The 141,304-nt window shown below is 42.7% G+C and overlaps 6 protein-coding genes across 6 annotated transcripts; 4 read left to right on the forward strand and 2 right to left on the reverse strand.

The window, feature by feature from the left end:
* Nucleotides 1–1,685: 1,685 nt before the first annotated feature.
* Nucleotides 1,686–26,945, reverse strand: SH3BGR (SH3 domain binding glutamate rich protein). The gene is made up of 7 exons (XM_033053267.1): nucleotides 26,796–26,945; nucleotides 21,108–21,293; nucleotides 14,963–15,043; nucleotides 8,388–8,585; nucleotides 5,316–5,345; nucleotides 3,116–3,226; nucleotides 1,686–2,156 (listed from the first exon to the last, which is right to left on the reverse strand). Exons 1-6 carry the CDS (start codon nucleotides 26,838–26,840, stop codon nucleotides 3,158–3,160), a joined length of 609 nt encoding a protein of 202 aa, XP_032909158.1. The 5' UTR covers nucleotides 26,841–26,945; the 3' UTR covers nucleotides 1,686–2,156; nucleotides 3,116–3,157.
* Nucleotides 26,946–31,926: 4,981 nt separating this feature from the next.
* Nucleotides 31,927–43,587, forward strand: LCA5L (lebercilin LCA5 like). The gene is made up of 9 exons (XM_033051753.1): nucleotides 31,927–32,089; nucleotides 34,703–35,214; nucleotides 36,209–36,346; nucleotides 38,708–38,781; nucleotides 40,527–40,534; nucleotides 40,949–41,064; nucleotides 41,340–41,470; nucleotides 42,333–42,352; nucleotides 42,977–43,587. Exons 1-9 carry the CDS (start codon nucleotides 31,927–31,929, stop codon nucleotides 43,585–43,587), a joined length of 1,773 nt encoding a protein of 590 aa, XP_032907644.1.
* A 1,049-nt stretch (nucleotides 43,588–44,636) lies between these two features.
* Nucleotides 44,637–50,233, reverse strand: GET1 (guided entry of tail-anchored proteins factor 1). Its single transcript, XM_033053268.1, has 5 exons — nucleotides 50,089–50,233; nucleotides 48,344–48,509; nucleotides 47,655–47,722; nucleotides 46,257–46,371; nucleotides 44,637–45,622 (listed from the first exon to the last, which is right to left on the reverse strand). The coding sequence occupies exons 1-5, from the start codon at nucleotides 50,176–50,178 to the stop codon at nucleotides 45,549–45,551; spliced, it is 513 nt and encodes a 170-aa protein (XP_032909159.1). The 5' UTR covers nucleotides 50,179–50,233; the 3' UTR covers nucleotides 44,637–45,548.
* Nucleotides 50,234–50,371: 138 nt separating this feature from the next.
* Nucleotides 50,372–54,790, forward strand: HMGN1 (high mobility group nucleosome binding domain 1). The gene is made up of 6 exons (XM_033053477.1): nucleotides 50,372–50,483; nucleotides 50,736–50,768; nucleotides 50,875–50,904; nucleotides 50,985–51,035; nucleotides 52,533–52,664; nucleotides 53,936–54,790. Exons 1-6 carry the CDS (start codon nucleotides 50,469–50,471, stop codon nucleotides 53,981–53,983), a joined length of 309 nt encoding a protein of 102 aa, XP_032909368.1. The 5' UTR covers nucleotides 50,372–50,468; the 3' UTR covers nucleotides 53,984–54,790.
* Nucleotides 54,791–57,592: 2,802 nt separating this feature from the next.
* On the forward strand, nucleotides 57,593–100,379 carry BRWD1 (bromodomain and WD repeat domain containing 1). Its single transcript, XM_033052122.1, has 41 exons — nucleotides 57,593–57,677; nucleotides 57,800–57,858; nucleotides 58,002–58,031; nucleotides 58,207–58,266; nucleotides 61,277–61,427; nucleotides 62,203–62,301; nucleotides 62,508–62,668; nucleotides 62,832–63,053; nucleotides 64,411–64,511; nucleotides 65,074–65,144; nucleotides 66,189–66,289; nucleotides 66,893–66,933; nucleotides 67,628–67,726; nucleotides 69,038–69,188; nucleotides 69,629–69,763; nucleotides 70,620–70,748; nucleotides 71,953–72,178; nucleotides 72,477–72,662; nucleotides 73,561–73,744; nucleotides 75,463–75,553; nucleotides 76,486–76,626; nucleotides 78,024–78,109; nucleotides 78,991–79,186; nucleotides 80,359–80,475; nucleotides 80,574–80,681; nucleotides 81,008–81,132; nucleotides 81,230–81,312; nucleotides 81,664–81,775; nucleotides 84,663–84,724; nucleotides 85,462–85,617; nucleotides 86,112–86,232; nucleotides 87,584–87,709; nucleotides 88,233–88,308; nucleotides 88,788–88,832; nucleotides 88,931–89,077; nucleotides 89,747–89,899; nucleotides 90,131–90,300; nucleotides 91,582–91,817; nucleotides 92,571–92,756; nucleotides 93,218–94,201; nucleotides 96,695–100,379. Exons 1-41 carry the CDS (start codon nucleotides 57,620–57,622, stop codon nucleotides 97,825–97,827), a joined length of 6,918 nt encoding a protein of 2,305 aa, XP_032908013.1. The 5' UTR covers nucleotides 57,593–57,619; the 3' UTR covers nucleotides 97,828–100,379.
* A 758-nt stretch (nucleotides 100,380–101,137) lies between these two features.
* Nucleotides 101,138–109,538, forward strand: PSMG1 (proteasome assembly chaperone 1). Its single transcript, XM_033053149.2, has 7 exons — nucleotides 101,138–101,282; nucleotides 101,472–101,569; nucleotides 102,724–102,875; nucleotides 103,224–103,286; nucleotides 106,076–106,274; nucleotides 107,112–107,248; nucleotides 108,274–109,538. Exons 1-7 carry the CDS (start codon nucleotides 101,161–101,163, stop codon nucleotides 108,346–108,348), a joined length of 846 nt encoding a protein of 281 aa, XP_032909040.1. The 5' UTR covers nucleotides 101,138–101,160; the 3' UTR covers nucleotides 108,349–109,538.
* The last annotated feature ends 31,766 nt before the right edge of the window (nucleotides 109,539–141,304 follow it).

Consider the following 141,304-nt stretch of genomic DNA (forward strand, 5'->3'; position numbering starts at 1 on the left):
GGATTTACCACATTTCCAGAGTGATTAGCAGATCTGTGTTTATACTGTGCACCATGCTACCAAGAGTCCTTCTGCTCAAAACCTCTGCAGCAGTGACTGGTGTCCTGATTTGGCTGCTGGTGAGATGGGGAAATTTTCCCCAGGAGAGGAATTACCTGCAGGAACTTAAGAAATGCTAAAATCAGTGGCTCACCTAACCTGGTATTCAGTCTTTCAAAGTGGAAACGGGCAAAACTATTTAGGAATAGCAAGTCTGACATATATAAATCCTTTTGCCCCCAGTCCCCAGCATCTGTGATTCTCTGGATTCAGGATGTTTTGGCTACATCCAGGGCTGTGACATCCATTTATGAGCCTCCTGTTCCTGACATTCCCAACAATCCCTTCCTGGGCCCACTGACATTGTCAGCTTCTGTAACATCCTGTGACATTGAATTCCAGAATTTCTTGACTCACTGCATAAAAACATTCTCTCCCTTTTCTCTTTCAAGCTGATCCATTAATTTCATTGTGCCTGCTAATTTTCATCATGGTGTTGCAGGATTTTCTGACTCACTGTTCTGCATTCATCTTTATGATTTTTTTGTAGCTGCCTTGGCTTCCCCTCCAGACTGAAGAGTCTCTTCAGCCTCCTCATGGAGCAGCTGTTTCATCCTCTCCAGCTGTGGTTTCTCTGCATTTCTCACATCCCCAGGTCTTCCCTGAGACCACACTGCACAACCTGCTCAAAATGTCAGCACAGCCAGGTTTGTATGGCCAGACAGCCCTGCCATGGTGCTGACAGTGCATTTCCCTGGCTCTTGGCCACTGCTGCACCTTGAGCTGATGATTTTGGAAGGAGCTGGAGCTGCTCAGAGAGCCCAGAGGAGCCCCAGGATGAGCAGAGGGCTGGAGCAGCTCTGCTGGGAGGAAAGGCTGGCACAGCTGGGATTGTTCAGCCTGCACAGGAGAAGCTTTGGGCTGAGCTCAGGGTGGCCTTGCAGGGCCTGAAGGAGCTGCAGGAAACCTGGAGAGAGACAATTCCCAAGGGCTGCAGGGACAGCACAACACACAGGGAATGGCTTCAAACTGACAGAGAATAGGTTTAGATTAGATATTAGGAAGGAATACTTTACTGATATAGTAGAAGGCACTAGAACAGGTTTCCTAGAAAAATTTTGGATGCCCCATCCCTCTAAGCATTTCTCAGTGACATGGCTTGCTTTTTGCCTTTTGGTTTAAAACTTTGACTCCAGCAGGAGTTTGTTTATTTTATTTTGTTTTTTCTGTGAGTTGGATGAGCTTTTTGTATGAGGCATTTCCTCTAAAGGAGTCAGATTAAAACAGAAATGTTCCACAAAAGCAAAGATCAATTCCCAAGGGCTGGAGGGAGACGACCCAGGGAATGGCTTCACACTGCCAGAGAGTGGGTTAGATGGGATACTGAGAAGAAATTCTTTATTGTGAGAGTCCCTGGCACAGGTTATTCAGAGAAGCTGTGGCTGCCCCATCCCTGGAAATGTCCAAAGCCAGGTTGGATGGAGCTCTGAGCAACCTGGGATAGTGGAAACTGGATGATCTTTAAGGTCCCTTCCAACCCAAACCATTCCATGATCTATGATTCCATGACTAAGCCCACAACCCCAACGATGGAGAAAACATCTGTGTGCAGAGTTAAATGAATGCTCCTGCAGACAAAGAACAGATATGACAGAAAACAAATTTATTTCAACTGCTGCACAATGGGAATCTCAATCATTTTCAAACACCAGCTGAGGGAGGAGTGACTCACATGGCTGGTGAGCAGGAAGCCTCTTTGCAGTTTTCAGTGTTGAATTTTCCTCTGAAGATGTCACTGGTGTGGGTGCAGTTGGTGCTGAGGGGCAGCAGTGTTTGGACATGGAGTGAGACATGGTTCCTGCCCTGGGGAGCTCACAGGCTAAATGTGACACAAACAAAACTATCCCAACACAGGACAATCGACTGAAATACCACCTGCCAGACATGAGATCCATTTTAACAAGCAACTGGAAAACCAAATATATATATAAAAGCTACAGGTGGGACAGAGTGGTGTCTGTGTTCTGTTTATGTTTTTATGTTCACAAAAGGTAGTGGTGCTTTGCTTGAGAAAGGGATTTTCTTTTCTTTGGTGGGGTGGCTCCAGCTGGTGCTTCCTGAATAAAAACAAAGAAAATTTAATTAGAACTCAGCACTTCTGTGGTGTTACAGACCTGAACTCTGGACGATGTTGTGATGAATCAATTCCCACGCAGCAGATGAACCTGGATTTGGGAGAGGCAGCAGGACAGAAGTGTTGGATTTCCTGCCCTGTCCAGGTGCTGGAAATCTCACCAGCACCTGCTTGGTGAAACCTTTGGCAGCTACAGAGTGTGAGTCAGCTGGGAATCCAGCCCAGGAGGGTTGGACTTTGGGGCTGGGAGCAGCCTGGGACAGTGGAAGGTGTGGCATTGGATGAGATTTAAGATCCCTTCCAACCCAAACCATTCCATGATTTTATGGATCCCAGAAAGAGCACTTTGTATCTGTCATAAGGAGGAAGTCCCATCACCAAAAGGAAAATCTACTGGAAATTCCAACTCTCTTACAAGATTTAGTTTTTCCCCACTAAGTGATTTTCTGATCTGTATTTCAGTGCAGGGAAGAAGGGACAGGGGAAGGAGAAAACCTGAGAATTAAAATTAGAAATGCTGACAGAACTTGAGCAGTGCTGGTGTGCTCACACACCTGTACAGGACAAACTCTGCCTTCCAGCTGCTTCCTGTTTTGCAGTTTTAAATTAGGCCTATTTTCAGCAATTTTATACTGAGTCATATTTCTTGTCAGGCTCCTCTCTCTTACCAGTATTTTAAGTTTTCAACTAAATTGGAGAGAGGAATTCATGTGAGACATGGAGCTCCTAAAAGCTGCAGTGGAAAAGCTGAATAAGAGAGGAGAGGGAAGAATTCTTATTCCATGTGAAAGACAAGCTGCAACAGTTAAATCTACTTCTGAGTCATCAGCTGGGTACTTTGTGCATGGACACTTCACCTGTCCACAACAATAATTACAAATATTGCAAGTCTATGTTACTTTAAGGGTATTTAGAAGCTGTGCTTGATGTCTCAATATTTACCTGAAAACCTGTTCAAGAAATATTGTGTCATAGGGAACTGTACTAAGACTCTTCCTGCTCCTCCACCTCTTCCTTTTCTTCTCCCTCTCCTTGCTTTTCTTCTTCTTCTTCCTTTTATTTAATAGAAAATATTTATAGTTATCATACAAGAATTGGAAAAAAAAATAAAGTCTTGACATTCAGAGCTCTGCTTTTACAACTGTTCTATTTCTAGTAAATGCAATATTCTTTGAGATTCAAAACCAGAATTAATGTGTGGAGGTTTTAATCTCAGCATGGCAGGGCTTTATTTTGTGGGGTTAATAGGCACGTGCTGTAATATAAGAACTCTCCTCTTAGGGAGGCTGGAACATGTGATTAAGCAGCAAATAGATGCTCAAAATCAAAATGAGAATATGAAATGTGTGTAAATATGACTCAATAAGTTTAGTATTTTTAATTACACACTTTCCTGGAGCAGTAAAGAACTAAAGATTCATGGCACAGGAACTAGACTGCTAAATGATCTGAAAATCATCTGCAATCAGATCATATTGCCTTTTTTCTGTCTCAAAGGTTCTTATTTCTCTCTTTTATGCAGGAGAAATGACACAATTTAAAGACAACAGCCCTTTGCTTCAATCAACAGCTACATGAAAGCTTGAATTTGTCTAACACAGACAACAATCTGTTTATTCTCTTTCTAGAGCAAATGAAGCTCTACTCTGAGCTGGAAATTGCTTTGTGGGCTCCTCTGCTCCTCCTCCAGTGATCTCTTGTCCAAAGACTCCCATGTGTATAAATCAGCTTTATCTCAATCTGCCACCTTCACAAACTGCTTGGGCTGCAAAAGGGACATGAACTTTCTCCTGGCATAATCAAATAACCAATCAAAGAATCAAAAATGAGCTTCCAGTCAGGACTGCAGGTCATGCATGAGCAGCACAGACCTTTAGTGCCTTCTCAGGCACCTCTTGTCTGTGCAGGAGTCACACCTGAGCTGCTGAAGTGAAATCCTGCTTAAATATCTCCTTGGGAATGAAGATTGGAACAAGATTTCTGGTTTCAATAGTTTTTCAGGGAAAAAAACATTGCACTAAAAAATCCCTCCTGCAAAACCAGAAATGTAATACAAACATCTGTGGATTAGAAGTTCATATTCCAAAGGAATATTGCCTCTCTGGGCATTTTCCCCCAAGGAAAACAAAGCAAAAAAAGCATTTTTTATCTCATGAGAACTCTGCCACAGGGCCAGGAGAGCGCACAGACAAGCCACATCTTTCAGGTATTACCAACTTCCATCCAAAACTCAAGTCAATTAACTTTTACAGGAAAGGAAAATGGTTATTTCTCTTGCTTGAAGCATTAGTTGGTGGTGCCAGGGTACAGCTAACCAGGCTTGATGAACCCCAGCAGCATCTCCAGGAACCCTGCACTTTGCTCATGGCTCCAGGAGCTTTGGGGTTTTTTAGGAAAACAAATCCTGGAGGAGCAGCTGGGCTGGGAAAGCTCAGCCTGGAGAAAAGGAGGCTCAGGGGGGACCTTGTGGCTCTGCACAAGTCCCTGCCAGGAGGGAACAGCAGGGAAAGGAGGAGAGAAAATGGCCTCAAATGGCACCAGGGCAGGCTCAGGGTGGAGATTGGGAAAGAAAATTTCCCTGTCAGAGTGGTGAGGGTTGGGATGAGCTGCCCAGGGAGGTTTGCAGTCACTGTCTGTGGCAGTGCTCAGGAGCAGGCTGGATGTGGCCCTTGGGGACAGGGTTTGGTGGCACTGGGGTGGCACTGGGGGATCCTGGAGGTTTAAGTGTTTGAGGATTTGCACCTGGGTCTTACAAATTCTCATGAGGGAAATATCTCCTTCATGGGCAGAGCTGCCTCAATTGTCAGAATGAGTTTTTCACACTGAAAATGCAATCACAGCATGGTGTCAGTCAGTGATTATCAAAGATAGACTTGTCATGGGAGTCCTTGGCAAATTTTATTGAAGGCTCTGTGACAGACAATTTCTCTTCCATTTACAGCTTTTAATGATTAAAGGCCCATCTTTGTTCCCAGTCAATAACACCATGATGGGACCAATCATTATCTCTAGCAGAATATGACTGTGATGTATTTACTTTCATTAATAACAATTTACCAGTTTTTGAGTGAAGCAAAGGGACTGAAAAGGAATTAAATACAGACAAACAAAATATGATAATAAAATAGCCAGGTTACTATACCCCTGTTGCTGCATGTTCTTCCTCTCCTTCCTACAGAAGAGATACAAAGGAAAATGTTAAAAGGATAAATTAAGGAAAGAATATCAGAAATCAGACAGGGAAAATATAGCAGAAGTTAAACACTGAATTTAGGGAAATTATGTGGAATTCACTGGATTCATTTGGAGATAATGTTCTCCAAATTAACTCACAAAGCACATTCAAGCATAACTTCTATGTTGGAAAAGGACTGTAAAATCATTAAATTGAGCTCCCTTTTCCTCAGTTACTTCCAATCAAAACTGCTTCATTGGCAAGCAAAGATTTGGAGCTGGGTTTTGTTTGCTTGTTCAGGTGGAGTTTTTGTAGGGTTTTTTTTGTAATTAGCTGTACAAAATGAAAGTATAATCAGAATTATAGAGAGTCTCATCTATGCTATATCATCATTCAGAATCTGGCTTGTGATTCTGTTAAGTGTTGTAGGCTGCAACAGATGCCTTGGCTCAACAGGGAATGAAAAATAATACAAGCTGGTTTTAGACTGTAGATTGAGCAGAAGTGATGAGAGAGATAAAAAAGAAAAAAATATGTACAAAGTGAGTCGAATTTAATGTTAGATCCTAAGCTGGCTGCTGGGGGAAAGAGCTGATCCTACACAAAATCCCAAAGATAAGAGGCAAATGTCACAGTGCCACACAGAAGGCAGAGGGGTTGATTTGAGTTCTCATGGAATGAGTTAAGGGAGTGAGCTGCAGTGCCAGGGTTTAAATATGGCCTGGGGAATTGCTGAGACAGGATAGAGACTTGCATTATAATATGATTTTTGAACATGTTTCTAAAATAATTTTGCCCTGAAGGGAGCCTAATCTGTACTGAAAACTGATTTAACTGGGACACCACTTAGAAAAATATTCTAACCTCCAAACTTAAATCTGAAGTCAAACTACAGATAATTTATTACCAGCACATCGAGTGACCAGCAGGGTCTGTGTGAGCTGGAGCTGAGCCTTCTCTCCAAGAAACTCAAACCAAAGGACAGACAAAGCAGGAGTGGGAGGCATTACATCCATGCAGACAAAAAGCTGGAGCTTCTGGATTCCTGAATCTCCCAGGAAGAGCAGCACAAGCTGGAGAGAGCTGCACCTCCACTCTGAGCATCCCCTGAGCACTGGAGGAGCCTCCTGGAACCTGGGCCCTCCCTGCAGCCCCAGGGCTGACACTGCCCCAGCTGCTCCTCTTTTCTGTCCTGTGCTCACTGGCAAAGGCTCAGGGAACTTTACCTCACCAAGACTCTTCCAGAATTTTTCCACAGCGCTGACATTTCTCCTGTGGAGTCACTGAAGAAAAGCTGGCTTGGTTACACCCCAAAAGGGAGTTATTTTTGAGGTGGTTTGAAGCTAAATAAGGCCAAAATCCCGGTGCTAAATTCCCACTGGCACATTAATTCAGCCATAGAACATAAAACTGCCATCTTTCAAATTTTTGTGTTGAAAATACCTCTATCCTTTAGGATTTAACATCCAGTGGAGATGCTCTGATGGCAACCTGGCAGCCTTTGACAACATTTACTTTATAAAACCCCACTAAGGTAAGGAAATGGTGTTTTTACTGTCTTTTATAAGCATAAAACAAGATACAGAGGCAAAAGGTGGAATTCATCTCGCTGTAGCTGCCTCAGAGTTGCTCTTCTCATCTAACCCTGTCCTCTGTGTGCTGTCTGGAGTGAGTGAGAACAGCAGAATTCCTAGAGAATGATTCATGCCATCCCAGCAGAAGTGATAATTGGGATGAACTATAGCAAGGCAGATGCCATGGCACTGAAGGATTTGTCCTGGGTGACATGGGAAGTGGGTGGTGGAACAGGGCAAAGAGTGTTCTCTGTGCTCTCTGCTCTCTGCAAAGCTGCAGAGAAATCTATTTTCCACTTTTAGCTCCAATCCTTTCTGTGAGAAGTGGAGCAAGGTGCTGGTTGTGATACTGCATGATGTCAGAGCTAAACCTCTCCCACACAGCTGCCTGACACATTTGCAGACCAATTCCAGCATTTTGCTCTCATTTGGGAAACATTACAGCAGAATGCCAGCCAGAAGGGCATGGCACTCAAGCCAGGCAGCAGTTTTGGCTCATTTTATTTGCCTAAAAAAAAAAAAAGGAGTTTGATGGCACTCTCCTGCCAACTGAAATTCAGAGCAGCATGAAAAGTGCTTGGATATAATTTTCCTTAAGGAGGAATTTGGTCCCCACTGAGGACTGCCTCTCCTCATCACTGTTTTGAAATGATGAGTGGGACTCCCCAGTGGCTGAGATGTGCATGAGGGTGTGTAAAAGGGGTAATAGTGTGTAATAGTGACCAGATCAGTCACTACTAAAAAGGGCAATGGCCTACAGAGAGGTTTTTCCTCTGGAGAAATATTGCAGCTAGATGAAAAAAACCCCAAACTCCATTTATTCTGACTTTTGATGTAAGAGTTGATGAATTTGTGCTGGGTATTCCCCAGGGACCAGCTGATCTCCAAACACAGAAGAACCTGCAGCAGCAGTCCTGACTCCCTGGGAAGAGTCAGCATCCAAACAAACTCATCCTTAAAGGACAACCTGAGCTGCAGTTTGAGATCTGTAATACCAGAGCAGGAGCAGACAGAAAGGAAAACACTGGCCTCTGTTTCTGCACTGCCCAGGGATCCTGCAAGGGCTGGAGCAGTCTCTGTCAGATCTGCAGCAAACATTTACAATCAGATTTAGGAGCACCTCTCATGCTGGCTGTGGAGAGCAGCAATTTATTTTATTTTCATGCAGGCAGGACTCAGATGTCCAGTCCTAAATTATCCTCCTAACCAGACTCTGGTTCCCAGTGACCAAGATAAAATAAAAAGCTTGTGATAACAAGTGGCAAAAGGCAGCTGCTGTTATTCAAGAATCAGAACAAAGATCCCTGGAGTTTTATCCAGTTCATATCATCCTGATACCAAAGAAAATACATCCAAGAGACTCTGCAATCAGTCACCCTGGGGCACACCAGGAAGGATGTGGGTTTATATTTCATGTGCTTAGCACAGGTAAAACCCTCAGATCACAAAGAGAAAGGAAAATTACCTGTTGAGCTTCTGGTGGTGCCTGGTCAGACTGAGCCTCTTCAGGAGCCTCTTCACCTTCCTTGGCTTCTGTGTGTGCCTCAGTTTCATTTGTGGCATCAGATTTTTCATCCTTGGAATCAGATTTATCTTCTGTGGCTTCTGATTTCTCCTCTGTGGCATCAGACTTCTCCTCTGTGGTCTCAGACTTCTCAGTCTCCTGGCAGCAAAGGGGAAGTCATGGTAATTAACAATTCATTTCTATTAAATTCTTGAGTTTCTTATTTTAGAAAAGTGTTTTACTATTTTTGCTTCAGCTCTCAAATGAAAATACCCCTTTTAGAGTGTATTTCTCCTGGGAAAAGAACACTTTCTGGCATATTGACCAAGGTGGGGTTTGTGTGGGGAAAACATGAATTCAAGCATTTCTCAGCACAGCAGATTCTCTAACCTTCCTCTGGAAAGTTCACTAGAAACCAAAATTCACCCTGACAGCACATCTGAGCTTCAGGAAAACAAAAGACATTTTGCACCAGCATGAGTTCCAATTGAACATGATCCAGAAGCTCCAGGAAACAGAAGTAATAAAGGATTTCACATTTAGTCTCAACTTTCTTCCTTGAAAGCATCAGGAAACTCTTTCCACATCACTTAACCAAGCCCATTTATTCCAGCACCATAAGCAAGCACTTCCTGGGAGGTTCTTTATTTGACAAACCTCCTGGTGTCCTTTCAGCCAGGTGGCTGTGGAAGGTCACAGTGGCTCCCACACTGTGACAGATAAAAGGAAGCCTCGAGTGGAACAGCAGAAATGTGATGAAATGCAAGAGCATGAAGTGCAAAGGCACCTTATGTAGGACAAGCAGTTCTGGGTCACAGATTAAAAAGTGGTTTTTCTATTGCACTTCAGGAGCTTGTTAGCTAATGATCATCAAGGAAGAAAAAGATGGATGTATTTAAATGAGGATGGGGTAACTGAGCCATGAGGGTGATGTGACAATGAAAGGTAAAAAATGTGATCCTCAGATGCATGAGGTGAGGCAAAACCTCCTCTGGATTGCTCTGTGCCATCCCAGTCACTCAGGCTCAAGAAAGAGAAACTCAGGCTGGAACAGGTGCAGGAACATCTGAGGGAGGGGAGGGTTTGTCTTATGAAAGGGTGACAAAAAAAGCTTCGTTGCTTTAATCTATTGAGAGTGATGCTGTGAGGGGATATGATGGCACTCCAAAAATAGATCAGAGTAAACATCAGACAGGGATAGGATAAGGAAGACACTGAGGGAGATGCAAAATGAGTACAAATTGGCTGTGAAGAAAAATTCTAATCATCATCAGTGGGAGATTTGGGAAGGGATTTGTAGTAGAGAAGCTGAGGTAAAGGAGTTTATTCATGAAAAGGAAATTTGACCCCTTCTGGGGGGTGCTGTCTGGCACTCAGGGGAGGTCCTGCCCTGTGTCCCACAGGCTTTGGGAAGAGCAGCACATCCCTGACAGGAGACAAACTCCTTCCCCATCCCTGTGACCAAGCCCTTCCAACTCAGCCACCTGGCTGGTTTGGGGTTTGCTGCTTTTCCAGAATTGCTTTTGTCTCTACACTTAAACAGAAGCCCTCAGTCATGTCCCCTGTCCTTTAAACTTCTCAGCTCCTCCTGCAGTGTCCCCACGATGATTTCCTCAGCCAGTGCTCTTGTTCTGCACAACAGGGCATGTCTGGCTGGCTTTTATCCCCAGAGCTGGCTGGCTGAGTGCTGGCTCAGGGATCTTTGTCCCAAGATGTGCTGTGGGACATGAGAGGTGTCCTCCTGCTGACAAGCTCTGCTGGATGGGGACAGAAATGATAGAAAGGAGCTCTGGATGTGAGGAAGCAGATATCACAGCAGTTTGATGGTTTTGCTGAAACTGGACTGCCTGCAAGGCTTGGTGCTCTTTTGGCAATTTTCTCCTGAATAGTGGAAAGTCAGTTTTACATCTGAGTTACTTGCAGTGCAAAGAGAGTGGGCACAAAGGTCCCAAAGTTCTCCTTCCTCTGGAACTGGAGCAGGAGCTGATCAAGATTAAAGCTTTAAAAAGCAAAACGTTTCTGCCTCACCCCAGTTTCACACTGTCACACAGCTGCACAAGTGAGTGTTTCTGCCAGCACGTGGGGGATGCTCAGGGAGAGGAATGAGCAGCTGGGAGGAGCAGAAGGAGCCACAGGAAGGAGGAGGGAGAAAAGACAATTTCTTTTTCTGGCAATATCATCTCATTTCAAGTGCACATAAAACTGTGGGTTCACTGCACTCTGATGCTGGTGGCATTGTTATTAAAAACAGATCTACAGAGAAATTTGTTTGGCTTGGCTTATTGTTTACTTTTCTCACAGAAGGCAAAAAATATTTGAAGATTAAAATATGTAGTAACACAAACATACATTGGAATTCTCTTGTGCAACCTTGTGTTAATACATTATTTTCTTAGGGAAATGGCAGCTTCTTGCAGAAGTTCCTCAAGTGGAAAGGACAGTGTTAATGAAAATTAAATTAATAGAATCACTGACCATGATTTGGGTTGGACAGGACCCTAAAGATCATCTCATTCCAACCTCCTTGCCATGGGCAGGGACACCCTCCACCAGACCTGGTTGCTCAAGAGCGCCATCCATCCTGGTCTTGAAATTGGTTAAATATTTATTTTCAGCACAAATATTAACATTTCATTAAAATCCATCCACTCACTATTTTTGGCTGGGACAAAAAAAGCATAAAGACCACAGAGAGCACCCTAATCAAAATGACCCTATTGTGTGAATCCATCCCAGATGAATCACATACTTAGATTATAAGGCACAAAAAAAGAGTTGTAGCTAAAAGAACTAAACTCTAGAAGCAGCATGTTATCAGCCAGAACACACACACACAGAGTTCTTGTTAATTATATGGAGAACTCTGACATTCAGAATATCATTGCTACACTGGCTCTCCATAGAAACACAGAATTTAATTTTCAACTAATTCAAAATGAAGTACCATTTCTAAAGATTGGCTGACAGGTCATTTTCTCTCTAAATAAAATGCACATAGCACAGGTTTGTAATTCAAAGCAGATTTAGGAGAAGCCTTCTTCCACTAACTTAAGCTTGAGTATCTACAGATTTGGGGATATCAAGATTCTGGATATTAATTTCAAGAGTAGTGGGATTAAGGCTTCAAGTATGCACAATATTTAAAAACAGCTCCTCATGTAATTCACTGAGTTCACTGAGTCAGACTAAGCATAAAAGTGGTGCCAGTTTTAAAAAAAATGGAGCCAACTTTTCAGGCAGCTGAGACTGACACACCTAACCCCAAACATACAAACTACACTGACTACAGCTCAGATCGGCACATGTGTCCTATTGGGACATAATTTCTCAGGCCAGTTCTCCAAGATTAAACAGATCAATCAGAAATCTATCACAGATTTGAGTGATCAGCTGCCCTGAAGTCCCAGCCTGCCCTGAACCATGTTTGGAATTAATCCAGACCAGGTATTCCTTCAGGTGAGGAGGTATTAATAGATTAAATTAGTTATTAACACAAGCATTATGTCTGCTGCTTCTCTTGGGCACAGAAAACTGTTCTGCTCAGCCCTGCTAAACAATGCTTCAGAAAACACAACCATGGTGATGAGAAGGCAACAGGAGAGAGGATGATGTGAGCTAACAGACCCTTGCTGAAGCACCACAGATACGGATTGGTTTCTTGTAAAGACACTGAATTTTATGGGCACATTGCATCCTTTAAGGCAATAGATGTATTTGGTACGATAAAATCACAGAATCAGAGAATCACAGAATTATTTGGGTTGAAAGGGACCATAAAGATCATCTTGTTCCTTAAGCAGGGACACCTTCCACTGTCCCAGGATGCTCAGAGCTCCATCCAACCTGGCCTTGGACATTTCCAGGGATGGGGCAGCCACAACATCTCTGGGCACCCTGTGCCAGAGCCTCTCACAATAAAGAATTTCTTCTCAATATCCCATTTAAACCTACTTTCTGTCAGTTTGAAGCCATTCCCTGTGTGCTGTCCCTGCAGCCCTTGGGAATTGTCTCTCTCCAGGTTTCCTGCAGCTCCTTCAGGCCCTGCAAGGCCACCCTGAGCTCAGCCCAAAGCTTCTCCTGTGCAGGCTGAACAATCCCAGCTGTGCCAGCCTTTCCTCCCAGCAGAGCTGCTCCATCCCTCTGCTCATCCTGGGGCTCCTCTGGGCTCTCTGAGCAGCTCCAGCTCCTCCCTGGGCTGGGATCCAGGGCTGGATGAAGCACTCTAATATACACAATAAATTGATATATAGAAACAACAGAACAAGTGACTCTGCAGAACTGAATGTGTATTTTGCACTCAGCAATGGCAACGAATGGGCAATAAATTTAGCTACAAGTATTTTGCTGGGAAGTTATAAATTATTGAGGGAGCCCCAAAGGTTCATCTGCTTCCTCAGATGGAAGGAAATAAACTCAGAACATTCCTGGTCAGGATGCTGTTGGATTGTGCTGTGAAATAGGATGATGGCCATTAAAGAACTTCTCTAGTCTTGGTGCCACACGAGACAAAAGATGGATGGGAAAAGAAATAGAATGTTGTAAGACAAAAGTGTGACACAGGTACCAGCTTCATATTAATCTTTGTCATGTCTCAGCATGGAAAATCCCTAGAAAGCAAATACTTACAGCCTCGTGGTGATTCCATGTGTTACAGTTTGCTTCTTCATTCCAGCAAAAAAAACCCCAAAAACAAAACAAAAAAAAGCCACAAAACCCACACAATTTTTAAGAAAGGATTAATAGGAAACCTTGTCATATGTGTCATCACCATCTATTCCACACCTGACTTATAATTCCAGATTTATGCTGCTGGAAATCAGTGTCATGAGCCATCCATTGTGCTTATCTAAGGTGGGGTTGACAGAGAATGAGGGGGAAGCAGAGGCAGAGCAGGAGAGTTCTGTGCTTGACAAAGCACAGCAGCCTCTCCTGCAGTGAGGATGCAGAGAAACACCTCTGCAAGAACTGTGTGTGTCTCTGGCAAACAGGAATAGGCTCTGAAAGGGAGACTAACAAAATTCCACATTTCTCAGGGATTTTACACACTCTCACTTCTTTGCACTCTCTGTACTGAAGCCACCACCAAGGCAGCAGTTAATCACTGTAAACAAAGCTTGCCTGCTACCAATGGCACTGACAAACAAATTTCCCTAGCAGAATGTACCAAACATATTATTTTCAACATTTCCAAGGTTGCCACAAAGTAGAAACTGTAATAGCATCTGCTGACAGCTGGGAATAAATGAATTCTAAAAAAATTGTTACTTTGCTTCATAGATATGGGATCTACCAGGACCTTGCATGAAGAAGCAGATAATCTGAGGAGTGGGAAGGTGGAAAAATGCAATTTTCTTTATCTCACTGATTCTCCACATATCTTTTATAATAATTATAATATGTAATACCTGCAGTCCTTTAAGCCTTTCATGGCTTTGTAGATGTTAATTAAATGAATTCTCACAAGACCCTTGTGAGGTAGGCAAGTCATTTTTATTTCCCTGGGTGGGAGATGGCACAGCTAGAGCAGAAAAGTTGAAATCACTCTCCTTATCACACAGGGACTCAGTGTCTAAGACATTTATAACAACTGGGGCTCTCCCCTGGGTGTATTTTCAGCTGTGACTCTCAAAGCACTTAGTAAAGGCTCCTTTATTTTTCCTCTGCTTTTACAGAAGTGAATAAAGAGATATTTCCAATGGTGTTTCACTCAAAGCTGCTGCAGAGCTGGACCAAAGGCAGTTCCTCAGCCAGGTCACCACAATGCAGCAGAGTTCTCCTGTCACTCTGCCTCACCACTCTCTTGATTAATTTCTTTTGTTGGCTCACCCACGTTAAAGATGGCAACATTTTATTGCCATCTAACATGAGCTCAGGATAGCAGAGCTGTAAAGCTCACAGCTATAAATCTTCTAATTAGAAGAAGATTCTAATAAAGACAAAACACATTGGTTTCTGTAAAAACAACACCGAAAAAAACCCCAAAATAAAATGTTTAGCTTTTGCCAGAAATATACTAGAACACTGTCAAAATATGATGGAGAACCAGAGCAGAGTTGCCAAAGGCACTTGGTGGAGGGCTGGGTGAGCCTTTTTCTCCTCCAGGCAGAGAATTCCATGGTGCCAGTGAGGGATGGGGTGGCTCTGATCCCAGTCCTGCTGTTGGGGGTCAGGACTATCCCTGTTCAGTGTGGTCAGGAGCAAGCAAAGGCTTCTTGGAACCACCACAACCCAGAGATTGTGTGAGGGAGTCTGCATCCTTTAAAAGCTGAACATAGTAAAATTGCTTTGTGTCAACAACAACAAACCCATCAGCTGGAGCCATGGTAACAAGCCTGCACTGAAAGAAGGCAAGGAAGAAGTATTTTCTAGTATTTACTGAAGCAGCCACTTCTTTCTTCCCCTAAGAACACTTTGCTGCTCCAACATGGAATGTATTGCTTGTCACTGCCTCTTATGTGACATGCTGAGTCACTGCCTATGTTCATCTTTTATTAAAATCAAATAAATGATCCCCGTGGAAAGAAAGAAATGCATACCTTTGTGCCTGGAGGAGGTGCAAGGCCCAGGAACGAATAAATAATATTTTCTTCCTTAGCAGAGAAAAAGGATTCAAAATCCTAAAAAAGGAGCAAACAAACAACAGAGAATTGGTATCAAAAATCAAACAAAAAGCACAGGAGAAAGAGGCCAGCCCAGGCAAATCCTACACTGATGAGAATGACCATGCATTTGTACAATTGTCTGCATTATCTGAGCCCCAGGAAGAAAACACAGATAAAGGGAGTTTTACACAGGGTGGCAAAATGAAAAAATGAGCAAATCTCTCCAGTGCCTTACACTTTAATTATATCCCATCCATGGCAGAATCAGATAAAATTGTCTCATTTGAACCTGCCTCAGCTGTACATTCCGAGGCAAAGCTATTCCCTTTAAATGTTAAAATAAAATTTGCTGTGAGTAAGGACACAAAATAGGCCCTCAAACCCCTGGAACTTCTTTATGGCAAACTAAAGGCAGCAGTCAACATGATAGCTCAAGTGAAATGGTAACAAGGAAACTTTATCTTAGAGAAAGGCAGTCTGGTTAGAAAATGAGGTTATTTTCAGATGAACTTAGGAAAGGGTTGTGCTGTTCTCTCTGATATCCATGTACCAGCCAAAATGTCTTGTCCACTGTGAAATGAAATTATAAATCATTACATTAAACACCTGTTTTCAGTGGAAATGGAGCTGAGAAGACCAGGGATGCCTCCTATCTTGCCTGCTTACTCTTCACTGCTTTCACCTGTACAACACTCCTCTCAGTTAAGGAAGTTTTTTTATCACTGTTTTTGTTACTGGGAAGTTCACAGCTCACATCTCACACAGGTAAAAATCCACAAATGTTGAAGTTCCAGCAGAATCTCCAGTCAGAAGTGACTGGCCCAGAATCACACCCAGCTCTGAGACGGGGGACTGAACATATCCTGCCGAGTCCTACACTAATGCCTTGATCATGTTATCATCCTTCCTCTAATCCCAAATAACTCCAAGAATAGAAGCCTGTAAATAATAAGGTGCTGAATCATCCTTGGGACTTGTTTGTAAAGCTGGGTTAGGACCTGAGTTGCTTTATTGAACTGTTTTATATTTCCAGAGTATAAATTATCAGGAAGGCTGGAGTGGATTGTTTTGAAGTCACCTTAATGCCAACAAGAGTGGAATTGATGACATTTCAGTGCAGTTTGGAAGAGCTTTACAGACACAACCAATGACAGCCCATTTCACTGATTTATCTGAGGGACAGAGTGGCTCCAGGCCACCCATTTCTCAGCTCATCTTCTCATCCAGCCCAGGCACTGTCTGCATCTGGCTCATGCATTTAGGAGTAGTGCAGCGAACAAGAAAATGAGAAGGGCTGGAATTTGGCATTGCTGTGTTTGGCAAACACAGGAAATTTGTGCCTTCCTGCACACCACAGTCCTCACAGAACAAACCATGGCCTGACATGGCAAGAGCTGGGGAACAAAGAGAAGACAGCAACAAGCAAAGGTCATGAAGTGGATTTGTTATTTTTTATGTCTTTTTGAGGAAAAGTAGCCCATAGCAAGTGTACTAAAACTCTCCAGAAACACAAAGCCTTGTAGATAAGCAGACCTGAGGACTCAGTTAAAATGTATGAATGATCAGACAACTCCTTATCAGAAGTGGGTATAATCTCCTATGATATCAGGAACTCCTTGGACACAGGGAGTGGGCAATGACATCCCACAGTAAATGGAAGGTCATTTATTTCCTCACACTGAGGAGGAAGCTATCATGGATTAAATAGGAGATAAAGGAATGCCTGCAGTGATCATGGAATAGTTTTTTCTATATTGTATCTGCACCTATGCTTTACTAATGGTGACCTGTTCCCATCTCCATTTGCTGAATGATTAAAGAAAACTGTACCCAAGGCAGGCAGTAAGAAAAATAAGAAAGAACAACTTCTTTCAGGTAAGCAATTACATTTTATCTGTATGAAAAGACATAAATGGTTTAAGTGGTGCCATTTGTCAATTTGACATCAGCAGAAAATTCTTTCCCCAGTGCTTGGTACAGGTCAGAGCACATAGAGAGGGCATGGAAACACCATCCTTAGAGTCTTTTGGAATTCAGATGGCCAAAGACCCAAGCAAAAGCTACACTGCTCTAAGTAGCAGGCTGGACTAAAAGCCTCCAGAGGTCTCTGTATTTCCATAAATTTGACTTTAGCAGTTACATAAATGATAGAATCATAAAATAGCCTGAGCAGGAATGGGACCATAAAGATCATCTCATTCCAGCCTGAGCAGGGACACCTTCCACTATCCCAGGTTTCTTGGACATTCCAGGGATGGGGCAGCCAAAACTTCCCTGGGCACCCTCAAAGGGAACAATTCCTTCCTGATATCTAATCTAAACCTATTCTCTGTCAGTGTGAAGCCATTCCCCGTGTGCTGTCCCTGCAGCCCTTGGGAATTGTCTCTCTCCAGGTTTCCTGCAGCTCCTTCAGGCCCTGCAAGGCCACCCTGAGCTCAGCCCAAAGCTTCTCCTGTGCAGGCTGAACAATCCCAGCTGTGCCAGCCTTTCCTCCCAGCAGAGCTGCTCCATCCCTCTGCTCATCCTGGGGCTCCTCTGGGCTCTCTGAGCAGCTCCAGCTCCTCCTTGGGCTGGGGCAGGGCTGGGGCAGGATCCAGGTGGGGTCACACCTGAGCAGGGCACAGGGACACAATCCCCCCCTCTCACCTCTGCCCACACTGCTTTGGATGCAGCTCAGGACACAGTTGGTTTCTGGGCTGCAAATGCACATTCCAACATCAAATAAAAGTCTTATCTAATAATTCAGAGATGTTTTTGAGTATGTACAAGGGTACTTTATTCTACAGATTTCAGTTTACAGAAGAAAGCAGAGATTTCAGCTTACAAAGATAAACAGAAGTTTCTCTTTCATTTCTTTCCTAGTTTTCTAAGGGTTTTTGTTAAGCAAAAGCAAAGACAAGAGCAACAGAGTGCTCAATATATTTAGCAAGTGACACAGATGCAGACGTCTGTCTAGACATGAGCAAAGAAACAGCTTAAGAAAAAGATCAAATAAGGACATAATTGCCAGCACTGATGGATTAGGATGGATACTTGAAATTGGTGCTGTAGCCAGGCATACAAAATGAATCAATTGCTAATCTATTTCTTCAAGTAGCAATACCAAAGATCTGAGAGAAAAATAAGATCTGAGCTATTTTACCAGACAGCTTTAAGCTTCTCTGACCTCGTGGAAATGCTGCTTCCAGGCAGTATATCTTTATAAAAATCCATCTACAAGAAACCTCCACTTTACAGAACAAGCTGCAGAGTGCAGCAGCTCTTCATGGTCTCCCAGAAAATGAAGATACTTTTATCTATCAGCAGAAAAGCAGATGTGCAGAGACTTTGCTCTCTTATTATGCCACTCTATCCCAGCACAAACAGAAGACTCCTCACCTGTCTCCAGAACCCCCTTTCCTTTCTACCACTCCAAAAATTTCACTGAACCTCAGAAGAGGACATTGGGCAAGGTCCCAAAGGACCATTCCTCCAAGGCAGGAATCATTGCATCACTCTGATCCACTTTTAGGAGATAATGAGTTAATCTCCTGAAAATCACGTATTTTCTGATGGCTGACTTGAACTTTCTTTGCTGCATTTTCTTCTCATACAGCTCATCCCACCTCCAGTGGATGTGCAGCAGAACCTATTTCCAAAATCCTAGAAAATTCAGGTGGGAAGAAACCTCAGGAGAGCACCCAGACCAACCTCCAGCTCAAAGCAGGGCCAATACTGAATTCAGACCAGTAATTCACTTTTTGCCACAGCCCTTAAAATAGTTGAAGGTTATTGTGTCTCTCTCCAAACCCCTCTTTCTCAGGTTAAGGAAGGAAATATTTAATCTTGACTTTTTATCTCCCAAGGTCAGATCTCCCAGGCTATCATGATGTAATGTGTACACACGTGCTCATGTGTGAATGGAAAACAAACATTGATAAGAACAACTGATAAAACCATTGATAAGAAGGGAAATGTGGGAAAAGAGCGATCCCAGGAATAAAGAGGAAAAATGAAATGTAACAGATTTGAGCTTTAAAAAATATTAAAAATGAATAAAAAAGTACTAACAGTGAATGAAGAAAATAAAATTAGCAGGAAGGAGAAAGGAAAAATGTCTTACAAAAAAAAAAAAAAAAAAAAAAAAAGAGGTCTAAAGAGCTTGACTTGCTTAGCCCAGCAAAATGAAGATTAATAGAGGATACAATTGAAGCTGTTGAAGCTAAAGGGTGATTTGGGCATAGCAGGAGATGGGGATGAACTGCCTGCACTTAGCCAGGCTACAAATTCAAAGATTTTTAGGTGCCACAAGAGTGAGGCCCTTAAAAAATGATGAGAGCAATATATTTTAACAGGACTTTCATGAATTCAGACCCTTGCAATCCTCAGGGATATTTTTAATAAAATGGCTGAGGCCAAAGGAGTGGGATGTGGGAAGATGTATCAGATAAACATCAACCAACCTAAAACAATTCTGGATTTCAGAGCAATGGCTCTGCTGGGCCTGCACAGACTGTGCAGGGAAGCAGAATGCAAATCCCCAGGGTTTTATTGTAGAATTTGTCACTTGGGAGGGTTTTGCAGCAGTCTGGCAGCCCCTGGCCATGTGCTCAGCCCACATCACACTCCTTGTGCAGCTCCCTCGAGGCACTTTCCCCTGGGGAGAAGGGTAAGGCTCATGCACTGAGATGGATCTCATTACCTTATTTATTTGGAAATAATGATGCTATAAATTAGTCTTTGTTAGGCACCAACTGGGACCATTAGCTCTGAGCTTTGAGAGCTGGGTATATCAGAATTCTGGAGACTTTTAGGCTAACTGTAAATTTGATTCAGTTTTTAAATCAGTAGCTGCAGCTCCTTTCCCCATGGAGGTGTTTTTGCAAAGGACTGTTTCTTCACTTGAATTTGTTTCAAGATGTAGATTATTTGGCTTCCTGAAGTAGCTTGAGACATGGAATAAAAACTGTGTATTTATCATTTACTGTCAAGACTGACCAGTTGCAACACTTTATAAGGCAATTATTCTTTAATTTCTTATATAACTTCTCCAGGGAACATCAGAAATATTTATTGCAGCACTGGCTACCACAAAATCCAGAGTAAGATATATCAAATTTTACTTTTTATTGGTGCAGACTGGATGCTGAAATGCACATGGACTCCAACACACCAACTTCTCTTTCAGGAATTCTATGAGAAAATAAGGAAACATCTGCACCCCAATATTCATGTTACCAACTTTTGCTCTGAGAGCACTAAAGTTAATTCTGAAAACTCAGAAAATCCCTGCTTCCCCAGTAGAACCTTGCAGGGGTTCACACTGGATTTGTGCAGTAACTCCAAACCAGGCTCACTGTGCCCTGTGCTCCAGAGCACTCTGCAGGTTCATTCCAGCCACCAGACCTCAGCACTTTCCAAACTGGGCATTTCCACCCAGACTATGAGAAAATAAAAGGTCTCAGATTATCTCTTTTGATTCACAGTCCTAATATTCACGCTGGCACATTATTATCTTTCTCTGCTTTGAACAAACTGTCTCAAGAGAAAGAACCTGTTATAAGCACATATGAAAATATAAAAACATCTGATGAGCAAATACAGTTGCTGTTATGAAGAGTTGGATATTTATTGAACAAGCAATATAATGCAAATAATTCAAACCACATTCTGGAACTATTCCAGTAAACAAACATTCCTATTTATTTGTATAATATAAAGATTCTTATTCCCAGCCTCTGGTACCTCAGTTATCTACTTGATGTCCTTGAAGCCCAGATAATTCCAAACAAGCAAAATATCAACACTTCCCATCAAAATTAACTGAAACTTCAAGAAGTTTCTCCAGCCAGTTTGCTCTCCATGGATATTTTGCTCTCAAAAAGAAATAATCTTCTGTTTCACTGCTTTTCTATGCTTTAAAAAATCCTTCCTGAGAATTGTTCTTTCACAGACAATCTCAGATTGTTTTATGGAGTTTGTTTGATGCTTCCTATTAATGGAAAAGAGTCCCTTTCTGTGAGAAACCACTCTCTGAAGATATTTAAATGTCCAAATATCCAAATTTCCAAGATATTTAAATTTCCAAACAGCTTCTTACCCCGCAGTACCGCTCCTCGTTGAAGATCTGTGGAGGCAGGGGAATTCCATTCTGAGGCTTTTTTTCACCTGGGACATTCTCTCTCATCCATTTCCTATTGTCTTCATCTCCTGCTATGTCCATTTGTTGAAAGTCAATCTTGTTGGCCTCTAAAAAGCCCACAACTTCTTGCTGTTTCTTTTTTATCTGGGTAGGAAAGCGGGAAAACAACATTCCTTCTTGAAAAATAAAATGGTTTCCTAAAAGCAACTGCTATTACAGAACTCAGACAAGTTTGTCAAGTTTGCAGAATCTTTTAGGGTAGAAAAGACTCAAAGATCACCGAGCCCAGATGTCCAGTCCCCACCTTGTCACCCAACCCTGAGCACTGAGTGCCACTTCCAGACCTTCCTGGGACACCTCCAGGGATGGAGACTCCAAACCTCCCTTCCAGTTCTTGCCAACCCTTTCCATGAAAAAAAATTCTTCCTGAAAGTTGGAAGTTCCCTAAGTTGGATTCACTTCTCCAGTAGCCCTCAAGCTTTTTGAAGCTGTGATTCAACACTTTCTGTCAGCACCCAGAGTGCTGCCACTACACCCCTCCCACCACACACCCATCCCCCAGATCCTTTCTTTCCTCCCTGGATGTGATGACAAGTCCAGCTAAGAAATGAGGCTCAGCAGGAAGCCTCTTTCTGTGCTCCCAGATCCAGGAATGTGGTCTGCAGATACCTATGGTGATCCTGCCTGAAGTCAGTAAATGTCTGAAAACATTCATATTTCCTTCAGCATGTTCCAGCCTCCTTCTTCCCACCAAGCACAACACTCTGCGTTCTGTGAGCCACATTCCTCTCTGTTCTTTAGTGTTAGGCATAAATAAATTTCACAGAATCAGAATCACACAATAGTTGGGATTGGAAGGGATCTTCCAGTCCAGCCCCGCTGCCAAGGCAGGGTCACCTGGAGCAGGTGACACAGCGAAGTGTCCAGGTGGGTTTGGAATGTCTCCAGAGAAGGAAACTCCACATCCTCCCTGGGCAGCTGTTCCAGTGCTCTGCCACCCCCAGTGTAAAGAAATTCTTCCTCATGTGGAGGTGGAACTTCTTGTGTTTTAGTTTATGGCCATTGCTTCTTGAGATATAATATATAAATATGAGTAAAGCTCGAGAAAATCCAGTACAGCTAAACTCCTGTGCTTAAATAAATCCCCTGTTACAAAATCACATTCCAGCTGGACCACAAAGAACATGCTACATACAAATAAAGCTTGTTACACACAGCTTCTGTGGCTCCTCAAATTCACTTATGGCCCTTACTCCCTTTGATGCTGGTTCTGTGCAGGCATTGAGCTTATAACCCATCCTTTTACTCTGAAAATGTAACATTCACTATACTTCCCTGCTAAAGGAATGCTACTCCTGAGCAGCTTTTAAGAACTTGCCACCAGACTTAGCTAGAAGGAGGCATCAAGGTAATTTTTATATCTTGTGATTTTAAACCACATCCTCCATATGTCAGACATCTGAACACCTGAAATTAAAGTGACACCAAAGTAGTGTAAATCAGAGGGATGGGTAATGAGATGAGCAGTAAATCAGGGATTATGTATTTCCATAATCTAATAAAACAGAAGAGCTGAAGTAGAGTGATAGCCTCTTATCCTGGCAGGATGAATTCTCATGAGTGAGGATACAATTTCTTTTCCTTGTACAAACAAAGAAGCATCTATCTACACATATGCTTGCTTACAAAAAATAACAAACCTAAAATGCTGTACATTTTTATGACAACAACAGAGGTTTGCAGTGAGCTAAAAAAAGTGCATCACTTTGAATGAAAACACTAATCCAAAGTGGTCAAAAGCCATGCAGTTGACAGAGTTCAGAGCTTATTTCTATTTCCATTCTTATTTTCTATTTTTAAACAGAAATAATCTCATTACTGGCTATTTAGCTGAAGAGTGACTTGTAAAACAGAAAGGGACATTTCACTGGCGAAAGTGGCAGGATGAAGTTTGGATAAATGGTTAATAAAATCAGCACGAGGCAGCAGCAGCAGTAACATCACATGCTCTGAGAGGCCAGGCTCTCAAGTGCTGTCAGGGTCAGCCTGTCCCTCTGGATCCAGGCACTGCAGCAGATAGGGCTCCTGGAATAGCTGCTGCAGGCAGACAGTGCCTCTGAGGAGATAATGGAAATGGAGCCAGAGATTCTGGGCTCCCCTCCTCATGGAAGATGTAACTTTTAAACCTGGCTTAATATTTTCTCTTCAGCTTGAGGTTCGTCACGCACGGGAGGCTCAGGCAGCACCAAAAAATTGTGTGAAAAAATTAATGCTGAGGTAAAGCAGTAAGTAGCATGGAATTATGCTGCTTGAGGAAAAGGTAAGGAGTTTCTGACTCTGACAATGAGATAAATCAGAAGATGTTCTGTTCCTTAGGGCTCACCATTACTGGGGTTTAGGCAGAGCAAAAGACTTGGGACACAAGCAAGTGTGAAACCAGAAAGCAAAGCTTTGCTGTGGGTGGCACTAAGTGGGCAAGCAAAGAATCTCTCCAGGAAGGAGCACCCACAGAGGGAAATTCAGCCTGTAAAAACACAGAGGACATGCAAAGGCTTTCCCAGAATGGGTGAGACTGCAGGGGCTTGTTTGTGCCCTCCCTTGTGTCTGATGGCATGGGAAGAATTCAAATTACTTGGGCATAGATTACTTGGAAAGTGGTGATGAGCAGGATATTATTTCAGCAATGCCAGTTTTTCTTTCAGCAAAGCTTGAGTTGCACCATCCCTAGCTACTAGCCCCTTAAAATAAAAAAAAATAAAATTGTTCTAAATAAATGTTATCTAGCTAGAGTGTAAGAGCTGCCAGAGAGGTTGTGGACTTCACATCCCTGAAAGAGTCCAAAGCCAGGTTGGCTCACAGAATCCCAGAAAGTTTTGGGTTGGAAGGGACTTTAAAGCTCATCTCATTCCACCCCCTGCATGGGCAGGGACACCTTCCACTATCCCAGGGTGCTCCAAGCCCCATCCAACCTTCCACTTCCAGGGATCACAGGGAAACCTGCGCCAGGGCCTGCCCACCCTCATAAGGAAGAATTTTATCTTAATATCTAATCTAAGCTTTTACTCCTTCATCTTAAGGCCATTCCCTGTGTGCTGTCCCTGCAGCCCTTGGGAATTGTCTCTCTCCAGGTTTCCTGCAGCTCCTTCAGGCCCTGCAAGGCCACCCTGAGCTCAGCCCAAAGCTTCTCCTGTGCAGGCTGAACAATCCCAGCTGTGCCAGCCTTTCCTCCCAGCAGAGCTGCTCCATCCCTCTGCTCATCCTGGGGCTCCTCTGGGCTCTCTGAGCAGCTCCAGCTCCTCCCTGGGCTGGGGCAGGGCTGGGGCAGCTCTGCAGGTGGGGTCACACCTGAGCAGGGTACAGGGGAACAATCCCCTCCCTTGCCCTGCTGGTTATGCTGCTTTTGATGTTAATTTGAAGGGGGACAAGTTCATAAAATGTCACCAAAACCACATGCAAGACATGAAGCCTCTTTCTCCCACAATTTAGAATCTTGCAGGATATTACCAAATCCTAAACACCTCTGTAACTAGCAACAACATTATTTTATTTTTTTATTGCTTTCTCCCATCCAAGCATTTAGTGCTTTTCAATGCTATAAATAAGTGTCTCCACTTCTGCCTGCCTTAATGAATAGCTCAATATCGGAGCAGAAAGATAATAAAACTGGAGATATTTTTTTTTAATTTCTGAAGCATCAAGGGGAAAAATACAGACTGCAGGTTTGCTCCAGAGTCACAGTGAATCATAACATTCCAGCATCTGATGCAGAGCACCAGAATGTTCAGTGCATTCACTTGCACTAAGTATTTATTAACATGAAAACTACTTGAGGTGGGTAGGTTGAACATGGTCAGTACATAAAATAGAGACTTTTTCATTCCTTGCCACTGATCCTCTGCTGATTTACACCAGAGGCTGGGACTATCTTGTACTGAATTCAAAATTAACCATCCACTTGATGGAGTGAACCACGAAATTTGAAGAGATCACCAGTGTTAGTAGGACGATTTAAACTGTTTAGGGATTAAAATAATTCTCAGGAAAAGCTGTATGTACTTGATACGAAATTTCTTTTTAATAGGATTTTAGTGATATATTGAGGTTTGTGCTAACTCACCATGTGAGTGAATTTTATTTTGTATAAACTAGAACTCAAAGGTTCATTGAAAGGATACCTTCCTTCCATGTTAATTGGAAAATGTGGAAAACTACTCCAAGTGTACTTGGCATTATAATTCACAATCAGTAACCTGAACCCATGCTGAGATTGCTACAGATATACACACACCCAGCACTCCAGAAAGGTGCAAATACAGAGGAATATTGCCCTGAAGATTCCATAATTTTCTTTTGTAGTTTCCTGACCAAAACAGGCCAAACAGGAGCAAGAAGAGTGCCCATGCACCGTACCAGGCAATTTATAAAGCTATTTGAGCAGTGAATGTTTTATTACAAATTGCAAACTACCCAACCTGAAGTTCCCAACTTCATTTTTGCATCTGAAGTTTATTATAAAAATTAAAAAAAAAAAAATTTAAAAACTAAACATCAATAGTAATTTAGAATGTAAAGCTGTTGATAGAACTGCAAACTTCCTCAGCTGTATTCCAACTGGAACTTTAGTGAAGGACCCTAGGTTCATTTCCTATACATGATGGTTCCATAAATGGGGAGTGTTTTTTGGAGCTTTTCCACTCTGGAATCTTCTTAAAGAAATGGAGCTGGTGTCAGGGAGATGGAGATGTAGTTACAGCTCTGTGCAAGCAGCAGCCAGCTCGTTTAGCCGTGTCACTGAGAGGGAGGCAGTGAGTGCCAGAGGAAAACTGAAATCTGAGCTCATCTGGGAACTGGATATAAAAGGAAACAGTCCTTTCCCGGTTCCCACCTCCCACGGACTTCCAACCTCCCTACTATTCACATGCCCTTCCCTTCAGCTGATACTCTCTGCTGACAGCTACAGCAGCAGATCTCAATGCTAAAAATCATCAGTATAGCATTTCAACAGACACACACACCAGAAGAAAAAAAATAAACAAAACCCACCAAAACCAAACACCAAAAAATAAACAAACAAAAACACAAACAAGAAATTAACCCCCTGCCAAAAATAAGAACAAAACACATACTAAAAACCCCAAACCAAAAAGAAAACAAAATCCTCTCAAAGCTCAGGAAATGGAAGGAGTTGGGAAAGTTCTGCCTAATTTTATCCAGCTCCAGGTTCTTTCTTATATAGAGTTCCCCCTTTGCAGGAGCAGTGTCCTAAAGTCTCTTTTAAAAACAAGCACTTTCTTTTCTTCTGTAAACAGTCTAGCATCACTTTTGCACAAATACAATACCCACCGTTTCCTTCCTCAGTGTGTATATATGGCAAATACTTTCCCAAACAGCAGTACATCTATGAAGTGACAGATAATTTAGATGTAAACGTTGTAGCTGTGGTAAAAGCTCGCAGGTAAGCCAGCCTGCACTGACAGGAATTCTCTATGTCTTGAACAACTTTCAAGAATAAGGTGATAATAAACCAAGGTTTATTCCTGCTAAGAATTGCAGTGGGTTTTTTGTCATGTGCAAGCCCTTTCCTAGCATCTCCTAGGCTAATCCCCGACCCAGCGGTAAGAGGAGGATGTTGAAGGAGTCACCTACCGCCGTAGACCCCGAAGATGTGGCCACAAAGACTTTGATCACCATGCTGGCAGCGGATCAGCACAGCAGCCCTGCTACCCACGAGTCACCACGATCCCCGGAGGAATCCAAATGTTCCTCACTCCTGGGCTAAGCCGGCTCCTAAATGGATGCCCCCTCCCCCTTGCAATCCGGCAGCTTTGCCCTCTCTCCCTCTGCCCGGGCTCCCGGGATTTCCCACTCCATTGGCTCTTGGAGTATTTTGGGACGAGGATTGGACAGTAAGAGGAGCCAGAGCAAAGGGTTTGCACCTGCCCCTGGCCTTATTGCATTAGATTGACAGGGTGGCAGCCCAAAAAAGGCAAGGCAGAGTAGTGCACCAATGAGGCAGGGCTGGAGAAATATTTGGGAGAGGGGGAAGGGACAACTGAGACGGGAGAAGGGACGGGGGGCCGGCAGCTTTGTGCTGGGGGCAATCCCAAAGCTGTCGGGTTCCGTCCCGCAGGAAAGAGCTGTCCCAGAACACTTCAAGGCTTTGGAGTTGTGGAAATCTGAGGTTATAAAAGGGGAAGGGGAAAGCAAGGGGAGCATGGATGCAGCAGTAATTATAGCAGAGATCATAGTGAAATAAGAAATAAGCCTTGTTTAGGAGCAGCTCTCGGCTTGAAGAATCCAGATCATCATCTACGCTGCAGGGCTCAGGGACTTTCCTGATATAAATGTGTGTCAGGACACTGCCTGATTCTGATTTGCCTGGCTCAATGTACCCAGAGCCTCTCGTTGCATTTTCTCCTCCTTTTTGCACCACCAGTGAAAATTTCCAGGTGTAAGAAGAGGTCAAGAATACTCTGCAAAAAAATATCCCCATTCTCCTGTTTTGTCTTCTTTTTTCCCATCTGGCCGTCACCTTTTATCCCAGAGATCACCACAATTCTGCACAAACTTGCTAAAGGAGGTCTCTGAGAGGTATTTGAAGAATGTTAAATAGTCACAGATTATTTTCAAATTTTAAGGGCCAAGTCCGTTTCTGCTGTGAGTGACATGAGCTCGGTAAAGCTGACCCTGTGCCAGAGGTGGAACTGGACTAGGTTTTAGAAAAACATATTTTACATGCTAAGATTGAATATATCAATGTCTAATCCTGAAAACACTTCAAATGGATTATAACACTTCATTTCCAGAATTTATTGGCTAGGACTAAATAAACTATTGCATAGCAATAAAGAGTAAAAAAATGCTGTTGAAAAGAAGTTTTTTTTGTCTGTGTTAACCAGTATGAGAAGCTGGAAATGCAGTTCTCCATGTATGGAACCAGGATCCTGAAAAACTGCACTGAAAACTAAAAATAACAGTATGGGTAGTTTACTGTGTCTCACCATCTGTCATCTCTTTTTTACTTTTGAGAAGTAACAGCTACAAGCCTATTAGAAGCAGGTATTTTCAGAGTATTTTCCTGAAAAAGAACAACAACCACGAAAAAAACCCCAGTGAGAAAACATTAATTATTGCCTGAAGTTATTTACACATGCTTGTTTCTCAGGAGATTTTATATGTGAGTATAGCTGGGAAATGACTGGCCATTTGGAGTAGAATGTTTCCAAATTATTTGGTTTTCTGTGCCCTGAAGAAGTTCAACCAAAGGATGAAATGGTCCTGGGCTTCACAGCATACTGCTCAGTGATAATGATGTTAATAATTTATCAGAGAATCACAGAATAAGCTGAGTTGGAAGGGGTGTACAAGGATCTTTGAGTCAGACTCCTGGTCCTCCACAGCTCCATCCACAAGAGTCACACCATGTCCTCAAAGCAGTAAATATTTGCACCACCAAACATCCACGGTCAAATTCTGGGACAGAATTGCCAATAAACTCTCACTCCTGCTTGGCTTCATACCCGAAATACTGAGCTGCACATGTAAATGCCACTCCTGAGGGCTTTGGGTCTTGGCTCCTATTGTGTGCAGCCTCCAAGGAGAACATGTCTTCGTTTTGAAGGGATTTTTCTCCTTTTTCAATTTAAGAATGTTGAGTTTAACCCCGAGTTTGGAGCCTGCTGGATCCGGCCTGTGTGCTCTGAGGGCGCGTCCAGGCCGTGAGGCACCTCCATGGCCAGGGCACAGCGGGGCCCACGTCGCCAAATTCCCAATAAAACCCCAATGTGGTAGTGGAAAATGAGGGTGGGAATACAACAGGCTCCTCAGGTCTGAGGTGAGGGAAGAGGGAGGAAAAAGTTGACACCCCACTCCCAGGGTGCTGCCGCCATTTCCCACGGGAACGGGGATGGAGGCCGGTGATGGCGGCTGGTGAGGCCCTGAGGGGACGGCACACACTGGGGTGGGAGTGGGGAGAGATTCCCAGAGAGAACATGGGACAAGGTGGGATCCTTCATCTGTGGAGGCCAGGGAGACAGGGGGGACAGAGAGGGGTGAGGGGACTGGGTGTGGGATTTGGGGAACTGAGGGTGTATCAGGACATGGGGCTAGGTGTGGGATTTGGGACATTGAGGGTGTATCAGGACATGGGGCTGGGTGTGGGATTTGGGACACTGAGGGAGTGCCAGGACATGGGGCTGGGTGTGGGATTTGGGACACTGAGGGGTGTCAGGACATGGGGCTGGGTGTGGGATTTGGGACGTTGATGGGTGCCAGGACATGGGGCTGGGTGTGGGATTTGGGACATTGATGGGGTGTCAGGATATGGGGCTGGGTGTGGGATTTGGGACACTGAGGGAGATCCAGGACATGGGGCTGGGTGTGGGGTTTGGGACATTGATAGGGTGCCATGACAAGGGGCTGGGTGTGGGATTTGGGACACTGAGGGAGATCCAGGACATGGGGCTGGGTGTGGGGTTTGGGACATTGATGGGGTGCCAGAATATGGGGCTGGGTGTGGGATTTGGGACACTGAGGGAGATTCAGGACATGGGGCTGGGTGTGGGATTTGGGACATGGAGGGGTGAGGGGAGGACATGGGGCTGGATGTGGGATTTGGGACACTGAGGGCATGCCAGGACATGGGGCTGGGTGTGGGATTTGGGACACTGAGGGTGTATCAGGACATGGGGCTGGGTGTGGGATTTGGGACACTGAGGGAGATCCAGGACATGGGGCTGGGTGTGGGATTTGGGACACTGAGGGAGATCCAGGACATGGGGCTGGGTGTGGGATTTGGGACACTGAGGGAGTGCCAGGACATGGGGCTGGGTGTGGGATTTGGGACATGGAGGGGTGAGGGGAGGACATGGGGCTGGATGTGGGATTTGGGACACTGAGGGCATGCCAGGACATGGGGCTGGGTGTGGGATTTGGGACACTGAGGGAGATCCAGGACATGGGGCTGGGTGTGGGATTTGGGATACTGATGGGGTGCCAGAATATGGGGCTGGGTGTGGGATTTGGGACACTGAGGGGGTGTCAGGACATGGGGCTGGGTGTGGGATTTGGGACACTGAGGGGTGTCAGGACATGGGGCTGGGTGTGGGATTTGGGACACTGAGGGGGTGCCAGGACATGGGGCTGGGTGTGGGATTGGGGACACTGAGGGGGTACTGGGGCATATTCATTTTCTACACAGGAATTTGGCCCTAAAAATTAAATTATTTTATTCCTGTGCCTTTACAACATAAATTCTCCTGGAGTTTGTCCATTCCAATCCCTGCCTTTTTAGTTTTATTGCAGTATCTTTCATTCCATATCTCTTTTTCTTTCACTTTAGGTTTTTCTCCTTTTCTATTTTATTTACTTCTCCACACTGGATTAACAGATTCAGGCCACACTTCTCATCAAAACAAATTAAAGCAGTAGTTTTAAGTTTAATTTTAGGTGATTTGCTTTAAAAACAATTTGCCTGGAAAGTGTCTGCAGTGCCAAATCAAATTTTAACACAAATACAGATTTGTGAACCAACCTGGGCTTTGCCTAATGGTCAAAATAAGGTTTCCCATCTCTTTTGAGTTATTGCACTGCCTCAGATTTAGCAGGAGTGTGGCATTCCTCAGTATTCCCCAAGGAAAAACTGTTCATGCAAAGGAATTAACAGTAATGAAACTGTTTTGATTCAGCCTAAAATGTTCTGTGCAATCTTGAATTACGTGTTTTAATTTTCTTTGGGAGCTATGTGATTCCCCTCTCCCCTTTAAGAAATTAAATTTAAAATGAAATGCCAGCACAAAGAAAAAAAACCCAACAAAGGAGTTAGAAGGTTCTAAGAAAATATTTTAATATTTTGTTAGTGATGGGGACGTGTTAAAATCCATGTGAACTAAAACATCATTTTAACCCCCCTCAAATTTCCTTTCCACAGTTGCAATGCTCCTTTTTGACCCCCAAAATAAACAATTTATCCTTCTACAGTGTAAGATTCTTTTTTTATAAATCAATTTTAAGGGAGCAAAGATTAATTTCTCCATGGCCCTGTTGTTGCTGTGAGGTGAATGTGACATTGCCACTCTCAAAACCCTCTATTAGCAAATATTTTCCTACTTTTCTAGGTTTTTTCCTCTTTTATGCAAAAAATAAAAGTTGAATTATCCCTTTGGCTCCCAACATTGAGCCTCTTTTGTGTTTTAATCTCACATTTGGATGTATTTAGGACCTAATTCCTTTCCACAATTGTGGCTCAAGGCAAAACTTGCCTCTCCTCACCTGAAGTGGATTGGAACATGAAAATAAGAAAATGGAATGGGTATCAAGCCATTTCTCAAGAAACAGTTTTTACCAGAACTACTGTGTTTAAATAATTGTGCCAGGAGAACAAACTGATCTGTTCTTGCACTTCCCAGTAGCCTCAGAAAGGGAAAAAAGGAAAAAAAGAGGTGGAAAAAAAGAAAAAAAAAAAGAAGAAGCATTAACAGCTATTCAGAAAGGTCTAGAAAATTACTTAGAATTATTTATTTTATGCTAAATATTTAGAATGCTTTTTACAAGCATTATAAAATAGTTTTAGTTTCTTCTCTAGTCTCTGCTGAGAGTGTTAATATGGCAGCTAAGGTGGTTTTTGTGCTGTTTTAAGGGATTAGTTATTTTTGTGATCTGATTTGCTGTCTAATTCTTGAAAAATGTGATCATTGCTATTTTTATGACATTAAATACTCTGAAATCCCAGGTAGGGTGGTGACGTCTTAGAGAAGACACCAGAGAACATTCCCCAGTGATGATTCCAAGAGCTTTGTCAGTGGCAGAGCCTGAAAGAGTCAGAGGAGGCAAACCTTTAGAAACACCAGGAACTGAAGAGAAGGAAACACAGAAAAAGGACAAGATGAGAAAGGAAAGAAGGAAATGTGGACAATATCTCTATGCCCAAGGTGATAAAAAAGGTAAATTTGTTTTCTGGTAGTATGAGACTCTTAAGAAATATCATTGTTCCCTTTCTTTGGCTTTTTTTTTCAATAATTGGCAAGACAGGGAGAACAGTTTTTCAATGAAAGACTATAACAAATTCTATGTCAAACACCAGTAAGGGGAGGGAAGAGAGAGAGAGATTTCCTACTGTGTTATCCCATAATACTCAGTAATCCAAAGGGAGAATCACCTGGGCTGTGGGAGCCCCTTGGCAATCCTCATTCCTTTAACCCAAGGACCTGAAAATGGCTCTGCCACATTTTGGTTCGTGACCATGCATCACCTGGCGAGTCTGAAAAAGCCTTTCATAAAGAAAGTGAGTAAAATAAAAAGTTTTGACCTGAAAAGAACCTTTTTGTGGCCAGCTGGGTCATGGTGTACCCTGTGAAATGAATTTGTGCCTCAGTGGAATGAACATAGAGAACCAATATGTAAATGTACATGGGATTTACACCACTGGTAACAGTGAGGAATCTCTCCATGTCTGCATCTTTCCCCATCTAGACCCATCTTTTCTTAAATCCTGAAATCCTACCAGACCACATCACAAAAATGAGTGGAAAACCAGCAACCCTTTTCCTTCTGAGCTTCAAAATTTCATCTTGATTTACCAAAGCTACAAGATGGAAATCAATAAAAAAAAAACAGAAGAAGCACTGATTGTCTCCATTATAATCTTTGTTATTATATGCTGCTGTCAAGAAGTTATACTGGCATGAAAGAAGCAGACCAGAAAAAATAATTATATTTTTTATATCTAGTTAGCAAAAGATCATTATTAACCTCTGTCTGTGGTGGATAATTTATTGTCTGGATTTGTAGATGTTATTTATCATTTGGATAAAGTGTTTATTTTTGCTTGTCCATGACTACTGGAAATGAAATACATTTTACAATACTCCTGACAGCTTTTGCAGAAAGGTATTTGCCCTTTTTTTCCCATCCTCTCAGTCCATTCTGGCAAAATAAAATAGTAAGATAAGGTAATTTTGCAAATACTTGTTTCACAATATTTGTGGTGATATTGCAGTTTTCCTGTGGAAAATATTGGATTCAACAGAAATTAATGGAAAGATCAGTCCTTTTATTCTGGTGGTTTTTTAAGCCAGGACCTCACCTGTTTTATCCATAAAATATGAGGTGATCTATAAAATATAATAAACCTTTTAGCAAAATACTGCCTGAAATGCCATGAGAGCTGTAGTGAAATCTAATATATGCCTGAAAAAGGGGAACACACTCAGATTTACAGTCTTGACTGTTTTAAAATTCTAATCCTGCTTCAGGAAAAGAAAATGAGGGTAATTCAGCCAGAATCCTGGCCTTAAGGAGAGGCAAATAGCAACAACACACTGAGAAGTAACCCTTTGATATATTTTTAATTGCTGTTTAGAAACCACATAGACAACAGAACACCTGTTCTATGCAATGGGCATTTAAGGTTTAAAAATGTCATTTAATTTAAAGCTGACTGGAAAGCTGTAGAAATCTGGTTGGAAATCCTAGCTGCAGGGATTTTAAACCATGTTCTGTTAGGAGCATGTTGGTTTTTAAGTCCTTGCAGACCTGTAAATTGCTCTGGGTATCTTGGTGTTTTTTGGGGGAGTTTTGTTGGTTTGGGGTTTTTTTTGTTTTGTTTTTGTGTGTGTGTGGTTTGGATTTTGTTGTGGGTTTTTTGGTTGTTTTTTCTTTGTTGTTGTTTGTTTGTTTTTTGTTTTTTGGGGGGGATTTGGTTGTTTTTTTGTTTTGTTTTTTGTTTTTGGTGGGTTTTTTTAAATCATGCACCTATTCAAGGTGTAGATTCTGATGGGTTGAATTTGGTTCAGATTGTGGCTACATTAGTGAAGCACATGATTTACAGGAAGAAAACTGATTTCCATGGATTGAAAATTGATTTATTTCCATTTATCTCCATGGGATGCTAGCTGTGGTCTGCTGCAGCCACAGCAAGACGCAGACATATAAAAATAAAATATTTAATGCATTTTTCTGTGAATTATTTGAATCCCACAATCCTAGAATGGTTTGGGTTGGAAGGGACCTTAAAGATCATTTCATTCCAGCCCCTGGACCAGGCTGCTCATCGAACATCGGAATTTTGTGCCATTGTGTGAAGAAACCACAATTCTGTAGTTGGATGAGTTTGGAGTAGTAGTTACAGTAATTTCACGACCATAAGGCGCACTGGACTATAAGGCGCACTTTTTTTTTTGCAGTGAGAATCCGCGTGCAACAAAGTAACAAATTAGTAACAGAATTGCACCATCACGGGGTTTACTGGCAGGTGCTCAATTTGCAAACATTTTTCACAGATCAGCGTAGCTTAGCTCCCGTGGCTGCCACAGCTCGCGGCTCGCACTTCCGGGTTGGCAAATTTCCGAACTTTGTCCATATATAAGGCACACTGGATTATAAGGCGCACTTCTGGGTTTCGATCAAAATTTTAGTCAAAAGGGTGTGCCTTATAGTTGTGAAATTACTGTAATTAGTAGTAGGAGTTTATGTGAGCAGAACAGCACTCTGTGATTGATTTGTCTCAACTAATTTTTGCCTCTCAATGCCAATTTCCTGTGATCCCAATGCAGGAGGGAAGAAATGGCCAGCTCCAAACTCCTCCTGTCTGAACTCCTCCTTTTCAACCCTGCACAGCGCCATCGTTTACCAGGACAAAAACGCCACGGCCCAGCGAATATCCTCAGCCAGGCTGCACAAAATCAAAGAGCTGAAGAACGAAAAAATCGACCTGCAAAGGAGAATCGAGGCGTCGAGCTTGGAGAACCAGGCTCTGAGAGAGCTGAGCCGCCGGCACGCCAGGGCCATCGACAGGTACAGCAGCGCGGAGAGCCACCTGCAAGAGCTGCTGGCAGGGCATCGCCACGAGATGACACATCTCAGGACACTCCTCAAAATGTCCCAGGAGGCCGAGAGAAACACAGCCCAGGAGCTCAAAAGAGTCGAAGCGGAGATGAGGAGGACTGAAGGGGATCTGAAGACTTTGCTGGTACTGTCAGAAGATAAAGCTCTGGCAGAGAGGGAGGAACTTAATCGCAGATTGGCAGTGCTCAATGAAACATTGAAACAAAAGGATGAGAGGATACAGGTAATGCCTGCAAATTATTGTATTGTGGGATATAGGGTCATACAATATCCTAAATTAGGAGGGAATCACAAGGATCATGGAGCAGGAGAGATGTCAGTGCAGGAATAGTGGAAAATTTTTGGCTAGTTCTTATCACATGAATGATTCTGATATAATCCTGTAACACTGGATGCTGTTTGACCCAGTGCTCTCTCGAGTGTGAGGAAGTTCAATTCATCTCCTTTCAGTATCTCATCTTTCTTTACTCTCACTGACCCTGGCACAAAAGGGATAGGAACATAATTTTTACTACAAAACTGGAAGAGTGAAATTTCCGTGGTCCTCCAGGAATCCATTTCTATTTCTTATGGGGTCTGTCATGCACAGGATTAAATAAAGAGCCAGGAAATCTCAAGAGAAACTGTAAATATAACCAGCTGAATTCAGACCCCCTTTTAAAAACTCTCTGTTTCCAGGAATGAACAGCTATAAAAAGCACACAGGGTTGTGTGTCCACCACATACTTTTAGGAACTGGAATTCCTGTGCATGGCCCTGGGTTCTGAAGATAAAGAACCCAATAAACCACCAAATTTTCATTTACTCTAAGCATCCTGAATCTGCCACAGCTCACAGGTCTCTGTGAATAGAAAGCCTTAACATTTCTCAAAGATGGTTGTATTAATTAATCCATCAGAAAGGTAACGTACGCCCTTATTTTTGTGATTGCATGCCAAAACCTTTTCTTTTGTTTAATGAAAATAGGATTTAAACCATTTTTTTCTTACTTTGAAATTAATTTTTCAGATACTTCATTATAGTTTCATGTATTGTTTACAACATAATTAATATTATTTATAATACTATAATTAGAATAGAATAACTGTTATTATCTATAATTACAAGCTTAAATTTCTTTATATTAGCACTCTTAGATTTTAAAACTGTCAAGAACTGAAATTTTCCAACTGTCACACTGAGTACATCCATATGGTAAAATCTGTCCATTTTTTAAGAGTCTGGAAATGCAGCTGAAGCTGAACAACAGCACCTTTAGTCGTCAGCTGGCAAATGAGAGTAAAAAACTCCTGGAAGCTACAATGACCACAAAGGACTTGCTAATGGAAATTAACATCATTCACCAAAAAATTAAGGTATTCCAGATTTTATCCACATTTCTGTCACTACACAAAATTTCAAGTGTTTAATGTTACCTATTCCTTTTGCTTCTTTTATAGTATTTACAAATGGAATTTGGTTTCCTGTTTGAGTCTATAATCTACTAAAAAAGCCAAAAAAGTCAAATTCTGGTATCATTGTGGGGTCTATTTGTTAGAAACAGTTCAATAATGAATTGAAACAGAGATTAGTTCATCAGAAACTGAACCACAATCCACACCAATGTGTTACCATTTTGCCAGGTTGGGGTCAGATATGTTAATCTACTCACTTTAAATGAGCTCTCTCACAGAAACAAATCAAAATGAGCCAAATATTGCAACCAGCAAAATTAGAGTTTAACAAAAAGGCTCATGGAAATGTTTCAAGAGTTTGCTCAAATTCCAAGTTTGGGTTTTAGACAAATGGTTTTGGGATAAATAGATACAGTTGAGTACTTTTTGTAATGCTTGTAAATCAAACTTACAGGGAAACTAAATTGATTTAAAGATAAAACTGCCAGGAATGGGATGTTGTACGAATTGTAGTGAAGAAAACATTACACTTTCCAGAAAACCTGGAATCTCTTGTGGCTTTTTCACAATTGTGTTTGTAACACGGTTAAAATACATTTACTCACACATTTCTGTGTCAAGGTGATCCCACTGGGGAGCTTCTCTTCCTAGGTGGAATCAAATATCTGTGGAAGATGTTGTTAAAGGGAGTTTTCCCAGACATTGTGGAGGGCAGGACAGGCAATTCCTGAGGATTCATGGAGGTTGGGATTTCTGCACTGGGATGTTGTTTATCCCTCTTCCCTGTGTAGCAGGTGCAGAAGTTTCCTCCTGGCAGCGCTTTTTCCCTGTCAGAGTCTGGTCTTCTCCTGGATATGCAAATCTGGGAGATGGGAACAATAATAACCTCAGGAACACTAATATAAAACGGTCCCAAAATGCAAATTACTCCAAAGTGCAGTTCTCACCTGTACAGTTTGGAGGACAGGTGTCTGCTGAGAAAGGCAGGAGCTTCTCTTTGAAATGGAGAATGTAAACCCCCTCCCCCCAAATTATTATAATTTTGAAATCAAGGGGCTCTCAGGCAAAGATATGGGAATTAGGAATAACAGTTCTTTAATAGGGAAATTAAAATAGAAATACAGCACTACAAAGAACAAACCCCAAACCCTGACACAGTCAGAGTACAGCCTGACACCCGTCAGGCAGGGTGTTGGCAGCAGTCCCATTCCATGGTGGCTGCATCCTCCTGCAGTGACAGATGTGGCTCAGTTGGAGCAGTGCTCCTGTACAAGGTGCAGTTTCCCTCCAGAGCTCCAGTGGGGATGTGGAGAAATCCGGTTTTCCTCTGGAGTCCAGTGGAGAAAGGGGCTCCCTTAGTGTCCCAAAACCTCTGTTTTATCTTGGTAAGAAATGTTGGGCTCTTCCCCCTGGCTGGAGCAACTCCCAATGGGATGCAGTAATTTTATCAGTGCCACAGTGGGACTCAATGGCCATGAGCAGAAAATGACTGGCTGGAGGAAGGATGGGTTGTGAAAAGATAAAGAACAATGCCCTGCCTGGTTTCAATGGATGGCCCATTAGCAGAATGTCTCTCAGTGAGATCAGGATCACTGCCCCCACCCTCAACAGATGGTGATAGAACAGATACCTTTTCTCACACTCTGTATTGGAACCCAAGACATCACCTTAACATTTCTCTAAAACTGAAATTTTAAAAGAACTAAAAGTTCTGTTTTATCTCTGTTCCACACAGTTTTCTATGTGTCCAGGTCTCTGAATTTTCTGTTTAGATCCACAAAATCTCCTACTGATTTACCACAAAGACCAGACATGCTTATCAACCTTATTTCTGTGCCAGAACAGTTTATCCTTACAAATTCATAGTTTTATGCACTTACCCTACTTCAGGCCATTCCATTTCCAGGATAACTTATAATTTTCCCAAATAAATGAAGCTCCTCTTTTTTCCCACTGAAAACTGGAGTGGTGAGAGCGATGCTGAGATCTATCCTCTGTGTTTGAGGAAGATTTCATTAAGGAAAGAGGAATCTTGCTAAATAAATGTCAAAATGTGCCTCTGGAGTTCATGTCACCACCAGAACAACAGGCTGTGAACCAGCTGAGCATATGACAAAGGCACTGGGTAAATCAATTTTTTAAAAATCAACAAAAAAGAGGAAGGAAAAGCAAAAAATATTTAGTCTGGAAAAATGTAAATGACAAAGCCACCACGTGGGTCTGGCAAAAGGTGAAATCCCTGATGGAAAAATGAAGCAGGTGAAAAGTTATTTTTAATGCATATTAGAAGCTTAGTATTGGTTTTTTTTTTTTTTTTTTTAGGAAAAGGATCGGCAACTTTACGTACAGAATATTTATGCAAATCGGATGCCAAAAGTCCTGAGGGACCAAAGTATGTCTGTAATCATCTTCTTTTCTTGTTAAGTGACACTTCCACTGCTTTAGAACTGGGAGATTTATTCCAAATTAAATGCCAAAGTAGTGCTTTTGTATGTGCTGAAAAGGTTAAAAGGTTTAGGAAGTTTACAGGCTCTAATGATGGAAAAATAACAATATAAATTAAGTTCTACCAAGGAAGAAAGAGCTCTTTAGTACAGAATATTTCTTTCATATGGCTGCTCATAGATATCGGGGAGAAATATCTATTCCATGCATTTTTGGTATCCAGCATTCCAAGGGCAGCTGCCTGGAATGGGATTCAGCTGATTAAAACCAACCAGCGCTGTTTGAGATGCCCCAGTTTGCCTCCACTACAGAATTGGGGATGGAATTGGGGGTGGAATGATCTAAACACGCACTTCTCTGGCTGAAACACCTCTTGAAAACACTGATCAGATGTTGGTGCTCCTGAAGTGAAGCAGAAATCAGAACTTCCTTCATGTGGGTATCAAAGAACACTGAGCAAACCTGTCTGCTGGAAATGCTCCTCACAGAATTCCTCAAATCATGGCAGCAATACAAAATCTTATCACACTCAGTTGTTTATTTCCTTCTTTTTCATGGCCTTTGCAAACCCATTAACTCTGCCTTAACCACCAGTGAACTACAGGGAGAAGATTGCTAATTCAAGGTATAAAATTTAAAAAAACATATATTCCTGGTTCTCATCCCATGTCAGGCATGTTTTTTATGAAACACTGAATTCCTGTTTTAGTTACACCACATAACTACATTAAAAAAAAAATACCAATAGAAATTTGAATATTGCTATTCAATTAGGTACTTAAGCCATTGTTATTATTTAAATTATTCTTTTCTTTAAGCAAGATAAAGGAGATTATTTGGAGAGAGAAAAGATACTTTGTAATGAAAAGCTTCCAGGCAAAGTTGTCCAATCCTCTGGAATTTTTAGAAAAAGGTTTAATTCTCTGCCAGTTAATAGATTTGGAAACCCAGAGCTGGAACTGCTGACAATTTGTTTTCCTTTTCATTATTGACTTGAATTTTCCCTTTAGCAGATTTCTAAAGAGCTGCTTTTGCAGGTCATAATTTATTTTTCAAATAGTCAACACCCACAAAAGTTTAGGATTTTTTTAGCCAGCAGGAAACTAAAGCTGAAATGTGGAGCTGTGTTTTTTGGTGCCGATGAAGGGCTGCAGGGAGGTTTCCCTCGGAGTCTCTCTGCGATGGATTTGTTGGATGCAGCCCCGGATTCCCGGAGCTCCGGCCGGGAGCGGGGTGCGAGCAGGGACTCACCTGGGGGGGCAGCGCCCTCTAGTCCCGATCCCGGGGAACGCCCCGCTGATCCCGGCTGCCAAAGATCCTGGAGCAACCGGGAAATAAATCCATTCCTGCCGCAGCATCAGTCATCCCAGGCTGGGCACCTGCATCCCTTTCACCGCCCCGCTGCCAGCACCTGAGGGCACGGTTTTTATGGGTTTTACCCTTTGATTTCTCAGCTCAAAACTGGGAATTAGGGTGAATGTGGATGTGGGTAAGAGCCTGTTTTTGCTGCTCTGGTGGTAGCAACTTTCTCAGCTGATGCTCATGTGAAAATTATTCCAAAAATAGAGTAAAGGAACAATACACTCATCTTGTCCATCTCATACTGATATTTATCTGAGCATCTCATTCAGTCATCCCTTGGAAACTCTTCCTAAGATCACTGATATTTCAAACAGGGTTAAGCATTTCCCATGAGCTGGGTTCCATAAAGATCCAAATTTAGGAAACTGAACTGTAAGGCTTCATAGCAGACCTCTCAAATTTGCAAAATGGAAGCAAAAATTAAGCCCATGTGGGCTCTGGGGCATAGACACATCTGACTTTATACATTCTATCTGACCTGGACATTGTAGTATATTTTAATATATATTTATGTATGTAAGCATGTATAGGATGCACTCTTGTACAGATAAAAAAGCCCAGAAATCCAGGTTTGTGTCCAGTTTCAGCATTTATAGATTCAGCAGAACAAATTATTTCTTTTTTAAAGGGCATTAAGATATGCACTAAAAAAAAGTTTAAATTCTTGGTCACATAGCAGTATGGTCAGTTGTCAGAGATATCTTTTATTTATATCAACAACTTAATTCCAGAAATTACTGTATTGCTAATGCTTGTCCAATTCAACAGGTCTGAGAGTAGACAGATCAGCACAAGTAGATAAAGAGAGTTTTAGAGAACTGCTGCTGTCTCAGCACCAGGAAACAGAAAAAAGTCCAATCCAGCTAAAAAAGGTGGGAAAGGTCTGGATCCAAATCCAATCCCCTATTTAAATTCTCAGCTAAGGTGTATCTTATTCCCTAAACTGCAGTAATATGCCTGACCCATCATCATGGATGTGAATTTTGCATTAATGTGGTTACAGTACAGAAATAATGCTGTGATGCAAAATAATGTAACAGCAATAGAAATTACCAATCTTTGTCTAAGTATTGCACTGATTGTGTTCTTTGAAAAGTCACTAAACAAACATTCCATCGTTATTTTTGCCTTTAATTGCCAATTGCAGAAGAAAAGAGGAGATAAGGGTAGAGAAGGCAAAGCCAAGGAAGTGTGCTCAGATGCCCAAGGTAGAAAAGAAAAGCAAGGAATCAAGAAAGTGCCAATGCCAGGGACTTTTAACAGGACCCACAGAGGTAGGTTTAATGTTTCTCTCAGAAATCCACCTGATCTTTGCAGATTACAGGAGTCCTGGTAATTGATGTGGTTCTGACAGCCCTTCATTGGCACCTGGCTGACAGGAACTAGTTCCAAATGATGAATGGAGTGTCACTGAAATCCCAGAATCATCTGGGTTGGAAAATACAGCTGCTGGTGGACAGCAGAGCTGTGGCATCTCCATCCTGCTGCTCTTCCCAAAGCACTTCTTGTTCAGGGTGGTAAAAATTCAGTGTTCTGTCTGTAACAGGATAATTAACATTTTTAATCCACCCTGATCAAACACTGCGGTAGCTGGGAATCTTCATCACTGATGTGAACATATTTCCATTGCTGGAAAAGGAAAAGGACTCTGAGGGCTGAGTTCCTCATTAGTGATCCCTGAGAAGAGATTTTATGTAAATCTCAGCCTCTGTGTTCTCATGGAAAAGTTACATGTTAGGGACTCATCTGTAAACATCTTTATTCTGAAGAAATTCTATAGAACAGATACAAAAAAAAAAAAAAAAAAAAGCACTGCTGTTCCCTCATTCATGTTTGTCTTTCTAGAAACATTCCTGGCATTTCCTTTAAGGCTTTCAGGAAAAGCTCTGAGTGGCACCATTCTAAACATGTCACAAATGGCAGGAGACCTCCAGGTCACACATTTAGCCAGGTCACATCCCTGTCACCCTGCATGTTAACCCCTGAGGTCTGTACTCTGCCTTCCCAGGGCCCCTCAGCCAACCAAAGCCAGCATTTGTCCTTAAAATGCCCTTTTAAAGCTGACAGAAAACACAGGTCTTATGATGCTCTCTGTGAACCTCTGAAAAATCTGTGAAATTTCAGTTTGTCTCATGGATAGTAGACTTTTATTGAAGTCTTATTGGCTTTTTTTAGTTCCTTATTTCTCCTTTGAGCTTGGATTATGTCTCATTTTGGGGGTGTTCTGTGAGTTTCTGCAGAGCACAGGCACATTACAAGTTGTCCCCTGCACAGATAAATAAAATTTCTGTACACATGCTCCTTTTCCTACTGCAAAGTGGAGCCCCCTGATTTCCAGAGAGAGCTGCTGTCTATTCTGCTCCACACAAGCAACTCTGCTGTGAATTAAAGGAAAGGAAATCCACATCTCTAAGTTCCACTTAAAAGCCATAAAGTGACAATTAAGAGTTCAGATCTCACCTGATTTCTCTGTTGCACTCTACATGACTTTTCTGGCATTGTATTTAGCCAGCACTGTGCATAATGGCAGCTAAATCCATTTAACTAGATTCAAAACCATGAAAAAAAATAAAAATAAAGATATTAACCTGGATTCAATGGCAGAATTATGTTGTTTAAATCTTGCCCCATGCTGTTTTATTTATTATGGATGGTATTTGAAATACCATCAATAATAAGAACTGAATCAGTGAAATACTTGCTCTTTTTAAAGTTCATAACTCTTCATGTTCTTAAACCCCACAATATTTCACAATATTTCTTAAACCCCACCGATGGCAGGACGCAATTTATTAGAATTCATTGAAGAAATGGAAAAAGACACAGAGTTTCTTGAACAGGAGTTGAAAAGTCTGATGAAATCTGAACAAAATCCTCAAAGTGACAGAGCAAAGAACAATCAAGAGGAAGAGGCAGTAGAAGAAGTTGAAAAAGAAGAGAAAAAACCCCATGAGCAGCAAAAGAAGGAAGCCAGGAGTGAAGGTGCAATTCCAAGCAAAGACCCTGCTAGGCAGAAAAATCAATTCATCTCCTCAGAAGCTGTTGAGAATTTGCATCAGGGGCTGCACACTTCAGGTGCCAAATGCAAAGCAGGCAGCCTGAGCTGCCAGAGACAGGCAGGCCAGAGCTGCAGGGACACTGCTGAGAGCAGGGGGAAGATTTCCTTTGGGGCTTATGAACCTTCTTTTGGGCAAACCCCCCTGGCTGGGCAGGACAGCCCCTCTGGAGGGCAGGGCTGCAGCCACCTGCTGCCTTCTGAGAGGAAAACACCTGATGGAGCTCTCTGGGGAGGGCTGTTTGCAAGGAGACAACCCCTGGAGCTCCAGCAGCACAAGGGGGAGGGCAGACAAGTGAGGGCTGCATGGCAAATCCCAAACTCCAACCCTCCTCGTTAAAACCAGCTCCTGAGGATATCCAGTTTCTGAGGGTTAAGTACATCAGCTTACCTTTAGAAAGTTTAAACATTCAGATTGTTAAAAAACTAATGTTTTCCTTTCATTAATTGTTTATTAAATCTTACAAGCACTAGCAATTGCTTTCCATTATTTTTTCCAAAACAATCCAATCAGTTGTCACCAAAAACCATTCTATAAAAATGTGTTGTATTAGGAATTCCTTATCATTTTTACTTGCTGCCAGGTACAAGTCAGTCCTTTTTTAGGAACTTCCAGGTTTCTGTATTCCCAAGGAGCTGGAATTTGGAAGCTGGGTGGTTGTCAGCTCGCTTTCATAAGGTTCACTGCTGGGTAGAGACCAACAATGCAATAAAAGAAAACTTTTTTAGTTCCTTCACTCCCCAGCTTCCAGAATTCACAGATAATAAAAATAATTTGCTCCTACATTGTTTTCACGAGCATTAGAAACCTCTAAAGCCTCATTCTTTCCCACTGTTGGAACTTATCAAAGCAGTTTGCCTGGTAACTTCCCCAGCTGACATCCAGAGATGAATGTGCAAGAGGAAAGCATTGTTTTGGAGAAGTCAGGCATAGCCAGTCCCCAAAAAGCCTCTAAAAATCCTTGTTTAAGGTTATGTAAGCGAGGGGAGGAGGATTGTGTTTTGTTCCTCACAGTAATTCATTAAATACTTGTTAAATTCATGTGAAGTTCAGAAAAATTAGGGGCATTCTGGTAATTTTCAAAGGCAGTAGCACTTAAAAAAAAAGTGAAAAATTACACTACAAAAACTTTTAAAGATGACAAAGGCATTCAGAGCTGAACTTGCTTGCAGCGACATTTCAAAGGTTGAGAAAAATAATTAGAAAAATAAATTAGTCAAGGTGATTCAAACAGTATTTCCTTATGCACAAACATGGGGGGTTGTTTTGGCTTGGATTTTGGTGAGTTTGGGATATGTTTTGCCATTTTGGGTTTGTTTGTTTGGGGTTTTTGTGGGTTGTTTGGGAAAACTGCAGTTAACATTAAAAAAGAGATGAGAAAACCTAAAATGGGTTGAAAAGCTTTATTTCCTTAATAAAATCACAATTATACATAACATTCCCTCACAGCATTTCATTTTTTCCATGATATTTATTTTCACGTTGGCTAAATGCAATTCCTGATATCAAATCCCAATTTTTAAATTAACATAAAAAAACAAACAAAAGTATTTAATCCTTATATACACACACAACAAAACCTGACCTTTTGAACTGGTTTTTAAAGGCAGTGCCAGTTTTGGAGGAATCCTGGCCCTGGAATAGCAGAACAGATCATTCCTCTGTGGCAATTCCAGAGAGGGAAGCTAAATCAGCATCCCCTCTGCAGGAACAGCACTGTTTTCTTCATTGACAGGAGCTTGTGTTTGGCAGCTGAAGAAACCTCTTAAGAGATAAAACCTTGATTAAACACATCTATTTTTTTAGGAGAGCTCAAGAATATTCCAATTTTAGGGTAAAGAAATCACAAGGAAACTCTTTTGCCCCAAGCCAAGCAAACAACCTCCCTCTGCCCTCTGCATCACCCAACATGATCCCACCTCGAGGTGAAGCTACCACATTTTACATCAAAAAACCAGCCAAGCTCCCAAATTCATCCCTAAAGCCAGCAAATTTCCAATTTAAAACCACAAATCCAACACTTGTAGATGTTGGTGACAACAAGCCATGACAAAACCTTACAGTTCTGCCACCAATAAACCCAAAAGGAGGTTTTACAACCAGCAGTGCTGCTCTTTCCAAACTGAAAGACAAACTCTGGGAAGAGAAATCAAAAGGAGTGACTGATATCCAAATGGAGCAACAAGGATGGCCTCAGACCTTGTCTCATGGAAGATAACTGTCCCTTTTTCTTTCTAAATGAATTTAAAACTGTGATGATGTAAATGCAGTTGAGGAGTCCATGGGCTGCTGGGATTCCTTCAGCTGAAGGGGTGCAGCATGATAGCTACAACTTTATTGCAGACCACGAGCCAGCAGGTAATTCCCACTCCTCCTGGAAAAAAGGGAGAAACCATAATTGAAGTTCTTGGATCAATAACCCTGAGGAACCTTGAAATCAACCTTGGAAGCGTAAAAAACGAAACTCAGAATTCATGAGGCCAACAGGAACAAAACTCTTTATATACAAAAGGGAGATAGGAGAGATGGGAGATAAATCAATGCTGGTCCCCAAAAATTCTGGATTGTCTTGGGAAAAGAGCACCAAATACACAAATATGAGCTAAAACCAAGAGAAAATATCTGAACTTCAAGGCCTGGCAAGTCACCAAATGCTTTGCTTGAATCTAAATTCAGGATTTTAGAGAGGTAAAATTTCCTCTGAACTGAAATCACTTGTTTTGTAAGTAGAAGCTGCTCATTGCACACCTGTGAAGAAAACTCCCTTCTGGGTGATTTTCTGATTTTCTAATTTAAATATTCCCCAGGATCTATTCAATACAGATAAGGGCAATGCTCTGTTTGGGTGGAAATAAAAATGACAAAATTCCATGATCGGTTCAAGAAACCAGAGCTGAGCACACATGGAAGAGCTGCTCAAATATTTGAACCCTGTGCTCTGAGAGTCACAGAAGCAGCTGCTGTTAACCCATGGATGCTCTGGGGTTTGGGAATGTCCTTTTCCTCACCTGCCACTCCTGTAGGGAAGGCCACCAGGCGCTCCAGGGGAGCCAACCATTTGCTTGGAAGCACCGTGACGGGCTCAGAGTAATATTTCCAGATCAGAGAGATCATCAGGGCAGCCTGGAATGGGAATTTTTATTAGTTTGGATAATAAGATCTGCTATCTGCAAACAGCAAATAATACATTCTAATGAAAGGGAATTGTTTCTTTATTATTTTATCTTATTCAAAATATTTTTAGATTCGGCATGACCTTAAATTTATACACAATATTAGGAGGAAGCAGTGAGAACTTGTTTTCTATCAAGACCCTCATTCTAATCCAGCAGAGTCAAACACAGTCATAGCATTTGTTAAAATTCTGATGACCCTTTTTAGTCTGATTTTTTGCCTACAAGGAATGCAACTCCCTTTAACAGTCCCCTAAGGAAATCTTCAGGCTGACCACTGCCATCCTCGTTAGCAAATTCTCGTTAGAAAATTCTTTGGCATCACATCAGAACTACACAGACAATCTGATGAGGCACTGTGGGGAAATGTGTGGCAGCTGTAGGTGGAGATTTGCATCCTCAGCAGAAGTATATTTTGTTTTCAAAGCCAAAATTATATTTATATGTAACTTTCCCGGATTTGGAGCCATATATTAAAAAAAACACCCAGTGATTAAAGAGCTAAGATAAACTCCAATCTTATCCCCCCAAAACCAGAAACACAGAGCTCAGATGAAAGTTAAACTCCTGCCATCCTCAGCTACCAGATTTTATCAGCAGCACTTCCCTTCCAGATCCAGAAACTCTTTCTGTTTGACAAGCTCTGTGTCCATGGAATCACAGAACGGTTTGGATTGGAAGGGACTTCAAAGCTCATCCAGTGTCACCCCTGCCATGGCAGGGACACCTCCCACTGTCCCAGGCTGCTCCAGCCCCAATGTCCAACCTGGAACTGAACATTCCAGGGATCCAGGGGCAGCCACAGCTGCTCTGGGCACCCTGTGCCAGGGCCTGCCCACCCTGACAGGGAGCAATTTCTCCCTAATATCTGATCTGAACCAATAAATTTTCAGTGTGCAGCCATTCCCTGTGTGCTGTCCCTGCAGCCCTTGGGAATTGTCTCTCTCCAGGTTTCCTGCAGCTCCTTCAGGCCCTGCAAGGCCACCCTGAGCTCAGCCCAAAGCTTCTCCTGTGCAGGCTGAACAATCCCAGCTGTGCCAGCCTTTCCTCCCAGCAGAGCTGCTCCATCCCTCTGCTCATCCTGGGGCTCCTCTGGGCTCTCTGAGCAGCTCCAGCTCCTCCCTGGGCTGGGGGAGCCCTGAGTCATCAGTTATGGGCCAATAAACCAGGAGAGAATTGTAACACTGCTGAGGGTTTGGGTTAAGCTGTATCCATAATAAAGTATTTACTTACCTGCAATATGTAGAATACAATATTTATGACCCACTTTATTTTGGCTAATTGGGCAGTTCGTGCTTTCACTGTTAAAAGAAAAAAAAATTACTTTCCATTACTTACAATAACAAATTATAATTACATTAATTTAGTAAATTTTTGAATGAATTATAATTACATTAATTTAGTAAATTTTTAATATTTCACTGTTTGGGGCTGGACATTACCCTGTTTATAAATCTCTTTCCAAATGACTTACAGCTACATTAAAAACATACAACAAACTTCTGCAACAAACCTGCCAGTTCTATATCACACTGTAGTTTCTTTCTTTCTTGACGTACTCAAAGCAGGATTCAGTGATCAGCATCACTGAGAAAGAATAAATAATTACACAGTGAAGCCCAGGAAATTCCAGGAAAGACACAAGCAAGCTCTTGAAATAGTTTAAAGAGGAAAAAAAATAAGGAGAGAGTGAAAGAGGGAAGGGAAGGGAAGGGAAAGGGAAAGGGAAAGGAAAGGGAAGGAAAAGAGAGAAAGAGAGAGAAAAAAAGAAAGGGAGAGAGAAGGAACACTGAAAATTGGGTGAGAGGGGGAAAGCAAGTTTGAAGGATAAATACTTAAAACTGAGAAGACACTTGACAGAATGCTTTTCAGAAACAGAAAATGTTTTTCCTTTGGGAAAGGGAGCAGACATGGAACTGTACCGTGGGTTTTGAGCTTGTCAGTCATTTTGTTAATCTTCCTCTCCAGCCGGGCATATCTGGCAAACTCATCCATCATACTGATGGTGGCAAGCTCCTGCTTCATGGTCTGGATCTCAGCTCTCATCTGGGATTCCTGCTCTGCATCCTTCTGTAACAGCCTGGAGACCTGAGAAGTGAAGCAAACTGTCAATTACTGACACAGAATTCCACTGATTTGCTTTAATGTGTGTAAAGGATGATCTCAAAAGCCTCCCATAAAAAAGGCCCTTTCATTGAGATGCAGGAAATCCCTGAGTAACAACAGAAGTGACAAGATGAAACAGCCTCAAGCTGGACTCAATGATCTTGAAGGCTTCTTCCAAGCTAAATGATTCTGTGATCATTCCCATTTCCAGTTCCAGCAGCCAAGTATTCCAACATTTTCTCTCTTCCTTTTACTTTCCTAATTTCTCTTCTTGAGGCACCACCAGGTTGTCAGTTCATGCACAATGTCAGTTTACCATAGAAATGAAGGTACAAAGGCAACAAAATCTTTTTCTTGCTGTTCCTTAGCAAATCTTTCCAGCTTCCCCAAGACACATGTAATTTTTTTCCCCTGTTCTCAGGCCTGCAGTCAGTGAGAGCATTAACATCATCTTCAGTCTCAAAGCACAGCAGAAAGCTGAGCAGAGATCTTCTTAGAATCTTAGAATATCCTGAGTTGGAAGGCAATTGAGTCCAAACCCTGTCCTTGCCCAGCCCCCCCAACAATCCCAGCCTGGGCATCCCTGGCAGCTCCTGGAGCTCTGTGCCCATGCCCTGGGGAGCCTGGGCAGTGCCCAGCACCTCTGGGGGAAGAACCTTGCTCTAAAATCCACCCTAAACCCTCCTGGCCCAGCTCCAGCTGCTCCCTGGGTGCTGTCCCTGCCCCAGAGCAGAGATCAGAGCTGTTCCTGTTCCTCCAGACTGAAGGAACCAAATGCCCTCCTCCTCTCCTCACATGGCTGTTTCATCACTCATCTCTAGTAACACTGAGTTCAGCTTCCCAAACTGCTGAGGGTGATTTAAGTTTTAAAGGATTTTTGTCCATTGTTGCACAGTGCACACTGATCTCTGTGCCAGTGAAGTAATTTCGTGGCAGAGCAGAGCGACAGGGATTTCAGCATCTTTGTACACGTGAGTTTATCTGGCAGTCACAGAGTTTATTTGTCCTCAATTCCATTATCCACGCTTCCACAGGAATGCTTCAGATCAGAACGGGGGCGCCCTGATTAGTGCTTGAGACTTAAGGTTTATTCCTACAATGGCTCAACTCCTTAATCTCCCTATCCACTGATCTCCCAGCTGAACAATGGGCACGTCCATCTGCTGAAAACATGCAAGACTGAGCAAAGCTTTTCTTCCTATTCCCAAAACCTGGGAAGCAGACCGGACGGGCTCTCAGCAGCCGGGCCCAGTGGAAGGTTCCCTGCCCACGGCAGGGAGGGTTGGAAGTGATTGATCCTTGAGGTTCCTTCCAGCCCAAACCATTCCATTATTCCGTGATCCATCCTTAGGGCTCAGGAGCATCACTGACCACAGCGGTGCCTCATCCCAGGGTAACGGGGGCTGCGTTCCACATCTCCAGCACCGCCTTCTCCTCCCAGGCCAGGAGCCGGGCCCGCCCCTGCCCGGCACCGCCGCCCGTGCGGGGAGCGCTCCCTCCCAGCCCTCCTCCCGCCCCCCCATCCCCGGCGGGCGCGGGGCGGGGCGGCGCCAGCACTCACAACGGAGGAGCAGGAGGGCAGGAGGATCTTGAGCGCGTTGCAGAGGAACACGGCGCTGAGCACCAGCAGCCAGGCGCCGCTCTCCGCCATGGGCCCGGCACCGGGAGCGCCACCGGCGGGGCGGGCGCGTGAGGGCACGCGGGGACACGCGCGGCACGTGACGCGCGCGGGCCAATGGCGCGGCGGCGCGCTCGGGGGCGGGGCGCGCGCCGATCCGGCTGGATCCTGTTGCGGCGCCGCTGGCGCTGCTGGGATGGGGAGGGGAGGGAAGGGAAGGGGGGGGCGGCGGCGGCTCCGCGGCGCAGCCGGGCTGTGGCTCGCAGGCAGCCGCACCAGCAGCAGCCGCAGCAACCGCGGGGGTCGCGGCCGGGAGCCTCGAGATGCCGAAGAGGAAGGTGAAGGCGGGCGGCAGCGAGCGGAGCCGGCGGGCGGGGGCGTGAGGGGAGCGGGCTGGGCGGGAAGCGGCCGCGCTGTGGCGGGGGGTACCGGGGCCGGCGCTTTCCCCTTGGGCCGGGTGGCTCGGCGGGCTGGGGGTGCGGGGAGCTCGGGGAGGGGGGGCTCGGCGGGACTGGCGGTCCGGGAGGGGCGGTGAGAGGCGGTGGGAGGCCGGTCCCGCCCCGGCCGCTGACGCGCCGTGTGTGTTGCAGGTGACGGTGGCGGACGGGGACGCCCCCGAGGAGGTAAGGAGCGGGCAGGGCGGCGGGACAGGCGGGGCTGCCCCCGGCCCGCCCGCCCCTCACGCCCTTCTCTCCCTCTCTCCCTGTGTCTGTGTGTCCCTGCCCGCAGCCCAAGCGGCGATCGGCGCGGCTCTCCGCGGTAAGTACCGAGCGACGGGGCCCTCCCGGGATCCCTCACCCGAGGGCTGGATCCCCCCCTGACTTGTTCTCTCTCCTCAGAAACCCGCGCCTGCCAAAGCCGAGCCCAAACCCAAAAAGTTGCCGGCAAAGGTGAGACTGAATTAATTGGAAGATGGGAGGGAGAGGAGGTGGTGCTTGCGGGCATCCCGCACAGTGTCCTCGGTGCAGCGTGCTGGAATGGTTTTATTCCTTGTGGTTTGGCTGAAGTGTTGTTTTAATGTGCTTTGCCAGTGTTTACAGGTACATTCCATCGCTCTGTGTGTAGATCCTTGTTAAGCTCCAGGCATTGCATGAAAGCGTGGGCACAGATCCATGCGTGTTGCATTGTGGTTTGGTGTTGGGTGGAACTGCTTGTCTGTCACAGCCACTATGCGTTAGGACATCAGGAGGAATTTCTTCACAGAAAAGCTGGTCAGGCATTGGAAAAGCTGCCCAAGGAGGTGGTGAACTCACCATCCCTGGAGGTGTCCAAGGATAGCCTGGATGCTGTTTGACTGCTCTGGTTGCCCAATTGAAGTTGGACTGGAGTATCTTGGAGGACTTTTCCAAACGGAATGATTCAGTGATTCTGTGCATGGTGTGTTTCATCTCTGTAGCAAGAGCAGATAAAATACACCTACTCATGTTTTAAAGCAGTGTGGTAGAACAGGGAAAAGAAATGTATTAGCCACTTAAAAACCACATGAGCTTCCATTCATGTGGTCAAGCTTCCAGGTGTTTGTGCAAGAAAGTGGGTTTGTGTGATCTTTGAATTTTTCAGCTTTCACAGTGCAATTAAGTGAGGTGTAAAATTCTTTGTTTTTTTGGAGAACAAAAAATGGCCTTGTGTCTGTTGGCTTGCTGCTGTTTCTGTTAAGTGTTCCTTTGGCAGCAGAAGCTTTGTTTTGTGGTGTAGCGATTAAGAATTTTGGGGTGACCTCATTATGGCCTTTCAGTACCTGAAGGGAGGGTAAGAAAGATGGAGAGAGACAATTCCCAAGGGATGGAGTGACAGGACACAGGGAATGGTTTCAAACTGCCAGAGGGCAGGGTGGGGTATTGGGCAGGAATTGATCCCTGAAGGGTGGGAAGGGGCTGGGCTGGAATTCCCAGAGAACTCCCTGTGGCTGCTCCTGGATCCCTGGAATGTTCAGTTCCAGGCTGGACATTGGGGCTGGAGCAGCCTGGGACAGTGGGAGATGTTGGGGGTTGGATGAGATGATCTTTGAGATCCCTCTCAACCCAAACTGTTCTGTGATTCAGTGAAAGATTTTTTTATTTGATTTATCAAAAAGCACCTTTTTTGCATCAACTTTGTCAGTTTTTAAAACATTCCTCATGGTATTTTTTCCAGTTGTGAGAAGTTTGCTCATTATGAAGTTACTTGATGGGCTTTAAAAATAAATATTAATGAAGAAAAATAGATTTTGGCAAAGTATAGAAGTCAGTGTATCGCAATTACGTAATTTTGAAATATTTTGTAAGTGGTTGATCAAGGGTTGTTGGTAGCTTAGCAAATCCACCTTGGTTTTCTGTGCTTTTTATTATTTTCAGTGTTTGCCTAGAAGGTCATAACAATTGACTTATTGGAACTGCATTTCATTGTAGGATAAATCTGAGGACAAGAAAGCTCCATCCAAGGGGAAGAAGGGGCCTAAAGGAAAACAGACAGAAGAGACAAACCAAGAGCAGACAAAGGACAATCTGCCTGCAGAGAATGGGGAAGCTAAAACTGAGGAGGTGAAGTTTGAAGGGCTGGGCTTGGGTTTTGCTGTTACTGAGTTGGTTTTGGTTTTTTTGCTACAAAAGCTTCTTGACTAATGAAGCATTCTTTTTCTTGGGCCTGGAAAGAGTCTTGAGTGAAAACCCAGAGTTGATTTGAGCAAAGTTGAGGTGGCATTGACAGGCACTGCTGGGAGAAGGGACAGGTTGGTGTAGGGACAAAATAGAACAATTAATGAGTTGTTGTTGCTGGAGAAGTGATTGTGCCAGGTGAGTCTTGGCTGCACCACAGTGGCTCTGAACTTTTTGGAGTCATTGCTCAGGTCACTTAGAGCATCCTCCACTCTGGATCATATCCCTGGAATGCAGGCATAAGTTAGTTACAGATTTAGGACAAGATCTGCAGGAAAAGCAATCCTCTTACCGGGCAGGTGGGTGAAACACAAGTGTGGTAACAGGCCTAGAGCTGGTGTCAGGTTTCTGTGACACTGAATGTCCCCTCATTTTCAGGAGTTCAGTGGATTTGATTGTAGGCAGATGATGGGGTTTGGTGGGCAAGGAAGGTACAGGAGGGTACTTCAGTGAACAGGAGGATTTACTCTGAGGTAGTAGTTTGTCATTTGCAAGCTTGCAGTGTGAAAAAGTTGTGCGATAACTCAGAGTTCTTCAGCTGACTCAATTTTTGGCATTATTGCAGCTTTTTAATTCATGCTTGTATTATTTCAGCAGCTGAGCCAAATTTGGTGGCATTCCTTTCTGGGGTCCCTTTAGTTCACTGGTGCAGAGATTAAATAAATTTACAAGGAATGGATCATGACTTGGTCACACCATCCAAAATTCCAGGTGTAATTTTGTACCAGAGTCTAGAAAAGGCAGAGTCTGTCCTGTTGGATGTTTGTTAAGAATTAAAACAGAATTAAGATTTGAAGAATGTTTTAAGTGTGGCACTAAAATTTAAGGCATGAAGTGTTACTTCATATGTTTTCTAAACACCTCATATGTGATTGCAGCTGTGTAAAAGCTCAAGTTTCTTCTGTCATGAAGACAGTAATCCAATTAAAATCCTTTGCAGTGTGTTTTGTAACAAATCAACATCCTGAAATCCATCCTGGTGGATCCAGGGAGCCTTTCTGTGACAGCTTGGTTTAGCAGGTCATGACCCAAGAGAAATCTGCAGGAACATGTCAGGGTTATTGTGTCCTTTCGTGCATTAAAACCACTTCAGACTAATCTGAGCCACTAAAAACTTCCTGCACTGAAGTGTTCTGCTTTTTATTTTTCCTTTCCAGACCCCAGCACCTGATGCAGCTGCAGAGAAAGAAGTGAAGTCTGAGTGACACCTGCTCCTACATCTGTAACTGGTGGTCCTTAAACCTTTCTTCTTGTACAATTCAGAGGAATATTTTTATCAACTATTTTGTAAATGCAAGTTTTTTAGTAGTTCTAGAAAACACGTTTTTAAAAAGGAGAGAATCCCGACTCAACCCATTTTTTTACATATTTAGATAAGTGTAAATGCTTTTTTTAAGTGGTAAAATCATGTACTGGTTGTCTTTTTTTTATGAAACCAGAAATTAACTGTGTTAATTGAGGAGAGGGCGTTCCACAGACTCCAAGGGACAGTTTTCTATCCTATAAAATGAAGCATAACACAGATCAGACTTTGGAATTCGTAATGATGTGTTGAGAATGTCTTAACATTTTAGTTATTTATCTTTCTCTATGGTTGTACCATCAGTAGAATTGCTTATCTAATAAAACTGCTCCCTAGTGGTGGATTTATTGCTGAGTGATGTATATCAGTGACAAAGTTATTTTTGGTAGTTGCAGCTTTGTTTTTTTCCAACAACTTTGTAGCTGTGATGCAAAAGATTGGAAACTTTTATTTTGTATCTTTAAATACTGTCTTAAGTAAAAGATGAGACTTGTTATGTCAATATTTGAGATACTGGAACTTCACATCTAGTTTTTAAGAACAGCTTGTCTACAAAGATTGAGTGAAAAATATTTGAAATAGTGCTAGGGAAAAAAACAGTTAGTTTTTAGATTTAAAAAAAGGCTCTGTGAATAAAAACAATTGTAAAATTGTTGATAGTGTTTGTGATCACCAAACAAAAGCCAAATAAATCTTGATTATGAAAGGATGTTTCCATAGCTCCTGAATTGACTGTGAACTCACAATCCCAGTGCTGTGGTTTGGATTTTTAACTGTGTCCTTCAGAGTGTTAAAATGGAACTTTTAAAGAGAGGGGTGGCAGTTCAGGGAGTGGAGAATTGCAGTGTTAATCCAAACTTGCAGTTTGAAAGCTGAGAGCTTTGTGCTGCTGCTGTTTGCTTTAGAAAAGTCAATAATAGGAAGCATCAGATGCCAGCCAGACAACTGTCACCTTGTGCTGGGAGGAGCCAAGATCAAACAGCAACGTTTGTTCTCTGTTGTTTTTTCTCCCTCTTGCCCCAGAATTGTTCATGCTCTTAGAACCTGCAAGCCCAGTACCTTCCTGTAGGTTTTTAGTGCCTTTTTCAAATTGTTGCAGTTATTTCTAAAATAACCCACTTTAGTTTCACTTCTAACTTGCTTTCATTTCAGGAAGAATTTTACCATTTTTACCTCTTCAATACTTGAGCAATCTTTAACTTTTCTGTAGGAAGTCTCCCAACCTTAGCCACAACCTGCTCCTGTTCCATTCCATCACAGGTGTGTTCCTCACAGAGCACACCTGGCTTTGGCTTCAAATTCTTGGATACTTCAAAACTGGAAATTGATGCCACTTTTCTAAGTAATTTCCCCCAACACCCCCTTCCAGGTACCAGACCTGTTTAATTTAATAGTTACATGATCTAGCTCCATGATATTATTTACTCTCTGGTTTTGGCAAGTTCAACCCACCAGATAAATAAGTTATAAACTTGCAGGTAAATCCCCCAAAATAGCCACTTACCCCTGTTTTTACAGAATGGCTATTTTTCAAGTGTTTTGGGTCAATGGTGCTGTGATCCTGTGGACTTTCATTATCTCCCTCACATCTCAGTATTATTACTCTGTCCTATGTGCTATCAGATTTATTTGTTCTTCAGCTAAAACTGGAGTGAGAGCTGATGCAGATTTGCATCCAATGGAGCACAATCTGATTCAAAATACAACAGCAGAACAAAACTTGTTTCTTTAGAGATACTGCCTGCTACTAGTTGTTTGGGTTAAGGGAATGATACATAAAAATAATTTATTTCAAGGTTCTAAAAGTGCATTTCAAGGTACCAGAGGTGGGGAATGAAATAGGGAAAGAAGACGTTGGATTTAAAATGTAATGCAAGTACAGACATTGCTGTTTTTATCAGCATCCAGACTGGGCAGGGCTGGGAAAAAAATTTTGAGAAAGGAAAAAAAAAAATAAAAAAAGATAAAGAATGGTTTGGGTTGGAAGGAACCTGAAAGATCATCCAGTGCCACCCCAGCCATGGCAGGGACACCTCCCACTGTCCCAGGCTGCTCCAACCTGGAACTGAACATTCCAGGGATCCAGGGGCAGCCACAGCTGCTCTGGCAATTCCATCCCAGCCCCTCCCAGGGAACAATTCCTAATTCCCAAGATCCCATCCAACCCCACAGTGAAGCCATTCCCTGTGTGCTGTCCCTGCAGCCCTTGGGAATTGTCTCTCTCCAGGTTTCCTGCAGCTCCTTCAGGCCCTGCAAGGCCACCCTGAGCTCAGCCCAAAGCTTCTCCTGTGCAGGCTGAACAATCCCAGCTGTGCCAGCCTTTCCTCCCAGCAGAGCTGCTCCAGCCCTCTGCTCATCCTGGGGCTCCTCTGGTCCAGGTCCTGGCTCCCAAAATCTTGTCTCCAGGAGCCAGGCTTAAGGTGGCACAGGAATGGGGGCAGAGTCGCTTTTTTTTTTGGATCATCGATGCTCCCAACATGGGACACACCGGGCACCACGCGGGGCAATGTACTTTGAATCACGTTATCACAAAATTATTTCGCTTGGGAAACACCTCTGAGATCATCGAGTCCAACCTTTGACTGATCAGCACCTCGTCAACGACCAGAGCACGAGGCCTTCAACACCTCCCTGGGCAGCACATTCCGATGTTCAATCACCCTTTCAGCGGAACAATTCTCCCGCTGAGCCTCCCCTGGCCCAGCCTGAGGCCATTCCCTGTTCCTGGAGCAGAGCCCGACCCCCCTCCCTGCCCCTCCTGGCAGGGAGTCACAAGGTCCCCCCTGAGCCTCCTTTTCTCCAGGCTGAGCCCCTTCCCAGCTCCCTCAGCCCCTCCTGGGGCTCCAGCTCCGTTCCTTTCTCGATATCCTCCCGGCAGCGAGGGGCCCAGAACCGGACACGGCACTGGAGGAAAGGCCTTGGCCTGGCGGCACACGGCGTCCGCTCCGCCACCGCATCGCCCCCTGGAACCGGCTCCCGGTGCCTCGCCGCGGCTCCCCGGGAGGGCTGTCCCGGGCTAGGAAGGGCGAGGCAGCGGCGGCAGCACCGCAGCAGCCGGGGGCGATCGGAGCCGCTCGGAGCCGCCGCCTCTCCCCCGCCGCCCTCAGCCCCGCCCCCGGTGCGCGTCACCGCCGCCTTCCTCGCGCGATCCTTCCGCGCCTCCTCCTCCTCCCCTCCTCCTCCTCACCGGGCGCCTTCCCCGCCATCCCCCCTGCCGCCCGCCCGGCCACTCTCCGCGTACATTCCCCGCAGCCACACGCCTTCACCGCTGTTCCCCCGGCGCGCCCGGAGCGCCCGGTATTGCGGGCACTATTTTGCGCCGCCCCCCCGCGGGCGCTCCCGGCGGAGGTGTCGGCGGCGGCGCCGTGGCGGGTGGTGCGGCAGCGATGGCGGCGGCGCCGCCGAGGCTGCGCTGAGGGGGGAGAGGGAGGGAGGGAGCGCTGAGGGGAGCGGGGGGGCGGCCGTGAGGGGAGGGAGGAAGGGGAGGGGAGGCGCTGACAGCGCCGTGCCGAGCCGGGCCCGCCGCCCTCAGCCCGCCATGGCCGAGCCTGCGGCCTCTTCCAGCTCCGGCGCGTCGCTGCCGCTCATTGAATCAGGTAACACCGCGGGCCGGGGTGAGGAGGTGCCGCCGGTGCCGCCATCTTCCTGCCCCCCCCTCAGGATGGGTCACGGCCGCCCCCCGGCTCATCCCCCGTGTCTCTTGCCGTGTCTCTTTCAGAGCTTTACTTCCTCATCGCCCGGTTCCTGAGCACCGGGCCCTGCAGGAGAGCGCTGAAGGTGAGTCCGGGCTCACCGCGCCGCGGGGACCCCGCTGTGCCCGCAGAGCCTCGGGGGGACGCGGGAGCAGCCGCGACCCCCGCTCCGGGGGAGCCACATCGTGGCTTGTCCCTGACTCTGTGTTTTTCCCCTTCCCTCTGCAGGTGCTGGTGCAGGAGCTGGAGCAGCACCAGGTCTGTGTGGGCTCTGATGAAATCTTGCTGTAGTCAAAAGTTTCCTTTGCAAGTCATTCAAGTTTCTGCCGCTGTCTCAACTTTTCCCCCCTCAACACACATTGTTTTGGATGTGGTCTGTAATCCCTCCTTTCCCCTTAACCGCTCACGTTTTTTTTGTTTTTTCTTTATCTAGTTGCTTCCTAAAAGGTTGGATTGGCAAGGAAATGAGCATTATAGAAGTTATGAAGAATTGGTGAGACTTTTCTCTTTAAAAAAAACCCTTTTATTTACAGTGATAACATTGATGTTAGACCCTCTTCCTTTAAGATTAGGCCCAAATCTTCACCTTCCAGTACCACGCTGGCTCTGAACACTGGATTTACTTTAAAAAGGGCCTTTAATTTCTTTACATCAGCCTAACAAAAACACAAGCGGTGGTTTAAATTGAGGATATTGTTTACATAGCAGAGGTGGAGCTTGGCGTTGTGCAGTGGTACATGCCGCTGCCTACATGCAGGCAGGAGCCAATCTACAGCGAGCTTTCATTTCGGAGTTTCAGGCCCCAGGTTGTGAGGCACGTTGTGATTTGTCGGTATTTATTTTCTGGTTGGTTTCTTTCAGCCCCCTCCAACAGATTAGGAAATGAAATCGCTGCTCAGAAACCGAGGGTTGGCAGTTGTGGTGCCTGTGAATGTGCTCATATCCTGGCTTCTTGCTGGTCGTGGCTTTGTTTCTAAAGTGATGGAAAGATGGGGGTGATCTCTCCACAAAATGTGCTTTCTGCCCTTCCACGGCTGGTGTGGTGTGTTCTGAATTGTTTTTACAGAGCTCTGTTTTGGGGCTTAATTTTGCTGCTTCTCAAGTGGCAAAGAGTTTGAACGGCAGGGAGTGATGGCCTGGTGGTGCCTGCCCTGCCCAGTGTGGTTTTTATCTTACTTCATTGTATTTGAGAGTGTTTCCTTGAAAGAGGTGTTTGTCCCTGCTTTTTTTCTCACCTAGGCTTCAAGCATCCCAGGTTAATTGACTGATTGTTGCAATGAACTCCCTCTTGTGAAGCACTTAAAGATCTCAGGATCATATTTGCATAGAGAAGGAATGAAATGCTGTTTAAAACATTTTCTTAATAATTTAAGTATTGCTTGAAATGATAAGTTTGATTCCATTTCCTCTACTTCTCATTTTGGTCAGTAGAACAAGGAACGTTTTAGATCAATTTTTTTTAAGTCACTAAGAAGCCTGGCCTTGCTAAACAGGAATATTTTCAAACTCTGACTTGAATTTAGGCAAGATGAAAGTAGGGTTAAGCTTAAAAAGAATTGTTGGGAGTTTTTTTGTTGCTTTGCTATTGGTTTCATACCCCATTTCTTCTGACAAGAAGCAGAGTGTTGGAGATCCCATGTGTGTATTTTTCTGATTTCAGGGCTACTTTTTAACTGATTATTCTGCATGTACAATTGTCAAACTAATTCTTTAACATGTGCTGCTTCTGCCTCTTTTTTCCTGTATAATTTAAAGGAAATCTCTGCACAGGGTGTAGTACTGTGTCAGAATATCTAAATTAATCTTCTCAGGGTTTTAGTTTCTGCTTTTTGAGGGGCTCTGAGAACCTCTTGTCCCACTGATCTCACTCTGAATTTGCAGAGACCACAGACAAATGCAGTCATGTGGTACAATTATTTCTATTCCACCTTGCTCAGCATGGACTGGCAAATCTTTAAAATAACTGTTCCTTCCAAAATCTCAGCTAAACTACTTCAGAAAGAAACGAATTGCAAGGTTTTGTATGCAAGGGTTGCATTTAGAAAATATACTTATAGCTGATGACATGCAAACAAAAAGGGTTTTAGTGTTTGGCAGAAAGCACGCTGACCTTTCTGTCCTGAATGCTGTGGCTGGTACTGCTCTCTACCAGTGCAAGAGTCAAAATTGATAAAGAAATGATGTCAAACTGCATTTTGTAATCTTGGGGCTACCAGATACATTTCTTGTAATCAACCTTGAGCATCTGATGGGCTGATTTGCTTGGGCAGATTTGCCTGTGGGGTGATGGGAACTGTTTTACTGATGTTATCACCTCCCACCCACCCTGCCAGGAATACAACCTGTGCCCCACAAGCTTTATACCTGGATTTTATTATTAAAAACAAGTGCAAGGCTGTGATTTAAACTGTGCCTTCTGAATGCTCAGTGTGCATTTGGGCAACTTTCTGGCAGCGTGTGGTATTTTTATTCGCACTGCTGTGACGAGCTCAGCCCTGTTGGGACACTTTGCTCATCCCAGTTCAACCATTCAGCCAAGGGAACAGCATCAGCAGCACGAGCTCGTTCTGCCTGTGTTCTCAGCCACCTGGGCAACAGGCCACATACCTGAGCTGGTGTGGCCCTGAGCCTCTCCTGAATGGATTGGCTGGGAATTCTCTGGCTGCTACTGTGGCTGCTGGGGCTGACTGGTTTGTTCGTGGACAGGTCACACTGGAGGATCCCAGCTGCTTCAGACCTCCCCAGCAGTTTCAATTTATGATTCTGATGGTTTGTTCTACTCAAGGCTGTTTAAACTCTTACTTTGTGACTTTAATTTCTGCAGTTTTCTTGGTAAGATAAAGGATTTTTTAGATTGATCTCCTAGAAAGAAAAGGGGGGAAAAAAATAATCAAACCCCGCACACATCTGTTCTTGTCTGAGACATCTGAGTGTGTGTGGGGGTGTATTTTTTTTTAGGTTGCTTGATGCAGATAGTGTGGGATCATTCCTGAATGTAGGGATGACTGGTTTGATCCTTTGGTTTAAGGAAATAGGGCAGACTTAGGCTGTGTAGTACTGGTTCTTCAAGGAAACTGTTTCCAGAGAGATTGTACTCAAACCTGCTGGTCTGCAGTTCCAGCTGCATAAATTTTGGTGCTTGATTGCAGCCACATTCTCTGTGATCTTGAGTTAGGAGGGTTGGAATTTTATTTCTTATTTTTAATACTAATAATAGGGTGTATTGGGCACAGACACTTAGTGTAGGGTGCCTCACAAGTGGGTGCCACAGGGGTGATTCCTGTAAACGTCCAGTAATAAAATACTGATGTGCAGTGGTAACTTTACTCCAGTTATTTTTACTACAGCTCTCCCTAGCTTGCAGAGTACCCACTGAATTTACTAGATCAGAGCTTAACAGAACTGATTATTGAAAAACTGAATATATCTGTGTGTATCAATGCTTTTAGATTCATCTGTTCTGGGTGTACCATCCTTACTTTAAAACCTTGAATTTCTGTCAGGTGCTGTCCAACAAACATGTGGCTCCAGATCATTTATTACAAATTTGCAAACGTATTGGCCCTATCCTGGATAAGGAGATCCCACCCAGCATTTCCAGAGTGAATTCCTTACTTGGGGCAGGGAGGCAGTCCTTGCTAAGGACAGCAAAAGGTAGGATGTGTTCTTTGTTTGAAATAAGGATGTGGAGGATGTGCTCTTTGTTTGTGTGATTCATTGGCATGTGTACACAGTTGGGATTTGGGGAATAGTGTGAGTAAGGAAGGCAGAACTCACACTTTGGAAATGACCTCTGGGAATCCCAGCATGGTTTGGTTTGGAAGGGACCTTGAAGCTCACCTTCCACTGTCCCAGTGACCAACCTTGGACATTTGCAGGGATCCAGGGGCAGCCACAGCTGCTCTGGGCACCCTGTGCCTGCCCACCCTCCCAGGGAACAATTGTTTTCCTAACATCCCATCTAAACCTGTCCTCCTTCAGCCTCAGGCAATTCCTTGTCCTTTCACTCCAAGCCTTTGTGAGAAATTCCTCTCCAGCTTTCTTGTAAATCCCCTTTAGTTACTGAAAGGTTCTTGAGATCATCTCATTAAATAACTTCATATTACTAAGTACCCATTACATTCTTATATAAGTATTCAGGAAGATGTTAAGAATCAGTTGAAATTTTAGTTTTGTGTTGTGAGCTGCAGGGGTACAGTCGTTTAGGAATAATTTCAAAGTTTGGTGGTTGGTTGTTTTGTTTTTATGTCCTTCTGTTACTATTAAGTGGATTTTTCTGTTTAACTCTTCACTGTTTGTGAGAAGTTTTTTGGTGGGTTCAGTGCTGGGTTTGAGGCCATTCTAGATGGGCTCTTTGCTGTGTTTTGGAACTGCAGCTCTCTTGGCGTTTTTAACAAATACTTATGATGAACTTCAACTGTTTTTGCAGATTGCAGGAACACAGTTTGGAAGGGCTCTGCATTTGCTGCTCTCCATCGAGGCAGACCCCCTGAAATGCCTGTGAATTATGGCACCCCACCAAACCTTGGTAAGCTCCTCTCATCTCTCCCCACTGCTACTGAGCACATCCAAAACACTGGTTTTATACACAGAAAAAATTGCAGCTACCACAAAACATGACTTTATGAAATCTGACAGTAATTTCTAGTAGCTTTTAAATATTAATGACAATTGAATAAACCCAAGTTTTAGACCAGACATGTTTGAATTGTGATGTTATTCACTGTGTTCTAGTGGAGGTGCATCGAGCAAAGCAATTAACTGGCTATGCCAAGTTCAGCACATCATTCCCAGGAAGTATGTATCAGCATGTCAAGATGCACAGGAGGATCCTTGGCCACCTCTCTTCTGTATATTGTGTTGCATTTGACAGGACTGGACACAGAATATTTACTGTAAGTTGATGAATGTAGTTTTAGATGGTACAAAATGGGCGTTGTGCTGCAACTCCTGGAGATAAATATCAGTGCTGCCTTGCTGTGCTTAAGTGGAACAATTTGCTGTACTTAAAGGTTAGAAGCATGTCAGAAGTTGTCCTTAATGAATGTTTCTCTCTAGGGCTCAGATGACTGTCTGGTGAAGATCTGGTCCACTCACAATGGCAGATTATTTGCCACCTTACGAGGACATTCAGCAGAGATTTCTGACATGGCTGTGAACTATGAGAACACCATGATTGCAGCTGGGAGCTGTGACAAGATGATCAGAGTGTGGTGCCTGAGGACTTGTGCACCAGTTGCTGTCCTCCATGGGCACACAGGGTCCATTACCTCGTTGCAGGTATGGGGCTCTTGGAGTGTTTATGCATATTAAAAACTGAAATTATTTCTCTGTGGCTGCCTATGGGAGTAGTGAAATCTGAATGTGTAAATATTCATGGCAAAACTAAGTCAAATCACAGGATAAACCTGCTTAAAACAAGTCAATTCCTTGTCTCCCTGGAATTCCTAAGTATTTAACTGAAGATAATTAACTGAAGGAATTCTTTTTCACTTAAAGATCACTACCTGTAGTGCTTGAGTTGTTGGAACAAAAGAGAATTTCTGGGAAATATCATGTCCTGTTGTCTCTTACTGGAGACATGATTTGCTATTTTGTGTGAATGTGTTCTGATCCATTATATATTATTCCTACAACTTTTGGGATGTGGGTATTTGTTTTAATCTCAAAAATAGGAATTATTTCAGAAGAACAAAATTGTGATGTGTGTATTTAAATTTGAAGGTGGTTTGATACATTATGTGCTCCTGGTGGTCCTTTGGATTCAGTGTGGCTTTGGCCTTTAATTCCTCAATTAACAAAAGAATTAGTAGCTCATTACCCAGCTTTGGGGTGTTTTCCAGTGAGACTGACAGCTTGTCTTGAGGGGTGAAGAGTGGCTTGTGGAGCTCAGTACAAATAAATAATTTTGTTTTTTTCTCAAAAATGCTGCTTCAGAGAGCAGTCTTCATATCTGCACTTTCTGTGGTGTTCATTGCAATTTTAGTTCAGTTGGTTTTTACTGCCTAAATACTTATGGTCCTTTTTTTTTGTAGTGTGTGGATTTTTAAATTTAAGCTCTCTTAATATCATATTTTGCAATATGTATAATTTATGACTTTCCAATGTTAGTAATTGATGGTTTAAATAGTAGTAATTAATTAGTTTAAATAAGTTGTGTCTGTAAAGTTTTCTTAAGGGTTGCTCTGTGCATAGCAGTAAATCCATTTCTTAAAGAACTATTTCTGAGGAATTCCTATAAAATTACATCTGATGCTAAGTTACACATGCTCTATTTAATTATCTTTTAAACTACACCTGTCTATTCAAACTTCTCTTTTTTCAGTCTGCTGTGCTCATTATTTCATTCATTGACAGGATTTTCAGTGAATGGCTGTGGTCAGTGAGCACATCAAACCCAAACCACTGAAGGAATTGGGTTTGTTTAACACAGTAATTGAAACACAGACCACAAACCTATCTTAAAGTAGGGGAGGTATTACTTTGTAAACACTAAAATTGAGTTACCAACAACTACTCCAGCAGTTTAAGGTGAAAAATCCAAAATAAATCAAACTTTTACGTTAACTTCTTGAGAAGTTCATGGACAATTGTTAAATCTCTGTTTGTGTGTGTGATTTTGCTTTCCTCTCTGTAGTTCAGTCCCATGGTGAAAGGCTCCCTGAGGTACATGGTCTCCACTGGGGCAGATGGAACTGTTTGCTTTTGGCAGTGGGATGCAGATTCCATGAAATTCAAGTATGTGAATGGTTTGCTGATTAACCTTTTATGCCATCCTGGGCTTGAGTAGAATAAGTGAGGTGCTTTTTACTCCACTGGGGTTTTGTGGTTATAAAAATGCTGTGCAAGTCATGTATTCTATAGTTATTTTAAAGCACTACCAACTATATCCTTTACAAATTAATGGTGTTCCATTGACTTGGGAGATTAGTTGGGAAATACATTAATTTCTTTCTTCACTAAAAATACAAATGTAGAACAACAGAAATGGCTGGAAATGTTGGAAAGTATAATAAAAGTTGTTGTTGGTGGTGATTTTCCAACAGTCCTGTAGTTTTAGGATGTTTCTTACAGCTTGCATGCAGGATATGATATGTATGTTCAGGATAGTTTGAAGTGCTCAATATGTGATTTCTCTTTGCACCCAAAAAAAAGTTAATTGCTACCAAAAAGAGCTCTAGAATGATCAGTGTGTGCCTGGTGTTGTACCACATCATGGTATGAAATAATCCATGATTGAAATGTTGCTAGAAGCCAAGTTTTGGGTGGTGTGACCTATTTCAAACTTTTTTTTTTAAAGCACCAAGCCAGTGAAGTTCACAGAGAAACCCAGACCAGGTGTTCAGATGCTTTGTTCTTCCTTCAGTGTGGGTAAGTCACGTGTAGTTCAGCTTTGTGAGTTCTTCTTTCCTCTCTTGATTGTGACAGCTTGAAAATGGAAAAAAAACCCTGCAGTTGTGAGTAAATAATTGCACAGATGTGCACTGTTAGCTGTGACATAATTAAATCATGGGACTTCCCTTAGCTAACAGTGAGACTGTTGAAGACATTGGTGATTTCACAGCAACAAAAGTCACCTAATGTCTGTTTGCTTCTATCCATCTATACTGGATTTTTAATTTTTATTTAATCCTCTCATGCAATGTCAAGGATTGGTAAAATGGGTTTTCTGACATCCCACCAGAAGTGGAAATGCTCCTGCCAGCAGGAGCTCCTGATGCAGTGCAGGGATGCTCATAAAGATCTTCCTCTCTTGAGGATGCAGAGATGGATCTTTAGTGTGCTTCACCCCTGGCCTGTAGTTTTCTTTCACTCAGTTCATGTGAATTCCAGAAATAAAAAGCAAACTGAAGTGTAGCTTGTTAACATTGTCAGGATAGAGCCCTGGCTTGTGCTGGGAGGGTGTTTTTGACATTTTGCTTGATTTGGTTTGGTTTTTATTGACAGCACTTAAAGGCAGCTCTTGGGATTTTTCCCACCACAGCTAAATACTGGTGTGCTTACACTGGTGCTTGTCTGGTTTACTCCCATTTCAACCTCATTTTGATGCAGTTCACTTGCACAAATGAGACACAGATTAAAATGAGAGTCATCTACATAATTCTGATTATCCAGAGCCATATTCCCCACCATTGAAGGCTTCTCTGTGTAATTTAATCTTAAAAATTCCACTACTGCCCTAATGATGTATATGAAAATCTTTGTAACACTAATTTGTTTTTACTATGGCTGAGAACATTTCTGGGGCAAGAAAGGGATTTCCTTCCACATATGTGTGTCAGTGGAAGAGCATAAAAAATGTGTCATTCTTCAAATAGTTGTGGGGTTTTTTTATTTAAACCAGGCCTTTGAGAAATGGTGCTGACCTGTTTTAATTTCTTCCACAGCAGGTTAATTATTGCTTGATTTTTACAGGTGGTATGTTTTTAGCAACTGGCAGCACTGACCACGTCATCAGGATGTATTTTTTTGGCTCTGAAACACCTGAGAAAATAGCTGAATTGGAAAGCCATGCTGTAAGTAATTAGTTAATTAGTCATTAGCAGCATTGAAGTCACAAGGTGATTTTATGAGTGGGTTTTTAACATGCTCTTAATTAATTTTGCTTGCATTAATGTTTCCTGCACTACAAAACCTGATTTAATTTTGTTGCATTGATAAGGTTTGATCAGTACTTATTTTTGATGCAAGGGAAACTTTTCTGAGTGTGGTATCTACTTTTTCCTGCAGTTTTTATTGTGGTAAAAATAAATTATTATTTATTTTTTTAAGGAAAATGTATGTAGGAGTAGGAGCAACAGATTCCTCACCTTTGTAGCTGATGTATCTATAGTATTGAAAATATATTTAAATACAATTTAGTTGTCAGCCAGATTATTTAATCTGTTAATCCTTCATGTTTAATTCAGACAGTTTTTAAAAGATGCATTTTAATACATTAATGGTTAGCAAATTTTGGGAAGTGTCTGAACTTGATTTGCCTTGCAGTTAAAACCCTTAGAAATTACACAACTTTGTTTTTTTTCATTATAGCAGATTTTACTAAACTCAGAATTGTCAAAAAACATATTTCCTGTTTGAAAAATAAGATTTCTAACAAACTCTACTTTTGCTTACAGGACAAAGTTGACAGCATTCAGTTTTCTAATGGTGGGGACAGGTATGTTGAAAGATGCTGAAATATGGACAGAAAAACAATAATTTTGAAATTAGGAATCTATTACTGGATGTTCCCAGTAAGAAAAATTTACTTATCTAGAACCCAGAAGAGAAATTTTGGACTGATGCAGGAGCATAATTCAGCTTCAGCTGTTCCAGCTTTCTGTTGATCTGTGTTAGATAATTTTTGTCGTGGCTGAGGTTTTTTACCACTTTTTAATGTACCCAATGTGTTAGTGGCCTCATAAATCTCCTTTTCTCCTCCTTTCCTTTCAATTTCACTGAGTATTCTATAGGAAATAGCAAAAATGCAGTGAAAAAGGTCAAAAATAAATTATAACCTTTTCATCTAAATCGTTCTTCAGTATCTGAAAATCTGCAATTACTTAAAATACATTAAAGTCCTGTACTGAGGATGAGTTGAGGATGTATTTGTGAATTGAATTAAACTTTAGAACTTGCTTCTCTGTTCTTCATGTTTTGACAACTTCATTCAGTTTTCCAGTCCAGAAAAACTTTCCTGGTTTTCTGGAAAGAAACTTAATGAAAAGAATTCTCTTGAATACAAATTGAAGATTTCACTTCTGTCAGTCTTCCACTGCAACATTTATGTTGTGGTGGTGTGTAAAACTGTAAACATACTTGGAAGGAAGTGTTTTGGAAGAGAAATGAATGAATTTTTGATCCCTGTGCAGGTTCATAAGCGGCAGCAGGGATGGGACAGCTCGGATCTGGCGTTTCGAGCAAGCAGAGTGGAGGAGCATTTTGTTGGATATGTCTGATAGACTGCTGGGGTAGGTGAACTGTTCATCCCTTGCTTTCTTTTGTGTGAATTCAGAAAGATTGAAAAACTCAATGACTCAAATGTGAGAGTGAGAGCAACATTCTGGTCAAATTCTGTGTCTTAAGAGGATGTGAATTGACTGTTCTCGTGTTGTAATAATTGCTGAATTTGTCTCTGTACTTTCATATATTCCAAAGTGTTCATAAAACTCTCAGATGTACTGTGTACCAAATTAATTTTATTGCCTCTTCTCAGGGAAAAAAGTGAACAGAAAGAATCTACCTTCTCTGTCTGGGTTTCAGTCTGACACCTGGTGTGTCACGGGAGAAATATTTTTAGATTAGTAAAAATAAAGTAGGTGGTGACCTATTTGCAGGAGAGGTTATGACATGGAGTAGGTGGCTTTGCTTTCAGCTTCCAAAAAGTGAGTCCATGAAATGTTGGGGGCACTCAGTCTGAATAATGTTATTAGAGATAAAAATCAGGGTATTATGTGGTGTTGGGTAGACCTGAAGGGAGAATGATTTAGCTCAGTAAGGTTCCACAGACACCAAACAAATTATTTGTAGGTGATTAAATGAGATTTTAATTAAATGATTTGTAGTTGGTTAAATGAAAAGCCAAACCCTGGGCACACAATTTGACTGGAGGGTGATTTTGGGATTTTCCTATGATGAGAAAGACCATGAAAGAAACCTGATTTTAGTTACTAATATTTGAGATTTGACTGTGGCTGTGTAGTTGAGAGTCTTTGTAAGAGAGGCCTCTGCTTGAAGTGGAATAAAGATAATCCCACATGAAGGTGTTTCAAAGAAAACTTATTCCTTTGACTAAAAGGGTGAGGGGCAGTGTTAGAGTATCCTCTAAATGTATTTTGGGGAGGGAATTAGGAAATGGATTGAGGTTAAAACCAAATGCTATCTTTACTGTATTTCTGTTTGGACTCATGAAAAAATGCTTAGCTAATGTAGAGATTGGCTTGGGAATCAGTTTCTTGGAAAAGCTGACTGTGAAAAGTCCAAAATTTGAAAGGATTTATGGTAGGATTCTAATTGTAGAGGAGCCAAGATTCCATGGAAAAGGAAAGCCTTTTTGCCTTGCCTCTCAGATGGGAAAGAGATTATCAAGTCCTTTAAAATTTCAAAATCCAGATTTGCTTTAAATGAAAGGTTTTGCGGACAAAACTTTCAACCCAAATTTAATTCTTCACTTCTGTTGTCTGATTATTTACACAGGAAAACAACTTTTTTGTATTTTGATTTAGAAATTGACTAATTAAAATATAAAATACATTTCTGACCTGTTTGACTTTTTAAAATAGTGACACTTGTGCAGAAGAAGACAAATTCATGAAGCCTAAAGTAACCATGATAGCTTGGAACCAGAATGACAACTACGTTGTTACGGCTGTGAACAATCACCTACTCAAAGTTTGGAATTCCAGTACAGGGCAGTTGCTCCATGACTTGGTGGTATGGAATTTTCTTTACTTTTGCAAGATTTTCCTGTAATTTCAGTGACATGTGCATGCTGAATTTATGATTAGAGCTGATTAGTCTTGGAAGCTCTGTATGGGTGGTACAGCAAGTGTGGTGTTGCTTGGAATTATTTTAACCAAAATTTACTGCTTCCTCCTGCTTAGAACTTTCTCCATAAGTAAAAGAACAAATAAATGTGGAATAAATCAAATTTTTGTGCAGTAACTTGCCCATTGAATAATCCACCACCCTTTGGCAAAAGCTTTGTATTTACTTGAATCTTGAAAATTTTTACTTTTTGAATGTTCAAATCTTTGTGGCTGCCTGGGGTTTAATTTCCCAGAGATGACAGCACAGGCTTTGGGTTCTGCTGTGAATATCCTGCTGATGTGGATTTTCCTTGTTTCCCTGTGATGTGCAATTGGAAACTGCAGGGCCATGCAGATGAGGTGTTTGTCTTGGAGACCCATCCCTTTGATTGCAGGATAATGCTGTCTGCAGGTCATGATGGCAACATCTTCATATGGGACATCACCAAAGGCACCAAAACAAAGCATTATTTTAACATGGTAAGAGCTGCTTTAAACACCTTTTGTTCTCAGCAGTGTGTTCACTACCAGCTTAAGGAGTTGCCACCAGCACTCACACACACCCCTGCATCTTTAGGAAAAAAACAAATAACCAAACGGAAAAACCTTAACCAGCAACATTTATTAATTATTTTTTTCCTTAGAATTTCCTGATTATTGTAGATTTTCTGCTCTTTGCTGCTGAAGATCATTGTGCACTTCATTCATATTAATTAATTTAGGTGAGGTGCCATCTAAGAGGCTCTGTTTTAGGCCATTGTTTCAAGACACTTGTGGACAGATACTTGTATTTTCCACAGTCTTAAAAATTATAATATCCATTGGCACAGTGCTTGAGGGCTCCATTTGCCAGCTCATCATTAACACTTTAATTAGATTATTTTTTGTGAGACTTGAGATTCTGCTCTAATGTTCATATAAATGTTTTATCCTTTTTTTACCTGGTCAGTCAACAGCAAAGAGCTTTTTTATTTTTAAGTTGTTAAATTCTCTGGGTTTGTCTAGAAAGTTGTTTAACAAGACCAATCTATATTAGCTCCAGTTAATTTCAGGTAGTGTACTGACAGCTAAAAAGCCTCAGAAAAACACGTTTCATTCTTTATTGTATTCTCTGAACAGTAACTTTTCAAACCCTCTAGTGCATCTTTTAGAATTGATTCAGGACTTAAGTTCAAAGGGAAAAGAAATTTACTGAAGTAACAAAATTATTTGTGCCTTAAGGGAGGTACTTAGAGACATGCATGATGGCTTTTGATAGAGCAATTAATTTTTGATGCTTATGGTTTACTCTGGAAAAATGGTCACATAATCTTGAATTTTTTTTCCTGCAATGCAGATTGAAGGCCAGGGACATGGAGCTGTTTTTGACTGTAAATTTTCCCCAGATGGGCAGCATTTTGCATGCACAGATTCTCATGGACATCTGCTGATATTTGGCTTTGGCTGTAGCAGGCCTTATGAAAAGGTAAGTTCAACTTTTTGTCAGGTTCTGTATTGAGTTTCAACTGAAATTACATTAATTAAATTAAAAGTTCATATGTAAAAAATAATTTGTGTGGTTAGAGGATCTAAATATATTGGATTCCTTGATGTTTCTAAGTTTTCTTGCTTATATGATCCTGGCACAGCAGGAAAAAACCAATGTCTTAACATTCCCATGGGAGTAACTCCCAAGAATGTTCTGGAATACATTTTCATCTTGGAGGCTGCTAATTCGTGTTAATTGTTCAACCTCAAAAATGCTCTCTTTCTAATTTCTGCTGGTTTATCTTGCAGTTCTTTAGGCCTTTCCTCACTCAAGCCCAAATTCACTGTAGTTGATTAAATTAAGCAAAAGTTAATTATTGATCCAATGCTGTGGATTTTGAAATGCTAGTAAAATGTGAGTAGGATAAATGTCTGAATTTATCCTATCCTAAATTTGTGAAATTGTCAGCCTGCTTCCTTTCTGTTTTGATAAATACACATTTTTTCTTTTCTTCACTTCCCCCCTGTGTTTTTCAGGTTGTAATGCTAGTTCCATGTGTGTCATTTTAAAGAATTATTTTTTCCTTGCTCTACATTCTCAGCTGAAAGTGAAACTTTTTCCCCATCATCTTTCCCATCAGTGCTGGAAGCAAACATTCTAACTGTGATCTAATAGTTATGTAACCATTGTCCTTCAGCCTCATGGACTCAGCAGACTTTCAATTGTATAAAGAAACTTCAGGTGGATTTAGATTAAGAAAGAAATCATGATTAGGAAAACTTTACTGAGAGCTGATGTTGAGCTTTAGCCAAAGATTTCCTTGCAAGGAAATTCAGAGGACACTCACAAGTTGGACTTGGTGATCCTTGTGGATCCCTCCAACTCTGAATATTCTGATTCTAATAATTGTCAGGGGAAAATGCAGAATGAGAGAGAAATATTTTTCAATGTAAAACAGTACTTTTGCATCAAGTTACCTCAGCTTCTTGTTTCTTGAAATAATTTTGTTGCCTGCAAAAGCACTAATGAAAGTCACAGTACTGCAACACCCATCCAGGTTAACTGAAGTTACACATAAATCTGCTAATTGGGAACTTGCCCTTTCTTTTACCTTTAAGTAGATGTTAGAGACTTTACTGCTTGTTCTTTGTTCTTTAGTATATTCTTTTTTTCAAATTGCTAACAAAAAATTTCCTTTTAGATTCCTGATCAAATGTTCTTCCACACTGACTATCGGCCGCTGATCCGAGACTCCAACAACTACGTGCTGGATGAGCAGACTCAGCAGGCCCCTCACCTCATGCCCCCTCCCTTCTTAGTGGATGTGGATGGAAACCCTCATCCCACAAAATATCAAAGATTGGTGCCAGGAAGAGAGAATTGTGCAGATGAGCATTTGATTCCTCAGCTTGGATATGTAGCAACAAGTAAGAATATCACTAAAGCTCTACATTCAGAAGTAGTTATGTCCTGGTTCCTAAGGGGACATCAGCAATTTAAAAATGCTGGTTTTTCACTTGATATTTTGTATTTATGTTCACTAAAGGTTCTACAGTGAATACATTTAAACAAGCAAAAAAAATTCAGTTATTCAAATGGATGTTGCAGTTCTTTTCTGTGGGCAGTGATGTTCACAAACCGTTTGATTATACCTTCCATAAATGTCTTACTTGGAATAAATGATTGGAATAACTTCATTCATTTGCTCTGTTTTACACTTGCAAGGTGATGGAGAAGTTGTTGAGCAGGTGATTGGCCAGCAGACAGTTGACCAGGATGAGCCAGGCTTGGAGCCCAGCATTCTGGATGGGATGATCAGACAGCTACAGCTGGAGCAGGATCAGAGAACTGGAGCTGATCAAGAATCTGCTCCAAGTGGCCCCCAAAACGGGGAGGGAACACCCAGGAGAGGTTAGGACTGCTTAAAAATTTTTCAGTATTTGTTCTGTCTCCGTTTTTATTGTGCTGTGTGTAATACTGAAACAGGTTTTAACTTCAGTGTAGTTTTGGGGACTGAGATTCTTTTAACATTGTGGTACCTGGTTATTTGTAGTCATTAAAACACTGCTGCTCCTGTGATTAAATTACAAAGCCTTTCACTTTAAAAGGAAATTAATCTAGAAGGAAATTCACTTTCAAAGGAAAGAAGAGGTAATTAATAACGTGCAAAATAGAATTTTTTGCAAATGTTTGCCAATATTAAGTTATTTTTCCATTCCTTTTTGCAAAGTATTGTGCCATTATTCAAAGTGGTTTCCCCTGTCCCTTCTTTGCAGTTTTAAACAAGACTTCCAAAGCTGTGTCTTTGTAGTTATAATTATGTACTTATATGATATAGATGAAAAAATATGTATTTTCTTCTGTGATTATATATTTAATTATAGGTGTTCAGCTCTAGGAAAAGTACCTTTTAGAGCCTCACTGGTCTCAGAACTATGTGAAATAGTTCAGAAGAACCCTTCTGTCACACCACAGTTCCTGTCACTGAGGTGTTGGGGAAACCACTGACATGTGGCACTCAGTGCTCTGGTCTGGTTGACAAGGTGGCCATTGGTCAAATGCTGGATCTTGGAGGTCTTTTTCAGCCTAAATGACTCTGATTCTGTGAAAATAGTAGCAGAAATGACCATTTAGAAAGTCCTTTGTGTAATCTCTCTGTTTTCTACAATTAATATCCCCCGAAGGCTACAAGTTACATACTCCAAGATAAAAATACAGCCATTATTCTTTTTTTTAACCTTGTAGCAAGAAGCTACAATCTTCCCTCTCCCTGCAGCACGGCAGAAACATTTTGCTTTGTGTGTTTCAGCTTTCAGAAGGCCGAGTTTGGACATCCAGTCCCCTCCCAACATCGGGCTGCGGCGCAGCGGGCAGGTGGAGGGCGTGCGGCAGATGCACCAGAACGCCCCGCGCAGCCAGATGGCCACCGAGAGGGACCTGCAGGCCTGGAGGCGCAGGGTGGTGGTGCCTGAGATCCCCCCCAGCTTGCTCAGGTCTGTCAGCAGCCTGCAGGTGGTGCTTGGAGAGGCCAGACACAGTGTCGTGGTTTTGAAAGCAAAATCAGTGAGAGACTCCTGGTCAGAAATATAATTTAATAGGTAAAAAGAGAAAAGGAAAATACATGCAGTAGTACAAAAGAAAAAGTACTGCCAGAGTCAGAACACAACCTGACACCCTGCTAGTTGGGGTGGTGGTAGCAGTCCAGTTCAATGGTGGCTGTAGTCTTCTTGGAGTGACAGAAGTGGCTCTGTTGAAGCAGTGTCCTGTAGAAGGGTGCAGCTTTCCTCCGGAATCCAGTGGAACAAGGTTGCCTTGGTGTTCCAAATCTCAGTTTTTATCTAGGTAGGAAATACTTGGCTTCTCTCCTGGGGTGGAGCATCTCCCAATGGGATGATGGAATTTTATCAGTCATGCAGTGGGACTCAATGGCCGTGAACAGAAGATACCTCCTGGAGGAAGGATGGCTTGTGGGAAAGAGAACATTGCCCCCTGTGGTTTTAACAACTTGCCCATTAGCAGAGGATATCTCCCACAGAGATAAGAATCACTGCCCCACCTGGCTTCAGCAGATGGTGACAGAATACAGACTTTTGGGCACATCTTTACATTGTAACCTAGGACACAGAGAATGAAGTGGATATTTATTAAAAGGCCTTCAGAGGATCACCTTGGGCTGTGCAGGAGCCTGGCAGAGGCTGCACCCAGGATGGACAATATCATGAATTTTTCAGACAGATACAAGTTTGGTCTGTTTGCATATCAGAGATTAATTGGCCCAATTATAGCTTCAGGTAATGAAGTCATCCCCCTGGTTCCCTTGGTTTGCTTCTCCCCCCCCAGTTTTATTTATACTTTTCAGGACCTGAGGCAGCTGGTATGACCTTGGTTTCCAGGCCCAGAAGGATTGTTTAGTCTGACCAAAATGTGGAGAGAACTAACTAGCATTCTATATAGAGTTCAGAGTTATACAATTATGCAGTACAGAATCTGAAAAATATAAAAACTACAACTTAAGACAGCACTAGGGACAACACAGCAGCTTGCTTTGTCTAAATGGAGTGCTGATGGAATAGTTCAGCATTGTGGGTAGATGTGTTAAAAGCTCATAATTGTAAGGTCCATTCAATGAGAAGAAAGGGAAGTTGTCCAGTTGAATGGTTCTCCCCTATTTCAATATTTTAAGTCATCTCTAGGCCAGCTAGGTCACCTAGATTCTTGTTTTCTCCAAAATAAAAGGTACAGCTTGAATTCATTTCCATGGAAGAGTTGGGAGAGATTGTGCTCGCTGTGAGACTTTGGGGAGGTGATGAGCTATAACCCCTTAGAATGCTAAACCAGTTGCTTTCAGAAGTATTATCAGTATTCTTCTGTGAAAAGGAGAATGAGTAGCTAAACATCTCTTTTTAAAGCCACATCTCTGAGGATTTTAAGAAGTGTTCCCTGTGTTGGGAGGTAGAATAATTGCAAATAGAAAAATGTGAATTAAAAATGAGATTGAAAACATAGATTCTATTTTGATGTTTGGGAGGAAGTCTTTTTTAGCATCCATATTCTGCTCTTACCTGGAAATGATAGGATGGTTTAGAGTTAACTGAGCAACAATAACATCTGAAATTAAAAATGGAATGGAATTGGGTATGAGAGAGATCCCTTAAAGTTACCAGCGTTTTCAGAGCAGATGTAGAATTAGATTTTCATGTCTTTCTTGTAGGAAACAGGAAGAATATCGGATTGCAAAAGGGGAAGAAGAGAGAGATCTTTATGCAACAGAGAAGAAAAAGTCATTTGAGTCACTGGAAAAGGTACGTGGCAGCTTCTGGGAAAGTGAGCATTCTGTACCCAAGGGCAAGTGGTGGTGTAGAAAATGAAAGCAGAGTTTCTGCTATGGTCTTCCAAGGACCCTGGTGATTCAGCTCCCAATTATTGCAGGACAAGGTCTGATTTATTTTTATAAATACCTGGAATTCTTTTTGCTTTCAGTCTTGCCTGCTTCTGTGTGAGGTATTAGCGAGTAATTTTAAGGCAGGATGGCTTTCAGGCTGTTCTGGTTTGACTGCAGTTACACAGCTATAGCAAGTCCTGCTAAAGCACTTAGAGCACTCAAGGTCCTGTACTTGAAGAATCACAGGAAGAACAGCAATTATTGCTGTTCCTTGTCATTTTACTTCAGATAATTTTGTGTGTTTGGGGAACTTCTTCAGACTTGCCTCCTTTCAAATACTATTTTCATTACCTGTTCTGTGGGAGGGATTGGCAAGAAGGAAACATTGGTTATTGTGCTGTATTTATAAGCTTGTTGCCACATTTACTGTGTCTTAGAGTACAAAGCAATTTGACACAAGATTTCTACTGCACAGTCCCCTTCACTGAGGGGAGTTAGGAGTTGAAACAAAATAATCTTTAAGGTTCCTTCTAACCCAAACCATTCTCTGCTTTTATAATTGCACATTGTGGGCAGTTGATGTCTTGATTCTGTAAATTTATGGTGATGTGAATGGAGCTGCCACAGGAGCTTATAAATTTCTTAGAACAATTCATAAATCTTAAATTTGGAACAGGAAATTTTAAACTTTGGGCTCACATGAAAATTATTCCTTGTGAGAGGGAGTTTTAATTTAATGCTGTTTCAGTTTTTGCATTCAGCAGTGCTGTTAGCCACCCTTTCCCTCTTATAAAAAATTGCCAGATAAATATTTTTATTTAACTCCTGTTCTTTCCCTTCTTTATAAATTAGAGTGACTCTGAGTCTTCATTAATCCAGTCAAAGCGTCGGCTGCACAGACGGAAATATTCCAACTACAGAACACGGAAGAACATTGAGCAGCTGGAGTCTTCTGAGGAGGAGAGGGACAACTGCCTTGGCTTGATAGAGCAGGTGAGTTCTCTTCTGAGTTTGGATTGAGCCTGAGTTGCTCAATAAATGAAATTTCATATGTATGTGCCTTTGTTAAACAAGCAAACAAAAACCCTGCTCCTTTTTTCAGAGGAAGTGTTTTTTTAAGCATCATTGTTAACACTTCTCAAAGCTGTTGTGTGCTTTAATGAAGACAGTATTTCCTGTCAGTTCATAAATGGCTCAGCTGGTTGTGCTGAGAATGTTCTAAACCAAATCCACAGCCCAAGGCAAAAATCTGATGGACAGTTGGTTGGCTTCAGGGGATTTTTGGAATCTAAACCCCATTTAGATGGGTTTTAATGTTTTTTTTCTGTGGAAATTTTGAAGGTTCTTGCTAGTGTGATTCTTCACAGGGTGTTTCTCTCAGCTTGAGGTGACACAGGATTTTGTGGGTAGCAGGAGCTTTTTGTATGTGTGTGATGTGTTATCAGACTGTAAGTGGGTGATAGGACTGCTTGGGCTGCCCTTGTCTTACCTTACCCACAAGGAAATAATTTTAAACTGGCAAAGGAAGAAGTGGAAGGAGCAGAGACAGGTCAGACTTGTTGGAGCAGTCACTTTGTTAAGGAAGACCAGTGGACAAAAGGGAACATGTTCAGGAGATTAGGAAATCTTGCAAGTAAGATGAGGAATGGTATCCCTTGGAAATTTCCTTGCCTCTTAATTTCAGTGTGGCTAAAAAACAATAAATTATTTAAATGGAATGTAAAGTTCAGTGAGTATTGAACTTTGATATTGTACTGTATCATCTACACAGAGTGTGAGCAGGTTTTATTGAGAGGACTCATAGCTGTGTTACTCTGAAAATGGACTAATTCAAACATTTGAAGCTACAATTGAAATCTCATGGGATTTGCTCCTATTTTTTTTTTTGCTTTATAACATACAACCTGACACATGAGCTGTGCATCATACTGACTCAGTTATGAGAAACACATTTAAAGCATTATATTAATGCAAATAACTGATGAACAGGAAATTAGTAAAATCACAATATATTTTGGTGTATCTCTGCTGTTTAGTGTTGCATTTAAATTCATGCATGAGTACTTGATCAATCAATTGATACTAAAAGGAGAGGGGGGAAAAAAACCCCTCAACTTGCATAACTAATGAAAAAAAAACATAGCAGTGACACAATATCCCCTTGTGTGTGGAGAGATGGGATTGTTTTTCTTGATCTGTCCCTTTTGTGATGTAAATTCTTCTCTGTCAGTCAGATTTTGTTATGTACTTCACGTGACCTGATTATTTTGATTCCCATTTTAACAACTTTTTCCCCAACTTCTTTTAAATTTGATAATATGGACCACGTGTTTTTAAGTTTCAGACCCTTAAAACATGGGTTTGGTTTGAGTGTGTATTTTGAAATTTAGGAAGCTGAAGAAAGTGAGGGCTCTGGTTCATCTGATGAAGAGGAAGAGTGGAGAAGTGACAAGAAAAGCAACAGTAATAGTTCTAGGTAAAGTGAAAAAACACATCCCATAACAAGTTTTACTTTGACAAATTAACAGTTGCATGAAAGCTCTGTTGTGCTTCAGATGTCATCATATGATAAGAATAATGATCTTATAAATAATAATCATATAAGGTATAATTCATATACTTCACTGACACATTGTATTGTTATTTACTGTTGAAAGATTTCTATTTTTTAATGTAACTCTAAATCCCTCTGCTTTTTTTGCCATATGGCAAAGAAAGATGAGAGTCTGGAATATTTCTATGGTGTGTTTTGCTCTGGGTTTGGAGGTTTTGAAAGATTTTGTTTGGGAAATTTTTTTCCATATTTCATTTAGGAATTTTTTGGGGTTGGGTGGTTTTGGTTTTGGTTTTTTTCCCTTAAAAAAATTTTTGAAAAAATCTGAATTTTTAAAAATTTCTAGTTTTGTGTAGAACTGTTACAGTTAAGCTTTTAATCACGTCACAGTGGCTATTTTAGATACTCTTTTGCAATTCTGTAGTACTAGAAATAAAACACTCAGGATGTGGATGTGTAGCTGAGATTTAGATAAGTGTAAAGAATTTAAGCAGCATTTGATTCTTGTGTTCCTCAGGGAGGGCTCCTAATTAGTCCAGAATTCCATTGCACAACTTTCTTGAATAAAATGACTGATTTTAAAATTCACTAGACTTTAGTTGTTTAAAGAGATGTGCTTTGAATTACTGGATCCTCCCAAAAATCCGTGTTAAGCTTCAAGTGAACTAACGGTTCCACCAGGGCAGAGTGATTTTGAAGTTGTTTTCAACAGCACTTGCTATCTACTGGTATTTTTCTGAGAGAGTTGAGTATTCTGGAGTAGTGAGAGGTTGTGTTTGTGTGTCCCTGCCCTCTCTGGACAGCGATTCCTCGAGCAGATATTCCGACTGGATCGCGGACGCCGGCATCAACCTGCAGCCCCCGGTGCGCACCTCGCGCAGGAAAGCGCTCAGGTACTGCAGCACCTCCGAGGATGAGGTGTCAGCTGAGAAATCCTCTCCTCCCAAGAGGAGGAGGAGGAAGAGGAGGAAAAAACCCAAACCAAAAAAGCAGGAGGAGGTATGATTTTAATTTTTTTTACACAGTCTTCATTTCTCTCTTAGATCTCTCCATTAGAAACTATTTCATTGTTACTGCCATTAGGCAAGGATCTGCTGTCACCACACACAGGGTACATGGAATTGATTTGAGATCATTCCCAGTGTGAGGGATCTGCTGATTTGTAGGGAGGAATCTGCATTCCAAGTGAAAGCACTTTGATTTTCCAAATAAAAAGTGTTCTCAAGGTTGATGGTGTTAAAGGGGAAATGTGTTTAATAAATATCAGTACAGAATTTCAGACTTGTCCCAAGGGCGTGGAGTGATAGGGCAAGGGGGAAGGCTTTAAACTGAAGGAGGGCAAGGTTGGATTAGATTAGGGAGGGATTCCTGATTCTGAGGGTGGTGAGGCACCAGGACATGTTGTCCACAGAAACTGTGGCTGCCCCATCCCTTGCAAATGTCCAAGGCCAACTTGGACATTGGGGCTTGGAGCAACCTGGGACAGTGGAAGGTGTCCCTGCCATGACTGGGAGGGCTGGAACTGGATGATCTTTGAGGTCTCTTCAAACCCAAACCATTTTGTTACTCTGTAATTTTGTTAAACTGCCTGGTTTTTTACCCACTTTAATACTTAGGGGACGCAGTTGATGGTGGCCATTTATACTTAGGCTGAATCCTTAATTTTTTTAAAGGTTACAATAATTTCTCTTTTTTAAGGTACTAATTTTTTAAGGTTGATTTAATTAATTTCCTTTTTAAAGTTACAATAGCTACTGTTAGTTGTTTTCTGTCATAAAGGAACAAACAAATGCTTTTTTTAAGCCTGGGGTAATTTTGATACATTTAGTCTGTTTTTCTCTCCATCCCTTCACTTTCTTCCAAGTTAAATCAAAGTTTCTTGCAGTTTGAATAATTTTTAATTGGGTACTGAGACTGTCATCTAAACTATAAAACTTTCTACTAAGGCCTGGATAATAATGATTTACTCACTCAAATCTCCAGATAGGAAAGGAATGTTTAGTATTGGAATTACAAGTACAGTTACAACTCAGGCAAAGCCTTGGGGAAATTCTGCTGGTACTGTTTGGAAGTGCTGTAGATTAGTCCTTTGTAAGCTAAACTGTTGTCTGCCAAGTCAAAACAGAATGATTTGTTTAGAATTCCTGACCATTATGTCTGATTTTGTGAAGGCTGATGCTGCAGCACAACCACTGAACTTGGAGCTGTCCTATGACTGGCACCCTCCAGTTTGGATCACGGACACAGCTCTCCGAAGGTCCCCGTTTGTCCCTCAGATGGGGGACGAGGTAGGAACATGAATTAAAATCTTCCAGTTCTTGTGATTATTGTAACTGCTAAATACAAGATAATATTCACTGTTTGGGTTTGTTGTGGTGTTCTTTAGGTGATATATTTCCGACAAGGACATGAAGCTTACATTGAAGCAGTGAGAAGAAATAACATTTATGAATTGAATCCACACAAGGAGCCTTGGAGAAAAGTGGTGCTTAGGGTAGGTGTGCACAGAAGGTCCTGTGGGTTTATGACAGAGTTTGTAACTGAAGAGTTTTACTGTTCTGTTTGCAAAACATGGATTTGTGAGCTTACTGATATTTCCCTATAGGGAAAGAATTATCAGGTTGTCTTTAGAATTTTCTATGGGAAGAAAAATTAAATACTTGTGTTTAAAATCCTAAGGCTGACAGACTGCCTTCCATTGAAATCTCAAATCTAATTTCAGTATTTTGCATATGGGTACAGTTGGTTAATTCTAAACTAACAGTTCTGTGCATGGTCCCTAAGATAAAACTTGCTGAAGCTGTTTGTTCTTACCTGTAGGATCAGGAATTGGTAAAAATTGTTGGAATTAGATATGAAGTTGGTCCTCCCACGTTGTGTTGCCTCAAGCTTGCCTTTATAGATCACGCCACTGGGAAACACACAGACAAATCATTTTCCATCAGGTATGTGCAGTTTTATTTTCCTGAGAAGTGTTTAAGAATGTGTTTCTCTTCTTCCCAAAGCCCTGAGGCACACGTGAGTGATGATTTTTTTATCCAGATACCACGACATGCCAGACGTTATCGACTTCCTTATCTTGCGTCAGTTCTACGACGAAGCCCGGCAGAGGAACTGGCAGGCCTGTAAGTGTTTGCTGAGTGTTGGACTGAACAGTTTGGAAATCACAAATGTGTCCTTGCCTAATTGCTGCATGTGCTGTTTGTAGGGTCACAGGGTTCTCCTGTAGGCAGGAGTCAGAAATGTCAACCTGGAGGGACTGCAGTAAATGTAAATACAGTCACCAAAATATGTGTCCAGAGTGTTCTGTTCCCTTTTTGATTTTAAAGCTAAATAACACACTTACATATCTGTGGATCTAGAAATTTAATTATGGAGAGAAATCAAGCAGTACATTTATCAGAAGTTTTTCTGATTGCCTGTGGCAGCCACAGAGTTAAATCCTTCTCTCAGCAGATTCTCTGTGTTTGCTGCAGCCGACAGGTTCCGCTCCATTATTGACGATGCCTGGTGGTTTGGGACAGTGCTGGGTCAGGAGCCATATCAGCCTCAGTACCCAGACAGTCATTTCCAGTGTTACAGTGTCAAGTGAGTACAAAAAGATTTTATTTCCAATGTTATTGGAGAGCCTTTGCTCTCACACAACTGCCTCATTGCTATGAGAATGTATAAATTGTTCACTTAAGTTATTTTACTCCTGGTATTGTCACTTCTTAATGATTTTAAGGTGCTGCTGTAGCACAGTGTGGAAATGTGATAACTTGTGGCAATTTGTTAATGAGTAGTAATATGGTAAAAGCAGTTGCTGACCTCTTCACATTTCCTGTACTGAGTAATTCTGGGTCCCTTCCACAAAGCAAGCAATGCAGTTTTCTGTCAGCATTAATTATTGGTCTGCACTGAGAGTTGGTTTGGGGATGCTGTATCTCCTCTGTGGTTGCTTATATCAAGGTCCCTATGCCTCAAGTCCTCACACTTTGTCTTTCACATGGGACACCCTTTTTCATATCAATAAAGGCCTTCACACAAAGGAGGGGAATGGTAAACAAAGATATCTCTGGAGTTCAGTGTTCACACTCGGGGTATTGACCTTGTCCTGCCCTGTCTGAGCTGTCTGAATTGAATCACAGTGTGTTTTGGGGTGGAAGGGACCTTGAAGATCATCTTGGTCCAAACTTCTACCATGAACAGGGACACCTTCTGCTATCCCAGGTTACTCAGAGCTCCAATCTGGCCATAGACACTTGCAGGGATGAAGTAGCCACAGCTTCTTTGGGCAACTTGTGTCAAGGCCTCACCACCCTCAGAGTCAAGAATTCCTTCCTAGTATCTAATCTAACCCTTCCCTCCTACAGCTTAAGGTCATTCCCCCTTGTCCTTCACTCCATGCCTTGTGAAGGTCCCTCTCCAGCCTTCTTGTCACCTCCTTTAGGCACTGAGAGGATCATTCTAGGATTTTGCTTGGTTTGGTTTCCCCCAGCAAGGGAGGACTGTGAGGAGCATAAACAGTGACTTCTCAATATTCCTGTTTCCATCATGCCCAGAGATAGTGCCCATGTCTTACACAGTACATTTAATAGTCACAATTTCATTGCTTTTTCACTCAAAGTCTTTTGAACTTGTTGCTCACCACAAAGAAGGGAAATTCTATAGCTAATAGACAATCCGGTGAGACTGGCAAGATTTTGTTACATGTTTTGGGCTTTGGATTTTTCCTGGCCAGTTCCAAATCAAGTTTCCAGTTCGGAACAAAAGCCTTTTGCCAATTTCTTGGGCTTCTTTCTCCTGTAAGACCTAAAGGATATTTCAGTATTTTAATGCACCAGCCTTTAACAGAAAAGTCTAGAGCTGCTTTGAAGGAAGGAATACTGTGTTCCTAAAGATTCCTTTCCAAAAGGACTTTATTTTACCTGGTCTTACAAACAACTCTTCTAAAGCAGAATCCTAAGATGTCTATGAAAATATCTGGAGTGTTTGGCAACTGTGTTTAGGTTTTATGACCTGGCTGGGTCTGTTGCTCTTTTTGTCACACTTATTTCAATTTATTGCTGTTAATGTTGTATGGAAAATAAATGAATTGAAGATAGTTTTCCTTTTTTTTTTTGTTATTTTATTGGCAGGACAGTAATAGGTGTTTGTGTAGAAGCAGCTTGATTTATTATGAAGTGTCATTACCTGGGATGAGTGGAACTTAGGCAGAACTAAGTGAGGCTTAATCTGTACTAAACCCATGATAAAGTCTTACATGCAATATTATGAATTAATATATCCATTTGTGAATATCAATAACTTGTGAAGTATTGTACAATAATTGGTGAGGAAATCTGAACAGATCAACCTTTAGGCCTCTTAGTTCATAAAAATCAAACAGGGTGAATGATCCAGGTTTTCCTAAGGCAGTGGGAAATCCAAAACAATGGCGAGCTGCTCTTGCCAGAGCAGGGGTTTAGTTATAAAATACTCTGGGCATGATCATTTCAGTTTCCAGTTGGTTTGAAATAAATACAAGGAGGCATTAGACCAAATAGCTGAGTTTATTAAGGCATCAGAAGTAGACTGAGGAATTTGGACAACTCTGATAGGAAACTGCTGGCAAAGCTCTGGAGGGAAATTGGTAACTGCAGGCTGATCTATTTGGTTTTGGTATGTGCTTGTAATAAAAAATAAAACTGGGAACATAAGGATTAACCCAGCTGTAGGAGAGATCCAGCACTCCATCTGTACAAGGTACTTCTGCCTCTCTGGGTCAGCAAGGTGTGAAGCTGATTTTTTACAGAGTTTTTTAACCTTGAAAATAGCAAAATTCATTGGTATTTGATGTGTTTTTAAAAACTGCAAAATCTGCCCAAGTGTGGTGGGTTTTGGAGAGCTCTCAGAATGATGTTCACACCTCATAGTTCAATATCAGAGTGAATAGCCAGATCTATCAATAACACTTATGTTGCTTTTGCTTTGTCTTGGACCTTAATTAACTTCAGTTTCTTCATTTTGTTTATTCTTTTCTTTGTGTTAATGTCCTCTTCCCCACAAATTTTTGTGCTAGCACATGAAATTTCTCACTTCCTGTTCTCCCTTAATCCATGGAGTTGCACAACTCCTGCTGTGATCAGCAAGAAAAATCCTCTCCTGTATTTTTATTTTTCTCAAATCCTTCCCTTGATGTTATCTCACTTTTCCAAATGTTCATCTTCTTGATACAAGCTCTGTGAAATTGATTTATGTGTTGGGTAAGTTGCATAGAGCCAAAATCAGGAGCACAATTTGAATCTGAAATTGGTTATGAAGAATGTTTCCTTTTTGCTGATTGCAAACCAATGCTTTTGTTTATATCCATGTATACAGTGTATTTTGTCAATACCTATAAATAGCTGTAATTGAAATGTGCTTATAGCTGAGATTTCAGTATGCTTGGAGGGAGCACTTCTGAGTCAAGGTAACTTAAATTATTTTTATGTTTTTTTACTTGGTGAATCAGATGGGACAATGGTGAAATTGAAAAGCTGAGCCCATGGGACATGGAACCAGTCCCTGATAATGGTAGGTACAAACCTTTTAATAAAACAGCTTAAAGTGCTTCTCCCTCTTTCCAGTTCCTTTGTTTCATGCAGGTAATGGACCTGGGATGATTCCTGTCTTAAAGACAGTCTTGATTCAGATTTAGTGAAATAATTTGAATATACCTGTATTTTTGCTTTTTGCATCTTTCAGAATAATTTTGAAAAAATGTTTTAAATGTGTGGCTCTGACTTAGGGAATAAAACCTGCTACTTCCAAATATCAGGTTTCAAAAAATATCTCAAGTTTCAAACTATTAATTTGTTGTAGTATACTATAATACAAAGGGATGCAAGAAGAATATAAATAATTTCCAGTCAGTAAATCCTTACTGCACATAGTTTAAAACCAACAATTTATAAAGTGGCCAGTCAAATCCAGATTATCTGTAAATAAAAGAGAGGCATTTGTGGTCTGTCTTAATATTTCACTTTTCCAGTACTTGATAATACCAGCTGGGATGGGGAGGAAACTTTGGGAGATACTGAGGAAGTAAAAAAGGTAATAAACTTAATTCAAAACTGCAGAAAAACCAGAAATTAAAACATTTTGCTGTTTGTATCCATTCTGTGTATTTTTTTCCCCTCACAGTTTTAGCATTAAACTCTACTTCAAGGCAAGGATTTTTTTAGTCAGTTGCAAGCATGCAATTATTTAATAATTGTCAGTGCTCAACAATTTATGTTGTTGTCACTCCTTCCCCAATTTGCTGTCTTTAGTTGATCAGCCTGAAGAATTAGGAGCAAGTGTCTCTGTGACTCTGGAAGAGGTGGAGAAGCTCCTGTACAAACCCCAGGAGGGGGAGTGGGGGATGAAGTCCCGTGATGAGGCCTGTGAAAGGATTATCCGTGGGATTGATCAGCTCATGACTCTTGGTGAGTGTGAGCTGAGCTTCAGGTGGTTTTCTCCTGATGTTACATTTATCAACAACCTGGAATATCCATGGCATCCTTGAAAAATTCCTTGTGCAAAGTGCTTTAATGAGCAGATGTTTCTCTGTGCAGTTCCTTGTGGTTGGACCTGCAGGCTGTGAAATAGAATCCCAGAATGGCTTGGGCTGGGAGGGCCCTGAAAACCAGGCCAGCTCCTGCCATGGGCACTGTCCCAGGCTGCTCCATGCTCCTGGCCTTGGCCACTGCCAGGGATCCAGGGGCAGCCCCAGCTCCTCTGGGCGCCCTGTCCCAGGACCTACCCACCCTGCCAGGGAACAATTCCTAATTCCCAATATCCCATCCATCCTGCCCCTGTGTCCTGTCCCTCCTTCCCTTGGAAATTCTCTCTTGTCTTTCCTAACAACTCCTTCAGACACCTGAAGGCCAGAAAAGAGGTCAGACAGTGAAATGTTGCTGTTGTTGCTGTTTTTACCCAGACATCTCAGCAGCCTTTGCTGGCCCAGTGGACCTGTGCACATACCCCAAGTACTGCACGGTGATCGCGTATCCCACGGACCTCAACACCATCCGCACCCGGCTGGCCAACAGGTTCTACAGGTCAGTGCTGCCAGGACAAACTCACCTGGGCACTCTTCAGAATTCCAATCAACCCTGCCATTCTTACTGTGAGAAATTTCACTCTTTGAAATCACCAAATATTAAAAAACTCCCTGAAGTTACTTCAGTGCTGATGGCAATTCAGATTTTGAAGTGCTGGCCTTCAATTACTTTGAACTTAAAGAAGGTTAAACTCTTGCTGTTTTCAGAAATGAGCTTAAACACAAGAGGTGGAATGTTAAATATTAACATTAACATAAATATAAACATTAATATAAACATAAATACTAACATTAATATAAACATTAGCATTTTTTTAAAACTTACACTCTTCCCTCTTCTGTGATAATGACAAAGCTCTGGTTTGCTGGAGGGTGCTGGTCAACCATAGCTTGAAAATAAATTTAAGTATATTCTTCATATGAACCTGCATTCAGTGTGCCTATAAATACAGTGAAGAGACATTAATAGTGGTTTTCTTCCTGTATAAGATGTAAAAAATGTCATGGGAAATAATTGGAAATTCTGTAGCTGAAGAGCTGCAGACTTGGGGTATCTCTGCTTCACACGTATAAGGAATTGGGAAAATTAATTATAAAAATGAAATTGCACATTTGTGGCAGCTCATTCCTATCAAGTTATAATTTCAATTTGTAGCAGTTTCTCAAATCTGTCATTTTACAGGGGACAGTTTTCAGTGGTCAGTTGGCCTCGAAGCAAGGTCTTTAAGGGAAGACAGGAGGGAACATTGTAGCTGAGATGTCTTTAAAAATGTAATGGGACAAAGCTCTTGTCACTCCTTTTTAATTGCTTGTGCTTTGTATTTCATAATTAAAAATTCCTCAGATATGACTCAACCTGTGCTCCATTTCTCAGGGCTTTGTAACAAGCAGCCTCTGATATTTCCAGAAGAGATGTGATAATTTAGAGTAGTGATTAAATTATACTCTTCCCCCTCCTTTTGAATAACTCCAGTGTAAGCTTTTTAAAAATGCTTGTGTTTTTAAAGATTCCAGGAAATCCACAGTCCTTGGGATGATTTCAGTGGTATTTTATGATTTAGAGGTGACAAATGCTAGTGCTTACTTGGCCAGCTGAATTAATTGAGTTTGTATCCCAAACTGCCTAAGGATGAATTACCAATAATGAGTTGGGAAATGAGTGATCAAAGATGTACATTGTTGGTTTTGCTTCCTTGGGTTTTCCATGTGAAGGAAAAGTTTGAGACTGCCCTGAAGGAACATAAACCAGAGGACATCTAAATCTAACATGGAGAGAAAATCAGAGATAATTTTTTGGTGGTTTTAAGCTTTTCTTTAGTATTAAAGGTGCAGTATTTTCTAATTTGAAGGAGAATTTCAGCACTGGTTTGGGAAGTCAGATACATTGAAAGCAATGCCAGAACCTTCAATGAGCCTGGGAGTGCCATTGCCAGAGCTGCAAAAAAAATCACCACCCAGCTCCTAAAGTTTATCAAGTAAGTGGCATTTTAATCTAAAGACTGCTTGAATCCTCATGCTTTTGAACAGTGGAGAGCAAAAACATCTTAATTAATATTGCTTTGTGGTGAGCCCTGCTTTGATTCTTCTCTGTGCAATGTAAGGACAGGTGTATAATTCTGGGTGTTACCTTAAACACTAAATGTTTAGCTTAGAGGCATTTTCCTTTTTCCCTGGTATTTCAGTCACTTGACATTGAGTTTAAGTAGCTCAGACTGCAAAAAGTAAATTTTGTGCTGTCCTATGTAGAAGTTGCTGTTGTAGCTTGTCTGACTTAAAGGTTAAAATAAACTGAGAGGTTTATTTTGAAATGAGTGTGTGCAGCCTTCCTGCAGCTGGGCAGGCCCCTTTCAAATCCCTAATCCTGATTTTTATATTCCATTTAATACCCAGTTACTGTCTTCCCTTTTATATGGAGCACTTGGTTGTGGCTGAGTTTCATTTAGGAAATAACAGCTCTGCTTTTGCTACTCCAGTAACAGAGATTTAATTGTATTGCAGTGACCAGGACTGTACAAACATTTTTGAATTATGTAGTACAACAGATGATGAACAAGATTGTCATGATGCTGATTTGGTAAGTTGGGTTTTTTATATGGAAAATTCCAGTAATTTATGATGGTATGAAAATACCAGCAATCCTTAAATATTGTTGGTAATGCTGAGTTATTTACATAGCTAATACAAACATGGACTATATTAGGAATTTTTATGAATGTTTTATGTTGTTTCTTATCAGTGAATTGCTTTACTGGTAATATTTAGTCACTGAAGTTCAGAGCTGTTGGGCAACTATTAATTGCAATTTCCAATGGTGGTTTATCCTTTTCTCAAACCACTGAAGATTCCAGACTCCAGTTCTTGTCCTTATCTAGGATATTGCTTTCCAAGCCTCCCAGATGATGTGTTGTAATTTTTTATGCTCATCTTCTGTCTCACTGAAAGAATTAAGAAAATTACATTTTATCACAGTCTTAAATCTACTGACACTCTAAACCTCCATCACCTATTTTTTCCTACATCACTTTTAAGATAACTGATTTTTATTTTGTGCAGGATGATGAAAAATGTGTTCCAAGAACATCCTACAGAAGAAGAAAAGTGAGTTGGCCAATCTTTATCTTACAGCCCAGATCAGGTTGAATTTTTTCCTTGCTGTATTCCATTAATGCTTTTCCTAACTTTTTTTTTCCCTCAAGGGACGGGGCTTAAAAAAAGGAAAAACCCTGAAAAGTGGCTATGATGAAAACTGCTGGAAGAAACAGTGCATGGAACTGGTGAATTTAATTTTCCAGTGTGAGGATTCTGAACCCTTCAGGCAGCCAGTTGATTTGGATCAATACCCTGTAAGTTGTACTTGCTAACCTTAATCAGTTCTTTTTTCTGGCTTATTGTGCATTTTAAGGAAATTGTTTTAGAAAAATCTGTATTTTCTTAATTGAAACAAATTTCTTGAAGGTCTAAAATCTGTTTGCTCAGCCAGAGCTATGAATTTGATTTTTTTCCCTCTCTTTTAGCTGTTCATGGTAATCTTACTACCTCCTCAGTCTCTTTTTTTCCTCTAAAAACCCAACAAACTTAATTTAAAGGAAAAAACAACTTCTTTACAGCATATAATTTTTCCTGATGACTCCAGATTTTGAGTCTCACTTCAGGTTTTAAAAACATCTTGAGGTTCTCTAGAAAAACATGATTGGGAGAGGAAGAAAGATTGAGATGTTTTGATGGGGTTTGATTTGGGGTTTTTTGTGTGGTCTTTTTTTGGGGCTTTTTTGGGCTGGTTTTTTATATCAGATCTATTGTTTCTCACAGTAAAATTCATGGGATAATGGAAAGGACATCTAAAATCAACCTGTCTCAGCAAAAGTGTTGCTTTCCTGTGGTGATTCTCTTTCCACTGCTGTCAAAGATAATTTGCGTAATTTTAGCTACTCCTAAATAAAATTCAGAAGTGGTTTTGGCTTTTTTTTTCCCTTTTTACTTTCACAGAAATCTTTTTTTCATGTTTTTTATAGGATTACAGACATATTATAGACACTCCAATGGATTTTGGTACAGTGAAGGAAACTCTGGAGGCTGGGAATTATGACACTCCAATGGAACTGTGCAAAGACATCAGGCTGATATTTAGCAATGCAAAATCTTACACTCCAAACAAAAAGTCAAAGGTAGCTGTCAATATCTGAGGGTTTGTGGATGTTATAATGAAATTAAAGCTGCTGGTTGAGTGGATAGTGAGGAGATATAGAACAAAAATATTTAAAATGTTCGTTTCCTGTTTGGTTGGTGTTATACAGACTGCCTGTGCTTTTCCTGCTGTTCTGTGCAGTTTTTAATATTACAAATACTAGCCTTGGATCAAAGGCTCTGTTTTTAATAGAATCCACTTCCTTACCTAGATTTACAGCATGACCTTGAGATTGTCAGCACTGTTTGAAGAGAAGATCCGAAGGATTGTTTCAGATTTCAAAAATGGGCAGAAACAGAACGAAAAGTTACGGAGAAACCAGAGGTACACGAGAAGATTGAATAATCAAAGCTCAGTGCAGCAGCCCACCAAAATGCTCAGGTAATCAAATCATGAAGGTACAAAGATCTGTCTGATTGATATTCATATTGACTCTCACATTTAGTCTATGAAGAGGGGAACAATTGGGTTTTTTAATAGTTTGCAACCCCAGTGAGACTTTATAATTTTCCTGCAATAGGAAAAAGATGTTTAAAAAAAACCTGGCATTTTTGTAGTATAAAACTCAGAAATGCAAGGAGACAGAAGAGTAGGAAAGTTTTTCTTTAATATTTGAATCAGAACACCAATATTTAACTAAAATAATGAGGAATTAAACAAATATTTACTTACTGGATATATTGCAAAGATTAAAATCTGCATAAATTATGTGTTTTGTTACATAAAGAATAAAGTCAGTCCTATGGAATTTCTAGAAATTGTCACTTGCTGTTGCATTCAGTTGGGAGCCAGATTTGCTTTTTCTCTTTTAAAGGCAAACAAGCTGTTTGCCATGATTAACTCCTGCTCTTAATTTGCATGTTGGACAAAATGGGACAAAATACAAAAGCTAAATGTGGTAAATTACTCAAACTGAGCTTTTCCCTGCTGCTGCTGTCCAGCCTTCCTTCTCTGGCAGGGAAAGGGTAGGAGTAAGAGTTTTAATTAAAAGAAAGAAAATCTAACTTCAGGACCAGGATAGGCAGAAATTGTCTTTAGAATCTCATTTGTGCTCATATCTGGAGAATTGTGTGTGAGTGTGCAGTGGGGCACAGCAGAAGTGTGGTTTGGAATAACAGAAATTACGCACATTGTGCACCTGGATGAATGACTGAAAACCTGCAGTGTAAGGAAAAAACTGGCAAAACAGTTCTGTAGGTGAAAGTAATGGACTGAGCAGGATGGCAGGTAGCACTCAGGCATGTGGAGGTAAGGAAGGATCAAATTAGTGAGGTTCCACCTGCTGTGTGTGTTGGGAACCCAGTTTATTGTGGAATAATTCAGTTGGAGGCTCATGTGCAATTAAGCAGAGGCTGGGAAACCGACAGGAATTGAGGTTGCTGCTGCAGTGAAAATAAGAGAACATGAATTGTCTGGAGGACATCCACCATGAAGTTCTGTTTCTCAGCAGAAAAAGATTGTCTCCTCTTGTATGACCTCTCTAGGACTGCAGACTTATTTTAATGAAAGTATTTATCCTTGCCAGAGTTGGAATTGTCCCACGCCACATTAGCTCTTAAAATACCCTCAGAAATACAAAATCACTTTAAATGTTGTTAAAATACATAATTGCCTTCCCTCTCCTAGTTTGACAACCTTTGTTGCTTTTACCACTCTCACTAGAAATCTGAAGCAGAAACCATTAAAGTCTCAGGCCAAACTTGAATCTGAGCAGGAAGATTCTTTTCCTCAGCCTACCTCAAGCAGAGCTGCCTGTGCCACAAGCCATAAACCCAACACTGGCTCCTACAACCAGAGTTCCTCGGGAGAATCCTCAGACTCTGCCTGCCTGGCATCCTTTGAGAGGAATGGGAAGGCCAGATCCACAACACTAACTCACTGTTCTGCTTTATCATCAGGTCAGAATTCAGAATTGCTGCGCTTTGTATTCTGGGTTGTTAAATGAGCTTTGTGTATTTAACGCAGAGATTTTTTACACAAGGTTTAGGGGTTTTGGGTGATGCAGAGTTTTGTGTTTTACTGGATTTTGGACACTTATATTATTTATAGTCATTGATATAAAAGTATTTGAATACTATATTTTTTTTTGCTTTAAAATCATGTAGAATACAGTAAATTTACTTTTATTAATGAAGAAATCTGTTATCAGGAAAGCACAGAGTGTGTGATAACTGATACTGCATAAAATGTTATATGCCCATATATGTGTATGTATGTTATATAAAACCTATCCACAATTAGCAAATTAAGTTCCCTGAGACTTTAAAGCTTTCCTGTCTTTTCGCCTACACCTCACCTTGGCAAAAATTTACCTTATTTCAAAGAATAAGAATTCAAGTTCTGGAAAAATCTGTTAGAAAATGTTCTGTGTTTTGAGGTTTTTTTAAACATGCTTTTCACTTAAATCTGATGTTTGAAAAGAGCTGTTTTATTTTAACTGAAATTTAAAAACAGGTTAAAGAAGCTTCCTGTCACTGAACACTGAATATGGATTTGTTGGGGTATCAGTTTGATCCCTGTAAGACACTGAGGCATGAGAATGCATTTTAAGTGAATGTGAAGAAATTCTGAAGATTCCAGGATCAGCAAGATGTAACTCTTAACTCGAAACTTTAGAATTCTAACTACCAATTGCTTTATTTTTGCAACAGAGAGTGAAATAGAAGGTTCTGGGGTTTCTTCATCTACTTCCTCTTCATCTTCATCCTCAAGCAGCTCAGAAGACAGCAAAGGCTGCTCTGGGGCTCCTGTGTCCTCCCCCCTGCACAACGGGGTTTGCAGGAGGAACAGCGGTCGCAGGCTGACTCGGAACCGAGCTGCTCAGAGGAAGCAGACAGGTAGGGTGGCACGAGTTTCTTGTGAACACCAGGACAAATGCATCTTTTTCTAGTTATGTATTTATATTTATAAAAATAACTGAGTGGAGTTAGTGGTTTTTTAAATGGTTGTATGTGTAAGATACGCATTTTTTTTTATTGGTGCTCATTTTGAAGCTCTCATGCTACACTCAACTTTTTAAAAGATTTTTTCATGACTCAGGGAAAAGGGCAGAAACCAAGAGCCTGGTTAGAAGGAATGACTTGCAACATAACTTCAGTAAAAAAGCAGCAATTGATAAAGAAGTTTTAATTGTCACAAAACCAGAATAAATCTGAAATTTATGACAGCAAAAGCACTTGACTGTCACTGGGAATATATTTCATACATCATGTCTGTGGGCTGAACCTGTCCCAGTTTTGACAAGACTTCAAAGCTGCTCTTTCATATTTAAGATATTCATCCCTGCTTTCCTTTACAGGAACAGTTCTTCAGGAGAACGGGAATACAAGGAAAACAGTCAGGAAAAAGTTATATGGAAGTGATTCTGAACACACTTCAGCAGTGACATCTGAGCCCCTCAGCAACAGCAAGGGCAGGCACAGGAAAACCCCACGCAGGAGCGCTGCTGTGGCTGCCAACAAGCTGAGGCTGATGAGTGATGTGGAGGAAGAGGTGTCGAGCTCCGAGAGCATCGGGATCTGCAGGAACAGGAAGCTGCCGCACCGCAATGCCTCAGCTGCTGCCAGGAGAATGCTGCTGGAGGGATCTGAGGATGAGGCAGGCCTCAAGTCTGAGAGTGACAAAGAAATAGAGGAGCAGCTCACCAAGAGGAAAGCTCTTTCTCAGACTGGCTGCTCTGCTCCACGAAGGAAATTCGTCAGCGATTCTGAGAACGGGAGCTCAGATTCTGAGCCCGACACGCAAACCAAGCAGAAGAGCTGGCAGAGTAATGGCTACAAACATCTCCGGGGCTCTGTCTGCTCTCTGTCTCCCAAAGTGAAAAGTCCCACCTTAGACTTTTCAGAGGAGGACTCCAAAAGCCATAATTCCGAGGATGGGAGCAGCCAAAAGGTTTCTGACCAGTCAACAGCTGCACATCACAAACCTGCAGTGAGCAATTCTGAGGATGAGGCGGACTCTGAGTCGAACAGGTGGAATGGCAGGAAAGCCTCTGGGCTGCAGCTATCCCCTCCTTTAAAAAAAGCAAAAGTCTTGAGTGATTTAGAGGACACAGCAGAATCTGAAGCAGAAGCCAGAGAGGAGGAGGAGGAGGAGAGCTGTGTGTGGGACAGCTTGGTGCCCACTAGGATTGTGAGGAGATCCAAATCTGGAGCTGCCTCCAGCTTCCATCACTCTTCTGATTCGGATTCAGAGAGTGATTCCAACAACAGCAACTACTGTGAAACTTCTGCAAAAGCAAAGATGAGGAAGAGGAAAGGAAAAACAAAAATCGTTAGAAAAGGTAACATTTTTAAAAATTAATTTCTCTATTTCTTAATACTGAGTAGATGAAAGAGAAAATCTCCAAGAGAGCAGAGTGTTCTCTCCTTGTTTTGAGGATTTCAGTAACCAAAACCCTCTGCTTTGCAGTTCTGTTACCTTGTCTTAATTTTCTGTTGAGATTTTCTGTGCTACAGCAGATTTACTATTGATAGTTTTTCAAAATGAATTTGACAGAAAAGTGTTGAAATTATTCTCACATCCATGGTGTGCAACGGAACCCAAAACTTGATTTGACTTTGAGATTTTATTCTGTTAATGATGTGTAGAGTCCTTAAGACAGACAGAAGTAAGATTTATATTCCACTTGTTTCAGAAAGTTTTTTTTTTATTTTTGGGTTTTATTCTGTAATTTTATCTGTCACTCAGATCTTTGTGTGCTGGCTGATCATGATTTAAAGAGTTGATTTGGTTTGGGATTTTTTTTTAAGCTTATTGAGAATGTTGCTGATGTTTATTAAACAAACCAGATCATGTCCACTGTGCCTTCCTGTAATCAGGGACTTGGTCCTGATTTGCAATTTGAAAGACTTTTCTGAGGTTGGTGTCTGGTGTAAACCTTCCCAACCTGTCAATGTGCTGTAAGAATTTTAAGAAAATTTTTGTCTGTTAAGATTACTATCTTGACACAAGGAACTTTTACTTTTTTTGTCCCAAGATCTTCTATTTAATACATATATAGGGGCATACTTGGAGAGTTTCTATTTTTCAAATAAATATGTATTTTATATGTATATATAAAACTGTAACTAATTATGTGTCTATACACTCTGCTCAATTAGCCAGCTAGTGGAAGCTTTGGTTATTTTTTAAATATATATAATATAAATAACATATAATCTATTTTGATATGTAAAACAACCTACATGCAGTTCTGTAATGTGTATTATGTTATATATTATAGATATACAATGTTTAGCATGGGATTTTATAGATCAGAAAAGACTGAAAGCAGTTTTCAGATAAATTGTGGGCTGTAGTGCCCTCTGCAGCTGAGCTGCTTGGAGCCGAGGTTGGATTTTCCTACCCAACATTCCAGGTTTGGAGTTTGGGGTTTTGGGTGCTTGAACTCCAGGACACCCTGAAGAACCAGAACTTTCACATCTTTGTGTCTTTTAAAAACTCTTGCAGTTTCTGGAGGTACTTGGTTTAATGCTCCTTCTTTCTGCCTGTACCACCTGGTTGTAGCTTTGCAACTTTTAATTCTGGATGTTCAGGGAGGAATTTCAATACAGTTTATTACAGATTTGTTCCAAATTTGAGATATTGTGTACAAACTATAATATTCTGGAAATGAGGAATTTCAATACAGTTTATTACAGATTTGTTCCGAATTTAAGGTATTGTGTACAAACTGTAATATTCTGACAATGTTGCAGAAAGGCTGAACTTTTCTATTTTTTAACCTTGTGTTCCAGCTACTTAATAATATTGGAGGACTGTGTATAGTATAAGATCTAACTCTTCTTTTTAGTCTGTGAATTAATTCACTTTTATACAGCATTTTGCAGTGTGCAGAAGAAATGTGTTGTGCTTTGGCCATAAAATCACACAGTACAACTACTACATGTAGTAATATTCATGTATCATTTCTGGAAACTCTTTAACAAAGAAAGGGAATTAAGTGTCCTTTGAAAACATAAAAATAGGAATACACTGGAGTATTACATAAAAGGATCTACAATTAAGTAAGGACCAGATTTGGTATATGAAGAGCTTGTTAATATTGGTACTCAAGCTGGACACTGGAATTTATGTCTCATCTTTTTTCCCTCTTTATTTTTTAAAATTTACTTCAAAAACTTTGGATTGTTTTTTTAATTCATGTTTATGAATTGTTTTATTTACAAGGGAAACACTGATCTTCATAGTATATGATTTACACATTGAATATTTGTTTTAAAACACAACACAAGCAAGTTCTATATTAATTAAAAAAACCACTGAATGGAAGATTTACTGTTAGCAACAATCTGAATGTTAAAGTCACTAAAGGTTCTCCACCTGACACCAACCAAAATTGTGGAACTTGCATCCCCATGAAATATTACAGTTTCTTTTTGAGGATAAAAAGGTCTTAAAATATGTAATTAATGTTGCAAGTTTTATCCTAGTAAGAAAAATGCAACTTTTAGTGATATAAATTTTAATAATATGATAGCAGTTGTTTGCTAAGTGAGGGAATTTGTAATTCCTGAGCTCACTAACAGGGTGATGCTGAAGAAAGCTCTTTTGAGACCATGAAAAGTGACAATCTCAAGAGTTACAACTAGCCCTGGAATACTGATGGTATTTTTAATGAAGAATCGAGATAAATTGCACTTAACAGTCGAAATCAAAATAAAATTCAACATCTGTGTACTTCATTAAAGGCAGCAGCGTTTGGCTAATAATAAACTAATAATTTCAGGAACATAAGGCACCAGAAAGAGCTTTGAACTCTTTTCTTTTGCAGAGCAAACATCAGAGGAGGCCGGCCAAAACGCCAAAGTGCTGCGGAGCAGGACGTGCATCATCAACTACAAGAAACACATCAAGGTGTCCAGCGTGGGGGAGAAGAAGAACCCGCGCAGGTGCGCCACGCTGGCAGCCAGCAAGATCAAGATCATGAGCGATGCAAAGGAGGAATTATCCAGCTCAGAAAGCGTTTACCCAGTGAGGAAGAACCGCAGGCAGCTCCAGGGCAGCGTGTCCTCAGCCTGCAGGAAGAAACTGTTCGACAGCTCGGAGCTGGAGGCTTGTTCCAGGTCTGAACACGAGAGTGAACAGGTTGCTGGCAGGAAAAAACCTTCCTGCCCTGAGTCTTCTGTTTCTAAAAGGAAATATGTTATTGAGTCTGAGAATGAAAGGACTGACTCAGAGACAGAGACTCAGAAGCAGAGTGATAACCACACACAGCCACACAAGCCCCTCGGTGCTGCAGCTCTGAACCATTTTGACTACGACTCCTCAGAGGAGAATTCCACAAACCACAGGGTAGAAAACGGGGGGAACTGGGGGATTTCTAGGCGGGCAGCTTCAGCCCACAACCATTGTACGAGTAACTCCGAAGAGGAGGTAGATTCTGACTTAGCTAAACTTGAAACTAAAAATACCAGAGTAGCAGCAAATAAAAAACCCAGAGCTTCTTTCAAGAGATTAAAACCGGTGGGTGACTCCAAAGAAACAACAGAATCCCAAACAGCGGGGAAGAAGGAGGAGAAAAGCTCTGTCCCCGAGGATGTGGAAGCACCTGGGACTGCAGGAAGCTCCAAAGCCAACTTCAGGTGTTTCTCCTCGGACTCTGCGAGCGACAGCACCGTCTGCAGCGACGCCACGGAAACCAGGAAGCGCAAGAGGAAACCCAAAGCCGTCAGGAAAGACACCATCAACTCCATGTCGCTGAAGCCTTCCAGGAGGCCGCAGCGGAGGAAACGGCGGAAAGGCAGCCAGGAGCAGGACTCGGAGGAGGTGGAGTACGGCGAGTGCAGGCGGGCGCCGCGGCGCTCCAAGATCCGCACGCGCAACGGCGGCCGGCGCACCGTGCGCTACGACGACGGCGACGACGACGACGACAGAGCCCTCGAGGACGCCGCCTGCGACACGTAACCTTAACGCGAAAGGAAAGCCAGCCCATCTCTTGTTTTATTTTTCTTTTATTTTTTTTTCCTTTTTTTCTTTTTTTTTTTTTTTTAATGGTAATAGCACTAGAACTCCTGATGGGTGCCGGCTCTTCTTTGTCCTACATTTCAGGGAATATATTTATATTTTTCTATGAAAAAGTTATGAATGTGATTAGATGATGACTTTCTCCTTTTTCATATTTTGACTTGCACTTGCCTGCCCATGTAGCAGCATTTAGCACAGATGCCAAAATGTGCCTCATTATAGGGGCAATTTTTTGTCTTTACTGGTATTTTATTACATATAAACAAGAGTTAAAAAATGTTGAAACACTGCAAACAGGTTAATAGCAGTATGTTGAGTATTATTGTTATGGGTGCTGCAATGAAATACTACCTAGGTCATGCAACATTCAAGAACAGATTTCAAACATCTCTAATGCTGTATGAAATCATCCACAATAGTAACAGGCTTCTAAATAATAGTACACACTCTAAAAAAAACCTGGTGGATGCAAGCACTGCATCCAAAGAGGAATGAAAAGGCTGAGAACTTCCCAGCTTGGTTCAGGGCAGGTTAAATGTTCTGTACTTGCATTGCTGATGAGCAGTTACCAGTGAAGAAGTTTATTTGCCAGTTCCAGAGGTGAACAGAGGGGTTCTGCTGACAGGTAGTACATCATTAATGTGACTTCTATACTGTAAACTTTAAGATTATGAAATGCAGGTGAACTCTTGGGCCTAAAGGGTTTTTGTGTGTTTTCTTTATAAAATAGAAAAACAAACAAAACACTTGTTCTGTTTTCTTTATGCGTGGAAAGCTTGAGGTGCAGGATTCCGACATTCCAGACGTTTTTTTGCTACATTTCTGTTGTTCCTCCATATTTAAAGTGTTTGAATGTTGGATTTCCCATTGATTAAACCTTACCAGTTTCTGAGCATTGCAGTATATCTCCTGTTTTCACAGTGTTTGAGGTGGCTCTTGTTGACAAGAAAGTAAGTTTCTCCAGGAAAATATGTGGAAGTTGAACACATACCAAGGACAAAAACACACAGCAACTCTAAATTCTTAATTCTTCCTGGAATGTTTTCCCTGGAATTGTGCTGGTGGGAGCCCTCATGATAGCTGCCTCAGCTCAACACCAGGGAATCTCTGCTCCTTCCCCACTCCAGGGTTCCTCCTCTGCTCTACAGCTTCCCTTTCTCACACTTAGGAAAACTTGTTCATTCCTGATTTCATCATTCCATAGAAGATATGGCAGTGAATATCAGATTTATCCCAACCTAGCTCATTTGAACTGAAAGAGCAAGGTTGGGAATTGGTTTTCCAGCAGTGGGATCTGGAAGGGTTTGGGGGTAAAAAAATGGAGTGCAGCTGCAAAATCCTGGTGAGTAATGACAGAACTCCTGTACAAATGGAAATGCATCATGGAAAAGGGAGCTGGCAACAGTGAGAACCCCTTCTCCAGCACCTTCACTGACATTTTCTGCATTTACCATCACTTTTGCTATCTCAGATACTATCTCAGCTTAGAGAAATACTCTTTTTTTTCCTTACTTAAAACTTCCATGTGAAGTCCAAAAATAATGTAAATCGTTCTTGCTCCAGGAAGTTTTATTTACAGCATAGCCTTTCATAGGATGCAGCACAATTTTGTAAATCCAAGATGAATGTTTATCTGGATTCTTTATTTGGTTTCTTGAAATGCAAACACATTTGTGTTTAGTGATGAAACTTGAAGGTGGCTTTCTGCTTTCTTTGAGGAGCAGACTTTGTTATAAGTTAGTAAATCCACCTTTTTTTCCTATTTCCCATAAACTTCATTGTTTAGCAGCTGCTTATTATAAGGAATAACAATGGAAACATCCGAGTTTTTATTCATTTTCAGTCTGAACAGCCAAAATTTGGCTGGTTGGTTTGTATTCCTAATCTAGGCTTAGATTTACAAAGCTGGTTTTCTTTCAGGTGCTGTATTCTGTCACTGCTCACAGAGGTTCATGGTGATCCCTGAAAGCTGGAGAAGGTTCTGGGCTCTGGAGTATCAGATCCCAGAGGGAATCACTGCCTTAGGAACCCTAACACTTCTGTTCTCTAAGCAAAACATGTGCTGGTCTGACTTTCCTAATTTGATACATAGACGGTGGGAAGAGAAATTACTAAACTGGAAAGGTATTTTGAGTCTTTCACCCTTTAAGAGTTTATTTATTTTTAATTTATTCAAGGAGCATGCTGACTCTTGCAGCAGTGGGTGCCCTTTCACCTTCCTTTAAGTGAGCGTTTTTGGTTTGGTGTAGCTGTACTCAGGGAAGTTAAGTAGACTTTTAAAAGTAGGATCTTTATTTAATGTGACTTTTGGGGGTTGTTTTGCTTTGTTTTAAAGCAGGACCTGAATCTGTGATGGTGATCAGGCAGCATGAACAGAGGGAAACATTAAAGTGCAGGACAGAATCGTAAAGGAATCAGATTCTTCCGTGTTAAAGGCTTTGATGATGTACATGTGTTAGTGGACCAAAGTAAAGCTGTACATACACCTGGAATGTCACTGTGCTCTTATTTGGTTCAACCAGGGCCGGTCCTGCCCTGGGGTCACACCAACCCAGGGGTGGAAAAAGCTGGAAAAGCCCTGGGGGTGCTGGTGCCAGGGGCTGGACACGAGCCCAGGGGTGCCCAGGTGGGCAAGAGGCCCCTGGCAGCTGGGCTGGGTGAGGAATTGTGTGTCCAGCAGGAGCAGGGCAGGGATTGTCCCTCTGTGCTGGCTCTGAGAGGCCCCTCCAGGGCTGTGTCCAGTCCTGGCTCCTGCAGGAGAGCCCTGGAGGGGCTGGAGCGTGTCCAGGGCAGGGAACGGAGCTGGGGAAGGGGCTGGAGCCCCAGGAGGGGCTGAGGGAGCTGGGAAGGGGCTCAGCCTGGAGAAAAGGAGGCTCAGGGGGGACCTTGTGGCTCTGCACAAGTCCCTGCCAGGAGGGGCAGGGAGGGGACAGAACACACGGCACCGAGCTGAGGCAGGGGCGGTTTAAACGGGATATTTGGATGATTTTCTTCACTGAAACGATGCCTAGTCCTTGGAAGAAGTTGCCCGGGGGCGGTTTGGAGTCACCATCTCTGCGAGCGCTCCAGGCCTGTCTGGCTGCGGCCTTTGGGGGCTGAATCTCGGGATGTCGCCGCGACATGGAGATGCCACTGGAAGGCGAGGATGCCCCTGGCACAGGGGGCTGTCCCCGGCACACGGAGCTCTCCCCGGCACTCGGAGCTGTCGCCGTCTCTCCCCGCCGGGCCCCGTGAGGCGCTGGCGGGCGGGGCCGCGCAGGCGCAGCCGCGGCCATGGCGACCTTCTTCGGTGAGGTGGTGGTGGCGCCGTCCCGGGCCGGCCTGGACGAGGAGGAGGAGGCGCGGGAGGAGACGCCTGAGGACCGCGAGATCCGCAGGGAGATCGAGAAGAAAAGGTACCAGGCTGCAGCTCAGGGCGAGGTTCTGCCCCCACAGGGTGCTGGGCGCTGCTCAGGCTCACAGGGAATGGGCACGGCCCCGAGGCTGCCGGAGCTCCAGGGATGCCCAGGCTGGGGTTGCTGGGGGCTGAGCAGGGACAGGAGCTGCTCCCTCCCAGCTCGGCGTGTCCTGTGTTCCTTTCGCAGGGAGGTCGATGTGCTGTGGACCTGGCGGTCGGGCGGCTGTGCCGAGGAGCCCTTGGTGTGCTCCAGGTTCATCGTGGCCATTGGAAGGAACGCTGCGGGTGAGTGCGGAACCGGCTGGGCTCGGGGGATAAATGGTGGGAAGGAGTCAGGACATTCCCTGCTCCAGCCCCAATGTCCAACCTGGAACTGAACATTGCAGGGATCCAGGGGCAGCCACAGCTGCTCTGGCAATTCCATCCCAGCCCTTCCCAGGGAACAATTCCTGCCCAATATCCCATCCAGCCCTGCCCTCCTTAAGCTGAGGTCATTCCCCCTTGTCCTGCTGTCCCATTACCTTGGGAAAAATCCCTCTCCAGCTTTCTTTAACAATGTGCAGCTCCTCCAGGAGCAGAGGTTAAACCTGGAGTTGTCCAGGGAAAGCTGAAGTTCCTCTGCACGTGTAAAACACAATCATTGTTACAGCTCTTCACCCCTCCTAAAAATGAATGTGTTTTCAGTTGAAAAGTAAAAGTGAAATGAGTTGTAGTTTGGGATTTTAGTTTGGGGTTCTAGTTTGAACAATCCCTCTTTACCTGGCTTTTGTTTGGTAAACTCTCTGGGATTGTTTATTAATTGGCAAAAGTTTTGTTCTAATCGTGCCAAGAAGTCTTGCTTGCAGTTAAATGACGTTTAGGTGACATTTAGATTTTTGTTTTTATTTTCTCCAAGTTAACATTGCGAATTTGTTTGGGTTTTGCTCAGGTTTTTCCTTTAAAATGGTAATAGATAATGTCTTCTGTAGCTTTTGACAGGAATCTGATTTATGAAAGTTTTTGCCACACTCTTGCCTCTGTTTTCTAGAATCAGTGCAATAATTCTGCCTTACTGCTTCAGTGATTTTTGTTTTTAATCTGCTTTATCTGCTATGTCAGAAAGTATTAGAGAATTAATATTTCAGTCTTCAATATTTTAATATTTAATTAATACTAAAGAAATTGAAGTTGATTATAATGCAGAAAATTCTGAAGAACAAGTTATTTTTGTGTTAGAGATCTGTATATGTTGAACAGCTCTTAATATTTTTAAATTTGGGTGCAGTGGGGCTACTCACATTGCTGCTGTTTCTTAGATTTGGTCAGTAAATCTAAGCTGGTAAAAATGAGTTATTCTTCCTTCAGATTGCAAAAGAATAATCTAATTTAGTCCAGCTATTTATTTGTAAAACAGAGGTTTTATTCTTTATAAATTAACAGTGATTTTATGGGTTTTTCAGCTTTCCTGTCATCTTTTATCCTGGATTCTGTGTGCTGGGAAGTGGTTGGAGTTGTGAAACTGTGGAATGAGTGGTGCAGAACATCCAGCACCACAAATGTCCTCCCCACAGACTCTTTCTGTTTGTTCTACAGACTGATATCAGATCCCACAGTAAGTGACTTGAGCATTAATTCCTCTGTGTTTTGGCTTTCTGAAAAACAGAGCCTTTATCCACGCCCAGACAAGGCACTGCAAGACCATGGATTAATCTCAGAAATGATCTGAAGGGTTAATTCTCACTGAAACTGTGTGAAATTCTGTGTGGAGCTCAGCACAAAGATGTCACAGCCTCGTGGCTTCACTGCATTTGTGAGCAAAAAATCCTCATTGAGACAGACTTAAAGAAACCCAAACCAACTGAACTTAACAACAATTACATAATCATCCTTCCAGGTGATTATGAGCTGCTGTTTGTGCTCTTTAAACCACTTGCTTACACAAGTTTTTCCTTTTTTTCAGGTTTTATTGTGCCAGTGTAGTTGCTATGTGGCTGAGGATCAACAATTCCAGTGGCTTGAGAAGGTAAAACTGGCAAGAAAATAAATGGAGTAATAAAATCCAAAGGGTGGGGATCCTCCTCTCTGGTACTTCAAACATGGCAATGTTAAATAACATTCCCCTGTGGTTTTCTTGTATTAAATATTCAAAAATAGATAAATTTACTCTCTGCAGGATCTGTGAAATCCCTTTCTAGAAGCTGCCAGCTGTATCTGCTGTAACCTCCCAGCTGACTGCAGTCACTCCTTTTGGACAGTTTCAGTTTTGTTGGCCCTTAACCACTTCCCAAACCTTTTTCCTGCTGTCTTTGGCTTATTTCAGCTGCATTTCACCTCTGGCAGATTTTTTTCCATTAAAAAAAAATAAAATAATCAGCAATTGTACAGCTGCCAAAGGATCACCAGACAAACCAGTTGTGGAGCTCCTGGTGGATGGTGTCAGCTGCTGGGTGTGTTCTGTGCCTGTGCCAAGGGGGAGCTGGAGGGGAAGGTGCCTCCCAAGCAGCATTTGTCCCATTTATTCCAAATTTAACATTCCCAGGGCCTCACCCCTGCATCATCCAGGTACAGGAGCACTGCTGGCTCAGTGAAGTCCCTCCAGAGATCATCATTTTGATTTTAACAACATAAAGCCAGGGGTGAATGTCCCTCCTCTTGATTTTCCTGATGGATTTGGGTCACTGCTTTGCCTGGAGGAAGTGTGGCTTATTTTGTCTTGCTGTCTGTCTGCTCCCCACTGCCTGCCTTTCAACCTCTGCTGAGCTGATGGATGAGCAGATCCTAAAGCTGTGCTTAGAGATAAGTACAGTAATTTCACGATTATAAGCTGCACCATTTTGACTAAAATTTTGGTCCAAACCTGGAAGTGCAGCTTATAATCAGGTGTGGCTTATATATGGACAAAGAACGAAAAGTTGCTGTTTTAGTTTGGAGGACAGGTGTCTGCTGAGAAAGGCAGGAACTTCTCTTTTAAATGGAGAATGTAAACCCCCTCCCTCCAAATTATTATCATTTTGAAATCAAGGGGCTCTCAGGCAAAGATATGGGAATAGGAATAACAGTTCTTTACTAGGGAAATTAAAATAGAAATACAGTACTACAAAGAACAAACCCCAAACCCTGACACAGTCAGAGTACAACCTGACACCCGTCAGGCAGGGTGTTGGCAGCAGTCCCACCCCATGGTGGCTGCATCCTCCTGCAGTGACAGATGTGGCTCAGTTGGAGCAGTGCTCCTGTACAAGGTGCAGTTTCCCTCCGGAGCTCCAGTGGGGATGTGGAGAAATCCGGTTTTCCTCTGGAGTCCAGTGGAGAAAGGGGCTCCCTTAGTGTCCCAAAACCTCTGTTTTTATCTTGGTAAGAAATGTTGGGCTCTTCCCCCTGGCTGGAGCAACTCCCAATGGGATGCAGTAATTTTATCAGTGCCACAGTGGGACTCAATGGCCATGAGCAGAAAATGACTGGCTGGAGGAAGGATGGGCTGTGAAAAGATAAAGAACAATGCCCTGCCTGGTTTCAATGGATGGCCCATTAGCAGAATATCTCCCAGGGAGATCAGGATCACTGCCCCACCCTCAACAGATGGTGACAGAACAGATACCTTTTATCACACTCTGTATTGTAACGTGCGGCTTATAATCATTAAATTACTGTACAGCTTTGCTGGGGGATCACAGCTCATTTGGAAGTTTAAAAACCCTGAGACCTCAAACATTTTGCTTTTGCTGTTTTCCACACATTCCTGCACTTCATTTAACGTGGGGTTGCAGAAGGAAGGTGGCAGGGGGGTTGTTGTGTTCCCCAGCTGTTTGTGATGTGTGCGATTTCCAGTGTGGGTGTTCCTGAGCTGTAGGAGTGTGCTTGTACCAAGTCACTGTTCCTCAGTATTTTAGGCTTTGTGGTTGTTGATATTTTAAAATGTGCAGCAGAAACAAGATGCTGGCAATCTTTTTGCTTTTAATGTGAATTGCAGACCTGTTCTCTGTGTAAATCCTGATTTATTGAGCATCTCCTGTCTCCACAAGTCAGATCTTTACATCTGGGTGTGTTTTCTCTGTAAGGGATCACTGACAAATGAGAACACACGGGTTGGAGTTTTACAGCCGTGAATTCTATCCCAAAATTTGTGGGCTTCTGAATATTCTGAATATTTCAGAATTTCAGTGGTGACACAGTGGTGGGAGGGCACAGGCAGCTTCCCTGCTGAGATTGGTACCCAGACAGGGACAGGCAAGTTTCTGTCACAGTTTCCAAATTCTGTTTTTTTTTTCTCCTGTTGGTATTTTGTGTTGGCCAAAAGGTTTTGTACTTCAAAACTCTGTTCTTTGAACTTGAGAAAGAGAATCCCTAAATTTTATTTCTCAATTCAACTTGAATAGAATTAAATAAAATCTGTGCATTTAAAATAAAGACTTACAGTGTTGTAGGACATCCAGGGAGTACAGTTTTCATTTCAAATGTTTTGCAGCTCAGTGAACTGCTTGTTTTTATTTGGAATCCTTTTTCTTTCTACCATCACCATTAATTAAAGCAGTAAGTCTTAACATATTGAATAGAAAGTGCTGAAAATCTGAAACCTCTCCAGAAGATCACTAGACCTGGTAAATACATCAGCTGTTATTTTGAGGTTTTTTACCTCCATCCCAGGAGCAATGCCTCAGAAATTTCTACCTGAAGGCTGTGATTCAAACTGGTTTTAGTCCTTCAAACCTGAGTTCAGGTGCCCTTTGCACTGAAATTGAAATGAATCTTGCAGGTTTCTCTGCTTTTTACTGTGAGAGGAGAAATTTTTCTGATGTATGTTTTTGATTTCAGGTTTTTGGCTCCATGCAGAAGAAAGGCTTGCAAGTAACCATCCTTTCCACGTGTCCTGTAGCTGATTATAAAACTCAGGAATCCACTCTGACACTTGTATCTCCATTCCTGAGAGCTTTGAAGACCAAAGAATTTCAGGAGCAGGTCTGCTGCCCACTGCTGGAGCAGCCCAACATTGTGAGGGACCTTCCTGCTGCTGGTACTTTGCAATTCCAATTATTTACAGAGCTGCTGTGGAAACCCAAAATCCCCCCTGAGGAACATCCCACTGCAATTACAATTTTTGCTTAATTGTGGGAACTGGCTGACAAATCAGCTTTTTAAAAATTAATTACTGACAGATTCCCGTCTTACACGTGGCCCTGGAAAATAGGGGCAGTTTTCCAAATCAGCCACAAATCATTTTACTTATTATGTGTGGGACAGAAGTACTGGAAAAGTCTTCAGTATAGCCTTACAAATCATGTTGTACAGTGCGGCTTTTTGGGAATTTTACTTAGTAATTAAGTAAGTTTTATTAAGAATTATTTTCATCTGAGCATCCAAAGTGAAAGCTCATAAAGTCCTTTCTGTATATTAGAGGTAAGGAAGCTTTCACAGGGCTATTGATCAACCTCATGGAAAAGTTAGGTTCAGTTTTATGTAATTTAGTAAAAACCTTGAGCTTTTCATTTTAGAATCCCGAATGGAAGCAGCATGAGGAAAAGCTTGTCTGGCAGCAACTAAAAGTGGATGATTTTCCCTTGTTCATACTTCTTTCTGTGATTGGGTTTTTTTATTTGGGTTTTTTGCAGATATTGCTCTTATTATTTACCAATAATACAGTTTCCAGGTAAAGTATGTGCCAGGAAGAATCACCTGCATTAAACTCATTTTTGGTGGTTTATTTTTTTGTGTAACTGGGGAATGAGGAGTGGCTTGGGATCCTGAGCTGGTAATTTAACTTCCATGGGTTTAAAATTCTGATTTTTATACACACAGAACTGAGATAGCTTTTCTGCTGAATCTAACAGATTTTCTTTTGCCCTGTGCTCAGTTCTGAGTTACTGCCAGGTGTGGCAGATCCCTGCAGTGCTGTATCAGTGTTACACTGATGTCATCAAGCTGGACACAGTCACCATTGAAGCCTTCAAGCCTCTGCTTTCTTCTAAAGTCCTGAAGAGTTTAGCCAAGGTAAAATTCCAGATTTGGTTTTGTCTGTCTTCATCTCTTGCATTCTGCTGGTTTTGTTCCCCTGTGAGGATTTAAAAAAAAAAAAAATCCAGATTTTAATGACAGTGCTTGTACCTGCTGTAACATCTGTGTGGCTTAGAAATAATGAATTTACAGCTTCCTTCTGAACTTCATTTGGAATTTTCAGGCTCTTCTGATGGTAGGGATATATCAGGGAGGGATTTCTTATGCTTGTGTAAGCTGCAGTTTCCTTTGGAGTTGCCTCATTTAAAGCTTTTAAACTTTTTGTTGTGTGTTTGGGGTTTTTTTTCATTTTTACATTTTATATTCATATACCAGATGGCTCTGTTCTAGCTCTGTATCTGCCTCACTTCTGGCATACAGGAAAGCTTCTTAAAATACCCATTTTGACCTATAACTTCTTTTTGGAGCTAAAGACCAAATTTCTGAAGAAATTTTGACATTAATCCAACAGCTGTGAAATCCAGGCTGGCCTTGAACACTTCCAGGGATGGGGCAGCCACAATTTCTCTGTGTCAAGGCCTCACCCATTGCTCCCATAAATTCCCACTGCAGCTCCTAAAATGAATGTTTTACTCTTTCTGCAATGTTTTTAATTGAATTTTAGTTGGTTGAAAACACTTAGAACCCAAATTTAAATGCCAAAGAGATTTGTGTGTACTGAACTGTTTATTTCAGTCCTAAAATCAGTTTTCAGTACAGCTTATTCTGCTCTGCTGAGTAAGTCTGAGAAAGACATAAATATTTAAACTCAGAAGGAGAACAATGACAAATACAGAGATTCTTCCCCTCATGTCCAAGCAAGGAGGAATGCAAAATAATAAATTCCATTTCATTGCTGAACTGCAGATCCCTGTGGATAATTTCATTCAGAAGTTTTGCTCACAGTTAATATTTTAATAAAAATGTTGTTTAGAGTAGTGAAATTGGGAGCAGAGCCCTGTGGGGCTCTTGCTTTGTTCCCAGCACTGTGGGTGATGCTGATCCTCTCTTCCTCTCCCCAGGATTCCTCTGAGAGCACCAAGATTTTGAAGAAGTTCCTGACAACCAGTGACACTCACAATAATATCTACATCTGACAAGGACTTGAGTTGTGCTGCACTTTTGTAAACTCCACTTTCTTCTCCAGAGGACTTTTGGAATTATTTTTTTTCCCTTAAAAGTAGAATAAATTCCAATAGATTTTTACTTTTCCACTCTTTTTTTTTTTGTTGCTTTTAACTTCATTGCTGCAAACACCCTTCTGCATGGCTTGGATGATTCTTCTGGAGTGATTTTAGGAAAAATACCTTGGATATGAAAAGCAACTCCTTTTTCTCCTCCTGAAGGGATTGTCTTACCTTGAAGTATTCCTTTTATATGTAAAAGAGGAGATGCAGATCAGGAATTCTGTCTATATCTAATAAGAACTTACTTTTTTGACATTATTTTGAGAACTAAAGGATTTTTGTTGCTCTTCAAAGATTTGTCTGCGATAGAGAAAATTCACTCTCTGTCCTTTTCCATCCACAGAGAATTTTGCTTCTGTTTATTTATGACTCCATATGCCCTTTTTAATGTGTGTGTTGATACAAAATGCAGCAATTCAAGTATGGTAAATGCCTCTAAAACTTACTAATAAAAAATAACCTGTCCTGGTCACAGGCTGCTTCTGCTGGATTTGCCAGGGCAAACTGATTTAATCCACTTTAAAACTCCAAAATTTAGGCAATGGTAGGGATAATAAAAGATCTCTTAAGCACAACATGTGATTTATAGAGGAAAGTAAAAGGTTTTAAAGCATCTCAGAAAATTCCCTGAAAGTTGGTAACAATTTCAGCAGTTTATTTAAAGTATTAACTAGGATTGAGGTGTACTCTGTTTAATTTAACATTTTGTTTCAGAAAATGGTGTTAAAGTATTAATTTGCTCCCAGGTAATTCTGTTCTCTGCTGGGTGTGACTTGGACTTGCACTGTGGATATTTTTGAACAGTGTTTTCCTTCACAGAACTGTCACTGATTAAAATTTCAGTTCAGGTAATTTCAGATGAGCAGATCTTGCCTAAAGTGGCACTGGATTTTGGAACTGGATTTTGGAACCAGTTCTGAAGCTTTGTTGAGTTTTTTTTTCCCATTTCTGTCCATCCTTTTAATTCAAAAATTGGTTTTATGTGTGATCTGACCTGAGAATTCTGTTGTTTTGAAAGTTGGCTGCACCATTTTCTTACTTTTACATGTTTGGTTCATAATAAATAAAGCAGATAATAAGAAATATCTTTAATAGTAAATTATGCAGACCTTTAGAGCAATTGTGAATGTATTTCTGGTATTGGTGTGATCACCCAGGCAGTTTGCAATGTTTCAAAACAGTTACTGTATTATATTTAATTCAGTTTTTACTACCTGGCTTTATGCTGAGGTGTGAGAATGCTTCTAAACACCTTGAATAAAAGTGGCAAACAAAACCCTGGCAGCTTGGGGGATGAAATCAGACTGAAACCTGGTGTTTTGGCAGAATTCTTCTATTCTTGCTTGAAAGCTCTCCATAGCAGGAAATGTTCAGGTAGTGAGGAAGTACTGTAGGGCAGTGAAAGAAAAGATTTCAGTTAAAAATTCTGCTTTCCCCATAATTTGATATAGGAAACAGCTCATATTCACCCCTTAAATATTCTGGAAACCTCAGAACTAATGATGAACTCTCGGAAGATATGAGTGTTGACTGAAGATTTTTTCCATATTTGAATGTTGCTGCCTCTTTTATTTTCCCTTCTGTGCTCTCCAGTATGTACCAAGAGCCTGCACTGAGGCTTTCTTGTTTCCTAACAGCTGCTGGGTTTAATCCTTGTAGGAGTTCACAAACTTCAGACTTGTCAAATGTGGCAGATGGCTGCAGAGCTCTGGGGGAAGAAGTTTGAAATGAGATTGTGTAAGACTTGGTTTCCTGAGGTATTTGCTAAATGCAAATTGTGAAAGCAGAGTAAACTGTGAGACTGGAAGAGGCTGGGTTGGTTTTCCTCCCTTTTTGAAGTCATTTAAGCCACTTTTTACCTTTGCTTAGATAACACTGATCTGTTTTCTGAGTATCTTCCAAACCCAGGGCTCTTCTCAAGCCCACTGTGCTTTGTCCTGCAGCAGAGTTTATTTGGTAGGCAGAGGTGTTTTCCCATCCTGAAGGGTCTGGCTCCAAGGTGATGTGCCTGACCCAAAATCCTGGATTTGAGGTGCATTTCATGGAGGCTCCTTTGCTTCTGCCTTGGAACCTGTGGGGTCTGTGCAGTGCAGGGTGAGAGCAGGGCTGTGCAGAGGTGATGTCCAAGCCAGGTTTGGGTTGGGAGGGATTTTAAAGATCATCCCATCCCACCCCAGCCATGGCAGGGACACCTCCCACTGTCCCAGGCTGCTCCAACCTGGAACTGAACATTCCAGGGATCCAGGGGCAGCCACAGCTGCTCTGGCAATTCCAGCCCAGCCCCTGCCAAGGAACAATTCCCAATTCCCAAGATCCCATCCAACCCCACAGTGAAGCCATTCCCTGTGTGCTGTCCCTGCAGCCCTTGGGAATTGTCTCTCTCCAGGTTTCCTGCAGCTCCTTCAGGCCCTGCAAGGCCACCCTGAGCTCAGCCCAAAGCTTCTGCTGTGCACGCTGAACAATCCCAGCTGTGCCAGCCTTTCCTCCCAGCAGAGCTGCTCCATCCCTCTGCTCATCCTGGGGCTCCTCTGGGCTCTCTGAGCAGCTCCAGCTCCTCCCTGGGCTGGGATCCTCCCCTGCAGGTGGGGTCACACCTGAGGGGCTCAGGGACACAATCCCAATCCCTTTCCTGCTGCCCACCCTGCTGTGGATGCAGACAGGATTCACATCATTCCCACTCCTGGGAAAAGTCTCATTTCACTGCACAGATCCAGGAAACAATTTAGTTCTTCCTAGATTCCATGCTCACATTGCACAGTGCTTTGTTGCCAAAGCTGCAGAGGAAGAACATCACTTCTGACATGTAATTCTACAATTTCTATGCCAGGAAACTGAAAAAGGCAAGCATGTTGTTCTACCTCATTCTTTGGTTTTTTGTGGTTTTTTTTAACTTTCTGCTTTGTGTCTAAAACATTGACAGATCTAAGTGAATTCATGATTTTAATTTTTTCATGGTGCCATCAGATTTGCACTTTTTTTTTTTTCTCCTTTAAATACTTGGGACTGAAAGTTTTGACAGCTGCTGCACATAGCAGCAACCAGCACCTACAGGCACCTCCTCAAGCCAAGTGAGATCACAGCTCTGAGGTCAGGCTTTTTTATTTTAGAAAAAACACTGAGATGCTGTGGGGAGATCTCCCAGAATAGCTGCTGAGCAGAGGTACTTGAGAATTCCATGCACTAAATACTGTGGGAAACCATTAACTGACATGGATAAAAATGCAAAGCACTCATTGCACTTTGGTATCAAGGCATCCTGAAGTGAGGGAAGGCCACAGACCCCAAACTGTGTGTGTGGAAGAAGGTTAAAGTCAATTTTTTTTCCTTTTAAACAATTGTATAACCAAATGTTCAAAAGTTCTTTGGATGGGAAATTTGGGCTGTTGCTTTAAAGTAGGAAATGTTTCATGGGAATAGTGATGCACCTTCAAAGGACAAATAACATAAAGCATTTATTGAGAAGAGCACAGGTTCTTCCCCTGTGTTTGAATGACAGAATTCCAATGTGCTTTCATCCACTGAAAACTCCATATTTCATGTTCAGCATTGATATTTTATTTCTTTTAGGTTTGACTTGGATCCCTTTTCATGAAATAAAAGCAACCTTTTTTTTCTGTCAGTTCCAGAGACTTTAAAACTGCTTCATGGGGAATTAACAAAAGGGGAGATGAAAAATAAATAAATGGAGTCACAATCACTGAACGCAGCAGCTTGATTACTGAACAGAGAATGTATCATTTAATGTAAAGAAAAAAAAAAACCCAAAGCAATCCTGTGGGAGGAAAGGTTGGATGAGAACAGAGGCAGCCACTGTGGAAAGGTGAGAGCCCAGCAGAGCAGACCTCAGCATCCATCATGCTATAAAATCAGGGTTTGAAAGGGTTGGGGTGGAGCCAGAGCAGGGTGTGAGGTGGGTTTGCTGCTCCCTTTGTGCTACCCTGCTGAACTCACTTCCAAAGTGGGATTATAAAGATATTTCTGTGCAGAATAAGCACAGTGGGAGTACAAAATGTTCTGCCTGGCTATTTCCACCCCTAAACCCTGGAGGGCACTTGCAAACATCCACCCTGTGGATGCTGTCAGGAACAAGCCAGCCTTTTGTTCATCCCATAGAAAGTGCAGAACTGGAATTAAGACAGCATGATGTAGCTCTATCAGGTTGCTGCTGGTTTTTCCAAGTGGCAGGAGATGATTTGGGATAAGCTGGTAGTGCCATGTGTGAGGAAATGCTCTGCCCTTACAGTTTGCACTTTTTTATGTTCTTCCACTTCCCTATCAGAGTGTGTGTATAGAGGAATATTTACTTCTAACAACTATTAAAATCTAGAAGTTTTTTTTTAACAAAAAGTAGTGTGTGGGGTTTTATAAATAACTTTATTCCCAGGTGTTGTGGGAGGCACATTTCCTATCTTTTTCCTCCTGCAAGACTGTGGTAGAGATCTTTTGATTTAAACCCAGATAAGAACCCCCACAGTCCCCAGCTGCCACCCTGCCTGGCAAGGCAAGGAATTCTGGATGGTGCAGGTTTCTCTGAGCATAAAGTTCAGTGAAGATTTTGTTGGTTTTAGCAATTATTTTCAAAAGGTTCTTCACAGGAAAGTTGTTAAATAGTGCCAGGGGCTGCCCAGGGAGGTTTGCAGTGCCCATCCCTGCAGGTGGCACCTGGAGGTGGCACTCAGGGTGACAAGGTGGCCATGGGCACAGCTGGGACTGCCTGGGCTGGGAGGGATTTTCCAGCCTCAGGGATTCTGTGAATGCTCTGCTTTGTGTCCTGCTGGACAATAATCCTATTATTTGCTTTCCTGATCATCCCAACATGGAGCTAACTGAGGTCAGGCACTCAAAGCTGCAGGTTGGTTTGTCCTGTGGTGCCCATTTGTGACCATGAGGCTTTCTAAGGCTCATGTACATTTTAGTCTTTCACTGATTTTTTTTTTAGTTTAATAATTGTCTGAGAAATATCTGGGCAAAAATATTTCCTCAAGTCAAGGCTGGAGATCAATTTTTTATCAGGTCAGTTTTGAGATGGTTTTTGACTCTATTCTGGCTCACCCTCAGCTGTCTCTGATGTTATTCAAATTAAAGCAGTAAATCTTGTACTTCATAGATCCCAGAATGGTTTGGGTTGGGAGGGACCTTAAAGCTCATCCAGAGCCACCCCAGCCATGGCAGGGACACCTCCCACTGTCCCAGGCTGCTCCAGCCTGGAACTGAACATCCCAGGGATCCAGGGGCAGCCACAGCTGCTCTGGCAATTCCATCCCAGCCCCTCCCAGGGAACAATTCCTGATTCCCAAGATCCCATCCAACCCCACAGTGAAGCCATTCCCTGTGTGCTGTCCCTGCAGCCCTTGGGAATTGTCTCTCTCCAGGTTTCCTGCAGCTCCTTCAGGCCCTGCAAGGCCACCCTGAGCTCAGCCCAAAGCTTCTCCTGTGCAGGCTGAACAATCCCAGCTGTGCCAGCCTTTCCTCCCAGCAGAGCTGCTCCAGCCCTCTGCTCATCCTGCTGCCTCATTCCTGAGGAGCTCAGGTGATGCTGTGGGTGCTTCTTGAGGCAGTGGCATCTCCCTCTACTCCATGGGACAGAGGGACTTGCTACAAAAACTTGTTCCTTGCTGCAATACAGCAAGTGCTTCCCTTAAATAAGATTTTCTGCACTAAACCCCACTCTCAGAGCAGAGCAGAACCTCAGGCTGCAGAAGTTCCCATGCTGGTTCCTGTGAATTCATGTCCTTCCTTCCAGCTGGGACCCAAATTCCCAGAGCTCTGCGCCACTGAGAAGAGGCTCCCCTGCATTCCTGACAGAGCACCTCAAACCAGGAACAGAGTGTTACCAGTGAAGGGCAAGCAGGGCTTTTTGATATCACATTTATTTAGTTTTCCCTCATTTAATTTTCACTTTTTGCACACAGTCCCAGCAGCAGCACCAGCTGGGCCCTCTCTGTGCTGCAATGTGCTCTGAGCCAGATGTTAAAATCCAGCTCACTTGGAGCAGGTCTTGACTTAATCAGCGTGGGGTAGAGAAAGTAAAGCTGCAATGCTGATAGAAAAGGTCACTTGTCTGAGAGAGAGCAGCTGGAAAAGCCTGGCTTTTCCATCCCCTGCACCCCAGGGTGCCTTGGCCACAGCTGCAGTGCCATGGAGCCAGGCTGTAATGTTTGGGAAGTGGCTTTGATTTTTTGGGGGCTTGCAGGGAGCCAGCCTGGTGCTTTCTGCTGTTGACATGTGGCTTCCAGACCCTCAGATCCAATGCACGTTATGAAAATGTGTAAGTGTTGGATTTAAACCATATTTTAATAATTTGGCCACCTGTACAATATCCTAATAACCTTAGGAGAACTTGAGATCCTCTGTAAAATTATTCATAGCAGATGTTAAATCTTTGGTGTATTCTACACATTTACACACTGGGGGACAGACACTAAACATTGCCCTTACAAAAATAACCTGAAACATATTTATTTCAAAGAATTACACTGGGTCATAGCAGGAAGTGGATGCAGGAAGCTCCATCCATTGTTGTGGTTTGTTTTAAAGGTGTGCTCCAAGTGAGAGGATTAAAAGAAGTTTTGGTCTTTACTACAGTTGGACAAAATTATTTGAGTGTTTAAAAGATAAAAAGCCTTTTATTATATGCATTTTGTTCCAGTAAGTTTCTCAGCTGTTATTTTCTGGCCCAGCTTTCTTATTATTTTTTCTTTTTTTTTTTTCTAGTACATTGTAACTCTCCAACTTTTAAGATGTCATTACAGGGCACTAAATCCTAAGTGCCAAACCTGTTCTCTAATGATTGAAAAATTACCCTTTTGGTCAAAACTGGAGAGCCAGAAATGCAAAACCTCCTGAAAAGAGGCAAAAGTCCTCCTCTGATGTGACTGAGCAACAAATCTCTTTAAGTAGCCAAGTGAATTAGCTTTTAATGAGCTTTTAAAGATGAAAACATTGCTGGCAAGCAGATTAAAAAAAATATATATATATATTTATATATCTATAAATATAGTCTCCATTGCTGTAGGTAATCCAAGTGTAGGTAGCTGTGAGTTGATCTTAGAATCAATTTTTAAAAACTGAGTATGTCTTAGGATGTTTTTGGTTGCCTCCTGAGGTTTTTATTTACCCTGTAACTATGAGGGCTGGATTTTCTTTGTGATGAAAAGTTCTGGCAAAGTCACTGAATCACAGTCACAGAATGGTTTGGGTTGGAAGGGATTTAAAAGATCATCCCATCCCAGCCCTGCCATGGCAGGGACACCTCCCACTGTCCCAGGTGCTCCAGCCCCAGTGTCCAACCTGGAACTGAACATTCCAGGGATCCAGGGGCAGCCACAGCTGCTCTGGCAATTCCATCCCAGCCCCTCCCCACCCTCCCAGGGAAGGATTTCTTCCCAAAGTCACCAAATTTTCAAGAAACCACTGGTTGTAGAGCCTTAAATTTTATTTCTCCAAAAGCAGCTTGGCCATGACTTTTGGATTTGATGATTGTAGTGGGTCCCTTCCCACTCTGAATATTCTGTGAACTAAGCCAGAAGTGGGAAGTGAAAAGGCAAATTGAGCTACCCAGGCTACCCAGAGCTGTGCTTTCCTTAAAGAACAGGCTGGAATATTCTGGACATTGTGGATTAATTAAAAGGAGGAATTTTGCTGCATTTTCTGAACACAGAATAGGAGAATCACTCAGAGAACTCCTGCCTGGTGTGTTTAGGGGTTGCCATTGAAAAACTGGCTTAGGGAGTGAAAAGTCTGAGTTCCTCTGCTGCTGAAACTCATAAAGATACACCTGGTTGGCTTTTCCAGCTGCTGCAGGTGTGGTGTCAGCCTGGATGTGACCTCCCTTTCTGCAGGAGAACAGAACATGGGTGTAACACAAGGAAAAAAAATCTGCAGCTGGAGACAGGGATGGGGCAAATTTCCCTCTTTTATCATAAATCAATGCAAAACTTTAGTGATGATTAGAATAAAACTGCATCATCCTGAAGCTTTGTGGGGCATGAGGTGATGTTGAAATAAGTGATACCCACTGCTTTATCCTGAAATAAGCTAAAGTTCATCCCAATGGCTTTTTATTTTTGTTTCAAATTATGGTTGTATGTGCATATATGGACTTACATAACCACTCAGAGATTTTTTGACATGCAAATATTGATTCACTGAGTTGCTGAGATCACATCAAGAGGCCTTTGGACACTGCCAGCTTCTGATCTTTTGGTGAGATAGGTGTTATTTTTCATTTGAAGGCTGGTTAATTTAGCCAGGTAGAGCATCACAAGCAATGACTGAGGTGTCTATTTTGATTTCCTGGCTATATAGCTGTGGCTGCCCCTGGATCCCTGGAATGTTCAGTTCCAGGTTGGACATTGAGGCTGGAGCAGCCTGGGACAGTGGGAGGTGTCCCTGCCATGGCAGGGGATGGGAATAGATGATATTTAACATCCCTTCCAACCCAAACCATTCCATGACTCCTGGACCATTCCATGACCCAGGAGCCCCTTGGCTTCTGCCAGCATTCAGGAGTGACTCCATCTCTGATGGGTGTGTGGCTAGTTTGGGTTTCTCTGCCCATCTCTGTTATCTCTTCTACTCTGTTTTCCCTTAAATATTCTGGATTTGGTGCTCAAACCCTCCGAGCAGGGCACTCACAGGCACTTGTGTCCAGACAAAAGGACAGGGGATGAAATTGTCCAAGAGGATGGTGTTTTTAGGAAATTTCTGGGAGCACCAGCCCCAGGAGTAGCAGCAGGAGGAACGTGGGGTAGGAACACCCTGGAGTCTTTCTCAAAGCTGTCATTAAATATATTCCTGTCCCAGGAGGATTTCCCTCTGTAAATGCTGTTGAGTTCTGTGGGCTTTGGAACAGCCCCCCTTGTGCATAAATCAATTTGTGTTTAATAAACACAAAATCACAGCTTTGGTCTCACGGTGACTGAGGACATGCAGAGAATTTGTAGAACTGCAACAAACCAGCGAAACATTTCCCTCACTGTCACCAGCAAATGGGAAAGCTGTAAATCCTGAGCACTTAATGTGGAAAAGCTGATGCCTTTTCCACGGACAAGGGCTTAAAAACCCCCACTCCCTGTATCTCTCAAGTCATAAAATCAAGAAATGAAAAGTTAGTAGCTCCTGAGGTGAAAAAACAGAATGTAGCAGCATAAGCTTTGTTTGGTCATGGGCTCTGACTCTGTGGATGTTGCTTTTCCACAAAATGCTCCTGTCCTGGAAGCATTTCAGCAGCTAATGAGCAGTGGGAATGTGGCTGTGGTCACTGTCAGGGTGCTGGATGGACTGTGCTTTGACATGGTCAATTATTTCCTTCCTTTTCTGCCCTTGGAGTTGAAACAGTGTGGATAGTTCTTGTTTTCCCCTTCGCTGACTGAAGCAAAGCAGCCTCAGAGAAATGGCCATTCTGGGTCTGGGAAAACATGACTAAAAAACCTCAACAAGATAAAAAGGAAAAATGGAACTTTAAGGGTTTGTGTTGTTTGTTTTTTTAAATTGACTGACATGTTTAATTTGTATTCAGACAAGGAGTTAGTTTTCAAAATTGGTTGGATTTGGTTTTCGTTTTTTTTTTTTTTATTTAGTTTTTTTAATCCAAGCAAACTTTTCCTTATTTTTTTGTATGCCATCATCGAAACACTGCTGTTTGAAAAAAATAGAAATACAAAGGTGTGAGAGCATTCAGGTTTAAAACATCCAAAAAGTGGAGGAGGAAGGTTGATATCACCTGGTTCTTCCATCAAGGTGATGGATAAATGTGTGCTAATTCAGGGAATTCTGTTTACTCCATTCCTGTACACAGCCTCTCCTGGGCAGGGCTGAACCACCTGGGTGGGGCTGGTGGGAGGAGCTTTGAGGGGTGTGGCACTGGGGGATTTGTTTTCCCTTTTCCAGGGTTTTCTAGTCCCTCACATCCATGGGAACAGCTGAGCTGGGAGAGCTGTGCCCATCACTTTCTTGTCTCCAGGGGTGTTTTCCCTCTTCATGTCCCACGTCATCATGATCCTTCTGGAATGTTCTCCCTGGCAGCCATTTATCAGCAATTTGCTGTTGTGGTTGGCAGGGGTTTCACAGGGCTCTGCTTTCCCCTCCACTGTGATAACGCCGTTTGTACCACGCTCCCAGATCTCATGCCATTCCATCCTAATATCCCATTATCCCATCCCATTATCCCATCCCATGGATCCCATCCCATTATCCCATCCCATTATCCCAACCCATTATCCCATCCCATGGATCCCATCCCATTATCCCATCCCACTATCCCATCCCATCCCATCCCATCCCATTATCCCATCCCATGGATCCCATCCCATCCCATTATCCCATCCCATCCCATGGATCCCGTTATCCCATCCCGTTATCCCATCCCGTTATCCCATCCCGTTATCCCATCCCGTTATCCCATCCCGTTATCCCATCCCGTTATCCCATCCCGTTATCCCATCCCGTTATCCCATCCCGTTATCCCATCCCGTTATCCCATCCCGTTATCCCATCCCGTTATCCCATCCCGTTATCCCATCCCGTTATCCCATCCCATGGATCCCATCTGCTCTCCATCTGGGAACATGCTGCTCTCGTTAGCCACCTTTGGAGCCGCCTGGCAGCCAGGCCCCTGCTCAGAAACAAATAAATTGTCTGGTGTCTACTGGATTTCCTTTCAGGCCACACTCCCCACTTTAAACTTGGCAGCGTTTCAGAGCAATCAAAATCCAATCAGCGGCCGTGCTAACTCCATATGTTTTATTTCCAGCAGGGAGGAGGAAGCTGGGACTGTTTTGGGCGTGTGATGTGCCACAGATCCTGTGCATGTCTCCCTCTGCCTGGTACCCTGAGCCCTGCTTGCTGAGGTTTCCTGCCGAAAATTCCGGCTGCCCAGGCGCTGTGGAGCCAATTAGCTTTCCTGGAAAGTGGAGCAGCTCTAATGGAGAGTGAAGCAAATGTAAACTACAATTAGTTCGATGTGTTGGAAATTTGCCTGAGTTCTCAAGGTATAAGCAAACTTGACAGGTTTCCTTTCTTTGAATGGTGTTTGGGACGTGGTGATTGCCCCTGTCAGGGGCTGCTGGCGTGTCCTGCAGGGCTGGACTCCATCAGTCAGGCTCCCTCTGCCTCTGAGAGAGCTGCAGCCTGAATGCAGAATGAGGAATGTGTGTGAAGGGGTTCCTCCAGCAGAGCTGCCTGCCATCCTCTGGGATCAGCTTTCTGCCCATGCCTTTCCCAGAATCACAGAACCACACAATGGTTGGGTTGGAAAGCACCTTGAGGATATTCTCATTCCACCCTCTGCTTTAAGGAACCTCCCAGGATCCCAGGCTGCTCAGAGCTTCATCCAGGCTGGCCTTGAGCACCCCCAGGGATGGATGGAGCATCCCCTTGGAGCTGGGGCTGTTTATTTTGCCCCAGTCTGGGCTAACAGGTGACAACTGCAGGGATCTGGGCAGGATTGTCATGTTATGGCAGCTCCTCTCCCCAGGGATGGCTTGGTCCTATCGAGGAGGGATGCAGAGCTGAGGAAATTCCTTGGTGAAAAGCTGGCAGGAGGTGCAAGGCAGTGTTGGGATTTGTGCTTGAATCTCTGGAGCACAGAGACCTGGAGTCACCTCTCAGAGGAAATTATTCCTGCTCAGAGAAGCACTCATGTCATGGGAGAAAAGGTCGAGCAAAAGTAAGGAAAAATCACCTTGCACTGAGGAAAGCCAGTCCTGATCCCACAGGGATCACAGGGCAGGGAGGACAAGGAACCAAAACTCATGAGAGAGGATTATTTGGGATGGTAGCAACTCGAGCACGTGTTTTATCTCTGGGCCAGCCATGCAAGTCAAGAGTCACAAACTAATTTCACAGAGGTTGAAAAGCAGCAGCAGCCCCATCTCCCAGCCTGTGATCCTGTTGTGCTGCTCCATTTGCCTCTGGCTTCGTGTTGGGAGCAGAACAAACAAAGCCCTCCATTTTCAGGTTTTTTAGTGAGAGCTGTTGCCCATTCCACGAGCATTCTGTGGTGGGGAGAGCTCTCTGCCAAAGTGCAGGAAGCACCAGCAGAGCTGCTGAAGGTTAATCCAATATTTAACGTTCAGTGGGCTGCCAGGAGTTATAAAACCCTTCATATGGTTTGATGGCTGTGTGCAGCTTTCCATGGTTGCTTTACATCTGCCTTGGAGGGTGGTGGATTTGAAAGCACCACCAGGATGTCTTGGGGAACACTGTGAGTCCTTAGGACAGGCAATAAACTGAGATTTGTCACTGCCAGGGAGCTGGTTTGAAGGATGCTTTGAAAAAGCACAAAAGCAAGCTCCTGGGCATCAAAAAAATGCCAGGAAAAGCCAGCAGGTATGGTGGCAAATGTGCAGATCTGTGCTGGGGAAGGGAGCAGGAATATTCCACTGGAAAGGGATGTGGGACCTTTCCACTGTGGAATTTCAGCTGAACATGGGGGAAGCATCACAGCAGCAAAACTGCCAGATCTCCCAAATCCTGCTCCTCTTCCCTGTGCCTCTGGAAGGGAAACATGGTGCTGCACACACAGCTTTCCTGGTGGGAGATGGGACATGGGACATGGGCAGGGGGATGGTGCTGGGAGCTGTCAGTGGTGACCTGGAAGGTGTGCAAACAGAAATTGGTTCCTGAGAGTATTCCCAACCAAAAAAAACCCCTTTGGGTCAGGTCAGAGATGAGAGAGTGAATGAGACACAAGGTGGAGTTTGGGGATCCACAAATTGGGATGATTTGGGTTCAAATCAGAAAGCCATAAGGGCTTTGGGGCTAATGCCTATAGCTGCTTTTTCTAATTATTTTTCTTCCTTTGGAAGAGGAAATATCCTTCCTAAGGGATCAGCACACAGGGTAAAGAGTTTTTACCAGGGAAACTTTCACCTTTGAAGTGTGAATGTGTATGTGACAACTTTCAAAGGAGGACAGAAGTCCAGGGAAGTTTGGGACACATGAACACCTGGGGCTTGGGTTTGTCAGCAGCAGTACCCAGAGGCTGATTTATGGGAACTTGGAAACAAAGAGATTTATTTCCTTGTAAACCTCTTTTTTTTCCTCATTTTGTTACTCAGCCTTGTTCACCTCCTGGGTTCAATAAGCCTTTTCAAGGTTTTTTTTCCCCTGGACCTTTTGAGTCTTTCCAATGCTTTCTAAACCTGACCCACGTCCTCTCTTTGTGGAGATTTTTTTCTGTTCCTTCCTCGTTACTGCTGTTATTTGTTTTTCACAATTACCTTGCAAGCTGCTCCTTCCTTCCCTCCAGTTTTCCTGGTTTATTTGCACATCTCAGATTGTTTTTCTTTCTGGTAGGGAAAAAAAATACACAGAGGCTCAAATAAAGCGTTACACACATCTAAAGGCTTCCATCATCTTCTTACTTTGCAGCACCATAAATCCCAGAATCACTGAATGGTTTGGGTTGGAAGGGACCTTAAAGATTATCTCATTCCACCCCCAGCCATGGGCAGGGACAAATCCCATTAGACCAGGTAAATCATTAATTAACTTCTTCATCAGATGCTGGAATTAACCCTCTGAGTCATCCTGTGCTCAGGGTGCATCTGGACTGTGCAGGGAGCCAGAGGTGTCCTCTCCTCTCTGCCTCACTTTCCTCAGTAGCTTTGTTGGCCCAGAAGTATTTCAATAGGAGCAGGTCATAGGGATTAATATTTTAATTCTAATTTATTTTAAAATTTACATTATTTTAATTTAGATTTTAATCTGGACAGGGTTAGAATATTGCATCTTTCTCTCTCTGCCATCCCCAAAAACAGAATGCAGAAAGAACAGGATTAGTCTAATCCAACAATCAATTTCCCCTATTTTTGTAATATTTTCTATTATAAAAAGAAAAATAACAGACAGAAACCATTTTTATTTGTGAGGGAGGAGAGGTGTCAGTCTCTTCTGCTGTGTCCCAAGGGAAAGGAGGAGAGGAAATGGCCTCAAATGGCACCAGGGCAGGCTCAGGGTGGAGATTGGGAAAGAAAATTTCCCTGTCAGAGTGGTGAGGGTTGGGATGAGCTGCCCAGGGAGGTTTGCAGTCACTGTCTGTGGCAGTGCTCAGGAGCAGGCTGGATGTGGCCCTTGGGGACAGGCTTTGGGGGATGCTGGGGTGGCACTGGGGGATCCTGGGGGACTCTTTCAGCCCTGATTATTATTATTTATTATTTTATTTTAGTTCCTTTTTGCTGTTAATTAATTTACAAAGTGCTAAGCTCAGTTATAAAGCCAGAACCCAGAAATCAAACAGTGGACTTTGAGGTGATTTTTACAGCTGTGTGTTTTCCCCCTGAGAAAATTAAAGGTTTGAGCTTTTATCATGCTCTTTTCCCTGAGGAGCTGTGTATTTACTGCCTGCACAAGTCAATCTGAACAGACTGGAGGAAGCACAGAGCAAACCCCTGACTTTTCTGAGCTGGGGGAAGCTGCTGGGACATCTCTCCTCATCCATGTGAGGAGCAGAGCAGAGCAGAGCAGAGGGCAGGGATCTTTCAGAAGCAGGAGGGCAGTGTTGCCACGCTGAACGAGTTGCAGTGCTCTGGGTTTGAGTTTCAGTGCTCTGGGTCTGAGTTTCACTGCTCTGGGTTTGAGTTTCAGTGCTCTGGGTCTGAGTTTCAGTGCTCTGGGTTTTCTGCTGTGCTTTGAACCCCTCTGGCTGTCCGAGCCCTGCGATGGGGAACCACAGAGCCCCAGTGCTCCCAGTTCAGCCTCACATCCCTGCTGGGGCATCTTTGTGAAAAATGAAGTCCTGGTTTGTAACTCACGTCCACAGCTCAAAGTTTTTCATTCTGACAGCATTTGAAAACGGAGCTGTGTTTTGGTTTTGTCTCTAGTGCTAAAGGACATTTTTTAACCAACCGTTTTGTTCTTCGTTTTACAAATCGTGTTTTTGACAACGCTGCTGTAACCATGAGTGTGCTCTTTCCTATTGTTCCCAAAACCAATTCCATGGAATCCCAGAACAGTTTAGGTTGGAATGAACCTTAAAAATCATCTCATTCCAACCTCCTGACACAGACAGGGACACTTTCCACCAGACCATGTTGCTCCAAGCCCCATCCAGCCTGGCCTTGGACACTTCCAGGGACGATTTCATGCAGAAAATACATGTGAAATAGAATAGGATCTACTTAGTTTATATGCTTTTGCCAGAGGTTTCATTTGGGGAGAAAAAATAAATAACCTGCTGTACAGTGACAGCATTTTAGCTCACTTTAAAAATAATATATGAATTCAACTAGCAGACCTCCAGCCTGTGTGCAGACACATACCTAAGCACATACCTGCTATGCCAAGGCATATTAAGCTGATTTATTGAATTATTTTATTTTTTTTTTGCTGGCTGCAAAGTGTCAGTTTAAAAATGATTCACTTCCTAGAGGAACAGAGAGCCAATATTTGAAATTATTGTTGCTGTCTTCCTGCTTGAATTCCCCTCAGTGCTGGTGCAATCAGGAAGAATTCATGTTTGCCCAAATGATTTGGGGTTGGGCACCCAGGGGTGCCGTGGGCCTGGCTGTGATTTCCTCACACCAGACAGGCAGAGTAGTCCTGCACCTGCTGAGTGGATTTTGTGGTGGGCATGAGGAATGAACTCTGAGTTGAAGTGGCAAAAGGTTATTTTCAGCACCAGGTTTTGTCCTTCTGGGCTTGCGTGGGGTGTTGGCACCTCCAGGTGTGTCTGAGCTCAGGGCTTCTGGTTGTTGCTGCTTTTCCAGGTGTGGTGAGAAGTTTGGAGGGACTGGGCTGTGAGCAGAGACCACTGCAGGCTGTGGCAGAATAAAGTGTGTGAGGAATTGGGAAATTTATACACAGGATATAGAGAGAGATCAGAAGTCCATTAAAATGCCAGGGTGCAGACAGAGCAGGGCAGAGAGGGGAGAGGCAGCAGAGCAGCTGGATTTCACAGAACCACAGAATCACAGAATCATTACAGAATCACAGAATCCTTACAGAATCACAGAATCATTACAGAATCAATCACCAGGTTGGATGAAACTTTTTGGAAGGAGATTTTCTGGTCAGGATAATTTCAAGCCAGAAGAAGAAGAAGAAGAAGGAGAAGTAGTAGTAGTAGAAGAACAAAAAGAAGAAGAAGAAGAAGAAGAAGAAACTTGAAGGAAGGGCAGGGGTGCTGGAGCAGAGAAGGGAATGGAGCTAAGGAAGGGTCTGGAATATGTGAGTTATGAGGAATGGCTGAGGGAGCTGGGAAAGCTCAGCCTGGAGAAAAGGAGGCTCAGGGGGGACCTTGTGGCTCTGCACAAGTCCCTGCCAGGAGGGAACAGCAGGGAAAGGAGGAGAGGAAATGGCCTCAAATGGCACCAGGGCAGGCTCAGGGTGGAGATTGGGAAAGAAAATTTCCCTGTCAGAGTGGTGAGGGTTGGGATGAGCTGCCCAGGGAGGTTTGCAGTCACTGTCTGTGGCAGTGCTCAGGAGCAGGCTGGATGTGGCCCTTGGGGACAGGCTTTGGGGGATGCTGGGGTGGCACTGGGGGATCCTCAGGGGCTCTTCCCACCTTGGTGATCCCATGAAATAAAAGCAAAAGGCTCCTGCACATCCAGCAAACATTCAGGCTGCTCCAACTCCCAATTGCTCTCTCCCAGACTCAGCACCCTGAGGGCTGTGAGGAGGCTCCAGGAGGGTCCCTCCCATCCAGGCTCAGGTTCCTACAAAGCAGAGGGATCAGATGAAGTTAGGCTGAGCTTTAGTGACAGTGTGGATGTGGCCCTTGTGCTTGGTGCTTGTGTAACCCTTCCTTATTCTGCACCCTGGAGTAAAACACAAATTCTGTGTCTGCTTTCCACGAGCACCATGCCAACAATAAATGCCCAGAGCAGCTGTGGCTGCCCCTGGATCCCTGGAATGTTCAGTTCCAGGTTGGACACTGGGGCTGGAGCACCTGGGACAGTGGGAGGTGTCCCTGCCATGGCTCCAGCCCTGGTGGCCTTGCTGTATTTTTGTGTGTGCTCTTTTTGGTTTGACCAGCACTGGGCCCCATGGACTGTAAAAAATATCATGGAAATAATGTGTTCCACACTGCTGGTTATTATGTTTTGGTGCCCAACATCCAGTGCTTTGAATAGCAGAGGTATTTTTGAAAGTTTGTGTAAAGCAGGGTGGGGAGACACCTCGTTTTAGTGCTGTAAATTTGACTTTCTATATTGAAAGAAGAACAAACAGCTCCACCTTGCAGCTGTGGGGGATGGAGGAGGATGGGATGTGCTTTGCAGTGAGGTTTGGGCTGTTGGGATGTGGATGGACAGGAGAACATGGATAAGGCAGCTGGGAGAGTTTGTGAGTGCTGCTGCTGCCTGAAACCCAATTTGAGGGCTCTGCATGGTCCCAGTGTTCCCAGTGAGTGTGGTGGGACTGGTCCTGCAGATCTCCACTCATCTGTGATCACATTTCTGGGCTTTTTGGTGCTTTCCCAGAAAAACTGTGGCTGCCCCATCCCTGAAAGTGTCCAAGGCTGGGTTGGATGTGTCTCTGAGCAGCCTGGCACAGTGGAAGATGTCCCTGCCCCTGGGAGGGGGTTGGAATTTCAAAATCATTTCCAACCCAAACCATTCTGGAATTCTGGGATTCTGGGCAATGGACAACATGGCTTCATTACTCAGATGACATTCAGAAATAGGAAAAACACACCATAAGAAAGTGAAAGAGGAAACCAAGATGTTAATTTGTTTCGTTAATATAAAACATTTTCTATAAAATCATAGAAACACAGAATGGTTTCTTGGAGGTTTTAAATGCAGATTCATCATCCTAAAATTCAACATGTGATTTCAAGGGCAAAGCTTTATGTGTTACTGATAGATCTTGTCAGTCAAGGATTCCAAAGGCTCTACACTGAACCCAGGTGAGGGATTGAGTACAATTGCCACTCTTGTCAGTTATGTAGTATTTTATTGGGTTTTGTAAAAACTCCAGTTCTGATTCTCAATTCTTCTAAGGCCTGACTTTATCCTGTGCTTCTGCAAAGTCATAGAAGCAGCATAAAATTCACAAAATCACAGAATCATTGAGGTTGAAAAGCCCTCCCAGCCCAGGCAGTCCCAGCTGTGCCCCATGGCCACCTTGTCACCCTGAGTGCCACCTCCAGGTGCCACCTGCAGGGATGGGCACTGCAAACCTCCCTGGGCAGCTTTTTCCAATGCTTAAAATCAAAAATTTTAAGCACCCTAAAATTGTTCCCAATTCTGTCAAAATCAGTCTCCAAAAGGGAGAGGTTGTGCCACCAATCCTCCTGCCTTTAAATTGTTAACAAATTACTTTTTTGGAGGTTATTTTAGGGGTCTCAGGTTTTGGGTACACGACGGAAGAACAGAATTTGCCGTGCAAGCACAAACGCTGAGGGAGAGAAAACAACGTGCTGCAGACTGGCTGATTATTTGTCACACAAGCAAAATCTGTATTTAGAGAGCTCCATAAAAAAATCCAGTTTCCATAGTGAAAAGTGAGAACACCCACCAGCGTTAGGCAGTTGGGAACAACCGGTTTAATGTGCAAGAAGGAGGAACATAAAGAATACCCTTCAGTTTTCCTAACCACTGTTTTCCTTGGACTGCAAGGCATGCTGAGTGTTCCTGGGAAAGCTGGAAACCTTCTGCAGTGTGCTGAAGAATTCAGATCCACGTCTTTCATTGTCTCTGGCTGAGTGCACGTATTTACTCGCAGGGCGCTTTTACACAGTGCGATGGAGACATCAAGCTGGAGCCTGGGCCAGCGTTCTCGAAATAACTCACCATTTGGGAGGAGAATAAAGGGTGTTAATCTCAGCTCCTTGGCTGGAGCTCCCTGTAAAGTTTTTACTTCTCCTCTCCCCAAGAATAGGCGCAGTGTTCCACAAGAAATAATTCATATTCAGAGTGTTACTCCGTATATAAAATTTCAGTGCGCCAGCGCACAACTAATCCTTAGAAGGGAAAGTTGCCCTCAAAAATCCAGCCAGCTCCACGGTGCTTAATGTACATGGACTTGAATGATAGGCAAAATGTTGAAAGAATTAAGTTAAATGTATTTCAGTGGGGGGAAAACTCTTGGGCAAATCTTTTGCAGATGGCAGACGGCTTAATTGCTGTGGTGAACTTGTCTGAGATCTCTGGAAAAATTTGGGTGCTGCAGTAATCCATGGAACCCAACAGGCCCAGGTTCCAAAGCAAAGACATGCACGTTTTCATCTTGCTTAAATTTCACCCAGGGTTTTGGGGGTGGGTTTTTCGTGCCTTTATTTTTTATCCATTTAACTCCTTTGGACCAGTTAAAAAGTTGTGCATGTGTCATTTGGGCAGGGAATAAACAGAGGCAAACAAAGCAAACGAGGGCAGAGGATTCCTCTCTCCCAAATGTCTGCCTGGAAAGCTTTGTGCTGTCCACAGCTGGACAAAAATAGGAAAAAAGTTTGTTTTTTTTTCCATTGTGCAGGACACAACACCAAGCAGAGGAGCACACTGAAGTGGAAGGGGTCTTGTGTGACTTCTTAGTCCACACTCACCACTTTGGAGACCACATTGGCATCAGATCCATCCATGCCATTCCCACAATCTCACTACAGGGAAATGGTTCCACCCCCAAGGGTTTGGAAAGGCACAGAGTGGGATTTTGGGTCTGTCCTGTGCAGGGCCAGGAGTTGGACTCAATGATCCTTGTGGGTTCTGAGCTCTCAAAAGAAGAAACATCTCTTATTTTTTGTTTCTCTCAGACACATGTGGCTTTTAAAGCTGATGAAGTGGTGGGGATGATGTTCTTATAGAGGGGGGTCCTGATCTGGTCTCTCTCACTGCACATTTTTCCCCTTTAAGGACAATCTTCCTGGGAGTGAGCCATTCCCCAAGGGATAATATGATGTCAAGACAAAAATAAAGTTATCAGGTGGGTTGGGACAGTGTTATAGAGCAGTGCTAGTCCTCAAAGTATTAAAAAACCCCCAACCTTTAATATTTCATGAACTATCCAGGTAGACCCTCTAGGAGGTGGCAATTTAGGGTTTTCCCCTGCATGATGAGCATCTGGAACTGCTTGTTTGCAGGTCAGTGGCTCCCCAGGCCATCAAACCACAGGAGCTGCCAGCTCCATCTCCAAGGTGGGGGATCCATCTCCCCAGAGAAGGGGGATCCATGCTGGGGCACCCCAGGGAAGGGGTTTGTGCTCCTTTCTGATTGCCTTAATGAAGGTTTGCAGGAGTCCCAGTGGGGACAGGCGTGCTCATTTTCCCACCAGAACCCATCATTGTCCCAAGGAAATCCCTCTGAGGTGCCACTGCTCTGGTTGTGGTGGAACCTGAGCTCTGCTGGTGCTGCCTGGAAAGGCTGAGCTGGAACAGAGCAAAAGGGATAAAATAGGAATTTGTTGGAAGGATTCACCTTGGGCAGTGCAAGAGCCTGGCTGGGGCTGCACCCAAATCAAATCCCAGATGGATCCTGGTCAGGAGTTTTTACACTTTTATCAGTTTTGGTTCATCTACACACTGGGGTCAATTGTCCAAGCACAGCCCCAGGCTGTGAAGTCTCAGCCCCTGGTTTGCCCCTTTTCCCTCACTGCTGTTTCTGCTTTTTGGGTGTCCTTGATTCTCCAGCTACAAAGGAATTGTTTTGTCACTACCCTGTGAAGAGAACTTACTGACACCTAACATGAAATTTCAGAGTAACACACTACACAGCAGAGATTCTGAAAAATAGAAAAGCCAAACCCCAAGGCATCACTTCCCCCCACCCCTGTGACACCTGTCTTTAAAAAGCCAAGCAAATAAACAACCAACCAATTATTCAAGACAGTTCTGCCACCAGTTGCTTTCTGGTTGAACTGGGAGCAGAATATGAGGAGTTTTTGCTGTCTCTCCTCTCTTTCCCTGCTCTGCACTCACACTCTCTGCCAAAGGCACTGGTTTGGGCTGCCCTGCACGCTGAACCTGATTTTCCCCACCTGATTTTCCCCTGAAGCAGGCAGAGAATTGGGTTTGCCAAGTTCATTGCAGCTCCTGGGCTGCAGGAGTGAAGTTCTTTTTTTCTTTATGAACAATCTCAAATGACCAGCACCTTTTGGGTGTGTTTTTGAACACCTCAGCAGCCTGCTCTCCCATCTGCTGACCTGCTTCCAGATGCTCTTTGCAGGGCAGTTGCAGCTCCAGTGAGAAGAGCAACCCTGGAGACTTTTGTGGTCCTGTGGGAAACAGGTGTTTCTGTTTGAAAATGCCCTTTTTTGTTGTTATTTATTGTGTTTTAGGCACCACTTTATTGTGTTTATTTTCTTTTTTTTTTTTCCTTGCCAGAGTCAGGATTAAAAGCTCTACAGATGGAATTTCTTGTTCAGACTCAGATGTTTATTAGTTCTTATCAATATTACAGTGAGTTCTACAGCACTTCCAGCTAACAAGATAAAAATGGCAATGCATTTTTCTCTCTACAAGGTCTTTTAAGGGCTAATCTGTCCAATTAAGAATGGACACCTAAATTATTTTTAACTCTATAACTAAACACCCCATGACCCGCAATGAAGAATTTTGTATTCTATTACAAAAGTAGCTCCTGGACCCATGAAGAGGAAGGTGAAGAAGAAACAAACCTCTGCCTTAAAACTTCTGCCTTGCCCACTGTATATTGCTATATTCTAAAACTCTAAGTTTTCCACCATGTGATATTACACACTTCTATTCAAACCACACATTTGTGATCCTAGTTCTATTATTTAATTTTGGAAGCTTCTCCAAAAGCTGCCTCAAAAGCAGTGTTCTCCTGAGGGTCAGTGTCTGTCAGCACAGAATGCCTCAAAATCTCATTTTACAGGGTTCCAGCTGTTGCTGTTTGCATTTTATCCCTGAACACAAAGCACAGCAATATCTGGAATATCTGGAATATCTGGAATATCTGCTCCTGCTGGGATTTCCCCCCTCCCAGAGGGAGCTGTGTCTCTCCAGAAGGAGTTGGGATTCCTGCACAGCTGTGATTAGCTGCCTGGAAAATGTGTGAGTGGAGCTCATTTCTGGTGCTCCTCTTGCTTTTCTTCCCCCTCATCCCTCCCCAGCCATGCAGGAGCTCCTGCTGGTTGGCATTTCTGTCCCTTCCCTGCATGCCAAAAGCCAGCTGAGCTCGTGGCTGGTGTAAGCACCACACTGGCTACACACTGCTTACACACTGCTTACACACTGAGAGGAAGTTCTGGGCAGGGTGGGGTGGGAAGTGCAGATTTTACCCAAAAAAGGACGACAAAGTGCCTCTCTGGCCATCAGGATGAGCAGCTCTGACTCAGCTGGAGATCCTGCAGGACTCATCCATCCATTCTGGGGCTGCTTGTGCCACAAACCCACATTTTCCATGGCATCACTGGGGGAAGCCCTCTGTGATCCCACTGAACTGGGTTTTTGGGTCATGTCTGCAATGGGACTGTGCTGTCACAGCAGAAGGTGATATTCACTGCTGCCTCACATGAAACCCCTCTCTAATCAATGGAGAGAGCCAGGAACTTCCAGAGACTGATTCCCAGCCCGTGGCAGAGGGGTTGGATTTAGATTTTTTTTCAGGTCCTTCCAACCCAGCTCATTTTATTATTCTGAATTCCTAACAGCAAGGAAGCCATGGCATTAATTGTGCTGGAACCTGAAATGACTTACCCATGTTTAAGGCACTGTAGGAGGGAAATAATTCTCTACTTTTGGTGTCTGAGATGAATTTCATTTAACAGTGAGCTGATTATGGTGGAAACCAGCACATTGTAAAAATACAAATATAGTGTCCTTCATTTATCAGAGGAGGTCCAAATAGCACATCTCCGGATGCATTTCTGTAGCAGGGCCTCTTAAAGGAAGAAACCAAATCAAAACAGCAATCAGTGGCAGCAGATTCAAGTTCTCTGTTGCTTTTTCCTTTGGTGCTAAACTCATTGTGGTCTCCAGTCCACCTCACTCTTCTCTACTGGCAAGTTGCAAATCAATAACCTCTTGCCTTGCTGTCCACCTATCTAGAAAAATTGTCTTTTTTAAAAAAATATGCATTTCCCACGCATATTTGACTACTGGAGTGAGCAGCAGCTTTGAAAAAGGAAACAAAATATGATTCAGCTCTCAAAGGTGTGGAAATACCGTTCTCAGACACTTCAGAGGAAAATGCTTCAAGTTGTTTGTTCCTGCATGTGTCCAAGCGACATTCAGTTGACAGCTAATGTTTCTAGTGAGATAGTGAGTGTATTTCTCAGAAATTGGACACAGAGGATTTTTTTGTGGCTTTCATAAGTCCCTTCCTCTTTTTACAGCAGCATGTAATTCACAGTACTTCTCTCTCCATTACCATGAGGCAGCAGGTGTTCAGTTAAACTCAATGATTGTCAAATGCTTTTAATGGTTGAGAGAGACAATCTACAAAGGGCTGAGAGACAATATTTTAGAGTTGATTCAGGGAAAAAACAAAGGTATTTCAAAATAATGGAAACTTGCTTCGAGTGAGGTCAAATGTTACAGGATTCAAGAGAAGAAATGCAAAGTTTTGGTGGAATAATGGAAAAATTTGTCTTGCAAGGGTGCTCTGGAAGTTCCTACCCCCAAACCCACATCTCAGTATGGGTGACTGCAAATTCAGGTGGCTTGAGAGTTTTCTGGTTGAGTTTTGCAATTTGGAGGCTGCAGAGGAGATTGTTCAGCTGCCCCCACTGAAGCCAAGATGAAATGCCAGGTGAGGGAATGCTGCCCCTGTGTAAAGGTGGTGCCTGCAGCACCTAATTACTGTCTTGACTGTAGTTTCTTCTGACTTCACTCACAGCCAGGATTAAAAACATGAAGGAGATAAATTTCTCATTTTCAGATTTGGTTGTTTATTAAATCTTCTTTAAAGTTCAGAGAGTTCTGCAACACTTGCAGCTACCAGCTGAAATTGAGCAAAATGGAGGTGAATCCAGCTGCTACAAGGTCTCTTAAACCTACACAACCCAATAGAGAATTAACACCTGTATTATTTATATTTTGACACAATAACCAAACTCCTGTGACCTGCAGTGCAGCACTGTCCAACCAAAAACTACTGCCTGAAACCATGAAGAAGAAGGAAGAAGACAAAAAGAGACAACATCCCAAATCTTCCATCTTGTCCCATACCTATTACTACAGTAATTTCACAATTATAAACCACACTTCTGGGTGTCGACAACTGTCTTGGGTTACAATACAGAGTGTGATAAAAGGTATCTGTTCTATCACCATCTGTTGAGGGTGGGGGCAGTGATCCTGATCTCCCTGGGAGATATTCTGCTAATGGGCCATCCATTGAAACCAGGCAGGGCATTGTTCTTTATCTTTTCACAACCCATCCTTCCTCCAGCCAGTCATTTTCTGCTCATGGCCATTGAGTCCCACTGTGGCACTGATAAAATTACTGCATCCCATTGGGAGTTGCTCCAGCCAGGGGGAAGAGCCCAACATTTCTTACCAAGATAAAAACAGAGGTTTTGGGACACTAAGGGAGCCCCTTTCTCCACTGGACTCCAGAGGAAAACCGGATTTCTCCACATCCCCACTGGAGCTCCGGAGGGAAACTGCACCTTGTACAGGAGCACTGCTCCAACTGAGCCACATCTGTCACTGCAGGAGGATGCAGCCACCATGGAATGGGACTGCTGCCAACACCCTGCCTGACGGGTGTCAGGTTGTACTCTGACTGTGTCAGGGTTTGGGGTTTGTTCTTTGTAGTGCTGTATTTCTATTTTAATTTCCCTAGTAAAGAACTGTTATTCCTAATTCCCATATCTTTGCCTGAGAGCCCCTTGATTTCAAAATTACAATAATTTGGAGGGAGGGGGTTTACATTCTCCATTTCAAAGAGAGGCTCCTGCCTTTCTCAGCACACACCTGTCCTCCAAACTAAAACAGCAACTTTTCATTCTCTGTCCATATATAAGCCGCACCTGATTATAAGCCGCACTTAGGGTTCGGACCAAAATTTTAGTCAAAATGGTGCGGCTTATAATCGTGAAATTCTAAAACCTCCAATTTTAAAACCCATCACCATGTGAAATCACACAGTTCTATTTAACTACATACCTATGACTTTAACTCCACTCAAATTTGGAGCTTTCTCCAAAGCTCAGGTCACAAGCAGTGTTCTCTTGGGGGTCAGTGCCAGACAGCACAGAAAGCTCAAAATTCCCAGGTTTGTGGGATCCAGCACCCCTGACATGGTGCAGAATCCCCAGGCATAGGCAGCTTTCCTGACCTCAGGAATCTTTTAATGCAGGGATTTTATGCACCTCTGTCTTTGATCATTTTTGTTTCTATATATTCCATGAATGGGCAAAGTCATCACACTTTGCTGTGTGTTCAAACCTAAACTCGAGTGCTCTCATAACATCCTTGAAATACCAAGGAACATGAGATTTTCATGATCCATGGACGATAGAAAATGCTTCCAAGCAGGATTTCTTGCTTTGACATTGGAAACATCCTCACACAGAGCAGCAGTCACACAAAAACTGTTCCAATAAACTCTTGTGTTTATAGAACAATGTTTATGTGCTATTGGTACTGCTTTGGACAAAATCAATGTGCTTAAAAAAAAACCACCTTTTTTGAACATTTTTCCATGAGAGGATGAAGTCTGTTTTTATCCAGGTCAGTTCTTCAGTCTTCAACAGCATAAAGATCAATCAGAGTAAAACTATTATATTTTTGTAAAGCTTACCATGTCTTAAAGTTTATCAGTTAAAGAGCTCTTTATTCCCCCCTTGTTTTTGCCCATCATATTTTTATTAGATTCTTCCCTTTCCCTCCTGGTTTGGGGGTCACTGAGCTGCAGAAAGAAATGCTCCCTTCAGTGGGAAAACTGAGATTTATTTTTTTCCAGACATTTTTATTGTCTTCTTAGTGAGGCTGTTGATCTTTTAACAAATCTGTGACAGAAAAAAAAATCAGTTCCTAGTTTTTTGAGAAAATACTCAGTATTTGAGTGGAGAGAACACTATTTAGCCATTCTGTTGTGGTGAAGAGATCATGGTGAGAAATTTTGTGTGTGGATATCACTTAAAGTCTTCAGGAAGAAATACCATTCTTGCCTTATTTTGTGAAGATCATCAAATGTGTGGTTGAGCTGGCAGATCTGATCAGAAACTTTAAAGTTTTGAGTGTGTGAACGTGGCAAGATTTTGGTCTTGGAGCTGGGTGTGTCCTGACTCACAATATTCTCAAGAAATTTAGATGTAAAATGCTGAGTGGGTCCTTGCATTTAGTGGGTTATAACTGAGGATGAGGCAGGGATTTACCCCAAGGATTTGGGATCAGAGCCAGGGAGGAGGCAACTCCTGTGGGGTTGTGGTTGCCAGAGCAGATATTTAAGAAAAAAACCCTATGGTTTGGTCAAAGTGGGGTGGGAAGAAGCAACCTGCTCCTTAGTGTTCCCTGAAGTGGCTGGAAGAAGGGGTTCCTAAAGGATGGGAGCAGAAAATCAGAGTGTGAAACTCAACCCCAAATTTACCAGGAGAAACAAGAACAGCTCAAAGGTGTGTTGAGTGAGAAGAAACAGTGGAAGGAAATTTGTGCATTCATTTAATTGCGATTTGAATGAATGCTCCAAGTGGCAAATCAGGGAAATAAAATATCTTGTGCATTTGGAGGGGGAATAATGGTCCTGACAGTCCCATCTCAGTCAGGTGGCAGCTCCAGCCATTCCCCTGAAATCATCTGAAGACCAAGTCTGCATTAGGAAGAGGAGGAGGGCAAACCATGAGTGTTGGTGCTCCTTAAGAAATCTCTTTGATCTGGGTCATTGCTTTGTGGTCCCTTTCTAATTTAAATTTTATCTTCATGAAAAGCTTAACTTCATCCTTAACATTTCTGAAGCCATGGATGGATTGTAGTTAAAAATCTTCCTCAGGCCATTTGTGAACCAGCTAATTATGCAGAATTTGGGGAAGGAAATTCAGGTTTTTCAGTTCTCCACAGTGATCCCCATCTGTTCTGTCCAGGCCTTCTCTTTACACCAAGCTGATGTGGTCCTTCAAGAGAAACTGGAGAGGCCAGGAGAGGTTTGTGGTGAAAATCCAAAGGTGGCTGATAAAGCAAGGTGTCCTAGTTTGGAGGACAGGTGTCTGCTGAGAAAGGCAGGAACCTCTCTGTGAAATGGAGAATGTAAACCCCCTCCCCCCCAAATTATTATAATTTTGAAATCAAGGGGCTCTCAGGCAAAGAGATGGGAATTAGGAATAACAGTTCTTTACTAGGGAAATTAAAATAGAAATACAGCACTACAAAGAAACAAACCCCAAACCCTGACACAGTCAGAGTACAACCTGACACCCGTCAGGCAGGGTGTTGGCAGCAGTCCCATTCCATGGTGGCTGCATCCTCCTGCAGTGACAGATGTGGCTCAGTTGGAGCAGTGCTCCTGTACAAGGTGCAGTTTACCTCCGGAGCTCCAGTGGGGATGTGGAGAAATCCGGTTTTCCTCTGGAGTCCAGTGGAGAAAGGGGCTCCCTTAGTGTCCCAAACCCTCTGTTTTTATCTTGGTAAGAAATGTTGGGCTCTTCCCCCTGGCTGGAGCAACTCCCAATGGGATGCAGTAATTTTATCAGTGCCACAGTGGGACTCAATGGCCATGAGCAGAAAATGACTGGCTGGAGGAAGGATGGGTTGTGAAAAGATAAAGAACACTGCCCTGCCTGGTTTCAATGGATGGCCCATTAGCAGAATATCTCCCAGGGAGATCAGGATCACTGCCCCACCCTCAACAGGTGGTGATAGAACAGATACCTTTTATCACATCCTGTGTTGTAACCCAAGACACAAGGCTGGTATTAATGATCCCAACTGGTTTTGACAGAGAGCTCACATAAAATCCTTGTCCCTACAACACCTAGTGGAGGACCTGGCCTGATCCTCCTTATAAACCAAGGCTTTAGGATCACACATTTCAAATGAGGGGGAGGGAGGATGGAGACACTTCTTACCACGTGGGAACAGCTCTCTGTGTGCATTACAAAAGAAAGCAAAGCCCTGTGGCCTGGTTTCAGTGGTCAGGTAGGACATGAGATTTTCAGTTTCTTGGGACTGGAAGCCTTATGGTCATGGCTGCTTTCATCACATCTTGCTTACCCAGAGGATGGCACCATCATCTCATGTTTCAGGGATCTGAAGAGAATTAGTCTTGTACCAGGCAGGACAAGGTGAAGAGGCAGGACCAACTCCATGTATGAAATTATTTGGTTTCACCAGGGATTGGAGACTGGATTCACCTGGGAAAGGTTAGCCATGGCTCCAGGTCATAAATATGTAAAGGGAGTTTGCTATGAAGTACCAAAATACTCAAAATACAGCCCAAAGAAACTGGTGCTGAATTTGCACACTTGCCTCCTCAGCAAGTTGAATCTTTCATTTCTGAGGGCTGGTGAAGGTGTGGAAACAGGGTTTTCTCATCCGTGTTCCAGTGGAATATTTTCATGTTCTGGAAGTGAACCAATTATCTTTTATCCCACCTGGCATGCTTGGGGCATCAAAGTGTTCCAAAGGATGGAGACAGATGTGGACAGTCAATTACAGCTCTTGTCAAACCATGAGATGACACAGTGCTGGGCTGGTTTATCTGAGAACCTGTTGGAAATACGGTGTGTTGGCCAGAATTACTCTCATTTTAAGAATCTAGGCTTAAAAATTACTGTGTTTCTGGATGGTAACAATGGTATTGCCAAAAATAATCCGGGTTTGTGACTGAATGCTGACTGGGCGTGGTGTCTGCCTTTTCCCACGAGGAACTTGGGTTCCTGGTTGGATTAGGTCTGGAAGAGAAATGAGTTTTGCAGTCTCATCTGCAGGTTAGGATAGGAACCTCCAGACAGAGCTGAGGGGCTGGTGCAGGCAGAAAAAGGGATTTCAGGGATTTCAGGTGCCAAATGGAGAATGTGATGTGAGACCAGACCAGGACCTGCTGGGTCTGTCCTTCATGGACTCATGGCTCATGGATGGTGGGTTCACAAAAATCACAGAGAGAGGGTGGCCAGCATTGCAGGAGGGATCTGTGGTAGGAATCATCCAGCCTTGGGCACTCCTGAGCTGCTTTTGGGTGCTGGCAGTAAAACAAGGATTGTGTATCACTGTCATCGCCTGTACAGGGAGAGAAACTTGTCACAGCTTGTTCTCTGACCTGCCACATCACAGACTGCTAAATGCCACCCAGCTGAGGGCTGGACACTGTAAATATTTTCCCCAAATATGATGTTTTTTTCCCTAATTCTTCCTGCCTGCCTGACTGAGCAACCTGCCACAGCTCATCAGCACTGTGGAAAAGAAGGCGACACGGCACCGAGGTAAAGGAGATTTCTTTATTAAATCTTTTAGCACACAGCCCTGCTCTCCCTTGGGTGCTGACACAAAAGCAGGGCATGGACACAGAGCTGAAATCAAGGCAGAGCCACGGCAGTGGGTGTCAGGTGTTTGCCCCATTTCTTGCTGCATCAGAGGCATTGAAGCGCTGGCTCTGTGTGAGTGAACTCTGTGAACATGCAATAGTAGGCACTGTATGCTAACTAAAAACCTAATGTGTTATTCCTGGCTTTCAAATACCTGGTTACCCATGGATAAAGCTATAGGATATTTATTACAGCAGGGCAAGACTGCTTTGTAATCTGAATATACTGCATTCACACCAGCGACTTGAACAAAGTGTTTCTTCATTTCCCTGGCCATTAATGGTTTTCTCATAAGAAACCATGAAGTCAGTTTTGTTGTGTTTGTCAGCTGGCTTTTTGACTGCGTGTATTTTGCTCCACAAAGGGGTTATTCAAAACCTCCCCTCCAGTTTTAATTAATTGCAGAGCTGGTGGAAGGCGAGCCCAGTGGGGCTGGAGAGGTTCCCGTCTGGTTTCCATTTCGCCCGCGGGCTGTGTGTGCAACCACGGCTGGCTGGGACCTGGGCTGCTCAGCCCTCACAGGGCTGGGACTGACAGCCACTGCCTGTTTATCTATTTATTTGTTTCATTATTCACTCTGATCAGCCTCCAGCCTGCACCCAGGGTGCTCATTGGGAGCAGAAAGTAACTTTGTGAGGGATGAAGATCCCGAACAATCTTCCAGGCTATCTCCTTTGGATGAAGCCTGTGCGACTCTTTTGGAGACAAACTCCCTATTCATAGCACTTCAATCCTGTGCTTTTTAGCAGTGCCTGCTTTCAGCTTTCAGCCTGTTCCAGGATTTTGCCTCTGCCAAGGTCTCCTACCAGGGAACCACTCGAAGCCAGGGGATTCACCGCTTCCAAAATGCCACCGTGTGTTTTACTACAGCTGTGAAAGGCAGACGTGGAACAGCCACATTCCCTGTGAAAAAAAACCCAAACCCTATCCCTAATAAATGTGTGTAGTGTCTGAGTACCCTGGCTGGCTTCAGCTCCTCAGAGCCTCTACCTACCCTTCTAATTTATGCATTTCATCTGCCTGCTGTAAATATACCCAAAGCCTGGAGAATGCCTCTGTTACCCCAGGGGAATATTTTCTATTGAGCTTGGCTGTGCTGAGCTCTCTTTGGCAGATGAGTTATGAAGAGCAGACTCATAAAGGCAGGAGGCTCTTCCAAGCATTGCACAAGGCTTGGGATGAAAGGTGGGACCGCGGTCACGCTGCCCTCACCAGAAAAGCACCTCACTGCAGAGCAGGATTGGAAAAACTCTGCTGAAATTCTGCTGAAATTCACCCAAAGAACAGTTCTATGGAACTCCCCTGCTGGGTTGTGCTTGTGATGCCTTTTTGGGCTATCTAAAAACAGAAGCCAGACAAAATTAAGATAATAAAAAGCAGTTCTATTTATTGAAGGTCCCTCAGGTACATTTCAGGCAGACAAAACCCAAAATGGGTGATGGGTTACAATTTTCACACTTTCATAAATTTGGTTTATTTGCATATTGGGGTTTAATCCTCCAATTACAGCTTCAGGTTATAAAGTCGTTTACCCCAAGTTTTCTCACTTTTGTTTCCATCTCTCAGGGCCTGAGGCAGTGAGATGTCCTTGATTCCCAGCCTGGAGAGGAATTGTGTTGCCAGACAAAAATGGGAAAGCAGCAGCTCACACTGTACGTGGAGTTTAGAGTTATCTACTAAAGAATTGCAGGATCAAAAATAGATGAAAAATATAAAAACTGAAATCCAAAGGCATCACTCTTGGGGATCCACACTCCAAAACCAGGTGGGAAATTCAGCTCCCACCACACACAGCCCCTCATGGACAAAAATGCCTCGTGCTCTGCTGGGTTCCAGGCTGAGAAACAAGAGGAAATGTGCTTTCTGCTTCAAGCAGCTTTCAGTGTAGTAAATTAAAAGTCAGACATAAAAAAATGCCTCAGGAAATGCCAGGGATGGTCCTGGCAGGGCACAGCACAACAGTTTGTTATTTGGCATTTTGGTGCCTCCTGCACAGGCAGACAGGAGGATTTCTGAGCACTGCTCCCAGCAATGCTGCAGCATTTCTGGTGCTGTAAGAAGGGTGGAATGACAAAAAGAAATTATCCCAGCAGGTGAGGGGACAGCAGAGACAGGGCACAGAGCTTTACCAAGTGCTAAATTCAGTAAGGATGTGGTGACAGGACATTCCAGGTCGAAACACTCATTCCAGCACCTTCCTCTCCTACAGGCTTTTACTCAGCACATGGGAAAATTGCCCATGCTGGGTTGGCAATTTCACAGCCTCCCATCTCACCCAGTGGGCACAGGGCTCTGGCACCAGTCACCCCAAGCCAGTGAAAAGTGTAAAAAAGTGTAAAAAATCTGTGTCATACTGCAAGGGACCTAAAAGGATCACTCTTTTCGTGGGAAGACGAGCAGGAGATTATTCCTGCCACGTGGCTGAGGGAAGCTGAGAGGCTTTTGGAGAGCTGTGCCTGCACATTCCTGCTGAGCATGAATGGAGCAGAGCAAAAAGAAGCTGAGGAAAGGATGTTCACAATGCACTGCTGTGCCAGGTGGAGTTCAGCAAGCTGAGCATGGAAGTGATGCTGCAAAAAAAACTGTGCTGGTGCTGCGTGGAAAAAAAAACATTTCTGTGACCAGGACCTGCAAGACAGCTCAGTGTGCTTGGGCTTGGTCTAAGAGTATTTTTATGCACAACTCTCATGGTTATCCTGACAGCTCTAAGTGAAATTTCAGCATTGTCACTCATGGAAAACCTCTTTGTGTCAGTGTCTGGGCTCTAATAATAATCCCTGCAGTTTGCTGGTGTTGGCATGAGTGGTTCTGGAAGGAATGGTTCTTGGAGAGGATTATTATTTTTATTTTTATTTTTATTTTTATTTTTATTTTTATTTTTTTTTTAATTTTTATTTTTATTTTTATTTTTCCCTCTCTAGCTCCTTTTCCTCCTCTTTTTGCTCCATTAGCACTCGAGATAAGGAAATCACAATTTCCTACTTCAGCAGGTCAGAGCTCTCTTGGTTTGGTTGCTGTGTCTCAGTGATATTTTCTCTTGTACCCCAGGTGTGCTGCTGAAGAAATTCGGGTGCCATCCATGCTGGTGTTGCACAAAAAGCTGCTCCCTGACTTGCCTTTTTAGGTGAAAGGTTTTCCAAGAAAAATGGGCTTTCCATATATTGTCTACTTAAATTACTAACCAGTTCTAATTAACTATTAAGCAAGCAACTGCACAACCCCTATTATCACAATCTGGTGAAAAATAAAAAATCTTTCAACTAAAATTCTTCTAAAAAGAGAAGGGATAAAGGCCTTCAGTACAAAAGGAAAGTGAGGTCCTAGGAAACCATGGCACAAACAAGAGGTAGCAAAAATTGTGAAAAACCAAGCAGGAAAATGCACAGTCTTCAGCAGAGGAGTGCACTTTGCCTTCTGTACATGCTGCAGAAAAATACTGAATATCCAAATGAAATTACTAAATCCAGAGGGGCAAAGAAGCCTCCAGCCTGCTCCTGTTTCC

Source organism: Catharus ustulatus, chromosome 2 (genome assembly GCF_009819885.2).
Source record: "Catharus ustulatus isolate bCatUst1 chromosome 2, bCatUst1.pri.v2, whole genome shotgun sequence".
Taxonomy (NCBI): domain Eukaryota; kingdom Metazoa; phylum Chordata; class Aves; order Passeriformes; family Turdidae; genus Catharus; species Catharus ustulatus.

Bases quoted from the DNA above. Each gene is read 5' to 3' on its own strand.
- BRWD1 (XM_033052122.1), top strand. From the start codon at position 57,620: ATGGCCGAGCCTGCGGCCTCTTCCAGCTCCGGCGCGTCGCTGCCGCTC. The intron at 85,618-86,111 runs GTGAGTGTGAGC...GTTTTTACCCAG, and splicing joins TGATCAGCTCATGACTCTTG to ACATCTCAGCAGCCTTTGCT. The intron at 88,833-88,930 runs GTGAGTTGGCCA...TTTTCCCTCAAG, and splicing joins CATCCTACAGAAGAAGAAAA to GGACGGGGCTTAAAAAAAGG.
- PSMG1 (XM_033053149.2), top strand. From the start codon at position 101,161: ATGGCGACCTTCTTCGGTGAGGTGGTGGTGGCGCCGTCCCGGGCCGGC. The intron at 101,283-101,471 runs GTACCAGGCTGC...TTCCTTTCGCAG, and splicing joins AGGGAGATCGAGAAGAAAAG to GGAGGTCGATGTGCTGTGGA. The intron at 107,249-108,273 runs GTAAAATTCCAG...TCCTCTCCCCAG, and splicing joins TCCTGAAGAGTTTAGCCAAG to GATTCCTCTGAGAGCACCAA.
- LCA5L (XM_033051753.1), top strand. From the start codon at position 31,927: ATGATTCCAAGAGCTTTGTCAGTGGCAGAGCCTGAAAGAGTCAGAGGA. The intron at 35,215-36,208 runs GTAATGCCTGCA...CCATTTTTTAAG, and splicing joins AAAAGGATGAGAGGATACAG to AGTCTGGAAATGCAGCTGAA. The intron at 42,353-42,976 runs ATTGGCTTTTTT...CGATGGCAGGAC, and splicing joins TAGACTTTTATTGAAGTCTT to GCAATTTATTAGAATTCATT.
- SH3BGR (XM_033053267.1), bottom strand. From the start codon at position 26,840: ATGGTGATCAAAGTCTTTGTGGCCACATCTTCGGGGTCTACGGCG. The intron at 21,294-26,795 runs GTAGGTGACTCC...TTTCCTACCCAG, and splicing joins CATCTTCGGGGTCTACGGCG to ATAAAAAAGAAACAGCAAGA. The intron at 15,044-21,107 runs GTAAGAAGCTGT...CTCCTTTTTTAG, and splicing joins ACGAGGAGCGGTACTGCGGG to GATTTTGAATCCTTTTTCTC.
- GET1 (XM_033053268.1), bottom strand. From the start codon at position 50,178: ATGGCGGAGAGCGGCGCCTGGCTGCTGGTGCTCAGCGCCGTGTTCCTC. The intron at 48,510-50,088 runs GTGAGTGCTGGC...TTCACTTCTCAG, and splicing joins TGCCCTCCTGCTCCTCCGTT to GTCTCCAGGCTGTTACAGAA. The intron at 45,623-46,256 runs GTGAGGAAAAGG...CCTTTTTTCCAG, and splicing joins CTTCCCTACAGGAGTGGCAG to GAGGAGTGGGAATTACCTGC.
- HMGN1 (XM_033053477.1), top strand. The intron at 50,905-50,984 runs GTAAGTACCGAG...CTCTCTCCTCAG, and splicing joins GATCGGCGCGGCTCTCCGCG to AAACCCGCGCCTGCCAAAGC. The intron at 51,036-52,532 runs GTGAGACTGAAT...ATTTCATTGTAG, and splicing joins CCAAAAAGTTGCCGGCAAAG to GATAAATCTGAGGACAAGAA.